The sequence below is a fragment of the Oncorhynchus masou genome, chromosome 9, assembly GCF_036934945.1.
Source record: "Oncorhynchus masou masou isolate Uvic2021 chromosome 9, UVic_Omas_1.1, whole genome shotgun sequence".
Classification (NCBI taxonomy): domain Eukaryota; kingdom Metazoa; phylum Chordata; class Actinopteri; order Salmoniformes; family Salmonidae; genus Oncorhynchus; species Oncorhynchus masou.
Window position 1 is genome coordinate 7,794,773 of NC_088220.1, and position 132,609 is coordinate 7,927,381.

The following is a 132,609-nucleotide window of genomic DNA, read 5'->3' on the forward strand; positions in this document are numbered from 1 at the left end:
AATGTTTTCAACCCTACCTGTGTGAGAGGAACAGGGCCGGTGTTGCTTTAGCTTTGGGTTGACCTGCTCCCCTCACCAGTTTACTGTTACTGGGTTTAGGCTTACGGCCTGGTGGGCTGGACCGTCCCTCCTGCTCCCCTCACCAGTTTACTGTTACTGGGTTTAGGCTTACGGCCTGGTGGGCTGGACCGTCCCTCCTGCTCCCCTCACCAGTTTACTGTTACTGGGTTTAGGCTTACGGCCTGGTGGGCTGGTCCGTCCCTCCTACTCCCTCCACTGGTTTACTGTTACTGGGTTTAGGCTTACGTCCTGGTGGGCTGGACCATCTCTCCTGCTCCCCTCACTGGTTTACTATTACTGGGTTTAGGCTTACGGCCTGGTGGGCTGGTCCGTCCCTCCTGCTCCCCTCACTGGTTTACTGTTACTGGGTTTAGGCTTACGGCCTGGTGGGCTGGACCGTCCCTCCTGCTCCCCTCACTGGTTTACTGTTACTGGGTTTAGGCTTACGGCCTGGTGGGCTGGACCGTCCCTCCTGCTCCCCTCACTGGTTTACTGTTACTGTGTTTAGGCTTACGGCCTGGTGGGCTGGACCGTCCCTCCTGCTCCCCTCACTGGTTTACTGTTACTGGGTTTAGGCTTACGGCCTGGTGGGCTGGTCCGTCCCTCCTGCTCCCCTCACTGGTTTACTGTTACTGGGTTTAGGCTTACGGCCTGGTGGGGGTCCCTCCTCCTCTCACTGGTTTACCATCTCCCTCCTGCTCCCCTCACTGGTTTACTGTTACTGGGTTTAGGCTTACAGCCTGGTGGGCTGGTCCGTCCCTCCTGCTCATCCTGCTGACACTGTCTTGCAGAGCAAGTATCAAATAGTGAATTTGTATTCTTTGAAATACACATAACCATAGTCACAAGCACAGTATGCTTCCGGTTAATGCAACATGAAGAGTCTAATGTTGATTTGCTATTGGTAAACATTCTTTGGCAATAACAGGATTGTCCTGCATGGAATTTACTATACAGACAGACAGCATGAGGTGAAATGTAATGTAACTAACACAAGAAATGCCATCAAAGTTCACAGTAAGTCATCTACTAATCTCCTCCTGCACCTCACTAGCCTAGTGTACGTTCAGGAATGCACATTATCCACAGCCACACAGAGAGGAAATAAAGTCACTTACCAAACTCCAGGTTTAACCCACAGATGAGGAGAGCACCCAGTAACACCAGCCGCCACTTCTCCCCTGAGCCGTTCACAGCCACCATGGATCCTGTGATGTACAGACCAATGAACCCACACCAGCCGCCACTTCTCCCCTGAGACGTTCACTGCCACCATGGATCCTGTGATGTACAGACCAATGAACCCACACCAGACTCCACTTCTCCCCTGAGACGTTCACTGCCACCATGGATCCTGTGATGTACAGACCAATGAACCCACTGTGATGTACAGACCAATGAACCCACACCAGCCGCCACTTCTCCCCTGAGACGTTCACTGCCACCATGGATCCTGTGATGTACAGACCAATGAACCCACACCAGCCGCCACTTCTCCCCTGAGACGTTCACTGCCACCATGGATCCTGTGATGTACAGACCAATGAACCCACACCAGCCGCCACTTCTCCCCTGAGACGTTCACAGCCACCATGGATCCTGTGATGTACAGACCGATGAACCCACACCAGCCGCCACTTCTCCCCTGAGACGTTCACAGCCACCATGGATCCTGTGATGTACAGACCAATGAACCCACACCAGCCGCCACTTCTCCACCGACTGGCTGACCGCAGGATTAACAGTTCACAAGGTTCACAACCGCAGAACCACAGGGAACGCAACAAGGAGAGAAAGAAGGGGGTAGAGAGAGAAGGAGAGGTTGGGAGAGGGAGAAAGAGGGAGAGAGAGAGGTTGGGAGAGGGAGGGAGACAGAAGGAGAGAGGGAGTGGGAGGGAGAGAGAGAGGGAGAGGTTGGGAGAGGGAGGGAGAGAGAAGGAGAGAGGGAGAGGGAGAGGTTGGGAGAGGGAGGGAGAGAGAAGGAGAGAGGGAGAGAGAGGGAGAGGTTGGGAGAGAGAAGGAGAGAGGGAGAGAGAGGGAGAGGTTGGGAGAGAGAGGGAGAGAGAGGGAGAGGTTGGGAGAGAGGAGGGAGAGAGAGGGAGAGGGAGGGAGAGAGAAGGAGAGAGGGAGAGAGAGAGGGAGAGGTTGGGAGAGGGAGGGAGAGAGAAGGAGAGAGGGGAGAGAGAGAGAGAGAGTGGGAGAGGTTGGGAGAGGGAGGGGGAGAGAGGGAGAGAGAGGGAGAGGATGGGAGAGGGAGAAGTAGAGGGAGAGGTTGGGAGAGGGGGGGGAGAGGGAGTGGGAGGGAGAGAGAAGGAGAGAGGGAGAGAGAGGGAGAAGTAGAGGGAGAGGTTGGGAGAGGGAGAGGGAGGGAGAGAGAGGGAGAGGTTGGGAGAGAGGGGAGAGAGAAGGAGAGAGGGAGTGGGAGGGAGAGAGGGAGAGAGAGAGAGGGAGGGAGAGGTTGAGAGAGGGAGGGAGAGACAAGGAGAGAGGGAGTGGGAGGGAGAGAGAGGGAGAGGTTGAGAGAGGGAGGGAGAGAGAAGGAGAGAGGGAGAGAGGGAGAGGTTGAGAGGGAGGGAGAGAGAAGGAGAGATTGAGAGGGAGGGAGAGAGAAGGGGAGAGAGGGGCAGAGAGAGAGGCAGAGAGAGAGGGAGAGAGAGAGGCAGAGAGAGGGGGGGTAGAGAGAGAGGGGTAGAGAGAGAAAGGCAGAGAGAGAGGGGGTAGAGAGAGAGGCAGAGAGAGAGGTGGTAGAGAGAGAGGCAAAGAGAAATATATATAGGGAGAGAGACACACAAACCTACAAAGAATTAGAAAACAATTGGGTGAAATGCCACCGTGTGACCTGTTGCCACAAGAAAAGGTCAACCAGTGAAGAACAAACACCATTGTAATTACAACCCATATTTATGTGGATTTATTTTTCCTATTGTACTTTAACTGTTTGCACATAATATGACATGATTAAAATGTCTTTATTCTTTTGAAACTTTTGTGAGTGTAATGTTTCTGTTATTTTTTTAATTGTTTATTTCACTTTTGTTTATTACCTAGATCAGTGGTTCCCAAACGTTTTATAGTCCCGTACCCCTTCAAACATTCAACCTCCAGCTGAGTACTCCCTCTAGTAGCAGGGTCAGCTGTACCCCCTCTAGCACCAGGGTCATTAGCACCAGGGTCAGCTGTACCCCCTCTAGCACCAGGGTCAGCTGTACCCCCTCTAGCACCATGGTCAGCTGTACCCCTCTAGCACCAGGGTCAGCTGTACCCCCTCTAGCACCATGGTCAGCTGTACCCCCTCTAGCACCAGGGTCAGCTGTACCCCCTCTAGCACCAGGGTCAGCTGTACCCCCTCTAGCACCATGGTCAGCTGTACCCCCTCTAGCACCAGGGTCAGCTGTACCCCCTCTAGCACCATGGTCAGCTGTACCCCTCTAGCACCATGGTCAGCTGTACCCCCTCTAGCACCAGGGTCAGCTGACCCCCTCTAGCACCATGGTCAGCTGTACCCCCTCTAGCACCAGGGTCATCTGTACCCCCTCTAGCACCAGGGTCATCTGTACCCCCTCTAGCACCATGGTCAGCTGTACCCCCTCTAGCACCATGGTCAGCTGTACCCCCTCTAGCACCATGGTCAGCTGTACCCCCTCTAGCAGCAGGGTCAGCTGTACCCCCTCTAGCACCAGGGTCAGCTGTACCCCCTCTAGCACCAGGGTCAGCGCACTCTCAAATGTTGTTTTTGGCCATCATTGTAAGCCTGCCACACACACACACTATACGATACATTTATTAAACATGAAGAAGGAGAGTGAGTTTTTGTCACAACCCGGCTCGTGGGAAGTGAAAGAGCTCTTATAGGACCAGGGCACAAATAATAATATAATAATAATCAATAATTCTGCTCTTTATTTAACCATCTTACATACAAAACTTTATTTGTTCATCTATAATGATGAATATCTCACCACAGGTTAATGAGAAGGCTTGAACGGATGAACATACTGTACCTCTGCAATGTTGGGTTGTATTGGAGAGAGTCCCAGTCTGACATCATTTTCCACACACAGTCTGTGTCAGGAATCAAGGTAAGACCCAGATGCAGACCGTGTCGAAGTAACACTGTCTATTACAGCAACAGGGGCAAAGGTACAGGACGGCAGAAAGGCTCAGGGTCAGGCAGAGTGGTCAGGTGGGTGGATACAGGGTCAGGCAGAGTGGTCAGGCGGGTGGATACAGGGTCAGGCAGAGTGGTCAGGCGGGTGGATACAGGGTCAGGCAGAGTGGTCAGGCGGGTGGATACAGGGTCAGGCAGAGTGGTCAGGCGGGTGGATACAGGGTCAGGCAGAGTGGGCAGGCGGGTGGATACAGGGTCAGGCAGAGTGGTAAGGCGGGTAGATACAGGGTCAGGAAGAGTGGTCAGGCGGGTGGATACAGGGTCAGGCAGAGTGGTCAGGCGGGTGGATACAGGGTCAGGCAGAGTGGGCAGGCGGGTAGATACAGGGTCAGGCAGAGTGGGCAGGCGGGTAGATACAGGGTCAGGCAGAGTGGTCAGGCGGGTGGATACAGGGTCAGGCAGAGTGGTCAGGCGGGTGGATACAGGGTCAGGCAGAGTGGTCAGGCGGGTGGATACAGGGTCAGGCAGAGTGGTCAGGCGGGTAGATACAGGGTCAGGCAGAGTGGTCAGGCGGGTGGATACAGGGTCAGGCAGAGTGGTCAGGCGGGTGGATACAGGGTCAGGCAGAGTGGGCAGGCGGGTGGATACAGGGTCAGGCAGAGTGGGCAGGCGGGTGGATACAGGGTCAGGCAGAGTGGTAAGGCGGGTGGATACAGGGTCAGGCAGAGTGGTCAGGCGGGTGGATACAGGGTCAGGCAGAGTGGTCAGGCGGGTGGATACAGGGTCAGGCAGAGTGGTCAGGCGGGTGGATACAGGGTCAGGCAGAGTGGTCAGGCGGGTGGATACAGGGTCAGGCAGAGTGGTCAGGTGGGTAGATACAGGGTCAGGCAGAGTGGTCAGGCGGGTGGATACAGGGTCAGGCAGAGTGGTCAGGCGGGTAGATACAGGGTCAGGCAGAGTGGTCAGGCGGGTGGATACAGGATCAGGCAGAGTGGGCAGGCGGGTGGATACAGGGTCAGGCAGAGTGGTAAGGCGGGTGGATACAGGGTCAGGCAGAGTGGTCAGGCGGGTGGATACAGGGTCAGGCAGAGTGGTAAGGCGGGTGGATACAGGGTCAGGCAGAGTGGTCAGGCGGGTGGATACAGGGTCAGGCAGAGTGGTCAGGCGGGTGGATACAGGGTCAGGCAGAGTGGTAAGGCGGGTAGATACAGGGTCAGGCAGAGTGGTCAGGCGGGTGGATACAGGGTCAGGTAGAGTGGTAAGGCGGGTAGATACAGGGTCAGGCAGAGTGGTCAGGCGGGTGGATACAGGGTCAGGCAGAGTGGTCAGGCGGGTGGATACAGGGTCAGGCAGAGTGGTAAGGTGGGTAGATACAAGGTCAGGCAGAGTGGTCACCGCTACAGGTAAAACAGTAGTGTTTAGTTCCAGTAGTTAGCTATACCGCTACATGGTAAAACAGTAGTGAGTAGTTCCAGTAGTTACCTAAACCGCAACAGGTAAAACAGTAGTGTTTAGTTCCAGTAGTTAGCTACATGGTAAAACAGTAGTGTTTAGTTCCAGTAGTTAGCTACACCACTACATGGTAAAACAGTAGTGAGTAGTTCCAGTAGTTACCTACACCGCAACAGGTACAACAGTAGTGTTTAGTTCCAGTAGTTAGCAACACCGCTACAGGTAAAACAGTAGTGTTTAGTTCCAGTAGTTAGCTACACCGCTACATGGTAAAACAGTAGTGTTTACTTCCAGTAGTTAGCTACATGGTAAAACAGTAGTGTGTAGTTCCAGTAGTTAGCTGCATGGTAAAACAGTAGTGTTTAGTTCCAGTAGTTAGCTACACCGCTACATGGTAAAACAGTAGTGTGTAGTTCCAGTAGTTAGCTACACCACAACATGGTAAAACAGTAGTGTGTAGTTCCAGTAGTTAGCTACACCGCTACATGGTAAAACAGTAGTGTGTAGTTCCAGTAGTTAGCTTAACCGCTACAGGTAAAACAGTAGTGTGTAGTTCCAGTAGTTAGCTACATGCTAAAACAGTAGTGGGTAGTTCCAATAATTAGCTACATCATAAAACAGTATTGTGTAGTTCCAGTAGTTAGCTACACCGCTACATGGTAAAACAGTAGTGTTTAGTTCCAGTAGTTAGCTACACCGCTACATGGTAAAACAGTAGTGTGTAGTTCCAGTAGTTAGCTACACCGCTACATGGTAAAACAGTAGTGTTTAGTTCCAGTAGTTAGCTACACCGCTACAGGTAAAACAGTAGTGTTTAGTTCCAGTAGCTAGCTACACCGCTACATGGTAAAACAGTAGTGTTTAGTTCCAGTAGTTAGCTACACCGCTACATGGTAAAACAGTAGTGTGTAGTTCCAGTAGTTAGCTACATGGTAAAACAGTAGTGTGTAGTTCCAGTAGTTAGCTGCATGGTAAAACAGTAGTGTTTAGTTCCAGTAGTTAGCTACACCGCTACATGGTAAAACAGTAGTGTGTAGTTCCAGTAGTTAGCTACACCACTACATGGTAAAACAGTAGTGTGTAGTTCCAGTAGTTAGCAACACCGCTACATGGTTAAACAGTAGTGTGTAGTTCCAGTAGTTAGCTACATGGTAAAACAGTAGTGTGTAGTTCCAGTAGTTAGCTACACCGCTACATGGTAAAACAGTAGTGTTTAGTTCCAGTAGTTAGCTACATGGTAAAACAGTAGTGTGTAGTTCCAGTAGTTAGCTGCACTGCTACATGGTAAAACAGTAGTGTTTAGTTCCAGTAGTTAGCTACACCGCTACATGGTAAAACAGTAGTGTTTAGTTCCAGTAGTTAGCTACATGGTAAAACAGTAGTGTGTAGTTCCAGTAGTTAGCTACACCGCTACATGGTAAAACAGTAGTGTGTAGTTCCAGTGGTTAGCTACATGGTAAAACAGTAGTGTGTAGTTCCAGTAGTTAGCTGCACTGCTACATGGTAAAACAGTAGTGTTTAGTTCCAGTAGTTAGCTACACCGCTACATGGTAAAACAGTAGTGTGTAGTTCCAGTAGTTAGCTACACCGCTACATGGTAAAACAGTAGTGTTTAGTTCCAGTAGTTAGCTACATGGTAAAACAGTAGTGTTTAGTTCCAGTAGTTAGCTACATGGTAAAACAGTAGTGTGTAGTTCCTGTAGTTAGCTACACTGCTACATGGTAAAACAGTAGTGTTTAGTTCCAGTAGTTAGCTACACCGCTACATGGTAAAACAGTAGTGTTTAGTTCCAGTAGTTATCTTAACCGCTACATGGTTAAACAGTAGTGTGTAGTTCCAGTAGTTAGCTACACCACTACAGGTAAAACAGTAGTGTGTATTTCCAGTAGTTAGCTACATGGTAAAACAGTAGTGTGTAGTTCCAGTAGTTAGCTTAACCGCTACAGGTAAAACAGTAGTGTGTAGTTCCAGTAGTTAGCTACACCGCTACAGGTAAAACAGTCGTGTGTAGTTACAGTAGCTAGCTACACCGCTACATGGTAAAACAGTAGTGTGTAGTTCCAGTAGTTAGCTACACCGCTACATGGTAAAACAGTAGTGTGTAGTTCCAGTAGTTAGCTTAACCGCTACAGGTAAAACAGTAGTGTGTAGTTCCAGTAGTTAGCTACATGCTAAAACAGTAGTGGGTAGTTCCAATAATTAGCTACATCGTAAAACAGTATTGTGTAGTTCCAGTAGTTAGCTACACCGCTACACGGCAACACTACACTACCAAGATCTGAATGTAGTTCAACTACCACCAAGCTACTGCAAAATGTAGTTAAATTACTAGATTAACTACATGTATATAACTACTCCCCAACACGTTTAACATGTGTTTTTATGAATGGTACTGTATGGAAGGCCTAATGAAACGTCTGACCCCCCATGTTAATGTCTGTTTATGGAAGCACATACAGTTGATGTCGGGAAGTTTACATACACCTTAGTCAAATACATTTAACCTCAGTTTCTCACAACTGCTGACATTTAATCAAATATGTAAATGAAAGAGTAGATATATTTGAATGTATTCTGTATGGTGTAATTAAACAGTAGAGCATTGGGACGTTGTTACGTCTCTCGTCGGAAGGCATGGACCAAAACGCAGCGTGGAAAGTGTTCATGATTCTTTATGACTCGAACAAATTAACAAAGTGAAGAAGAAAAAAAACTGTTTTGTAACGCAAACAAACTATACAGAAAACAACTAGCCACCAAACACAGGTGGGGAAAAGGCTGCCTAAGTATGATTCACCATCAGACACAACGATAGACAGCTGCCTCTGATTGGGAACCACACTCAGCCAAAAACAAAGAAATAGAAAATATAGAAATAAAGAAACTAGAATGCCCACCCTAGTCACACCCTGGCCTAACCAAAATAGAGAATAAAAGCCTCTCTATGGCCAGGTAACAAACGTATCCTGTATGGTGTAGGTAAATAGTAGAGTATTGGAATGTACTGTATCTAATATGGTGCTTAATTAACTCTACTGTACCTCTGGTCTAGAGGTCTGTGTGCTGTGTGAGTGCGCTAAACCTTGCTTAAGGGAATGACTTGCTCAGCCATGATTATGGCATGGCCTAGGTAACAACATGTCAATGATTCTATTGTTCTCCATGAACACAGAGTGGTAAGTGGCCCGCTATGACCATGTCCCAAATTGCACCCTATTCCCTATATAGTGCACTACTTTTGACCAGAGCCCTATAGGCCCCAGTCAAAAGTAATGCACTATATAGGGAATAGGGTACAATTTGGGATGCAAGTATACAAGCTCTTTATCCCAGCTTAGCACTGCCTTCATCACCGGCTTGGTCAAGGGAAAAAATGTGTGTTACAGTTTATTAATGACCCTTGTGAGAAGGCTCTGACCAGTGAGAAGGCTCTGACCAGTGAAAAGGCTTTGACCAATGAGAAGGCTCTGACCAGTGAAAAGACTTTGACCAATGAGAAGGCTCTGACCAGTGAGAAGGCTTTGACCAATAAGAAGGCTCTGACCAGTGAAAAGGCTTTGACCAATGAGAAGGCTCTGACCAGTGAAAAGGCTTTGACCAATGAGAAGCCTCTGACCAGTGAGAAGGGTTTGACCAATGAGAAGGCTCTGACCAGTGAGAAATGTTTGACCAATGAGAAGGCTCTGACCAGTGAGAAGGGTTTGACCAATGAGAAGGCTCTGACCAGTGAGAAGGGTTTGACCAATGAGAAGGCTCTGATCAATAAGAAGGCTCTGACAAGTGAGAAGGCTCTGATCAATAAGAAGGCTCTGACAAGTGAGAAGGCTCTGACCAATAAGAAGGCTCTGACAAGTGAGAAGGCTGTGACCAGTGAGAAGAAGTTGACCAGTGAGAAGAAGTTGACCATTGAGAAGACTTTGACGAGTGAGAAATCTATGACCAATGAGAAGAAGTTGACCATTGAGAAGACTTTGACCAATGAGAAGACTTTGACGAGTGAGAAGACTATGACCAATGAGAAGAAATTGACCAATGAGAAGACTTTGACCAAAATGGAACATGATCAAGTTTATTTGGGAGACATTTGCATTATGTCACTGTATACATTCTTCTATTTACATTATGAAACAATAGAATATCTTGTTACAATCTTAAAATAAGCTATGTACTAGACATTTATTTTAATTCAAAATACGATTTTTCATCATTTGGACATTCTATATGTACACCTGTTAACATTATAATACATGTATAAAAACTGAATCCTAAGAAATGGAGAAAGAAATCTTTCTCTGATTTAAAACTCACTTGCTTCATCTATTATTGCCAGGACAATGACAAGTAGGGTAAAGCAGTGAGTATGTGAACTTTAACACACCGTCAGTCACACCGTCAGTCACAATCACAGTCACACCGTCAGTCACACCGTCAATCACACACCATCAGTCACAGTCACACCGTCAGTCACACCGTCAATCACACACCGTCAGTCACAGTCACACAGTCAGTCACACCGTCAGTCACAGTCACACCGTCAGTCACAGTCACACCGTCAGTCACACTCCGTCAGTCACACACCGTCAGTCACAGTCACACCATCAGTCTCAGTCACACCGTCAGTCACAGTCACACCGTCAGTCACAGTCACACCATCAGTCACACACCGTCAGTCACAGTCACACCGTCAGTCACACCGTCAATCACACACCGTCAGTCACAGTCACACCGTCAGTCACACACCGTCAGTCACACACCGTCAATCACAGTCACACCGTCAGTCACAGTCACACCGTCAGCCACAGTCACACCGTCAGTCACACACCGTCAGTCACACACCGTCAGTCACAGTCACACCTTCAGTCACAGTCACACCGTCAGTCACAGTCACACCATCAGTCACAGTCACACCATCAGTCACACACCGTCAGTCACAGTCACACCGTCAGTCACACACCGTCAGTCACAGTCACACCGTCAGTCACACCGTCAATCACACACCGTCAGTCACAGTCACACCGTCAGTCACACACCGTCAGTCACACACCGTCAGTCACACCGTCAGTCACAGTCCCACCGTCAGTCACACCGTCAGTCACAGTCACACCGTCAGTCACAGTCACACCGTCAGTCACAGTCACACTGTCAGTCACAGTCACACTGTCAGTCACAGTCACACCGTCAGTCACAGTCACACCATCAGTCACAGTCACACCATCAGTCACAGTCACACCGTCAGTCACAGTCACACCGTCAGTCACATGTTAGTTCACAGGTGAGAAGAAGAAACAGAAAGCTCAACTCCAAGTGGTTGAATGGACTCCAACTCCAACTGATTGAATGGACTCCAACTCCAACTGATTGAATGGACTCCAACTGGTTGAATGGACTCCAACTCCAACTGGTTGAATGGACTCCAACTCCAACTGATTGAATGGACTCCAACTCCAACTGGTTGAATGGACTCCAACTCCAACTGGTTGAATGGACTCCAACTCCAACTGGTTGAATGGACTCCAACTCCAACTGGTTTAATGGACTCCAACTCCAACTGGTTGAATGGACTCCAACTCCAACTGGTTGAATGGACTCCAACTCCAACTGGTTGAATGGACTCCAACTCCAACTGGTTGAATGGACTCCAACATACTCTATATAAATAGGGCAATTTTCCTGAAGAAAACATTGTTGTGTGTGCTTCAACTGACCACTATTAATTTTTATGGTAGTAGAATAAGTTAAAAACAGAGGGGTGGCAGGGTAGCCTAGTGGTTATAGCATTGGAGCAGCAACCTGGAAGGTTGTAAGTTCAAACCCCTGAGCTGACAAGGTACAAATATGTTGTTCTACTCCTGAACAGGCAGTTAACCCACTGTTCCTAGGCCATCATTGAAAGTAAGAAGTTGTTCTTAACTGACTTTCCTAGTTAAAAAAAGTTGAATAACTTTTTTTGATGAAGGTCCCTTGCTGTTTTTGATGACAAGCATAAACAGTTGAAGAGCAGGACTATTCTGAAAAATCTCACATTGTAAATCTCTATAAATGCGTTGTGTTTTATGTGGTCATAGCTCAAAATGTATAAATAGTTATCAAGGTGACTTTTTTTCTCAAACAACTCGGTCAGCAAGCACACGAATACGCCTGGAGTGTGGAGGAAGTCGTTCTTGCTTTCGGCAAACTGCTTTTCCTGCTCAGCAAAACACTCTTTTCCCTCATCCTGTTGTCATGGGAATGTGTTACATCTGATGCGTTTGTTAGAGCTTGTTACAATAGTTGACATTGTTGTTCAGACGATGTTTCCTATTGGCCTCGGACTAAATGCACAGAGAGATAGTGAGGTCATCGCCACGTTTTCAACTCTTACAACAGCAACAGATGCAGAGGTAGATGACCTCGCGACCTCTAAACCACCATAACCAAATCTTGTCTATATGAATACTGTATGACAAAAACAATGAGAAACCACCACGATGTCTCCTTATAAAATACATTATTTGGATGTTTGTAAATGATGGAAATTATGTACAGACATAATGGTTATAAATGAAATGTTGTTTGGACCAACTACACTTGTTGAATTCTAGTGTACAGACAGTATAAACCAGCCTTTAGTTTTACTGTAGACAGGAATTCTCTTAAATACACAATGTAGCATCAGAACATCTCTCTCTCTCTCTCTCTCTCTAACTCTCTCTATTCAATTCAAGGGGCTTTATTGGCATGGGGAAACATACAGTATGTTTACATTGCCAAAGCAAGTGAAATGGATAAACAAAAGTGAAATAAACAATAAAAAGTGACAGTAAATATCTCTCTCTCCAGACCTTCTCTGTCCTGCCAGCTCCTGTCCTGTCCTGTCAGCTCCAGTCCTGTCCTGTCCTGTCAGCTGCAGTCCTGTCCTGTCCTGTCAGCTCCAGTCCTGTCCTGTCCTGTCAGCTGCAGTCCTGTCCTGTCAGCTCCAGTCCTGTCCTGTCAGCTCCCGTCCTATCCTGTCGTGTCAGCTCCCGTCCTGTCAGCTCCCGTCCTGTCCTGTCCTGTCAGCTCCAGTCCTGTCCTGTCCTGTCAGCTGCAGTCCTGTCCTGTCAGCTCCAGTCCTGTCCTGTCAGCTCCCGTCCTATCCTGTCGTGTCAGCTCCCGTCCTGTCAGCTCCCGTCCTGTCCTGTCCTGTCCTGTCAGCTCCTGTCCTGTCCTGTCAGCTCCCGTCCTGTCCTGTCCTGTCAGCTCCCGTCCTGTCCTGTCAGCTCCTGTCCTGTCCTTTCAGCTCCTGTCCTGTCCTGTCAGCTCCTGTCCTGTCCTGTCTCTCGCTCCTATGTCCTCTCTTCTCCTCTCCTATTCTCTCCACTCCTGTGTTGTCCTTCCCATTCAGCCTCAGAATCTGTCTTCTTTGTAGGCCTCCTTCTTTGTCACACCGCTGATGGTCTCAATCTCCACCTGGCGGGTTTGGTTCCTCTGCTTCTGAACGCTGTTACGGATCCCATAACCAAAGTAGATGAGGAACCCTACAGACAGACATACACAGAGAGCGAGAGAGAGAGATCAGAGAGAGAGAGAGAGAGGGGGTAGAAAGAGAGAGAGAGAGATCAGAGAGAACCCCCCCCCTCAACCCTCTGACATCCTGTATAGCCTCCAACCAACTTTAATAAACAACCCACACTCCTATTGATATCAGGTCAGATAGATAGAAAAAGACCCATCCATCCCCACCAGCCTCCCAGTTTAGTGCTTGTGACATGTATAATTGGGTAGAATACTTACCTACGGCCATCCAGATGGCGTATCTCATCCAGGTGTCTCCTCCTAACTGCACCATCAGGTAGACGTTGACGAACACACTGACTACCGGCAGCACGGGCAGGAAGGGCACCTGGGGGCAGACGGCAGGGGGTAAGAGAACTCTACTGAAATGTCAACATAAAGACACAAACAATGTACCACACAGGGTCCCGGGCCCAAAGGTAAACATTCTGGAGTTCAAACACATTTGGGGTTGATTTGATATTACGATCGGTTAGGCTGCATCTGATAATGGTTGATAATATTTGTGAATCAGCGATGTTTGTATAGCCTGTGATAATGTCCTCTAATCAGCGATGTTTCAATAGCCTGTGATAATGTCCTCTAATCAGCGATGTTTCAATAGCCTGTGATAATGTCCTCTAATCAGCGATGTTTCAATAGCCTGTGATAATGTCCTCTAATCAGCGATGTTTCAATAGCCTGTGATTAACGTTCTTTATATGCAGGTGTCCATCTTCCGACAGTGCTTCTCACCATGAAAGCAGCCTTGGCTTGGTTCTGTGGATGCCTCCAGATGACGATGACGAGGACCAGGAGGATGAAGGCTACTATGGACACACACACCATGCTCCAGATCTCCTGCCGCTGTATAGCATCTATCGCCTGGGTCAGCAGGACGCACAGACCGCATACACACACCACTGGAGAGAGAGAGAGAGAGAGAGAGAGAGAGAGAGAGAGAGAGAGAGAGAGAGAGAGAGAGAGAGAGAGAGGAAGAGGAAGGGGTGAGAGAAGAATAACTGATCAGGGAGGAAGGGAGTGAGAGAAGAACAACTGAACAGAGAGAGGAAGGGAGTGAGAGAAGAACAACTGAACAGAGAGAGGAAGGGGGTGAGAGAAGAACAACTAAACAGAGAGAGAGAGGAAGGGAGTGAGAGAAGAACAACTGAACAGAGAGGAATGGAGTGAGAGAAGAACAACTGAACAGAGAGAGAGAGGAAGGGGGTGAGAGAAGAACAACTGAACAGAGAGAGAGAGGAAAGGTGTGAGAGAAGAACAACTGAACAGAGAGAGGAAGGGGGTGAGAGAAGAACAACTGAACAGAGAGAGAGAAGAACAACTGAACAGAGAGAGGAAGGGGGTGAGAGAAGAACAACTGAACAGAGAGAGAGGAAAGGGGGTGAGAGAAGAACAACTGAACAGAGAGAGGAAGGGAGTGAGAGAAGAACAACTGAACAGAGAGGAAGGGAGTGAGAGAAGAACAACTGAACAGAGAGAGAAGAAAGGGGGTGAGAGAAGAACAACTGAACAGAGAGAGAGAAGAACAACTGAACAGAGAGAGAAAGGGGGTGAGAGAAGAACAACTGAACAGAGAGAGAGAGGAAGGGGGTGAGAGAAAAACAACTGAACAGAGAGAGAGAGGAAGGGGTGAGAGAAGAACAACTGAACAGAGAGAGAGAAGAACAACTGAACAGAGAGAGGAAGGGGGTGAGAGAAGAACAACTGAACAGAGAAGGCTACATAATGTCCCATTGCAGATACTACAGCACCTTTAAAATGTAGACAATCTTTGAATAATATTACTTGTCAACTTTAAAGACAGATTGATTGGAGATTTCTTGTCAAAGCGTTATGCCTACCAGAAAAGACAGTCAAACTTGTGACTGTTTTCGAGGTGCCCGATGTTGGAAATGATGGTGGTTTGAGACAACCAAACCTGGTGCTTGATTCAATGATCTGGAGATCTGAGTTTTCTGATTGGGTCTCTTGGTACCTAGATGTTACAAAGTCAACTTAGTACCTTTTATTTAGCTAAATAGACGATGGCTGTTTATCTAAGTTTGGATATTTGGGAAATACTCACCTAAGTATAAGAATGCATATGGCCACAAGTGTATAGGCAAAGAGTGTCCCAATTGACATCATATCAACCAAAGCTTTCAGGTCAAACACCAGGGCCATTATCGCTGGAAAAGAAAACAAACACGCATTCAAGTATTTACCGTAGATAAATCATCACACAAAACATATCATAAGCAAAAACACAACAAACTCTTCATATCTCTACGAGAGAAAGAGAACCAGAGAGAGAGATAGAGAGGGTTGGGGTGTTACCTGCTACGACCCTGGAGGAGAGGGTAGAGAGAGAGAGAGAGGGGATGGGGTGTTACCTGCTATGACCCTGGAGGAGAGGGTAGAGAGAGAGATAGAGAGGGTTGGGGTGTTACCTGCTACGACCCTGGAGGAGAGGGTAGAGAGAGAGATAGAGAGGGATGGGGTGTTACCTGCTACGACCCCGGAGGAGAGGGTAGAGAGAGAGATAGAGAGGGATGGGGTGTTACCTGCTACGACCCTGGAGGGAGGGGAGAGGAGATAGACCCTGAGGAGAGGGATAGAGGGATGGGGTGTTACCTGCTACGACCCTGGAGGAGAGGGTAGAGAGAGAGATAGAGAGGGATGGGGTGTTACCTGCTACGACCCTGGAGGAGGAGGGATGGGGTGGTACGACCCTGGAGGAGAGTAGAGAGAGAGAGTGTTAGAGAGGGATGGGGTGTTACCTGCTACGACCCCGGAGGAGAGGGTAGAGAGAGAGATAGAGAGGGATGGGGTGTTACCTGCTACGACCCCGGAGGAGAGGGTAGAGAGAGAGATAGAGAGGGATGGGGTGTTACCTGCTACGACCCTGGAGGAGAGGGTAGAGAGAGAGATAGAGAGGGTTGGGGTGTTACCTGCTACGACCCTGGAGGAGAGGGTAGAGAGAGAGAGAGGGTTGGGGTGTTACCTGCTACGACCCTGGAGGAGAGGGTAGAGAGAGAGATAGAGAGGGATGGGGTGTTACCTGCTACAACCCTGGAGGAGAGGGTAGAGAGAGAGATAGAGAGGGATGGGGTGTTACCTGCTACGACCCCGGAGGAGAGGGTAGAGAGAGAGATAGAGAGGGATGGGGTGTTACCTGCTACGACCCCGGAGGAGAGGGTAGAGAGAGAGATAGAGAGGGATGGGGTGTTACCTGCTACGACCCGGAGGAGAGGGATGGGGTAGAGAGAGAGATAGAGAGGGATGGGGTGTTACCTGCTACGACCCCGGAGGAGAGGGTAGAGAGAGGGATAGAGAGGGATGGGGTGTTACCTGCTACGACCCTGGAGGAGAGGGTAGAGAGAGATAGAGAGGGATGGGGATGGGGTGTTACCTGCTACGACCCTGGAGGAGAGGGTAGAGAGAGAGATAGAGAGGGTTGGGGTGTTACCTGCTACGACCCCGTAGGAGAGGGTAGAGAGAGAGATAGAGAGGGTTGGGGTGTTACCTGCTACGACCCTGGAGGAGAGGGTAGAGAGAGAGATAGAGAGGGATGGGGTGTTACCTGCTACGACCCTGGAGGAGAGGGTAGAGAGAGAGATAGAGAGGGATGGGGTGTTACCTGCTACGACCCCGGAGGAGAGGGTAGAGAGAGAGATAGAGAGGGATGGGGTGTTACCTGCTACGACCCTGGAGGAGAGGGTAGAGAGAGAGAGATAGAGAGGGATGGGGTGTTACCTGCTACGACCCCGGAGGAGAGGGTAGAGAGAGAGATAGAGAGGGATGGGGTGTTACCTGCTACGACCCTGGAGGAGAGGGTAGAGAGAGAGAGATAGAGAGGGATGGGATGTTACCTGCTACGACCCCAGAGGAGAGGGTAGAGAGAGCGATAGAGAGGGATGGGGTGTTACCTGCTACGACCCCGGAGGAGAGGGTAGAGAGAGAGATAGAGAGGGATGGGGTGTTACCTGCTACGACCCCGGAGGAGAGGGTAGCGATGACAGGACTTTGTCTGGCGCTGACCTTGCTGAGGGGCTTGAAGAGGAGGCCGTCTCTGGCCATAGCAAACAGCACGCGGGGCATAGGGAACATGGAACCCAACAGACTGTACAGGAGACAGACACAGAGAGCCATCAGACATGTTACAGTCTCAGGTTTATGCCCCAAATGGCACCCTATTCCCTATATAGTGCACTACGTTTGACCAGGGCCAATAGGGTAGTGCACTATAAAGAGATAAGGGTGCCATTTGGCATGCAGACTCAGCACAGGACCACGTTACAATCTCAGCAGAACAGCTTTAACAACAGAACACGAGGCCAGATTTACAAATCATTTGAATCCTGGTAACTATGGTTTATCTCCTTTTAGATTGGAGACAGACAGACAGACAGACAGACAGACAGACAGACAGACAGACAGACAGACAGACAGACAGACAGACAGACAGACAGACAGACAGAGACCGGCTGAGAGACAGACAGACAGACAGACAGACAGACAGACAGACAGACAGACAGACAGACAGAGACCGGCTGAGAGAGAAAAAGACAGACAGACAGACAGACAGACAGACAGACAGGCAGGCAGGCAGGCAGGCAGGCAGGCAGACAGACAGACAGACAGACAGACAGACAGACAGACAGACAGACAGGCAGACAGACAGACAGACAGACAGACAGACAGACAGACAGACAGACAGACAGACAGACAGAGACAAACCGGCCAACTGACTAACCGTAATGACGCCTGGTGACATCATCGACCAGGGACTTCACATGTTCTCCTACCTACCTGGTGGAGAGGGCGCAGAGCGAGCCGACAGCCACCACATACTTGGCGGGCCCCCAGCCGATGTGCATGAAGGCCACGGGCAGCGGGCTGTTAACATTCAGCATGTAGTAGGGCATCATCAGAGTGAGGGCTGCCGACACGGCGAAGTAGGCCAGGAAACAAATGAGGAGAGACGCCACGATGCCCAGCGGGATGGACTTCTGAGGGTTCTTCACCTCCTCACCTGGAGAGAGACAATGAATGAATGAATGAATGAATGAATGAATGAAGCGCTGTCAATCAATCAGTCCATAAGTCGATTGGGGTTGATTGATATTACGATCTGTTAGGCTGTATCTGATAATGGTTGAGAATATTTGTGAATCAGCGATGTTTGTATAGCCTGTGACAATCTCCTCTAATCAGCGACGTCAGTAGAATGGTCAATCAGTCGATCAATCAGCCAATATCGATCAATTAAGCAAGCAGGCAAAGTTTAATCATGAAGAATATCGACTGTTACAATATGCCTAAACATTCACCCCAAAAAGTATTCTGAGTAGAGTAGACATTACCAAAGATACTGTATGGACAAAGCTTGGCTTTATTAATGTTTCTGGTGTATATAGGTTAGTGTCTCTGTGCATGTTCAAAGATCAAAGCAGGTTGGCCTACTTGTTGTGGCGATGCAGTCGAAGCCTACGGCTCCAGAGATTGTCCCGTCAAAACCGCGTAGATACTGGTCACGTTGACAGGTAGCGGCTCCAGAGATTGTCGTTGACTGTAGAGGTCACGTTGACTGTAGAGGTTAGGTTCCTGTAGAGGTCACAATACAGGACATATATACTGGTCACGTTGACTGGAGAGGTCACAATACAGGACATATATACTAGTCCGTACAGGACATAGATACTGGTCACGTTGACTGTAGAGGTCACAATACAGGACATATATACTGGTCACGTTGAGAAGGTTCCAATACAGGACATATATACTGGTCACATCCTGGAGAGGTCACAATACAGGACATAGATACTGGTCACGTTGACTGACATATAGAGGTTAGGTTCCTGGACTGGAGGTCACAATACAGGACATAGATACTGGTCACGTTGACTGGAGAGGTTAGGACTGTCACAATACAGGACTGGTCACTTTGACTGTAGAGGTCACAATACAGGACATAGATACTGGTCACGTTGACTGTAGAGGTCACAATACAGGACATATATACTGGTCACGTTGACTGTGGAGGTCACAATACAGGACATAGATACTGGTCACGTTGACTGGAGAGGTTAGGTTTCTGAAGAGGTCACAATACAGGAAATGTTTGCAAAACGATGAGAGATAAAACAGAAATACCTTATTTACATAAGTATTCAGACCATTTTGCAATGAGACTCAAAATTGAGCTCAGGTGCATCCTGTTTCCATTGATCATCCTTGACATGTTTCTACAACTTGATTGGAGTCCACCTGTGGTAAATGATATTGACTGGACATGATTTGGAAAGGCACATGTCTATATAAGGTGCCACAGGTGACAGTGTATGTCAGAGACAAAACCAAACCGTGAGGTGGAAATAATTGTCCGTAGAGCTCAGATACAGGATTGTGTCGAGGCACAGATCTGGGGAAGGGTACCAAAACAAGCCATTCCTCAGTAAAAGGCACATGGTAGCCTGCTGGTGTTTGCCAAAAGGCACCTAAAGGACCCTCAGACCCTGAGAAACAAGATTCACTGGTCTGATGAAAACAAGATTGAACTCTTTGGCCTGAATGCCAAGCCTCATGTCTAGGGGAAACCTAGCACTATCCCTACGGTGAAGCATGGTGGTGGCAGCATCATGCTGTGGGGATGTTTTTCAGTGGCAGGGACTGGGAGACTAGTCAGGATCGATGCAAAGATGAACAGAGAAAAGTACAGAGCGATCCTTGATGAAAACCTGCTCCAGAGCACTCAGGACCTCAGACTGGGACGAAGGTTCGCCTTCCAACAGGACAACGATCCTAAACACACAGCCAAGACAACGCAGGTGTGGCTTCGGATCAAGTCTCTGAATGTCCTTGAGTGACCCAGCCAGAGGCCGGACTTTATCCCGATCTAACATTTCTGGAGAGACCTGGAAATAGCTGTGCAGCAACGCTCCACATCCAACCTGACAGAGCTTGAGAGGATCTGCAGAGAAGAATGAGAGAAACTCTCCAAACACAGGTGTACCAAGCGTGTAGCGTCAAGAAGACTCAAGTAAAATATCAAAATACTTATGTAAATGTTGATATTTAGGTTGTTTGTTTTTTTTTAACTTAGCAAGCATTTCTAAAAACTTGTTTTTGCTTTGTCATTATGGGAGGTTGTGTGTAGATTGATGAGGGAAATAAACATTATTTAATCCATTGTAGAATAAGACTGTAACGTAACAAAATGTGGAAAAAGTCAAGGGTCTGAATACTTTCCCAATGCACTGACTGTAGAAGTTAGGTTCCTAGAGAGGTCACAATAGGTCACAGTCACTTAGTGTATGTAAACTTGTGGCCCACTGGAATTGTGATACAGAGAATTATAAGTGAAATAATCTGTCTGTAAACAATTGTTGGAATATGACTTGTCATGCACAAAGTGACGTGTCATGCACAAAGTAGATGTCCTAACCGACTTGCCAAAACTATAGTTTGTTAACAAGAAATGTGTGGAGTGGTTGAAAAACGAGTTTTAATGACTCCAACCTAAGTGTATGTAAACTTCCGACTTCAACTGTATATATATATATATATATATATATATATATAGGGTTGCAAAATTCTAGTAACTTTCCCAATCTTCCCTGGTTTTCCAGAAATCTCGGTTGAAAGATTCACGCTAATATTTCCTGCTAATACAACGGCTATAACACGCTCACACACATTTGCCAGTAGAAATGTGTTCAACAACCACTGAAGTTTCTAGCAAGTTTGGTATGATGAAGGCTATCTCATGTATTGTAATGAAACATGGTTGCGTACTGTAATTCCGCTGTCGCGTTGATGAGCTCCTCCTGACTGATCTGCCAGTTACCGACGTCTCCCTTGACAACGCCCGCTACAATGACAAACAGAAGCACCAGGATGTTGACGGCCGTGAAGATCTTGTTGACTATTGCCGATTCCTGGACACCAAAGGCCAGCAGACCTTCACAGGACAGAAACACGTGAAACGTGTTCATCATCATCATCATCAGTACCAGACAGTTTTAATGTCGCTATGCTGTTAAACCAACCAGTGATCAATCGGTCAATCAATCTGATTTAGTTTACCTGCCAGGAGCATAATGAGCCCAGCAGCAAAGAAGTCTGGGTATTCTGCGAGGCCCGGGAAGCCCATGTAAAGGTTTTCTTTGAAGAAATTCCCCATGACGTTGCCGATGAGGTCATCAAAGGTTCCGCTCCAAGCCCTCGCCACACTAGACGTCCCTGACAGGATGATGATGACAGGAGATTAGCCAATATGACAATAGCTGGATCAATCAATCAACCCTTTACACTGGTGGGAATCGGCTTTTATGGATAGGGCGAAATTCAAACGTCTCTTACAGAAGACACATGAAAAGCATAGGCATAACCATGGTAACAATTGAAAGGGAACAGTTTAGAGATACTGTGAAAGTGATTAAAACCAAAGGTGAGAGGACACAACAGTTCACCTGACAGACCGTATCCAAACATTAAACTGTTGATTTTATGCGCGTTTTACGTTTACTGTACTTTTCGCCACATTTGTTGACAACGAAATCAGAAAATACTCTGGATACATTCAGTAACATGTTGAGAATATTCCTGAAAAATGTGGGACAAAGAAAAATTACAAACGTTTGAGTGAGAGGAGTCTCCAAGTGGACAGACGTGTCCACAGTTTCTCAGTAATTATAGTCTTCAACTATAAGGTACTTTTAGAGCTCTCCTACTGTCGCTTTGCCAGTTGGGTAACTAGAGCAGGCAGACGTGTAGTTGTTTTGATTGGAACCCAACCCTGCATCCTCGCCATCACACAATTACTGTTGTTGTTTATGAAATCCCAAAACTGCCCATTATACATCGCAATCAGGTGGGCATGATTTGAAAGCTTGTTCTTTTGCCAACATGACTAGCTAAGTTATAAAATACGATCTTAGATTGCTTTCACGGGGCAATTCAGAGAAACAGATCTTCACTTTGGTGCGGTTCAGAACAACCCAGGGTATGACGCCATGTCATCTTGTAACATTAAACATAGTGATCATAAATGTTGACGCTGTGTGCGACATGAGGTTTTTATGATATGTGAAGTGCCCATTTGGACTCAGGGGTGTAATGACGTCAAAGTGGTATTTATTATAATCCTCAACGTCTCATCTGTCAAAATAAACAGAGTCCTTTTAATTTACAGAATTTCCCTCAACTCAGACAGATTTTCTTTTTGCAAAAGTTACCCAATTAGCAGAAGGAAATGTGGGAAAAAACTTATTTTTGTAAGCGGTGCTATCAGTCAAGCAGTGCTATCAGTCAAGAGGTGCTATCAGTCAAGCAGTGCTATCAGTCAAGAGGTGCTATCAGTCAAGCAGTGCTATCAGTCAAGAGGTGCGATCAGTGAAGAGGTGCTATCAGTCAAGAGGTGCTATCAGTCAAGCAGTGCTATCAGTCAAGAGGTGCTATCAGTCAAGCGGTGCTATCAGTCAAACGGTGCTATCAGCCAAGCGGTGCTATCAGTCAAGCAGTGCTATCAGTCAAGCAGTGCTATCAGTCAAGAGGTGCTATCAGTCAAGCAGTGCTATCAGCCAAGAGGTGCTATCAGTCAAGCGGTGCTATCAGCCAAGCGGTGCTATCAGTCAAGAGGTGCTATCAGTCAAGAGGTGCTATCAGTCAAGCGGTGCTATCAGCCAAGAGGTGCTATCAGTCATGAGGTGCTATCAGTCAAGAGGTGCTATCAGTCATGAGGTGCTATCAGTCAAGAGGTGCTATCAGTCATGAGGTGCTATCAGCCAAGAGGTGCTATCAGCCAAGAGGTGCTATCAGTCAAGAGGTGCTATCAGTGAAACGGTGCTATCAGTGAAACGGTGCTATCAGTCAAGAGGTGCTATCAGTCAAGAGGTGCTATCAGTCAAGAGGTGCTATCAGTCAAGCGGTGCTATCAGTCAAGCGGTGCTATCAGTCAAGAGGTGCTATCAGTCAAGCAGTGCTATCAGCCAAGAGGTGCTATCAGTCAAGCAGTGCTATCAGTCAAGAGGTGCTATCAGTCAAGAGGTGCTATCAGTCAAGTGGTGCTATCAGTCATGAGGTGCTATCAGCCAAGAGGTGCTATCAGTCATGAGGTGCTATCAGTCAAGAGGTGCTATCAGTCATGAGGTGCTATCAGTCAAGAGGTGCTATCAGTCATGAGGTGCTATCAGCCAAGAGGTGCTATCAGCCAAGAGGTGCTATCAGTCAAGAGGTGCTATCAGTGAAACGGTGCTATCAGTGAAACGGTGCTATCAGCCAAGAGGTGCTATCAGTCAAGAGGTGCTATCAGTGAAACGGTGCTATCAGCCAAGAGGTGCTATCAGCCAAGAGGTGCTATCAGTCAAGAGGTGCTATCAGTGAAGCGGTGCTATCAGTGAAGCGGTGCTATCAGTCAAAATGCCATTTTTCATCTTCAAACCATATATGGAGAAGTGTGTAAAGTGCGACACAGTCAATCCATCAATCAGTACTCATCGTTTTATCACGTAGTGTCATTCAGATGGGGCGGCAGGTAGCCTAGTGGTTAGAGCATTGGATCCCCGAGCTGACAAGGTACAAACCTGTCGTTCTGCCCCTGAACAGGCAGTTAACCCACTGTTCCTAGGCCGTCATTGAAAATAAGTTGTTCTTAACTGACTTGGCTAGTTAAATAAAGGTAAATAATAATAATAATAAAAAAACATCCATGAGAAGATAACGGTAAGAGAATTTTGAATTTTGAATCATCATTTTATTGTGTTGTGTCATATCGTACATACCCAGAGCGCGGAGAGCGACCTAGAGGGTAGATATGAATGTGATTGGTTACGTTTAGGCAAAAATGTGATTGGTTAACCTTAGGTAGATGACTCCAACTATCTAGACTCTTAATTATCAGCTAACTTAACTGCCATGAGAAGAAGTTACAGGTCTGTGAGAGCCAGAAATCTGGCTTGTTTGTAGTTGACCAAATACTTATTTTCCACCATAATTTGCAAATAAATTCATAAAAAATCCTACAATGTGATTTTCTGGATGATTTTTTTCCCATTTTGTCTGTCATAGTTGAAGTGTACCTGTGATGAAAATTACAGGCCTCTCTCATCTTTTTAAGTGGGAGAACTTGCACAATTGGTGGCTGACTAAATAATTTTTTGCCCCACTGTATATAATTTTTACGAACACAGTGTGTTTTACATTAGGTATCTAGTTTTATTAGTTGTTATTAGTCCCAACCTTCAGCTCCATTCAACCCCTTACATCTCTTAACATCCATACTGGATTTATTTTGCCACATATTTTTTAACTAATGTTTCACAAAAGTTCTCATTTTTGTACAGATCGTTAATTTTGGTTAAAAGTATGATTATATTATTGATCGATTGACTATGACTTTTCAGATCACCCAGTAGTGCTATCTGTAGAGTTAGTTCCAGTTAAATATTGCAATTCTTCAACCATTTCTGAATCTGCGACCAAAAACAAGCTACATATGGATATTACCAAAACGAATGATATAATTATTTTGCATCTTCGCAGCAAAATATGCAGAGCGGGGAAGGTTGTATCCCCCATATAAGTAACATTCTGTTGGCTGAAAGAATTCTGAATAATTATTTAAATTGGAAAATTTGAAGTTTGCGTATCAGTTCATAAAACCATGTGCCATGGAATCGGCACATCAAAAAATCTCTTCCCTACTATTTTACCATCTATATGGCACTGCTATCATTTTTTTGGTCCTTAAATGAACCTGGTATATATTTTAATTTATCACAATTCTCTTAAACCAATGATGGTCTTTAATGCCGACAGACCAGTGTCTTACCTTATCCCCCTTCCACTTTCCTCATCCATTTTTTGAGGTAATGCTGCAAATAGTTGGTTGTAATTCTGGGTAGAGCAGACATTTACACATCTTTTAGTTAGCTGCATGTGTGACATAACGGCACCAGTGGTCTTTATGATATCATTAACAAAGACTATACCTTTTCTTTTATTGTTTTTTAATTTAATTTAACCATTATTTAACTAGGCAAGTCAGTTCAGAACAAATTCTTATTTACAATGACGGCCTTTTTTTGGTGGATTAAATTGAAATTGCAACCAACTTTCTATGGCTTATATTTATAGTGATATTTGGGAGATGATTTCCTTTTTAAATAACTGAAAGTGAGAGGTTGTAATCTGAATAAAGGGGAAAAAGGCTTTTCTTGAACATGGAGTGAGAAATTCTTACTAATTTGCTAGAGAACCAGTTTAAGAATAGCTTTTGTATGACTGAAGCCTTCAGTGAGGTCTAATGCTTTAGTATTTAATCATTTCTGCCCTCCGAATTCATATTCTTTATATAAATTTAAGTTTAATTTTGTCTGGCAGTTCCAAATAAAGTGGAATATTTTTTTCTCATATAATTTAAAAAGCAGGTTGCTAGGTGTAAGACCATAAGACAGTAGGTAAACTGGGATATGTGTCACGACTTCCATCGAAGTTGTTCCCTCTCCTTGTTTGGGTGTCATTCGGCGGTCGACGTCACTGGCTTTCTAGCCGCCACCGATCCATGTTTCATTTTTCCTTTTGTTTTGTCTGTTTTACACAGCTGGTTCCCCATCTCATAATTATGTTCCTTATTTAACCCTCTGGTTTCCCTTCCTGTTTTGTGCGTGATTGTCTTTTGTGTATTCCGGTGTGTTGTATTTTGAGTCTGTTTTGTCCTTGTTTGGAACGGGATTTTGTTATGTTTTGCATTGAGTAAATCAGTGATTGTTACTCTTATCTGTGTCCTGCGCCTGACTCCTTCGCTATCTTTAGATAGACTCTGGCAATATGACGAAATAGTTAATCAGGGTAAACTGGGATATGACTAGAGAGTTAATCAGGGTAAACTGGGATATGACTAAAGAGTTAATCAGGGTAAAATGGGATATGACTAAAGAGTTAATCAGGGTAACATGGGATATGACTAAAGGGTTAATCAGGGTAAACTGGGATATGACTAAAGAGTTAATCAGGGTAAACTGGGATATGACTAAAGAGTTAATCAGGGTAAACTGGGATATGACTAGAGAGTTAATCAGGGTAAACTGGGATATGACTAGATTTAATCAGGGTGATTTTTCCACAAATGGACAGGTGTTTTCCTTTCCATGGTAGCAAGATCTTAAAAGTAGTATTGTTGTGAGATCCAATACATAATAAACTGATCATAATCTGGTTGTAATCCAGAGAGGTTAGAAGAAGTATCAAGATCCTATATGAGGCTGTGGAGGGATTCTAGTTGTGGATTTAAAAGAAAACATGAATCATCAGTGTACAATGACACCTCTGTTTTTAAGCCATGGATTTCTATTCTCTTGATATTATTGTTGGATCTGATTTTAACAGCTAACATTTCGATGGCCACAATAAATAGATATAGCGATAGTGGACAACCTTGTTTTACTCCTCTTGACAGTTTAAAACTTTCTGAGAAGTAGCCATTCTTTACTATTTTACACCTAGGGTTACTATACATTATTTTAACCCATTTTATAAGAGATTCTCCAAAATGTAAATGTTCCAGGCATTTATATATAAACTCCAGTCGTACTTGATCGAAAGCCCTTTCAAAGTCTGCTATGAAGAGCAGGCCTGGATTCCCAGATTTTTTTTTGGTACTTGCCTTATATTATCTCCAATGTATCGTCCATGTAAAAACCCTGTCTGATTAGAATGAATAATGTCTGACAATACCTTTTAAATTCTATACATTTTGCTAGAATTTTTGCATTACAACACTGAAGTGTAATGGGCCTACAATTCTTTAAATGGACTGGATCTTTATATTTGGATCTTTATTTTTCTCACTTTGTATCCTTGCATGATTCTTGCCATTCTCCTTTGACCTCTCTCATCAACAGCAATTTTCACCCACACGACTGCCTCTGACGGGATGTTTTGTGTTTGTTGCATCCTTCTTGGTAAACCCTAGACACTGTCGTGCTCAGGAGCTCAGGAGGGTGGCTGTTTCTGAGATACTGAGTCCGGCACGCCTTACACCTGATGATCATACCATTATCAAAGTCGCCTACGTCACACGTTTTGCCCATTCTAACCTTCAAACAATCAGTAACTGAATGCCTCGATGCCCGTCTGCCTGCTTTATATAGCAAGCCACAGCCACGTGACTATCTATAGGAGAAATCAGTTTTCGTGAATGGGGTGGCGTGCCTAATAAACTGGCCCGTGAGTGTAGATCACATAGGAATAGTTCACTCCCAAAATCATAGTTAGGAAAACTCCTGAAGTAGAACGAAGTGCAGTTGTATCTTACCTATGACGTAGGACAGCAACAGATTCCATCCGGTAATAAACGCCAGTAGCTCTCCCACCGTCACATAGCTGTACAGATACGCAGACCCCGTTTTGGGGACGCGGGCCCCGAACTCAGCATAGCACAAGCCGGCAAAGATTGAGGCCACGGCAGCGATGAAGAAGGATATGATGATGCTGGGACCTGACGACGTCCTAGCAACCTAATAGATATCATTATCAATTAAATAGAATTTATAAATCCCTTTTTATATCAGCAGTTTCCAGATACAAGGCCAAAACCCTAAAGAGCAAGCAATGCAGATGCAGATGCCCAGTGGCTCGGGAAACTCCCTAAAATATTATAGAAAGGTCCAGACACTGTTTTTGCAATTTCACTTTGTATTTTTACTTACCAACAATTCACTTCCCCATCCTCATTGTGCGTTATTTACAATTTCATGTGTACACCTTCTGGAGACCTGCATCACTATACTGAAAGCGTTTGACATATTTGGTTATTTCTGGAGCACTTGTTCATGTTTATTCAGAGCACCGCGTACTGCACAGCGAGAATGAGGAAGTGTATCACTGGTTGGGGTAAGTTTTTCAAAAAAACTGATGAATTCACACCCTTTTACGCTGCTATTCTCTGTTTATCATCTATGCATAGTCACGTTAACTCTACCTACATGTACTGTACCTATTACCTCGATTACCTCGACTAACCCGTGCCCCCGCACATTGACTCTGTACTGGTACCCACTGTATATATCCTCCACATTGACTCTGTACCGGTACCCCCTATATATAGCCTCCACATTGACTCTGTACCGGTACCCACTGTATATATCCTCCACATTGACTCTGTATCGGTACCTCCTGTATATAGCCTCCACATTGACTCTGTACCAGTACCCCCTGTATATAGTCTTCACATTGACTCTGTACCGGTACCCCCTGTATATAGCCTTCACATTGACTCTGTACCGGTACCCCCTGTATATAGCCTCCACATTGACTCTGTACCAGTACACCCTGTATATAGTCTTCACATTGACTCTGTACCGGTACCCCCTGTATATAGTCTCCACATTGACTCTGTACCAGTACACCCTGTATATAGTCTTCACATTGACTCTGTATCGGTACCTCCTGTATATAGCCTCCACATTGACTCTGTACCGGTACCCCCTGTATATAGCCTTCACATTGACACTGTACCGGTACCCACTGTATATAGTCTTCACATTGACTCTGTACTGGTACCCCCTGTATATAGTCTCCACATTGACTCTGTACCGGTACCCCCTGTATATAGCCTCCACATTGATAGTACCCCTATATATAGTCTCCACATTGACTCTGACTCTGTATATAGCCTCCACATTGACTCTGTACCGGTACCCCCTATATATAGTCTCCACATTGACTCTGTACTGGTACCCACTGTATATAGCCTCCACATTGACTCTGTACCGGTACCCCCTATATATAGTCTCCACATTGACTCTGTACTGGTACCCACTGTATATAGTCTCCACATTGACTCTGTACTGGTACCCCCTGTATATAGCCTCCACACTGACTCTGTACTGGTACCCACTGTATATAGCCTTCACATTGACACTGTACCGGTACCCACTGTATATATCCTCGCTATTGTTATTTTACTGCTGCTCTTATTTCTTATTTTTTACTTAACACTTATTTGTCTTAAAACTGCATTGTTGGTTACTGGATTGTCAGTAAGTATTTCCCTGTAAGGTCTACACCTGTTGTATTCAGCATTTCACTGTAAGGTCTACTACACCTGTTGTATTCAGCATTTCCCTGTAAGGTCTACACCTGTTGTATTCAGCATTACCCTGTAAGGTCTACACCTGTTGTATTCAGCATTTCACTGTAAGGTCTACACCTGTTGTATTCAGCATTTCCCTGTAAGGTCTACACCTGTTGTATTCAGCATTTCACTGTAAGGTCTACACCTGTTGTATTCAGCATTTCCCTGTAAGGTCTACACCTGTTGTATTCAGCATTTCACTGTAAGGTCTACTACATCTGTTGTATTCAGCATTACACTGTAAGGTCTACTACACCTGTTGTATTCAGCATTTCACTGTGAGGTCTACTACACCTGTTGTATTCAGCATTACACTGTGAGGTCTACTACACCTGTTGTATTCAGCATTTCACTGTGAGGTCTACTACACCTGTTGTATTCAGCATTTCACTGTAAGGTCTACTACACCTGTTGTATTCAGCATTACCCTGTAAGGTCTACTACACCTGTTGTATTCAGCATTTCACTGTGAGGTCTACTACACCTGTTGTATTCAGCATTACCCTGTAAGGTCTACTACACCTGTTGTATTCAGCATTTCACTGTGAGGTCTACTACACCTGTTGTATTCAGCATTTACACCTGTTGTATTGTAAGGTCTACACCTGTTGTATTCAGCATTTCCTGTAAGGTCTACACCTGTTGTATTCAGCATTTCATAAGGTTACACCTGTATTCAGCATTTCCCTGTAAGGTCTACACCTGTTGTATTCAGCATTTCACTGTAAGGTCTACACCTGTTGTATTCAGCATTTCACTGTAAGGTCTACACCTGTTGTATTCAGCATTTCACTGTAAGGTCTACACCTGTTGTATTCAGCATTACCCTGTAAGGTCTACACCTGTTGTATTCAGCATTTCACTGTAAGGCCTACTACACCTGTTGTATTCAGCATTTCACTGTAAGGTCTACTACACCTGTTGTATTCAGCATTTCACTGTAAGCATATTCAGCATTTCACTGTAAGGTCTACACCTGTTGTATTCAGCATTTCACTGTAAGGTCTACACCTGTTGTATTCAGCATTTCCCTGTAAGGTCTACACCTGTTGTATTCAGCATTTCACTGTAAGGTCTACACCTGTTGTATTCAGCATTTCCCTGTAAGGTCTACACCTGTTTGTCAGCATTTCAGCACCTGTTGTAGTCAGCATTTCACTGTAAGGTCTACACCTGTTGTATTCAGCATTTCCCTGTAAGGTCTACACCTGTTGTATTCAGCATTTCACTGTAAGGTCTACACCTGTTGTATTCAGCATTTCACTGTAAGGTCTACACCTGTTGTATTCAGCATTTCCCTGTAAGGTCTACACCTGTTGTATTCAGCATTTCCCTGTAAGGTCTACTACACCTGTTGTATTCAGCATTTCAGCATTTCAGCATTTCCCTGTAAGGTCTACACCTGTTGTATTCAGCATTTCACTGTAAGGTCTACACCTGTTGTATTCAGCATTTCACCTGTTGTATTCAGCATTTCAAGGTCTACACCTGTTGTATTCAGCATTTCACTGTAAGGTCTACACCTGTTGTATTCAGCATTTCACTGTAAGGTCTACACCTGTTGTATTCAGCATTCAGCATTTCACTGTAAGGTCTACACCTGTTGTATTCAGCATTTCACTGTAAGGTCTACACCTGTTGTATTCAGCATTTCACCTGTAAGGTCTACACCTGTTGTATTCAGCATTTCACTGTAAGGTCTACACCTAAGGTCTACACCTGTTGTACACCTGTTGTATTCAGCATTTCACTGTAAGGTCTACACCTGTTGTATTCAGCATTTCATTTCCCTGTAAGGTAAGGTCTACACCTGTTGTATTCAGCATTTCCCTGTTCTACACCTGTTGTATTCAGCATTTCCCTGTAAGGTCTACTACACCTGTTGTATTCAGCATTTCACTGTAAGGTCTACACCTGTTGTATTCAGCATTTCACTGTAAGGTCTACACCTGTTGTATTCAGCATTTCCCTGTAAGGTCTACACCTGTTGTATTCAGCATTTCCCTGTAAGGTCTACACCTGTTGTATTCAGCATTTCACTGTAAGGTCTACACCTGTTGTATTCAGCATTTCCCTGTAAGGTCTACACCTGTTGTATTCAGCATTTCACTGTAAGGTCTACACCTGTTGTATTCAGCATTTCCCTGTAAGGTCTACACCTGTTGTATTCAGCATTTTGTAAGGTCTACACCTGTTGTATTCAGCATTTCCTGTAAGGTCTACACCTGTTGTATTCAGCATTTCACTGTAAGGTCTACAATCAGCATTTCCCTGTTACCTGTTGTATTTATAAGGTCTACTGTTGTATTCAGCATAAGGTCTACACCTGTTGTATTCAGCATAAGGTCTACACCTGTTTACACTAAACCTGTTGTATTCAGCATTTTACTGTAAGGTCTACACCTGTTGTATTCAGCATTTCCCTGTAAGGTCTACACCTGTTGTATTCAGCATTTCCCTGTAAGGTCTACACCTGTTGTATTCAGCATTTCCCTTAAGGTCTACACCTGTTGTATTAGGTTAACCTGTTGTATTCAGCATTTCACTGTAAAACCTGTTGTATTCAGCATTTCACTGTAAGGTTACACCTGTTGTAATTTCACTGTAAGGTCTACACCTGTTGTATTCAGCATTTCCCTGTAAGGTCTAACCTGTTGTATTCACATTAAGGTCTACACCTGTTGTTACATTAAAACACCTGTTGTTCACATTAAAGTGTTTATTCAGCATTTCACTGTAAGGTCTACACCTGTTGTATTGTTACATTAAACCTGTTGTATTACATTAAACACCTGTTGTTAGCATTTCACTGTAAGGTCTAACCTGTTGTATTACATTAAAAGTTGTTACATTAAAGTTGTTACATTAAAGTGTTACATTAAACCTGTTGTATGTTACATTAAATTGTTACATTAAACTGTGTTACATTAAAACCTGTTGTTATTTCATTAAGGTCTACACCTGTTGTATTACATTAAAACCTGTTGTTACATTAAACCTGTTGTTATTCGCACATGTTAAATTTGTTTTGTTACAAAATTAAAGTTGGCCCTGATATACTCATGACATGGTTAGGTTAAAGTTGTCTGTTAAAGTTTTACGTTAAAGTGTTACGATAAAGTGTTACGATAAAGTGTTACAATAAAGTGTTACGTAGAATTCTTACATTAAAGTGATACATTTAATTGTTACGTTGAAACGTTACATTAAAGTGATACATTCAATTGTTACGTTAAAATGTTACATTAAAGTGTTGCATTAAATTGTTACATTAAAGTGTTACATTAAAATGTTGCATTAAATTGTTACATTAAATTGTTACGTTAAAATGTTAGATTAAATTGTTACATTAAAATGTTACATTAAAGTGTTACGTTAAAATGTTACATTAAAGTGTTACACGTTAAAGTGTTACATATGGCTAAGTGTTACAGTATTAAAAGTGTTGACAGGTAAGTGTTCAAAAAGAGTATAAAATGATAAGCGCAACGATCAGAGATGTATCCATATATCGGCCCCTAGGTACTCCCCACCCCTAGGGCCACCAAGTCAAGTTAAAATAAATGAGTTTACTAAGAACAAGTTGTATCCATACCTCTCCAGAGAGAACGTAGACCCCTGCCCCCAGGGTACTCCCCACCCCCAGGGCCACCAGGTCCAGAGTGGTGAGACAGCGGTTGAAAGTGGACTCCTCTCCCTCAGGCTCCAGAGGTTTTCTCCTGGACAGGCTCCGCACAAAGGAGCTCAATGAGTGGCAGGTCATCCTTCTACTGGGGTCAGGGGTCAGGGGTCAGGGGTTGTGGGAGGAAGAAAGGGGGGGGTGTAATGAGAGAGAAACGGGTATCAGCGGGGGGGGGGTCACCCTAACACTGACTCATTCCTGACGACATGATGTCTAAGAACATTACTTTCTAATAAAATCAAAAGTTACATTGAAGAAAATGCATTTAAAGCTGTCTGTCTTTACCACAGTTTGAAAGATCAGCGGTATAATATCAGAAACATTATCAATAAACCTTGATCAGTTTCCATGTATTTCATGAAGTCTTCTATATGCAAACCGTGCTCTTTGTAAGTCCATGGTAAAATCCATGGACTGTCCCTATCATGGACTGTCCCTATCATGGACTGTCCCTATCATGGACTGTCCCTATCATGGACTGTCCCTATCAGTAACATTCTTACACAAGGCATGCTAACTCCAAGAGTTCAGCACCACTGAGTGACAAGTTTGCAGTCTTCTTTTAAAACGGCCCAAAATCACTATCATTAATCTACCAAATAATAAATACATCAATATTTGTTTGTCTGCTTACCTGTTAGTGAGTGATTCCCTGTTACAGAGCTGTGCTGTGTTTAGGAGAGACAATTGATAGTGTTGATTATTCCTTCCTTCAATCACTTAATTATGTTATGCCTCCTCCTTAATCACCTGCCTGACAGAAGAGTACTGTTGCTTGTTGTTTTTCTCCTGATGCCCACTGGCTCTATAACTACGTCCTAACCTGCCACATGACTCACGACTCTAGCCAAAACTTAACTTGACAACTTTTATCCATGGGATAAACCTAAATGAGTCAAGTATGTAAGGAAATACTTACAGTATGTCATGTAAATACATGTTAATTAAACAGATATGTCATATAAAAACATGTATGAGGAATGTAATATCTAATAGCAGGTATGTGAATCAATAGAATGTGTACTCACCTTACGATAGAAGTTCCATGTGTTCTGAGACGGAACATTGAGAATCAGAGACATTCCATTCAGCTCTCTCTCTCTCTCTCTCTCTCTCTCTCTCTCTCTCTCTCTCTCTCTCTCTCTCTCTCTCTCTCTCTCCGCTGGGTGTTCTGTAGGGCCACTGCTCCCTCCTTCCTTACATTGGAGAGGACAAAAACTGAGGGGGAAGAATGAACCAGAGAATGATCCGCTAGCTAAATGCCACTATCTCGAAGGAGAATATATACAGTGGGGTATGAAATGATTGACACCCTGTTTTAAAGGTGAGCAAAAATCAATGTCATAAATCAATATACTGAGCTATATTGTGTGCTCCAAACATTTTGGAAATTATTTTATTTTATACTAATACAGTTGCTCAGAGAAAGAGATTTTGTTTAACACTAAATATTTGTTTTTCTCAAAAAACGTAGGGGTCAAAAAAAAAATCAATATCTCACTTTGCGAGAAAAACGGCATCCATTTTTAACCCTATCTTTTTGAGAAACAAAATTATTACTTGTTAAACAAAATCTATTTCTCTGAGCAATTGCCAGAACAGCTTCCAAGCACCTTGGCATGGATTCTACATGTGTCTGGAACTCTATTGGAGGGATGTGACACCATACTTCCACGAGAAATTCCATCATTTGGTGTTTTGTTGATGGTGGATAACTGTCTCAGAAACCACACCAGAATCTCCCATAAGGGTTCAATTGGGTTGAGACCAGAATCTCCCATAAGGGTTCAATTGGGTTGAGACCAGAATCTCCCATAAGGGTTCAATTGGGTTGAGATCAGAATCTCCCATAAGGGTTCAATTGGGTTGAGACCAGAATCTCCCATAAGGGTTCAATTGGGTTGAGACCAGAATCTCCCATAAGGGTTCAATTGGGTTGAGATCCGGTGACTGAGACGGCCGTGGCCTATGGTTTACGTTGTTTTTCATGCTCATCAAACCATTCAGGGACCACTTGTGCTCTGTGGATGGGGGCATTGTCATCCTATGGGGGCACAGCCAGGGTAGCCAAAATAATGGCCTGCCCAGTATTTTTATACATGACCCTAAGCATTATGGGATGTTAACTGCTTTATTACAGTTTTTCTCAGTTGCTAAAACACTAAAACCCATTGGCTGAACAAAGTTCTCAGTTGCTAAAACACTAAAACCCATTGGCTGAACAGGTCCTCAGTTGCTAAAACATTAAAACCCATTGGCTGAACAAAGTCCTCAGTTGCTAAAACACTAAAACCCATTGGCTGAACAAAGTCTTCAGTTGCCTGGACTCATTTAGCTAATGATGCAGTCTGTTGTCAATACCTTAAACCATTTCACATGGTAGAACACCATTTGCAGATCTCACTTAGACTTTTCAGCAAAACTCTAAACACATTCTCATTCTCAAAACATTCTGCACTCTAATGCACATGTCATCCATACAGGTAAACACAAGTGGCAACAATCAAATACAAATAGAGAACACATGTCATTGATTGAACACAACCACTCAAAATTGATTTAACCTGTTTCAAATGATGCGACACAACCAATATAATTTGGTTCAGAGAGCAAACAGGTTGTTGAAGGTGGGAAGGAGAAGGTCTGAGAATGGATACTGTAGTACAGCGCATTGTAGGCTGTATACTGTAGTACAGTGCATTGTAGGCTGTATACTGTAGTACAGTGCATTGTAGGCTGTATATTGTAGTACAGTGCATTGTGGGCTGTATACTGTAGTACAGCGCATTGTAGGCTGTATACTGTAGTACAGTGCATTGTAGGCTGTATACTGTAGTACAGTGCATTGTAGGCTGTATACTGTAGTACAGTGCATTGTAGGTTGTATACTGTAGTACAGTGCATTGTAGGTTGTATACTGTAGTACAGTGCATTGTAGGTTGTATACTGTAGTACAGTGCATTGTAGGCTGTATACTGTAGTACAGTGCATTGTAGGTTGTATACTGTAGTACAGTGCATTGTAGGTTGTATACTGTAGTACAGTGCATTGTAGGCATTGTACAGTGCATTGTAGGCTGTATACTGTACGATGGATGAATTGTATGGCCCTGAACATTGTGCTTTCCATTGATTAACAGTACTGACTGCTCAATAGATTTTGACTGGTTGCAGGTTCATATCAACAAAGAACAAGAATTACAGTATCCCAGAGACAAAGGAAAAGTTTATGAGATGCAGGGTACAGTACTGTAAAAATAGGGGTACAAGGAGGAGGAAGAACAAAAAACAAAATTGCAAAGAGCAAAGCAGAGTAGTAATTTCTGATCAATTTTGAGCTACTATGATAGAACATGTTTTTGTCCATCAAAAGACAATGACGGTGGGAAAAAAATAGATGAAAAATGTACTTCTCCCTGAGAATTGTATGTTTTGAACAATGTGTTCTCTATTTTATGGGGTATTGTTCACTTACTGCTTGAGAGTGTATATCATTTTGATCACTTTGTTTATGATTTGAGAGCAGTGTTTGATTTTGAACACAGGTAAAACTGTTTTGAGGCGAATGTTTCATTTTGCGAGAGGAGTCAAAGGTTATGTAAATAGTGCTTGAAGATGAGGTTTTGTGTTTAATGTTTTCAGGAAATGGAGCAAGGTTTCAGAAATTGTGTTTTAGCAACTGAGAAAAACTGTAAATCAGGAAGGGTGTCAATAATTTCGAACCCCACTGTGACTCTCTGTCCACACAGTTTCTTTCTCAGGGCACACCACAACACACTCTGTATTGTTGCCCTGTCCCTATATTTTTCTCTGCAATGTAGTTCCCAGCCAGCTCTCTGTCAACAGCTGAGAGGCAGCCCTAACTATCAACCCTGACAGATAATGTCAAAAGAATCACTATTAACTAATAGGTAATGTCATAATTAGTAAAGGGGGGAGGGGTCGAGATAGAGGTTAGGGAATGAAAGAAAGAGACGGACAGAGAGAAAGAGAGAGAGAAGAGAGAGAGAGAGAGAGAGAGAGAGAGAAAGAAAGAAAGAAAGAAAGAAAGAAAGAAAGAAAGAAAGAAAGAAAGAAAGAAAGAAAGAGCGCGAGAGAGATTGAGAAAGAGAGAGAGTGTGAGCGAGCGAGCGAGCAAGAGAAAAAGAGAGAAGGGACAAAGCTGCTTTCATGGCTTATAACGGGCTGTACACTCTTTGTGACTGTGGGGTTGTTTCGTTTTCTTTCCCCCTGAGCCTCCTCTCGTCTCCCATAAAGGGACTTCAGCCAACCCTAATCCCTCCTGACGTCCACCTCCCTACCCAGGGACGGACTGAGACCAGAAATCAACCCGGTTATTTCTAGCACACCAGACAATTTTGTTTTCTTTATTGAGGCCTCCATTATTATCTAAATAATGAGAATTCAGCCCATTTGGCATTTCCCAACTGCCCTACGGCCAGTCAGTTTCTGTCACTACCCCGGCCCTGCCTCTCCACCCCCTGGCCCCACCCCTGCCCTGCCTCTCCACCCCCTGGCCCACCCCTGCCCTGCCTCTCCACCCCCTGGCCCACCCCTGCCCTGCCTCTCCACCCCCTGGCCCCACCCCTGCCCTGCCTCTCCACCCCCTGGCCCCACCCCTGCCCTGCCTCTCCACCCCAGCCCTGCCTCTCCACCCCCTGGCCCACCCCGGCCCTGCCTCTCCACCCCGCCCTGCCTCTCCACCCCCCCTGGCCCACCCCGGCCCTGCCTCTCCACCCCCTGGCCCACCCCGGCCCTGCCTCTCCCCCCCCTGGCCCACCCCGGCCCTGCCTCTCCACCCCTGGCCCACCCCGGCCCTGCCTCTCCACCCCTGGCCCACCCCGGCCCTGCCTCTCCACCCCGGCTCTGCCTCTCCACCCCGGCCCTGCCTCTCCACCCCTGGCCCACCCCAGGCCTGCATCTCCACCCCCTGGCCCCACCCCGGCCCTGCCTCTCCAAACGCACACACACACACGCACACGCACGCACACGCACCACACGCACCCGGCCACCCACCCACACACCCACACACACACACACACACACCCACACTCCACACACACACACACCCACACACACACGGCCCACACACACACCCCCTGCCTCTCCACACCACACCCTGCCTCTCCACACTGCTGCTGTGGAAGAGAACAGTCATGGCCCACCCCTGCTCTCTCTCTCACACACACACATATATACACCAATATACACACACATATATACACCAATATACACACACAAATATACACCAATATACACACACAAACATACAAATACACAAACACACAAGTACACACACATTGCTGCTGCTGTGGAAGAGAGCAGTCATGGCTCTCACACACACACACATATACACACATATACACACACACACGCGCACACACACACGCACACACACGCACACACACACACGCACACACACACACACACACATGCACACACACACACCCACACGCACACACACACACACACACACACACACACACACACACACACACACACACACACACACACACACACACACACACACACACACACACACACACACACACTGCTGTGGAACAGAACTGTCATAGTTCATGAGGAAGGTTTATAAGCAGAGAGAGATAGACAGAATCAAACTGAACCTCAGTAAAGTTCACATGCATACGGGGGGAAGTGTCTCAAATGGCACCCTATTCCCTTTATAGTGCACTACGTTTGACCAGCGTCTTATGGGCCCTTGTCAAAAGTAGTGCACTATCAAGAGGATAGGGTGCCATTTGAGACCAGGGACCAGTCACTTCCCTGTGTGCTCAGACAGTGGGTTTTTAACACGGAGTGACAAGTAACAAGTCAACCTGACAGATTGTACATACAACAATTCATTCAGGCAGGAAAATTGCATATATATTTAGAAATATCCCAAATTGAAAAGCTACTAAGTTCTCTCTCTCTCTCTCTCTCTCTCTCTCTTTAATCTTACTAGTTTACTGTCTCTCTCTTTTCCTCCTCAACAAACACCACTCTATAAATACATACTTTGAATTAGAGTCTTTACCTTGTCTCAAATTCGCCCAGACCAAGACTGCTATTTAATTCTTGTTGTTGTGTATCTCGAGTGGACGGACAAATATAACCACTGTCTGTGTTTACTCTTATGAGGGGCAAAGTGATTTTTTACGGCCATATATACAAGGCCTGTTGTGTGACCCTCCTACTCACTAGATTTAGCGACAAAGTAGCCTTTCTGACTGGCTGCTGAGTCTGGCCCCCTTTGGCCCATAATGTCCTCATTATTACACACGGCCTGAGTCCCAAATGGCACCATATTCCCTATGTAGTGCACTACTTTTGACCAGAGCCCTATTGTCAAATCACATAGGGAATAGGGTGCTATTTGGGACACTTCCACAGTCAGGACTGAGAACTGTGAACAAATCCCGTGCTGAATGTCAGAAATTCTTTTCTGCTGTAAACTCTACTCATTAGTTGTTTCTTGGTTGAACCCACATACTGTGGTCACACGGGGATTTTTTTTATTGATAAAAAAGTGGGGCTTTTGTTTTTTTGTTTTTTTGGGGGGGGGGGTGTCTTGTGACTTTGAGATGAAGTTGAACACGTTGAGATGCAGAGATGTGAGGGTGGGAACTCGTATCTGTCAAGGAATCTGATGACGTAGTCTATGTAATGCAGTTCTGAAGCAACAGAGAGCAGTATTTCAAATCAAAGTTCATTGGTCACATACACAGATTTGCAGATGTTATTGCAGGTGCAGCGAAATGCTTATGTTTTTTTTTTTTGCTCCAACAGTGCAGTAATATCTAGCTATATACTAACCAAAAAAAAACATTTTTTTAAAAGCAAGAAATTAGTAAATATCAGAACAAGCAATGTCAGCTAGTGGTGACTGTTTAACAGTCTGATGATTTGGAGATAGAATCTATTTTTCAGTCTCTCGGTCCCAGCTTTGATGTACCTGCACTGCCTCCGCCTTCTAGTTGATAGTGGGGTGAATAACACATGGCTCAGGTGGCTGAGGTCATTGGTGATCTTCTTGGCCTTCCTGTGACACCGGGTGCTTGTGGGCGGTGCAGTTGCCGGAACCAGGTGGTGATACAGCCCCACAGAATGCTCTCAATGGTGCATCTGTAGACGTTTGTGAGGGTCTTAGGTGCCAACCCGAATTTCCTCCACTGCGGCCCCCGTCGATGTGGATGGAGGCGTGCTCTCTCGGCAGTCTAATGTAGTACACTATCAGCGCATTGGTTTTGTTAACTTTGAGATAGAGGTTATTTTCCTGGCACTAAGACTCCACCAGGGATTTCACCTCCTCCCTGTAGGCTGTCTCGTCGTAGTTGTTAATCAGGACCATGGCTGTTGGGTTGTAAGCAAACTAATTTAATAGAGTTGGAGATGTGGGGTAGGCCACGCAGTCATGGATGTGCAGTGCAACGGGCGATTGCGTCGTCAGTGGATCTGTTGGCGCGGTATGCAAATTGCAGTGGGTCTTTGGTGTCGGGTAAGATGGAGGTGATATGATCCCTAACTAGCCTCTCAAAGCACTTCATGATGACAGAAGTGATTGCTACAAGGGATAGCCATCACAGAGTCAAATATTATCTCACAAGCTACAATACTGAACTAAATGGGATCACAAGCTACAGTACAGAACTAAATGGGTTCACAAGCTACAATACTGAACTAAATGGGTTCACAAGCTACAGTACTGAACTAAATGGATTCACAAGCTACAGTACTGATCTAAATGGGTTCACAAGCTACAGTACAGAACTAAATGGATTCACAAGCTACAGTACAGAACTAAATGGATTCACAAGCTACAATACTGAACTAAATGGATTCACAAGCTACAATACTGAACTAAATGGATTCACAAGCTACAATACTGAACTAAATGGGTTCACAAGCTACAGTACAGAACTAAATGGATTCACAAGCTACAATACTGAACTAAAGCTACAATACAGAACTAAATGAACTAAATGGTTCACAAGCTACAGTACAGAACTAAATGGATTCACAAGCTACATACTACAGAACTAAATGGGTTCACAAGAACTAAATGAATTCACAAGTACAGAACTAAATGGATTCACAAGCTACAGTACTGAACTAAATGGGTTCACAAGCTACAATACTGAACTAAATGGGTTCACAAGCTACAGTACAGAACTAAATGGATTCACAAGCTACAGTACTGAACTAAATGGATTCACAAGCTACAATACTGAACTAAATGGATTCACAAGCTACAATACTGAACTAAATGGGTTCACAAGCTATGGGAAGTATCAACTCCCATGTCTTAGAAACTAAATGACAAATACAGAACTAAATGGGAACTATGGAATTTACATTTCTACCAGTGATCCTAGCAAGCATTTGCTCACAAGATGCCACCGCCAAAATTGATTCTACACTGTTTCAGTGCAGGAGAGGCCCTTCCAGATTCTAAGGATTACTCTAGTTGCTGTAACCATACCAACAGTGATTCTTTCCACAGTTTCAGAGTAGGTGTGAACCTTCCAGATTCTAAGATTACAGTCTAGAAACATTGCTGTAACCATACCAACAGTGATTCTTTCCACAGTTTCAGAGTAGGAGAGAACCTTCCAGATTCTAAGGATTACTCTAGTTGCTGTAACCATACCAACAGTGATTCTTTCCACAGTTTCAGAGTAGGAGTGAACCTTCCAGATTCTTAGGATTACTAATCTTGTAAAAAGTCTCAAAATGCCATCATACTTTGGCGGGGGTTGGGAACATTTTAATCTCCAAATTCTGTCTACCCTGTTTGTGCTGTAAGGTGCATGACCAGAAAAGCCAGGTGTCTTCTGGGAAGCTAACTGGGGAGAAGTAGTGGCCAGTATTGCTGGCAGTGATGTAAATACAGTCATGATCCAGCTGGGTAGCCTAATAGTTAGAGCGTTGGACTAGTAACCGAAAATTTGCAAGTTCAAATACACGAGCTGACAAGGTACAAATCTGTTGTTCTGCCCCTGAACAGGCAGTTAACCCACTGTTCCTAGGCTGTCATTGAAAATAAGAATTTGTTCTTAACTGACTTGCCTATTAAAATAAAGGTTAAAAAAATGAGTGGTGTCAATATCTCTATTTCTCTCTCTTTCTGATTCCCACTGTCCCACACACTCTAATCTCCCGTGGGCAGATGATGCGTGTAGATGAAGAATCTGAATGGGATGCATGAGACAACTGCGATCGCAACATTTTTGGCAAAATCAACCATTCCTCGCATAATATTATGCGAGGGCTTGCAAATTTTGACCAATCTCCACACTATTTCCGCATAAAACAGTCAAATCATTGCAATATTATCACATAAAACTGACCCATCACCGCAGTAAAAAAAAGGAAAATAGAGGACTTGCAATTTCAACCAATCATCGTACATTTACTGCATAATATGCATAATATCGACCACCGTCAACAAACTTTTTCCCTCGTCAGCTCATTTTCTCAACAAAATTGGACAAAATTCATTGCAAATTGCCATGCGGCACAAAAATCTAGCATTTTTATCCCGCAAATATCACAAAACATGTCAGTGAAATGCCAGCGGGATGGGATAACAAGCAGCATTAGTTCCGTTTTGGGGTTTTCATCACTGGTTATTTGGATGTGTGAGGATTGGGCAAAGATTGTGTTTAGGGTGGCTTCATGTGGCTTCTCGTGGGAAATGGGAAACGGGGAAGTCTGACATGATTGTTTTCACGTGCCTTTGAAACACTTGTTCAACCACTAAGATTTTAGCTAGCTTGATAAACTAGCTAACATTGCTAATAATAAATGTAGCTAGCTCGCTTAACATTGGCATATGGTCAAACTGGCTACATTCTCCATATTGATAAGGTTGTACTTGTCAAAAATAGTTTTGTTGTCATCTTTTGGTTGAAAATGTAAAATGTGAGTGAAACGTCACAACTCTACAGCTCGGGTAACAAGTTTCCCACTTACTCTCTTCCTCTCTCTCTCACTCACTCTCTCTCTCCCCCTGTCTCTTTTCTTCCCCTCTATCTCTCTCTCTCTCTCTCTCTCTCCCTCTCTCCCCACACTCCCTTTCTCTCTGCCTCACTCTCGCTTTTCTCTCTCGCTTCCCCCTCTCCTCTCTCTCTCTCTCTCTCTCTCTCTCTCTCTCTCTCTCTCCCTCTCTCCCTCTCTCTCTCTCTCTCGCTACTCTCTCTCTCTCTCTCTCCCTCTCTCCTCTCTCTCTCTCTCTCTCTCTCTCTCTCTCTCTCTCTCTCTCTCTCTCTCTCTCTACCTCTCTCTCTCTCTCTCTCTCTCTCTCTCTCTCTCTCTCTCTCTCTCTCTCTCTCTCTCTCTCTCTCTCTCTCTCTCTCTCTCTCTCTCTCTCTCTCTCTCTCTCTCTCTCTCTCTCTTCTCTCTCTCTCTCTCTCTCTCTCTCTCTCTCTCTCTCTCTCTCTCTCTCTCTCTCTCTCTCTCTCTCTCTCTCTCTCTCTCTCTCTCTCTCTCTCTCTCTCTCTCTCTCTCTCTCTCTCTCTCTCTCTCTCTCTCTCTCTCCCTCTCTCGCTTTTCTCTCTTGCTCCCCCCTCTCCTATTCTCCCAAGTTCTGATCTCTCTGCCCCTCCCCCCTCTCTGCCAATCTCCCTCTCCTCCTCTCCCTCACCTCTCTTCCCTCCCCCTCTCTCCCTCTCTCTCTCCCCTCTCCCTCTCCCCCTCTCCCTCTCTCTCTCCCCCCTCTCCCTCTCTCCCTCTTTCTCTCTCCCACTCTCCCTCTCTCCGGTCTAGCTTTGGTCTAGCTTTACATTACCCTCTGACCGGAATGGCTCCCTCCACAGCCAGCAGAGACAGAAATAGCACAGTCACAATCTCTCACACAGAATGCTCAGCTCTGGCAAAGTCACAAACCGGTAGGCCTCACAGCTCACACACACCAGTCATACCTCTCTCTCTCACTAAGGTTCAAACTGTTATAACAGCAGAATAGTAGATCTGAATATGGTTGTACAGAAGGCCCTGCATGTTGTTTCAATGTTTCAATACTGGCTCCTCTCATAACCTAACATGATTGCAACATTCACTCTGGTGGAGGTGGCTCCTCTGCATGCAACCTGGACTCAGAGGTAGACGTAACATAATACACATCATTTAAATCAGGTTCATTTTAGTTTTGAATTAAAGTTGAAAATATGTATTTTCCGGACGTTGAAATCAGTTTCATTTTCGGGTTCTGAATGAAAGTTGAAAAAACATAATTCTTTATATTTACTATTTATTTTCTAAATTGTAGAATAATAGTGAAGTCTTTAAAAACTATAAAATAACACATATGGAATCATAAAGTAATCAAAAAAGTGTTAAACAAATCAAAATATATTTTATATTTGAGTTTCTTCAAATAGCCTCACCTTTGTCTTGACAGCTTTTGCACAGTCTTGGCATTCTCTCAACCAGAGATTGTCCCTTAGTTCCCTTTTATCAAGGTGGAGACGAAGAAACATCAAACGTCCTTCTAAGTTCTTAGTACTGAACAAAACAACAAGTTCTTTGTACTGGAGGCAAAGTGCTGACAAAGTATGTGTGGGGTTAGGGGCTCCCGAGTGGCGCACTTCATCTCAGTGCAAGAGGAGCCACTACAGTCCCTGGTTCAAATCCAGGCTGTATCACATTCAACCACAATTGGGAGATTCCCATAAGGCAGCGCAGCGTCATCTGGGTTTGGCTGGGTGAGGCCATCATTGTAAATAACTGACTTTCCTGGTTAAAGGTAAAGGATGTTGCACCTATCCTGAGATGGTATATTACCCAGAGGCCCACTCTACCCAGTGGGGTTCCACTCTATTCACTTTGTGAGTGGTGGGAGCCGCTCCCCTTATCAATACGTTTTTAATAAAGTAAATATCCTCATAGGTGATTGACATTGTCTCTCCTCATTATGGGCCATTTTAAATATCCACTACACCTGACCGGACAATAGTGTGCAACTGCAGCCCGCAATTCAGGGCGTTTCGAGCATCCCATCGGTCCCTGGATGGTCCCTGGATGGTCCCTGGATGGTCCCTGGATGGTCAATGGATGGTCAATGGATGGTCCCTGGATGGTCAATGGATGGTCCCTGGATGGTCAATGGATGGTCCCTGGATGGTCCCTGGATGGTCAATGGATGGTCAATGGATGGTCCCTGGATGGTCAATGGATGGTCCCTGGATGGTCAATGGAACCCTGGATGGTCCCTGGATGGTCCCTGGATGGTCAATGGATGGTCAATGGATGGTCCCTGGGTGGTCCCTGGGTGGTCCCTGGATGGTCAATGGATTGTCCCTGGATGGTCCCTGGATGGTCAATGGATGGTCCCTGGATGGTCCCTGGATGGTCCACGGATGGTCAATGGATGGTCCCTGGATGGTCAATGGATGGTCCCTGGATGGTCAATGGATGGTCCCTGGATGGTCAATGGATGGTCCCTGGATGGTCCCTGGATGGTCAATGGATGGTCCCTGGATGGTCAATGGATGGTCCCTGGATGGTCCCTGGATGGTCTCTGGATGGTCCCTGGATGGTCAATGGATGGTCCCTGGATGGTCAATGGATGGTCACTGGATGGTCAATGGATGGTCCCTGGATGGTCCCTGGATGGTCCCTGGATGGTCAATGGATGGTCACTGGATGGTCAATGGATGGTCTCTGGATGGTCCCTGGATGGTCCATGGATGGTCAATGGATGGTCCCTGGATGGTCCCTGGATGGTCAATGGATGGTCCCTGGATGGTCCCTGGATGGTCCACGGATGGTCAATGGATGGTTCCTGGATGGTCAATGGATGGTCCCTGGATGGTCAATGGATGGTCCCTGGATGGTCCCTGGATGGTCAATGGATGGTCCCTGGATGGTCCCTGGATGGTCAATGGATGGTCCCTGGATGGTCAATGGATGGTCCCTGGATGGTCCCTGGATGGTGTCTGGATGGTCCCTGGATGGTCAATGGATGGTCCATGGATGGTCCCTGGATGGTCCCTGGATGGTCCATGGATGGTCAATGGATGGTCCCTGGATGGTCAATGGATGGTCCCTGGATGGTCAATGGATGGTCCCTGGATGGTCAATGGATGGTCAATGGATGGTCCCTGGATGGTCCCTGGATGGTCAATGGATGGTCCCTGGATGGTCCCTGGATGGTCCCTGGATGGTCAATGGATGGTCTCTGGATGGTCCCTGGATGGTCCCTGGATGGTCAATGGATGGTCAATGGATGGTCAATGGATGGTCCCTGGATGAACATTACACATTTTAATGTGGGTCAAAAGGGAAATAAAAGTATTATCTGAGTTTTCTCGCGCCCCCGTCTCCCAGAGTCCTCCTTGCTAGCTCGCGGGAGTGACATCGGTAGACAGTGTCCTTCACTCCTACCTGCCGAACACCTGCATTAACAGAACTGCTGAAAAACAGTACCCGAAAGGCAGGGGGCGATGGACAATGTCTACCGGTCACCCCCACCTAACTACCGCTAGCACAGCAGGCACCGTGTGTTAGCTAACTAGATAGCTTGCTAGTTACGCCATGTGCTAGCTTGCTAGTTAGCTAGCACATAGTGTTGCCTCTGCCTCCCGCCTGCTGTGTTCCCGGAGAAAACCGTGCCCAACAGGCGGGGACGAAGGACACTGTCTACCAGTCGCCTGCTAGTTAGCTAGCTAGTACACAGTGTCGATTCCGCCTGCTGTGTACCGGACCAGCTGGCAGTGTCCGGTAGACAGTGACCTTCGCTCCTGCCTGCCGAACACCTGACCTCGTAGTCATTAACAGAACTGCAGGAAAACAGTGCCCAACAGGCTGGGAGGAAGGACACTGTCTACCGGTGAACGGCTCACTAGCTAGCATTGTCACCCCCGCCCCTTCTTCTGTGTTTTTTTTTTTGGTGGCTGGCATCCAACGTTATTGTGCATTAAAGCCACCTCCTGTAGTGGACCGGCCCCACCTCCCTCCTGTCCTAGCTTAGAAATTGACCAATAGAAGTAGCAAGATGGTTTCCAGCACGTGCCAGAATTCCCACATGCAGGAACACCCCGAATTGCTGGCTGCAATTGCATCCCTCTTTGACCTGACAGGACTAAAAACAAGTCCTAAAAAAGGTTCATGCGTAGTGGGTATATGGAGCGTCCAGAAAGACCAAACAGCACAAGTAAATTAGTTGTTCACATCTTTGTTAATTTACCGTAAACACCATTTTTATTCAGTGTGGAAGGGCTCGCTGTTTGAAAGGGAAACTCTTTTTGACGCACTGCCGGTGAGCGCCGCAGGTATTACGTCAGCTCGAGGACAGTGAATAAGACAGCTGGCTGTTTCAACACCGGGCAAAACGCAGGAGAGAGGAGGTCAGCACTGCGGCGTGGGTTGATTTGGATCAAATTAGTTCTGTAAAAGAGGTGAGTTTGCATTTTGCATTGTAACGAGTTTCCTATAGTGTCAAATGCTCAACAATATAGGCAAAGATAATGTTGTCGCAAGTCATTTAAAGACAATAACGGAGCTATAACGGTTTGTTTAGGCTATTATTAGCCTAGCCCAAGCCTATAATAGCAAGTTTGTGATATGAGAGTAATAAACAGACACACTTTCCCATTTTACAAACCAAGAAGTGTAAATAACAACATAGAAAACAGGATGTTGTAAATGTAAAGGTAATGGATTGAGCATAGACATGAGTCATGTCTATCATTGATGTCCATTGTGTAAATAGTCAAACTCTAAGTTATGTGTTTTTAGACAGAATAAAATAAATACATTTTTAAAAAAGTTTTAAGCTTTATGAATATGAAGTTGTATAATTTGTTCGGGGTGGGAGTCTGAGAGATGGGGTGTGGTCGTGGACATTCTATGGCTGTAGGGATTGTGGATCAAACTATTTTAGGAGACTGACCACTGCTGTGGGCTTATCTTAAACAAACTAAGATACCTTTCTTAGATTGTTTATCTCATAACCTCACTAATGGAGAAACTCTCAGAAATCCTACAGTTGACTGCAATACTGCATGCTAGCTTGTCCTCACTGAGTGCTTCTCCTGCGCTATATATTCTTGATGAGAATTTGAATGACTTTTCATCTCATTTGGAAAGTCCGACAGCATTCCCTTTACTGGTACACACATTTATAAGCCAAACTGTTTTTCCATCTACTGTAGAATCCATCATCATAGACCGTGTGTGCTTTGGTTCAAAGTGGAGATGCTTCAAAACTGTTCAACAAGAGTGTCAGAACAAGTTTAACCCAACCGTACCTTTGTAAATAGTAGATGTTTCATTATTAGATGTTCTACGTCTCTTTCTCCACCTCACCAGATGCTTAAAGCTTAACTACCACTCTGAAAGGGAACACTGTAGCCTTACTGAACTGCAGGAGAGAAGCAGCCAACATGTTTCCTGCAGAAAACGTGGCTATGCTCTATAACCACTAGGCCATAAGCCAACCACCCTACATTTACCCTGAACGCGTCAGCATGTGGGTGGGCCCCCGTTGTGTCTTCTCCCTGTATAATCCTATAGCAAGCCTACTAGTGACTTTTATTATGAAACAGTGTTTTGATCTTGCAATGCAGTCTTCTCTAGTGCAGGTTCTGTGGATGGTGTTGTGCTGAAAGAGCAGAAACATAACCACCACCATTCAATGACATATCAAGTAGATTTTCATTAGCCCATGGTCCAATAGCATCTCTTTGTTCATCCGGCCATACATGTGGATCACAATCATATCATGTAAACATTGACAGTTAGGATCGATAAGATGGAACAGCCAGAAGAGGACTGGCCACCCCTTGGTTTCTGTAAAAAGCTCTTTGTGACAACTGCGAGTTGTAAAAAGGGCTCAATAAATACATTTGATTGGTTGATATTGATACCATCTTAAACAGCATGTCAACACGTTTCTCTGTTCTCATTTCTGCTTCGTATATATATCTTGTCTTGCAGGTTGATTGTTTCCTGCATATCCTTAAAAGACCAAATATGGAAATGGTAAGTCAAAATCATCATCCCGTGTCTGCTATTCTCTCAGTGCTATGTGTAGCTACAGTACAGCTATCAGGATAAACGTATCCTATTCCATAATGACTATGATAATGAGGTAAGGACAGAGGAAGGGTCAGATGAGCAGTCATCAGCCTTGGGGTGTCTGTTTATTGTAATGGCAGCGGTATAAGGTGTCTCTTCCCTCTGGCAACCTGGACATGCTATTGACAGACACACAGAGAGAGAGAGCTCCGGAAGGCATACGGCAGGCCTGCTCCTCTATCTAAAGCCTCGGACACCCGGGTTCCGCTCACGTAAGCTCTGAAAGCCCAGTCAACAAGAGGAGATTTGCAAGGATGGCTCTGCTAGACTTTAATATCAAAACCATGTCCAAACATGGCCCCGCTAGACTATTTAATATCAAAACCATGTCCAAACATGGCCCTGCTAGACTATTTAATATCAAAACCATGTCCAAACATGGCCCTGCTAGACTATTTAATATCAAAACCATGTCCAAACATGGCCCTGCTAGACTATTTAATATCAAAACCATGTCCAAACATGGCCCTGCTAGACTATTTAATATCAAAACCATGTCCAAACATGGCCCTGCTAGACTATTTAATATCAAAACCATGTCCAAACAATGGCCCTGCTAGACTATTTAATATCAAAACCATGTCCAAACATGGCCCTGCTAGACTATTTAATATCAAAACCATGTCCAAACATGGCCCTGCTAGACTATTTAATATCAAAACCATGTCCAAACATGGCCCTGCTAGACTATTTAATATCAAAACCATGTCCAAACAATGGCCCTGCTAGTGTAACCGATGTGAAATGGCTAGCTAGTTAGCGGTGGTGCGCGCTAATAGCGTTTCAATCGGTGACGTCACTCGCCCTGAGACTTGAAGCCGCAGCTATTGTGGAGCGATGGGTAACGATGCTTTGTGGGTGTCAGTTGTTGATGTGTGCAGAGCGTCCCTGGTTCGAGCCCGGGTTAGGGCGAGGGGACAGACTAAAGCTATACTGTTACACTAGGTTATTTAATATCAAAACCATGTCCAAGGATGGCTACACCAGAGTAGCAAGACAAACAACAAGTTAGCCATAGCACAGACAGACTGGTGCCAAGGATAGTGCAGTGTCTGGATGGAAGTTACAAGCAGCCAATCACTGCTGTAGTTTAGTTTTATCATCAAAACAAATAGCTCTAGTATTTCACTGGTATCATCTGAACACACTGTGATTATTATCTATGTTCTACTATGCTTATTTGCTGCTTGAACAGTCTGTTTGCTGAAAGGACCGTTGCTATAGGCCCGTTGGTTTGGTCCTGTTGCTATGTGGGTGGGACCTCCCAGCTGTCCTGGGGAGTGATGGTCTCTATGGTAGAGCTGTAGTAGGGGCACATCTGAGCATGGGCAGTGGTCTCCTTGGCTGTCTGGCTGGCAGGAGACATTGGCTGTGTGCCTCAATGCAGCAGAAAGAATCTCCACAGAAACAGCAGCCGAATGGATATGTTTCTCACATACTGGATAAGAAATACATATTAGATATAGGCTGGGGATTCTTCAAGACAGATCTGTTGTCTCTGAGCTGTTTATTTGGTTCTTGTTTATCACGTGATCTTCAACGTGTATTTTCACGTCATATGAACACCGGTATTTTCCGCACTGAATATTTGATTGAATTGCGTCCCTGGTGACTATTGTGTTTTATTGTTACCGTGTTGATTTGAAGTCAGCTTCTCTGAAGCCGTGTCATACCCTTGCAGAGTGAGCAGGCCTCTGTGTGTGTAACCTGACTCCCCGTTCCTCCCTACACACACACACTGCTGTTCTGGAGGGGGCAGCTGTAGGCAGGGGGGCAGACTGGTTTCAGCTGTCTGTCTGCCTGTCAACCCTCTGCTCAGGGCAGGCTCGGCCACAGAGACTGCAGCCACAGCCCCTTCTTGCTCCCTGTTCACCCACACAGCCCCTTCCTGCCCCCTGTATACCCACACAGCCCCTCAAAGGCCATCATATACTCCAACACAGCCCACAAACACACCCATACCCCCTCACGTCCCTGTGACTTTAATTAAACCTGGGACAGGCCCAGAGCAATTCCTGGCCCCTCATTCATTCTTCTGTGCCGAACTATTCATACCAAGCTTCCAGTTGGCTCAATCAACCTTTTCCCCTGCTCTGAAACTCATTGTTATGAATGAAAATGTGTTCTTTAACAACTGACCTGATTAAGTGAATAAAATATCATTCATATTTGTCTAGGGGTTCCGAGGCACAATAACCGATGCTCCAGACTTTGATGCCAGCGCAGATGCTGAGACTCTCTACAATGCCATGAAAGGCATCGGTGAGTAACACCGTAGCAACACTCAGTATCCACTTTAGGGCTGGGGGACACTAGGCTGGTAAAACCAAACAGAACACTGCACTTTGTTTCAGTTTACAACTCCAACACCAGTATTCATGGCTGTTTAGAACAGGGCTGATTTAACCCTGTTCCTGGAGAGATACCATCCTATAGGTTTTAACTCCAACCCTGTTCCTGGAGAGATACCATCCTATAGGTTAACTCCAACCCTATTCCTGGAGAGATACCATCCTATAGGTTTTAACTCCAATTGTTCCTGAAGATACCATCCTATAGGTTTTAACTCCAACCCTGTTCCTGGAGAGATACCATCCTATAGGTTAACTCCAACCCTATTCCTGGAGAGATACCATCCTATAGGTTTTAACTCCAACCCTGTTCCTGGAGAGATACCATCCTATAGGTTTTAACTCCAACCCTGTTCCTGGAGAGATACCATCCTATAGGTCACATATGTCAGAGTCAAGGCCCGCGGGCCACATCCGGCCCGCGAGAAGGTTTTTTACGGCCCCTGGGATGATCTTGATTTATTATTAGAACCGGCCCGCAGACCGCAGCAAGCCGGCAGCCCGCAGATCTTTTACACGCACCAATACTACATTTCCCACAATGCAACGGTGGACAGCAGTAGGCTGCTTCATTTCAATATTTATTGGCACAGCAGTCTCAGCATCACAGTAAAATTAACTTTCAGATACCCATCAAAAATGGCAAAACGGAAGGTGGACACTGAGAACCGGGGTTTCAAACAAGGTGGGAGTCGGAGTATATGTTCACGGAGGTAGCTGGAAAACCTGTGTGTCTTCTGTGGAGAAAGTGTGGCGGTACTGAAAGAGTATAATCTGAGACGACATTATGAAACGAAACACGCGGACAAAAACAAGAATATGGACATGGAACAAAGGCTACAAAAGGCAGAGGAATTAAAACGAGGCCTCAAATCTCGACAGGCTCTGTTCAAAAAAGCCAAATCACAAGGCCAGGCTGCTGTCAAGGCCAGTTTTTTGCACTTTATTTTATTGTATTTCAATCCAATTATATTTTAAAAATATTTCAGTTGAGTGGATGATAGAAAATTGCTATTATTGTTTTTTTCTTTGAAGTAAATTTAGCCCACTTTTGCTAAAATAGAAAATATAGGCTACTGATGGTGCCTTGAATACCGGTTTCTTTCATTTAATGTTCATGTTATGGGGATTTTTATATAAAGGAAATTTGTCTTTTGTGTCTGTTGAAAATTAAAGATTACTGACAGAGCCATAAGAAAATATTGCTTTATTTATCTGATCATATTGGAATATATTTGTTAGGTTTTCAGTAGGTTCAATTAGGTTCACTAGACTATATGCGTCATTTAAAAATTTTTCAATGAACATTCGAACAGTCCGGCCCTCGGCTTGTAGCTAAATTTTTTATTTGGCCCTCCGTCCATTTGACTTTGACACCCCTGCTATAGGTTAACTCCAACCCTATTCCTGGAGAGATACCATCCTATAGGTTTTAACTCCAACCCTGTTCCTGGAGAGATACCATCCTATAGGTTTTAACTCCAACCCTGTTCCTGGAGAGATACCATCCTATAGGTTAACTCCAACAATGTTCCTGGAGAGATACCATCCTATAGGTTTTAACTCCAACCCTGTTCCTGGAGAGATACCATCCTATAGGTTAACTCCAACAATGTTCCTGGAGAGATACCATCCTATAGGTTAACTCCAACCCTGTTCCTGGAGAGATACCATCCTATAGGTTAACTCCAACCCTATTCCTGGAGAGATACCATCCTATAGGTTTTAACTCCAACAATGTTCCTGGAGAGATACCATCCTATAGGTTAACTCCAACCCTGTTCCTGGAGAGATACCATCCTATAGGTTAACTCCAACCCTGTTCCTGGAGAGATACCATCCTATAGGTTAACTCCAACCCTGTTCCTGGAGAGATACCATCCTATAGGTTAACTCCAACCCTGTTCCTGGAGAGAAACCCTCCTGTAGGTTTTAACTCCAATTCTGTTCCTGGAGAGAAACCCTCCTGTAGGTTTTAACTCCAATTCTGTTCCTGGAGAGAAAGCCTCCTGTAGGTTTTAACTCCAACACTGTTCCTGGAGAGAAACCCTCCTGTAGGTTTTCACTCCAACCCTGTTCCTGTAGAGATACCGTCCTGTAGGTTTTCACTCCAACCCTGTTCCTGGAGAGAAACCCTCCTGTAGGTTTTAACTCCAACCCTGTTCCTGGAGAGAAACCCTCCTGTAGGTTTTCACCGCAACCCTGTTCCTGTAGAGATACCGTCCTGTAGGTTTTCTCTCCAACCCTGTTCCTGGAGAGCTACCCTCATGTAGGTTTTCACTCTAACCCTAATCTAGCACACCTGATTCTGGTAATTAGCTGGTTGATAAGAATCAATTTAGTTACAACGGGCGTTGGAGCAAAAATCTAGAGGAGGGTAGCTCATAGGAATAGATTAGAATCAGCCTATTTCAGTGGTGTAGTCCTCCAGGAACAGGATTGGACAGCCCTGGCTGACAAGGTTCTAAAGTCAAATGTCACTAATGATGTTACTGATGATCTTCCTCTGTGCTCTGCAGGCAGCGACAAGGAGGCCATCTTGGATCTGGTCACTGGCAGAAGCAATGCTCAGAGACAGGAGATTGTACAGGCGTACAAGTCTAGCTATGGGAAGGTACAGGAACATCACATCATAACATCTATCATCACGTTTCTGTACCTTTCCAGAGCTGGACCTGGCTTGCATTGAAATCATTTTTTTTGTGGGGGGGGGATTCATGTACATAAACATCACTATATATCAGAAAGTACCCATTGTTACTTTGACCCACTCTATGATCTATAGTTAATACCAGATAAATACTGGATCAGTACCAGATAAAACCACAGTGTGTCATTTTGCTATACCACAAATTGCACAATTAAGGTACAATACATTCTTAGTTAAATTCCAGAGGTGCATGCATCAGTTTGTGAACATTAGCTAACGTTAGCTAACATTTTCCATTTGTGTTTTTTTTTGCTAATATTAGCTAACATTTCCCATTTGTGTTGTTCTATGCTAACATTAGCTAACATTTTCCATTTGTGTTGTTTTTTGCTAACATTAGCTAACATTTCCCATATTAGCTAACATTTTCCATTTGTGTTGTTTTTTGCTAATATTAGCTAACATTTCCCATTTGTGTTGTTCTATGCTAACATTAGCTAACATTTTCCATTTGTGTTGTTTTTTGCTAATATTAGCTAACATTTCCCATTTGTGTTGTTTTTTGCTAACATTAGCTAACATTTTCCATTTGTGTTGTTCTATGCTAACATTAGCTAACATTTCCCATTTGTGTTGTTTTGTGCTAACATTAGCTAACAGTCTGCAAAGGTAGTGTGCAGAGAACGTCAGTGTCTGTTTTGGGGTCTAAACTGCCACTACAAATAATAATGTAACCCTGTAGGCTTTCCCATTACATGTCGTAGGAATAACAACGTCATTTGCAGTTTGACTATTATCCCTAAACTGCCACAGTTATCCTTACAAAAAATGATCTGTTTTAATGTTTCACTGTAACATTTTGGAATATTCATTCAAATCGTTCAACTGAAATTGTTGCTAGGTAACATGTTTGCTAATTGCTAACAGAAGCGTTGTTGAACTCACTATACTCTACTGAGCACGTTGTGTCACAAATCATGACAGGATAACTTCAAAACAGACACGTGTCTTACTAATTGTGTTGAATTCTTTAAGGTAAGTTTGTCCAGTCAATTTGTAGTTCACAATTCAGTGTGCGCACACGGTGAGAGGGTAACTTCCTAACAGACATCTCTGTTCACCAGGACCTGATAGATGACCTGAAGTATGAGCTGACGGGGCATTTTGAACGCCTGATCGTCAGTCTGATGAGACCCCAGGCCTACCATGACGCCAAAGAGATCCACGATGCCCTCAAAGTAAGATAATGTCTTTGAGATTTTGGAAGTAAAAAGTTAGGCAACAGGAAAATGATCAGAATTGAGAATACCCACATCAGACACCAACTGTTACACAGTCCAGTTAGTAACTTGTGCCATTCTGTATTTAATGTAATGCTTTATTTATAAGGGGGCAGGAACAGATGAGAAGTGCCTGATTGAAGTCTTGGCCTCGAGGAACAACCAACAGATACATGACCTGGTGGAGGCATACAAGGATGGTAAGATATATTTCCTACCTCCCATTAGAATAGATAGTAAGATATATTTCCTATCTCCCATTAGAATAGATAGTAAGATATATTTCCTCCTCCCATTAGAATAGATAGTAAGATATATTTCCTCCTCCCATTAGAATAGATAGTAAGATATATTTCCTCCTCCCATTAGAATAGATAGTAAGATATATTTCCTATCTCCCATTAGAAGCATTAGAAGCTGAATGGTGGAGATGCCTGCAGATCTATGATCTATAGTTAAAGACAAATACATATGACATACACCATATGATAATAATAATAATAATAATATTAATAATAATAATAATAATAATAATATTAATAATAATAATAATAATAATAATATTAATAATAATAATATTAATAATAATAATATTAATAATAATAATATTAACAATAATAATAATAATATTAATAATAATAATAATAATAACGATAATAATAATAATAATAATAATAATAACGATAATAATAATAATAATAATAATAATAATATTAATAATAATAATAATAATAATAATAATAACGATAATAATAATAATAATAATAATAATAATTTATTATTATACCATGTTTTACTACAAACTCAAAGAGCAACCACAATTTTTTTTTTTAAAGATACAATTTATAAAAACCAAAACAAATAGTTCATGACCGATCATGTTAGGCAGGGTAGTTAATGGCTTGAGATAGTTGGCACCAGGAGGAAGGCTAGAGTAGAGGCAGTTCAGAGGGGAAGCTAGCTCACGAGTTTGATCACTCTTTTGTTGCTGAGAATTTTGCTGCACAGCAGGAAATGCAAACGTGTAGTGTATTCAAGGCTTCTGGAGTTTGTCATTTCCACTTGAATTCCCATTTCCTGTTGCCGCAGCTACAGTATGACATACTCTACAAAAGTATGTGGACACCCCTTCAAATTAGTGGATTCGGCTATTTCAGCCACACCCGTTGCTGACAGGTGGATTAAATTGAGCACACCGCCATGCAATCTCCATAGACAAACATTAGCAGTAAAATGGCCTTACTGACGAGCTCAGTGACACACCGTCACAGGATGCCACCTTTCTAACAAGACAGTTCATCAAATTTCTGCCCTTCCCGAGCTGCCCGGGTCAACTGTATGTGCTGTTATTGTGAAGTGGAAACGTCTAGGAGCAACAACGGCTCAGGCCACAGAAGCTCACAGAATGGGTGCTGAAGCGTGTAGCGCGTAAAAATCATCTGTCCTCGGTTGTAACACCCACTACCGAGTTACAAACTGCCTCTGGAAGCAACGTCAGCACAAGAACTGCTTCATCAGGAGCTTCATGAAATGGGTTTCCATGGCCCGAGCAGTCGCACACAAGCCTAAAATCACCATGCGCTATAACAAGCGTCGGCTGGAGAGGTGTAAAGCTCGCCACCATTGGACTCTGGAGCAGTGGAAACTTGTTCTCTGGAGTGATTAATTACACTTCACCATCTGGCAGTCCGACGGACTAATCTGGGTTTGGCAGATGCCAGGAGAATGCTACCTGCCCCAATACATAGTGCCAACTGTAAAGTTTGGCGGGGGAGGAATAATGGCCTGGGGTTGTTTTCATGTTTTGGGCTAGGCCCCTTAGTTCCAGTGAAGGGAAATCTTAATGCCACAGCATACAATGACCATTCTGTGCTTCCAACTTTGTGGCAACAGTTTGGGGAAGACCCTTTCCTGTTTCAGCATGACAATGCCCCCGTTCACAAAGCAAGGTCCATACAGAAATGGTTTGCCGAGATCAGTTTGGAAGAACTTGACTGGCCTGCACAGAGCCCTGACCTCAACCCCATCGAATACCTTTGGGATGAATTGGAACGCCGACTGCGAGCCAGGCCTAATCACCCAACATCAGTGCCCGACCTCACTAATGCTCTTCAATCAATCAAATGTATTTATAAAGCCCTTCTTCATCAGCTGATATCTCAAAGTGCTGTACAGAAACACAACCTAAAACCCCAAACAGCAAGCAATGCAGGTGTAGAAGCACGGTGACTAGGAAAAACTCCCTAGAAAGGCCAGAACCTAGGAAGAAACCTAGAGAGGAACCAGGCTATGAGGAGTGGCCAGTCCTCTTCTGGCTGTGACAGGTGGAGATTATAACAGAACATGGCCAAGATGTTCAAATGTTCATAGATGACCAGCAGGGTCAGATAATAATAATCACAGTGGTTGTAGAGGGTGCAACAGGTCAGCACCTCAGGAGTAAAGGTCAGTTGGCTTTTCATAGCCGATCATTCAGAGTATCTCTACCGCTCTTGCTGTCTCGAGAGAGTTGAAAACAGCAGGTCTGGGATGTCCGGTGAACAGGTCAGGGGTTCCATAGCCGCATGGCTGAATGGAAGCAAGTCCCTGCAGCAATGTTCCAACATCTAATGGAAAGCCTTCCCAGAAGAGTGGAGGTTGTTATAGCAACAAATGGGGGGGGGCAACTCCATATTAATGCCCATGATTTTGGAATGAGATGTTCGACGAGCAGGTTGTCAACATTACTTCTGGTCATGTGGTGTATGACAAACACAGCATGTTCCAGTGAAATCCTGGTTGCGTTATTAACTGTCTGTGTTGTTACTGTCTTCAGCTTACGGCTCAGACATCGAGGAGGACGTCACAGGAGAGACCTCCGGGCACTTTAAGAAGATGCTGGTTGTTTTACTCCAGGTAAGTTGTTTTATAAGGACACAGCCATGGAAACAGGAAATGTAAATCAATCTAAATGTGATTTGACTATTTGAAAGGCTGTCAATAGCTTGTTTTCTGGTTTTCGTTATTTTGTAAGTAAATCTAGTCTGGGTAACCAATCTGTTACGTAACTTGTTGTTGTCCTAACCAATGCATTTGTATAGCTGTTTAGTCAGATTTAGTGTGTGTGTGTGTGTGTGTGTGTGTGTGTGTGTGTGTGTGTGTGTGTGTGTGTGTGTGTGTGTGTGTGTGTGTGTGTGTGTGTGTGTGTGTGTTTTTCTCCAGGGAACCAGAGATGAACCAGGAGTAGTGCATGCTGATCTAATAGAGGAGGACGCTCAGGTGAGTGTTTAAAGCAGTAGAACACGTCCCCCATGATATAAACACCAAGCATTTGTTACCCTTCCTAACCCTATCAACCTCACCCCTATCTTCCTGTCTCTAACTATCACTTTTCAACACTTTTCAGGTGCTGTTTGCAGCCGGGGAGGAGCAGTGGGGCACAGAGGAGTCCATTTTCATTATGTTGCTGGGAAACCGCAGTTTCGACCACCTCCAGATGGGTGAGTATAACACCGGGGTACATAAACATGAGGCTGAGCGCGACAACAGTATCATGACCTCAGCCTGACCAGAACACTGGTTACATCCCAAATGGCACCCTACTCCCTACATAGTGCGCTGTCTATAACCCAGTAGTGCACTATGTAACGAAAAGGGTTCCATTTGGAACGCATCCATTATGACGTCAGTGTGACATTTACTAGTGTGAATGGGTCATTTCTTGTCACACCCACAACACACAGGGATCCTGGTTGTATCAGGCTGCTGAGTTATGTGCCTGTGGTCTGGTCTCAGTAGTTCACTGACTAGGATACCATGCCAGGGAATGACGCCGTTCTCTGTCTTCCTCCTGCAGTGTTTGATAAGTACCAGGAGATAGCAGAGACGTCCATAGAGGACAGCATCAAGAGTGAGCTGTCTGGGGACTTTGAGAACCTCATGTTGGCTGTCGGTACGCGTTGGACTCTTTCTCATAGCACTCGTGAAAATCCGTTGGGATTTGATATCAAATTGAACACCGTTGAGTACACTCACCGTCGTTCAGTCTGGTCTAATGATACCTAGTCAAGTCATCCACGAACTCTTTATCTCAACATGTCTGTCTTGTGCGTCTTGTCTCCTACAGTCCAGTGCATCAGAAGTGTGCCAATGTACTTCGCCAAGCGTCTCTACAAGTCTATGAAGGTAAAAAATCAACTACTTATTCGTATTGAAGTCCTTCAGTCTCAGCTACGCTCATATCAATCTCACTCTGAACAACAAGCTCTCAATTCAATTCAAGGGGCTTTATTGGCATGGGGAAACGCATGTTTACATTGCCAAAGCAAGTGAAATGGATAAACAAAAGTGAAATGGATAAACAAAAGTGAAATAAACAATAAAAAGTGAACAGTAAATCTCTCTCTCTCTCTCTCTCTCTCTCTCTCTCTCTCTCTCTCTCTCTCTCTCTCTCTCTCTCTCTCTCTCTCTCTCTCTCTCTCTCTCTCTCTCTCTCTCTCTCTCTCTCTCTCTCTCTCTCTCTCTCTCTCTCTCCAGGGTCTTGGTACGCAAGACAACACTCTGATCAGGATCATGATCTGTCGTTCTGAGATTGACATGCTGGATATTCGGGAGTGTTTCCGTATGAGCTATGAGAAGTCCCTGTACAACATGATCAAGGTGATACAACATAACTTATCTTAAACCCGTAGATGCTTTCATCCTATAGATTGTAACCGCCAGACGTTATAATGCATCTTGTTTGAAGTTCTGTCTTAGTTCTTAGTCACCTTGTCTAGTGACTGAGTTCTTAGTCACCTTGTCTAGTGACTGAGATAAGAGTAACATTATGACTCCATACTGTCTATCTTCCTGTCTGTCTGTCTAACTAGCTATCTGTCTGTCTAACTATCTATGTGTTTATCTAACTAGCTATCAGTCTATCTAACCAGCTATATGTCTATCTAACTAGCTCTATGTCTATCTAACTAACTATCTGTCTATCTTCCTGTCTGTCTGTCTATCTACCTATCTCTATGTCTATCTAACTAGCTATTTGTCGATCTGTCTATCAAATCAAATCAAATTTTATTTGTCACATACACATGGTTAGCAGATGTTAATGTGAGGGTGATCAGAGCCTGGAAATACTTGTGCTTCTAGTTCCGACAATGCAGTAATAACCAACAAGTAATCTAACTAACAATTCCAAAACTAATTTCTTATACACAGTGTAAGGGGATAAATAATATGTACATAAAGATGGATTGAATGAGTGATGGTACAGAGCAGCATAGAGCAGAATACAGTAGATGATGTTATTGAGAAAAGGGTGTTGTCCAGGATCACCCCTTGAACTTGGGAGGAGGACACAATCTTGCCACATTTCAGGCTTCAAACATCCCCGGGATATAAAACTGTATTTTTTTGTGAAGAATCAGACATACAAGTGGGACACAATCATGAAGTGGAAACGACATTTATTGGATATTTCAAACTTTTTTTAACAAATCAAAAACTGAAAACTATCTGTATATCTCCCTGTCTATCCAACTAGCTATCTGTCTATCTAACTATGTATATGTCTATCTAACTTACTATCTGTCTAACTAGCTAGCTAGCTCTCTGTCTAACTAGCTATGTGTCTGTCTAACAAGCTCTCTGTCTATCTAACTTGCTATGTGTCTGTCTAACAAGCTCTCTGTCTATCTAACTAGCTCCCTGTCTATCTAACTAGCTCCCTGTCTATCTAACTAGCTCCCTGTCTATCTAACTAGCTATCTGTCTGTCTAACTAGCTATGTGTCTGTCTAACAAGCTCCCTGTCTATCTAACTAGCTATCTGTCTAACTAGCTGTCTGTCTGTCTAACTAGCTATGTGTCTGTCTAACTAGCTATGTGTCTATCTAACTAGCTATGTGTCTATCTAACTAGCTTTCTGTCTGTATATGTCAATTTCTATCTAACTAGCTATGTGTCTATCTAACTAGCTTTCTGTCTGTATATGTCAATTTCTATCTAACTAGCTATCTAACTAGCTATGTGTCTGTCTAACTAGCTATGTGTCTATGTAACTAAATATCTGTATATTTCCCTGTCTGTCTAACTAGCTATATGTCTATCTAACTAGCTATCTGTCTATCTAACTAGCTATCTGTCTATCTAACTAGCTATCTGTCTATCTAACTAGCTATATGTCTATCTAACTAGCTATGTGTCTGTCTAACTAAATATTTGTATATTTCCCTGTCTGTCTAACTAGCTATATGTCTGTCTAACTAGCTATATGTCTGTCTAACTAGCTATATGTCTATCTAACTAGCTATATGTCTATCTAACTAGCTATGTGTCTATCTAACTAGCTATGTGTCTAACTAAATATCTGTAAATGTCCCTGTCTGTCAAACTATCTGTCTGTATATGTCAATTTCTATCTAACTAGCTGTCTATCTAGTTGTCTGTCTATCTAGATGTCTGTCTATCTAACTAACTATCTGTATATCTCCCTGTCTAACTAACTATCTGTATATCTCCCTGTCTAACTAACTATATGTATATGTCCCTGTCTAACGAACTATCTGTATATGTCCCTGTCTAACTAACTATCTGTATATCTCCCTGTCTAACTAACTATCTGTATATCTCCCTGTCTAACTAACTATCTGTATATCTCCCTGTCTAACTAACTATCTGTATATCTCCCTGTCTAACTAACTATCTGTATATCTCCCTGTCTAACTAACTATCTGTATATCTCCAGGTCTAACTAACTATCTGTATATGTCCCTGTCTAACTAACTATCTGTATATCTCCCTGTCTAACTAACTATCTGTATATCTCCCTGTCTAACTAACTATCTGTATATCTCCCTGTCTAACTAACTATCTGTATATCTCCCTGTCTAACTAACTATCTGTATATCTCCCTGTCTAACTATCTGTATATCTGATGGTGTATATTTTAACATGGTGTGTTAATGTTCCGTCTGGTCTTCTACCCGTCAGGAAGACACATCAGGAGATTACAAGAGGACTCTGCTCGCCCTGTGTGGAGGAGACGATGAGTAAGTCAGTTACTGCTGATTGATGGAGCTCATCATCACTGTATTTTTTTTAGTAGTTCATTTTCACCGCTTGGGGGTGACATTGCACCATCTCAGTTTATCCACAGTTGGCAGATTCGACAATGCCTTTTTCTGAGAAAACATTAAGCCAAGGAGCCGAAACCCAAAGCTTCCCTAAAAAGTGAGAGAATTTAGAATGACATGTGGTCATAGTTCAGGAATGAGTCAGAGGAGAAATACTGTTCATATATATATATATTCATATATCTCAACAGGCAAGCCTGAAGGGTAAGAACAGAGTCTGCTTATAGTGTAAAGGGCGGGGGAGTGCAAAGCTGACATAAGGAATTATGGTCATGATATCAATGTTGTGGTCATACTAAGATGGTCATACTGTGGATAATTTTGCTATTTGATTTTGAATTGTATGACCCCTTTAGGTATCAACATTTAAAAAAAAAAAGAGGTTATTTGATAAAATAACAATTTTGGCCTTAGAAACGCATTGAATAACACATTCAGAAATGTCAAAAAGGACAGTCAGAAAATAAATCATAAAAACAAGGTTCTGAAGTGTCTATGCTATATACAGTGCATTCGGAAAGTATTCAGACCCCTTCTCTTTTTCAAAATGTTGTTACGTTACAGCCTTATTCTAAAATTGATTAAATTATAATTTTTCCTCATCAATCTACACACAATACCCCATAATGACACCACAATACCCCATAATGACACCACAATACCCCATAATGACATCACAATACCCCATAATGACATCACAATACCCCATAATGACATCACAATACCCCATTATGACAAAGTGAAAACTGGTTTTTAGAAATACCTTATTTACATAAGTATTCAGGCTATGATACTCAAAATGGAGCTCAGGTGCATGCTGTTTCCATTGATGATCCTTGAGATGTTTCTACAACTTGATTGGAGTCCACATGTGGTAAATTCAATTGATTGGACATGATTTGGAAAGGCACACACCTGTCTATATAAGGTCCCACAGTTGGCAGTGCATGTCAGAGCAAAAAACAAACCATGAAGTTGAAGGAATTGTCCGTATATGATAGGATTGTGTCGCGGCACAGATCTGGGGAAGGGTACCGAAACATTTCTGCAGCGTTGAAGGTCCCCAAGAACACAGTGGCCTCCATCGTTCTTAAATAGAAGAAGTTTGGAACCACCAAGACTCTTCCGAGAGCAGGCTGCCCGGCCAAACTGAGCAGTCGGGGGAGAAGGGCGTTGGAGGTGACCAAGAACCTGATGGTTACTCTGACAGAGCTCCAGAGTTCCTCTGTGAAGATGGGAGAGCCTTCCAGAAGGACAATCGGGGGAGAAGGGCCTTGGTCAGGGAGGTCACCAAGAACCTGATGGTTACTCTGACAGAGCTCCAGAGTTCCTCTGTGAAGATGGGAGAGCCTTCCAGAAGGACAATCTGGGGGAGAAGGGCGTTGGAGGTGACCAAGAACCTGATGGTTACTCTGACAGAGCTCCAGAGTTCCTCTGTGAAGATGGGAGAGCCTTCCAGAAGGACAATCGGGGGAGAAGGGCCTTGGTCAGGGAGGTCACCAAGAACCTGATGGTTACTCTGACAGAGCTCCAGAGTTCCTCTGTGAAGATGGGAGAGCCTTCCAGAAGGACAATCTGGGGGAGAAGGGCATTGGAGGTGACCAAGAACCTGATGGTTACTCTGACAGAGCTCCAGAGTTCCTCTGTGAAGATGGGAGAGCCTTCCAGAAGGACAATCGGGGGAGAAGGGCCTTGGTCAGGGAGGTCACCAAGAACCTGATGGTTACTCTGACAGAGCTCCAGAGTTCCTCTGTGAAGATGGGAGAGCCTTCCAGAAGGACAATCGGGGGGCGAAGGGCGTTGGAGGTCACCAAGAACCTGATGTCTCCTGACACTTGTGGGGGTCGTAGAGCAAAACGGAAAACACCTTCGCGAGAGGCTCATCTTTCCATATAGTTGTCATAATAGTTTGTAGTTCACACCTTCTGGACGCTACGGACATTTACGCGACAAGACCAATTTTCGGGACGTCTCATGTTCTGACAAACACCACTCTAGCTCTGCCACCTTCCACCGCAGATGCAGAAGTGCAATATATGCAGATGAGGTTGCTTGAGACGAATCCAATAATATCTCTAGTTTAAACTGAAGGATTTTGATGGGGATTCTTTGGTTATTTAACTTAGATTGGCATACCCGTGCGATAATCAACTCTAAGGGGTTAAAACAGCCATAAACCCCATTGCGATAGGGGAAATGGAAGCTTGCTGTGTGCAACAGGGAGTGGCAATGCAAGCTTCACACGCATTTTTCTTCTTGCTAAAATAGTTGTAGTCGGGCAACGATGACGTGGACATGGATTTTAAGGCAGCCCCATGCACCTCTCTGAGTCAGAGGAAAATGAGGAAGACACATTTAGTTTGAATGCATTCACTTGTGCAACTGAATACGGTATTCCCCATTTCCTTCCTATTTATGGGTAACAGGGTTGACGTGTAATGCTTGACCCACTCAGTTTTTTGTCACCACAAAACACCAGGAAATGTCCAGAAAGAGTACAACCCAGCTCACATTCTTTTACACTATGAATTGATTATTCATAGTTATTATTGTTTTATTATTCTTTAGAAAATAAAATTATAAAGCAATAGTTAAACAAAACTAGAGTTCAGTTCACATGACAGGGTTGACCTTAAAATGAGGGACATATATATATACAGTGGGGAGAACAAGTATTTGATACACTGCTGATTTTGCAGGTTTTCCTACTTACAAAGCATGTAGAGGTCTGTAATGTTTTATCATAGGTACACTTCAACTGTGAGAGACGGAATCTAAAACAAAAATCCAGAAAATCACATTGTATGATTTTTAGGTAATTAATTAGCATATTATTGAATGATATTCGTATTTGATCCGTCAGAAAAGCAGAACGTAATATTTGGTACAGTAACCTTTGTTTGCAATTACAGAGATCATATGTTTCCTGTAGTTCTTGACCAGGTTTGCACACACTTATGTCATGCAATAAAATGCAAATTACATGCAAATTACAGACCTCTACATGCTTTGTAAGTAGGAAAACCTGCAAAATCGGCAGTGTATCAAATACTTGTTCTCCCCACTGTATATACAGTATATATATATATATATAAAAGTATTTATTTAAACTGATTTAATAAATAAATCATTATCTTAGGATTTGTAACTGTTGCAAGCCTTTTTTCATGTAAATAAATCAGATTTATTGAACTCTCAATGTGGTCTATATTAAAGAGCACCTCAATTAATATAACAGGCTTTTTTTTTTTAAATCAATATTGGTGCACAATTTCTACTTAAAATATCAAAGGCACGCAGAAGGTACTCTTTACGTAGAACGACACAGTTACTTTAAGGAAGTATTATTAGGAGAGAAAACAGAGTTGTCGAGAGAACATGATGTCGTGTGGAACATGTCAGATCTCAGAATAGCATATCTTATCTAGGAAATTAACCATATGTGTATTATTTTACCCTCTTCATGTGTGTGTGAGGGGGGGGGGGGTAGCTCTGTGGTTTTGTTGTGGGGGGGTCCGGGTTAGCTCTGTAGTGTTGTTGTGGGAGGGGTGTAGAGTTGACTCATGATTAGATTTGATTAGATACATTTTTATTATTAAAGGGTTTTGCATCAGCCCAGATTGGCTTAAAAACCACTGCCTGTTTTTCTGATTCAGTCTGTTCATTACTCCTTGACTCATTAGTCTATAATTGGTCCTTGCAGCCTTGCAGGAGAGTTCTTCCCAGAGGCTGCTCAGCTGGCCTACAAGATGTGGGAAACCAGCGCCATGACAAAAATCCAGGTTTGGCCCTATGCTCACACATCCCAAATGGCCCTATTTAGTGAACTAGTGGACTCTGGTCAAAAGTAGTGCACTGTATAGGGTCACATTTGGGACACAACCGTTGTGCCATTTTGGCCCTCAAAAATAGTACACTGTGTAGGGTGTCATTTCAGCGTTGCACATAGTATAGATTGCATGTTTTTTCTGGCTCTGCCATGCATCTCAATACCTTTACAAGGATCTCTTCCCTTGCTGTGGCCCCTCAATCCGTGTTGATAACTCTATCATCTCTTCCCTTGCTGTGGCCCCTCACCCCGTGGTGATAACTCAACCATCTCCTCCCTTGCTGTGGACCCTCACCCCGCGGTGATAACTCAACCATCTCCTCCCTTGCTGTGGCCCCTCACCCCGTGGTGATAACTCAACCATCTCCTCCCTTGCTGTGGCCCCTCACCCCGCGGTGATAACTCAACCATCTCCTCCCTTGCTGTGGCCCCTCACCCCGTGGTGATAACTCAACCATCTCCTCCCTTGCTGTGGCCCCTCACCCCGCGGTGATAACTCAACCATCTCCTCCCTTGCTGTGGCCCCTCACCCCGTGTTGACCTGTGCATGCTTGCTGCTCTGACCCTTTGAAGTGTTGACATTTCAGAAGGAGGATTATGCAATAATGGCTTTGCCTTTACTATACGTGTGTGTGTGTGTGTGTGTGTTTACTATATCTGATTTGTCCCCTGCCCCCTGTCTCATCATCCTCTCTTCTTCAGCTCAGACCAACCATCCGTCCTGCCAGTGATTTCGACCCGGCTGAAGATGCTCAGAACCTGAGGAAAGCCATGAAAGGCTTTGGTACATTGGCTGCCATGGAAAACACATCACCTTCACTCTAACCGTGTTCATGACGCTGTTGTTGTAACTGGTTCATACATCATGTGATATTGTATGAAACAGATATATGGAAGTGTTTGATAAAACAGGTATTTATAACCATAGTTTGTGCCATGTCTTCAGGCACAGATGAAGATGTCATCATTGACATTGTGGCTAACAGGAGCAACGAGCAGAGACAGGAGATCAGACAGGCCTTTAAGTCCATCCTCGGCAGGGTAAGACGGACATCCCCCAACACTCACATAGTAGCGCTTTACGTTGTACTGTGAAACCCACCGCTTCCAAAACTCTGTTTGCTGGAATGTGATGACATCATTCCAGTGAGTGGGTGATGCACAGCAGCCATTTTGTGCCAGTAGTTCCACACATGGGCTACAGATGTACACAGGATCAGATGATAATTTTTTATTTATATGACCTATAATTAACTAGGAAAGTAAGTTAAGAAAAAATCTTATTTTCAATGACAGCCTGGGAACAGTGGGTTAACTGCCTGTTCAGGGGCAGAACAACAGATGTTTACCTTGTCAGCTCGGGGATTTGAACTTGCAACACTTTCAGCTGCTAGTCCAACGCTCTAACCACTAGGCTACTCTGCCTCCCCTGTCATCTGTTCTGGGTGTTAACTATGACCTCTCCTATAGGACCTGATGAAGGATCTGAAGTCTGAGCTCTCTAAGAACCTGGAGAGGCTGATTATCGGCCTGATGCTGACGCCCGCTGAGTTTGACGCCAAGATGATGAGGAAAGCGATGGAGGTAGGAGGAGATGGTGGTCAGTGTATCTACAGCGCATTCGTAAAGGATTCAGACACAATTACTTTTTTCACATTTTCTTATGTTACAGCCTTATTCTAAAATGTATGAACTTACTTCAATATACACACAATACCCAATTATGAAAAAGGCAAAAACAGATTTTAAGAAACGTTTGCAAATGTATATTTTAAAAAACAACTGAAATATCACATTTACGTAAGTATTCAAACCCTTTACTCAGTACTTTGTTGAAGCACCTTTGGCAGTGATTACAGCCTCAAGTCTTCTTGGCACAAGCTTGGCACAAATGTATTTGGGGAGTTTCTCCCATTCTTCTCTGCAGATCCTCTCAAGCTCTGCCAGGTTCGATGGGGAGCGACACTGCAAAGCTATTTCCTGATCTCTCCAGAGATGTTCGATCGGGATGTAGTCTGAGCTCTGGTTGGCTACTCAAGGACATTCAGAGACCCAAAGCCACACCTGCGTTGTCTAGGGTCGTTGTCAGGTTGGAAGATGAACCATCTCCCCAGTCTGAGGCCCTGAGCGCTCTGGAGCAGGTTTTCATCAAGAATCTCTCTGTACTTTACGTCGTTCATCTTTCCCTCGGCCAGGACTCGTCTCTCAGTCCCCGCCGATGAAAAACATCCCCACAGCATAATGCTGCCACCACTATGCTTCACCGTATGGATGGTGCCAGGTTTACTCCAGACGTGACACTTGGAATTCAGGCCAAATAATTCAATCTTGGTTACATCAGACCAGAGAATCTTGTTTTTCATCGTCTGAGAGTCTTTAGGTGCCATTTGCAAACTCCAAGCGGGCTGTCATGAGCCTTTTACTGAGGAGTGGCTTCCATCTAACCACTCTACCATAAAGGCCTGATTGTTGGAATGCTGCAGAGATGAATGTCCTTCTTGATGGTTCTCCCATCTCCACAGAGGAACTCTGGAGCTCTGTCAGTGTGACCATCGGGTTCTTGGTCACCTCCCTGACCAAGGCCCTTCTACCCTGATTGCTCAGTTTGGCCGGGCGTCCAGCTCTAGGAAGAGTCTTGGTGGTTCCATGATGAAGGCCAATGTGTTCTTGGGCACCTTCAACGCTGCAGACATTTTTTGGTACCCTTCCCCAGATCTGTGCCTCGACACAATCCTATCTCGGAGCTCTACGGACAATTCCTTTGACCTTATGGCTTTGTTTTTGCTCTGACATGCACTGTCAACTATGGGACCTTATATAGACAGGTGTGTGCCTTTCCAAATCATGTCCAATCAATTGAATTTAGCACAGGTGGACTCCAATCAAGTTGTAGAAACATCTCAAGGATGATCAATGGATGCAGGATGCACCTGAGCTCAATTTCAAGTCTCATAGCAAAGGGTCTGAATACTTATGTAAATACGGTATTTCTCTTTTTGACAATCATTTCAAAGAATCAAATCAAGTTGTATTTGTCACATGCGCCGAATACAATAGGTTTAGACCTTACAGTGAAATTCTTGCTGAACCAACAATTTTAAGAAAATACCCCCCCCCCCCAAAAAAAAATGAGATAAGAATAACAAATAATTAAAATTAAAGAGCAAATAAATAAGTAAATAACAATAGCAGGTCTATATACAGGGGGTACCGGTACAGAGTCAATGTGTGGGGGCACCGTTTAGTTGAGGTAATTGAGGTAATATGTACATGTAGGTAGAGTTATTAAAGTGGCTATGCATAGATAATAACAGAGAGTAGCATCAGTGTTCCAGAGCAGGGGGGGGCAATGCAAATAGTGTGGGTAGCCATTTGACTTGATGTTCAGGAGTCTTATGGCTTTGGGGTAGAAGATATTTAGGAGCCTCTTGGACTTAGACTTGGTGCTCCGGTACCGCACGGTAGCAGAGAGAACAGTCTATGACTAGGGTGGCTGGAGTCTTTGACCATTTTTAGGGCCTTCCTCTGACACTGGCTGGTATAGAGGTCCTGGATGGCAGGAAACTTGGTCCCGGTGATGTACTGGGTCGAACGCACAACCCTCTGTAGTGCCTTGCTGTCGGAGGCCGAGCAATAGCCATACCAGGCAGGGATGCCACCCGTCAGGATGCTCTCAGGGGTGCAGCTGTAGAACCTTTTGAGGATCTCAGGACCCATGCCAAATCTTTTCATTCTCCTGAGGGGAAATAGGTTTTGTCATGCGCTCTTCACGGCTGTCTTGGTGTGCTTGGACCATGTTAGTTTGTTGGTGATGTGGACGCCAATGAACTTGAAGCTCTAAACCTGCTCCACTACAGCCCCATCGATGACAATGGGGGCGTGGCTCGGTCCTCCTTTTCCTGTAGTCAGGAAGTCCAGGATCCAGTTGTAGAGGGAGGTGTTTAGTCCCAGGGTCCTTAGCTTATTGATGAGCTTTGAGGGCACTATGGTGATGAACACTGAGCTGTAGTCAACAAATAGCATTCTCACATAGGTGATCCTTTTGTCCAGCTGGGAAAGGGCAGTGTGGAGTGCAATAGAGATTACATAATCTGTGGATCTATTGGTGCGGTTTGCAAATTGGAATGGGTCTAGGGTTTCTGGGACAATGGTGTTAATGTGAGCCATGACCAGCCTTTCAAAGCGCTTCATGGCTACAGACGTGTGCTACAGATTGCTAGTCATTTAGGCAGGTTACCTTAGTGTTCTTGGGCACAGAGACTATGATGGTCAGCTTGAAACATGTTGGTATTACAGACTCGGACAGGGAGAGGTTAAAAATGTCAGTGAAGACACTTGCCAGTTGGTCAGCGCATGCTCAGAGTACACGTCCTGGTAATCCGTCTGGCCCTGCGTTGACCTGTTTAAAGGTCTTACTCACATTGGTTGCGGAGAGAGTGATCACACAGTCATCCAGAACAGCTAATGCTGTCATGCATGTTTCAGTGTTACTGTGGCCCTGCCACATCCAACATGTGTCGGAGCCGTTGTAGCACGATTCCATCTTAGTCCTGTATTGACGCTTTACCTGTTTGATGGTTTGTTGGAAGGCATAGAGGGATTTCTTATAAGCTTCCGGGTTAGAGACCTGCTCCTTGTAAGCGGCAGCTATACCCTTTCGCTCAGTGCGAATGTTGCCTGTAATTCATGGCTTCTGGTTGGGGTATGTACGTACAGTCACTGTGGGGACGACGTCCTCAATGCACTTATTGATAAAGCCAGTGACTTATGTGGTGTACTCCTCAATGCCATCGGAAGAATCCCAGAACATATTCCAGTCTGTGACAGCAAAACACTCCTGTAGTTTAGCATCTGCTTCATCTGACCACTTTTTTATAGACCGAGTCACTGGTGCTTCCAGCTTTAATTTTAGCTTGGAATCGGGAGGATAGAATTATGTTCATTTTTCATGATTTGCCAAATGGAGGGCGAGGGAGAGCTCTGTGTGTGGAGGAAAGGTGGTCTAGAATGTTTTCCATATGGTTGCACTTTTAACATGCTGATAGAAATTAGGTAAAACTGATTTAAGTTTCCCTGCATTAAAGTCCCCGGACACTAGGAGCGCCGCCTCTGGATGAGCGTTTTCCTTTTTGCTTATGGCGGTATGCAGCTCATTGAGTGAGGTTTTAGTGCCAGCCTCGGTCTGAGGTGGTATGTAGACAGCTACGAAAAATACAGATGAAAACTCTCTAGTTAGATAGTGTGGTCTACAGCTTATCATGAGATACTCTACCTCAGGCGACGAAAACTTTGAGACTTCCTTAGATATCGTGCACCAGCTGCTGTTTACATAAATGCATAGGCCCCTGTGTCTTACCAGAGGCTGCTGTTCTATCCTGCCGATAGAGTGTATAACCGAGTGTATGCCGTCGTTCAGCCACGACTCTGTGAAACATAAGATATAGTTTTTAATGTCCCTTTGGTAGAATAAACGTGCTTTCAGTTCGTCCCATTTATTTTCCAGCGATTGAACGTGAGCTAGCAGGATGGAAGGCAAAGGCAGTTTGACACTCATCACCTGATGCTTACAAGGCACCCTGATCTCTTTCCACTAAGTCTCCGTTTCCTTCTCCAGCGAATAACGGGTATCTGGGCCTGGTCGGGGGTGTTATATCTCTACCGTCCGGCTCATTGGGTATCTGGGCCTGGTCGGGGGTGTTATACCTCTACCGTCCGGCTCATTGGGTATCTGGGCCTGGTCGGGGGTGTTATATCTCTACCGTCCGGCTCATTGGGTATCTGGGCCTGGTCGGGGGTGTTATATCTCTACCGTCCGGCTCATTGGGTATCTGGGCCTGGTCGGGGGTGTTATACCTCTACCGTCCGGCTCATTGGGTATCTGGGCCTGGTCGGGGGTGTTATATCTCTACCGTCCGGCTCATTGGGGATCTGGGCCTGGTCGGGGGTGTTATACCTCTACCGTCCGGCTCATTGGGTATCTGGGCCTGGTCGGGGTGTTATATCTCTACCGTCCGGCTCATTGGGTATCTGGGCCTGGTCGGGGGTGTTATATCTCTACCGTCCGGCTCATTGGGGATCTGGGCCTGGTCGGGGGTGTTATATCTCTACCGTCCGGCTCATTGGGTATCTGGGCCTGGTCGGGGGTGTTATATCTCTACCGTCCGGCTCATTGGGGATCTGGGCCTGGTCGGGGGTGTTATATCTCTACCGTCCGGCTCATTGGGTATCTGGGCCTGGTCGGAGGTGTTATATCTCTACCGTCCTGCTCATTGGGTATCTGGGCCTGGTCGGGGGTGTTATATCTCTACCGTCCGGCTCATTGAAGAAGAACTCTTTGTCCAGTTTGAGTTTAAGGAATCGCAGTTCCAATGTCCAGAGGCTCTTTTCGGTCATAAGACGCGTTAGCAGCAACATTATGTACAAAAAAAAGTTCAGAACAACGCAGAAAAATGTATGTCTTTATTTCGTCATTATTGGGTATTGTATGTCGATTGTTGAAGAAAAAAAACGGTAACATTTCTGAATGCACTGTAATATGTAGAAATGTATTTACACTCTGAATGTTTGTGAAGGATCTCTCTGTATGATACATATCTAGTAGACAGGTCTTAGTATGAGATAACATCTTCTGTTCTGTGTGATACAGATTTAGTATGTTCCACAGACAAAGGACAGCCTACGGGTTTTTTCTCCAGTGGGTGGATTGATGTGTGAGACAGATATGAAGAACTATAAAGCAAAAGCGTTTTGACAGCACAGTGAGAGAGAGAGAGAGAGAGAGAGAGAGAGAGAGAGAGAGAGAGAGAGAGAGAGAGAGAGAGAGAGAGAGAGAGAGAGAGAGAGAGAGAGAGAGAGAGAGAGAGAGAGAGAGAGAGAGAGAGAGAGAGAGAGAGAGAGAGAGAGAGAGAGAGAGAGAGAGAGAGAGAGAGAGAGAGAGAGAGAGAGAGAGAGAGAGAGAGAGAGAGAGAGAGAGAGAGAGAGAGAGAGAGAGAGAGAGAGAGAGAGAGAGAGAGAGAGAGAGAGAGAGAGAGAGAGAGAGAGAGAGAGAGAGAGAGAGAGAGAGAGAGAGAGAGAGAGAGAGAGAGAGAGAGAGAGAGAGAGAGAGACTAGGCGTTTCCATGTTGACTAAAGCCAAAGATTCTACAAGAGAAATCTCAGCATTTAGAAGACATGCAATGGATTTGATGTTGGCTGCTCAAACAAACCAGAATGACAACACCCGTTTCCTATTCTGGGAGTCACACAAACTGTTTCAATATTTTTCCAGGGGGCGGGGACAGATGAACATGCTCTGATTGAGATCCTGGTAACCAGGAGCAACGAGGAGATCCACGCCATGAACGCTGCCTACGAGGATGGTGAGGCTTATAGCGCCCTTTAAAAAAATATATAATCACTACTGACCACTATTATTCTACAATGTAGAAAATAGTAAAAATAAAGAAAAATCCTTGAATGAGTAGGTGTGTCCAAACTTTTAACTGGTACTATATATGCATATAGCAATTATTGGTACCATGATATTTGTATTGTGGACTCTGACATCGCTCGTTCTGAAATTTCTTTATTTTTTTTTTATTTTTTTTATATTGTTAAGTAATACTGCACTGTTGGAGCTAGAAACATCAGCATTTCTCTGCACCTGCGATAACATCTGCGTAATATGTGTACACAACTAATACAATTTGACTTGCTCTTTGACCTGTGGTACCTATTGTTGCCTTTAGGGGGAGCCAGTTGTTCTAGTAGCTGTTACTATTTTTTTTTTTACCTTTATTTAACTTGGCAAGTCAGTTAAGAACAAATTCTTATTTTCAAGGAACAGTGGGTTAACTGCCTGTTCAGGGGCAGATCGACAGATTTGTACCTTGTCAGTTCGGGGGTTTGAACTTGCAACCTTCCGGTTACTAGTCGAACGCTCTAACCACTAGGCTACCCTGCTGCTACCCGGCTACCCTATAAACCATAACACACTGAAGCATTAACAGTTATTGTAGCTATAAACACCTATGATGCATGAATGACAGCCTTGTATTAACCTCGGTCTGATGTCTTGCAGGCTATAAGAAGAGCATGGAGGAAGCTATCCAGTCAGACACCTCTGGGCGCTTCAGTCAGATCCTCACGTCGCTGGTGCAGGTAACGTTCATCCCCTCGTACTGTACATCTACAAAACAAAGGGACATAATACGGGCCGTCCGTATAATTCTATAGGAATGAGTGAAGTCTATTCTATATAACAATACCCGTCGTGCTCTCCCCCCCCAGGGGGCGAGAGAGCAGGGTCCAGCCGACTGGGACAGAGCATTGGTGGACGCCCAGGTGAGTACATCATGCAACATGACTCTCGCTTGTTCGATTTTTCAATGGGGTTTATTGTGGAATAGTGTTGATGCTCTTTTCAGGAACTGGCCGATGCCTGTAACGAAGACTCTGACGACATGGAGATTAAGTTCATGAGTATCCTCTGTACCAGGAGCTTCCCACATCTCAGGAGAGGTACCAGAGAAACACTGTGTTAGCACTACTGACCACATCTCAGAGAGGTACCAGATGAACACTGTGTTAGCACTACTGACCACATCTCAGAGAGGTACCAGAGAAACACTGTGTTAGCACTACTGACCACATCTCAGAGAGGTACCAGAGAAACACTGTGTTAGCACTACTGACCACATCTCAGAGAGGTACCAGAGAAACACTGTGTTAGCACTACTGACCACATCTCAGAGAGGTACCAGAGAAACACTGTTTAATCACTACTGACCACACTACTGACCACATCTCAGAGAGGTACCAGAGAAACACTGTTTAAGCACTACTGACCACATCTCAGAGAGGTACCAGAGAAACACTGTTTAATCACTACTGACCACATCTCAGAGAGGTACCAGAGAAACACTGTTTAATCACTACTGACCACATCTCAGAATACCAGAGAAACACTGTTTAGCACTACTGACCACATCTCAGAGAGGTACCAGAGAAACACTGTGTTAGCACTACTGACCACATCTCAGAGAGGTACCAGAGAAACACTGTTTAGCACTACTGACCACATCTCAGAGAGGTACCAGAGAAACACTGTTTAATCACTACTGACCACATCTCAGAGAGGTACCAGAGAAACACTGTGTTAGCACTACTGACCACATCTCAGAGAGGTACCAGAGAAACACTGTTTAATCACTACTGACCACATCTCAGAGAGGTACCAGAGAAACACTGTGTTAGCACTACTGACCACATCTCAGAGAGGTACCAGAGAAACACTGTGTTAGCACTACTGACCACATCTCAGAGAGGTACCAGAGAAACACTGTTTAATCACTACTGACCACATCTCAGAGAGTACCAGAGAAACACTGTATCCAGAGAAACACTGTTTAATCACTACTGACCACATCTCAGAGAGGTACCAGAGAAACACTGTGTTAGCACTACTGACCACATCTCAGAGAGGTACCAGAGAAACACTGTGTTAGCACTACTGACCACATCTCAGAGAGGTACCAGAGAAACACTGTTTAATCACTACTGACCACATCTCAGAGAGGTACCAGAGAAACACTGTTTAATCACTACTGACCACATCTCAGAGAGGTACCAGAGAAACACTGTGTTAGCACTACTGACCACATCTCTCAGAGAAACACTGTTCAATCACTACTGACCACATCTCAGAGAGGTACCAGAGAAACACTGTTTAATCACTACTGACCACATCTTACCAGAGAAACACTGTTTAATCACTACTGACCACATCTCAGAGAGGTACCAGAGAAACACTGTTTAATCACTACTGACCACATCTCAGAGAGGTACCAGAGAAACACTGTTTAATCACTACTGACCACATCTCAGAGAGGTTAGAAACACTGTTCAATCACTACTGACCACATCTCAGAGAGGTACCAGAGAAACACTGTTTAATCACTACTGACCACATCTCAGAGAGGTACCAGAGAAACACTGTGTTAGCACTACTGACCACATCTCAGAGAGGTACCAGAGAAACACTGTTTAATCACTACTGACCACATCTCAGAGAGGTACCAGAGAAACACTGTGTTAGCACTACTGACCACATCTCAGAGAGGTACCAGAGAAACACTGACCACATCTTACCAGAGAAACACTGTTTCACTACTGACCACATCTCAGAGAGGTACCAGAGAAACACTGTTTAATCACTACTGACCACATCTCAGAGAGGTACCAGAGAAACACTGTGTTAGCACTACTGACCACATCTCAGAGAGGTACCAGAGAAACACTGTTTAATCACTAACCACATCTCAGAGAGGTACCAGAGAAACACTGTGTTAGCACTACTGACCACATCTCAGAGAGGTACCAGAGAAACACTGTGTTAGCACTACTGACCACATCTCAGAGAGGTACCAGAGAAACACTGTTTAATCACTACTGACCACATCTCAGAGGAGAAACACTGTGACCACATCTCAGGTACCAGAGAAACACTGTTTAATCACTACTGACCACATCTCAGAGAGGTACCAGAGAAACACTGTGTTAGCACTACTGACCACATCTCAGAGAGGTACCAGAGAAACACTGTGTTAGCACTACTGACCACATCTCAGAGAGGTACCAGAGAAACACTGTGTTATCACTACTGACCACATCTCAGAGAGGTACCAGAGAAACACTGTTTAATCACTACTGACCACACTACTGACCACATCTCAGAGAGGTACCAGAGAAACACTGTTTAATCACTACTGACCACATCTCAGAGAGGTACCAGAGAAACACTGTTTAATCACTACTGACCACATCTCAGAGAGGTACCAGAGAAACACTGTGTTAGCACTACTGACCACATCTCAGAGAGGTACCAGAGAAACACTGTTTAGCACTACTGACCACATCTCAGAGAGGTACCAGAGAAACACTGTGTTAGCACTACTGACCACATCTCAGAGAGGTACCAGAGAAACACTGTGTTAGCACTACTGACCACATCTCAGAGAGGTACCAGAGAAACACTGTTTAATCACTACTGACCACATCTCAGAGAGGTACCAGAGAAACACTGTGTTAGCACTACTGACCACATCTCAGAGAGGTACCAGAGAAACACTGTGTTAGCACTACTGACCACATCTCAGAGAGGTACCAGAGAAACACTGTTTAATCACTACTGACCACATCTCAGAGAGGTACCAGAGAAACAGAAACACAGAGAGGTACCAGAGAAACACTGTTAGCACTACTGACCACATCTCAGAGAGGTACCAGAGAAACACTGTGTTAGCACTACTGACCACATCTCAGAGAGGTACCAGAGAAACACTGTTTAATCACTACTGACCATCTCATCTCAGAGAAACACTGTTTAATCACTACTGACCACATCTCAGAGAGGTACCAGAGAAACACTGTTTAGCACTACTGACCACATCTCAGAGAGGTACCAGAGAAACACTGTTTAGCACTACTGACCACATCTCAGAGAGGAGAGAAACACTGTTTATCACTACTGACCACATCTCAGAGAGGTACCAGAGAAACACTGTTGCACTACTGACCACATCTCAGAGAGGTACCAGAGAAACACTGTGTTAGCACTACTGACCACATCTCAGAGAGGTACCAGAGAAACACTGTTTAATCACTACTGACCACATCTCAGAGAGGTACCAGAGAAACACTGTTAGCACTACTGACCACATCTCAGAGAGGTACCAGAGAAACACTGTGTTAGCACTACTGACCACATCTCAGAGAGGTACCAGAGAAACACTGTGTTAGCACTACTGACCACATCTCAGAGAGGTACCAGAGAAACACTGTTTAATCACTACTGACCACATCTCTGTTTAATCACTACTGACCACATCTCAGAGAGGTACCAGAGAAACACTGTGTTAGCACTACTGACCACATCTCAGAGAGGTACCAGAGAAACACTGTGTTAGCACTACTGACCACATCTCAGAGAGGTACCAGAGAAACACTGTGTTAGCACTACTGACCACATCTCAGAGAGGTACCAGAGAAACACTGTGTTAGCACTACTGACCACATCTCAGAGAGGTACCAGAGAAACACTGTGTTAGCACTACTGACCACATCTCAGAGAGGTACCAGAGAAACACTGTTAGCACTACTGACCACATCTCAGAGAGGTACCAGAGAAACACTGTGTTAGCACTACTGACCACATCTCAGAGAGGTACCAGAGAAACACTGTGTTAGCACTACTGACCACATCTCAGAGAGGTACCAGAGAAACACTGTGTTAGCACTACTGACCACATCTCAGAGAGGTACCAGAGAAACACTGTGTTAGCACTACTGACCACATCTCAGAGAGGTACAGAGAAACAGAGAAACACTGTGTTAGCACTACTGACCACATCTCAGAGAGGTACCAGAGAAACACTGTGTTAGCACTACTGACCACATCTCAGAGAGGTACCAGAGAAACACTGTGTTAGCACTACTGACCACATCTCAGAGAGGTACCAGAGAAACACTGTGTTAGCACTACTGACCACATCTCAGAGAGGTACCAGAGAAACACTGTGTTAGCACTACTGACCACATCTCAGAGAGGTACCAGAGAAACACTGTGTTAGCACTACTGACCACATCTCAGAGAGGTACCAGAGAAACACTGTGTTAGCACTACAGACCACATCTCAGAGAGGTACCAGAGAAACACTGTGTTAGCACTACTGACCACATCTCAGAGAGGTACCAGAGAAACACTGTGTTAGCACTACTGACCACATCTCAGAGAGGTACCAGAGAAACACTGTTTAATCACTACTGACCACATCTCAGAGAGGTACCAGAGAAACACTGTTTAATCACTACTGACCACATCTCAGGAGAGATACCAGAGAAACACTGTGTTAGCACTACTGACCACATCTCAGAGAGGTACCAGAGAAACACTGTTTAATCACTCATGTAATATTCGATAGACACATTATTGGACATACAATCCTCGATGTCTGGCTTTTACAATCGATGATTGACATGTAATTTTGATTTTTTTTCTCTCTCAGTGTTCCAAGAGTTTGTTCGGTGCAGCAATAAGGACATTGAACAGATCATCAAGAATGAGATGTCTGGAGACGTGAAACAGGCCATGTATGGCATAGGTAATAAGGCATTTTAATTGGATGGCTTCTTTAGTTTGACCCTTGACTCCAGAGTGGAGTATAGGCCATTGAGGCTGTTGATTAAAATTACATTTTACACGTTTGGCTATTGTAATATTTATTTATTTTTTGTTGTTTTTGACCTATCATATCTCTCTTTCTCGTTGCAGTTCGCAGTGTGAAGAACCAGCCTCATTACATTGCAGAGCGCCTGTACAAAGCCATGAAGGTTGGTCTATTTCTGATGCTTTTACAAATGGGATTTTTTTTTGTGTGTGTGGGGGGGGGGATTTTATATATTTTTGATCAGTGTATATGTGTATAAACATCTCTGTTCTCTCTGCAGTGTATTGGCACAGACGACAGGGCTCTGATCCGCATCATGGTCTCACGCAGTGAAGTCGACCTTTTCAATATCCGCAAAGAGTTCAAGGAGACTCACGACTGTTCTCTCCATGAATTCATCCAGGTAGAAACCATGGTTGTAAGTTTTCATATTTTACATGTCGAGTGACACACTACTACTGTCTACTGCACTTTGCATGTCCCTTTACATGCCCCTGTACCCTCGGTGTGTGTGTGTGTGTGTGTTCTGTGTTCTGTTGCACTAACTGTGCCGCTACACATCCTATTTCCGTTCGAGACGGGTGGAACGGGGAACGGTGCTCTATAGCTTCCTGTGTCGGGCGGAGCTTGTGGGGCTGCGGCTGCCATACAGCTGTTTAGGAATTTCCCCTGACTTCCTCTCTGTAGGCCGACACCCGTGATTGGCTGGAAGATGTCGAGGCAGGAAGTGCCCAATAACAGGTCTATACTGACTCTCACATGTAAAAGACCAGGGTTGTGTACTGAATGGCACCCTGTTCCTCTACGGGCCCGGGTTGAAAGTAGTGCACTATATAGAACCTAGAGTAGGGTTCCATTTGGGACATATTCACCAGTACTAACTTCTGCAGGTGAGGGTGACCCTTAAATAATGTCAATGATATCATCAATGTACCAGAGGAGGATATAAGAGCTATAATGGAATGGTTGGGGATTGATATACTGATTGGTTGAAAGAGTCGTGAAGTCACGTGCTGTAAATACAGATTTTGAACTTAGATTCTGACATGTTATAACTTCTTTGATTTCTATAAATGTCTGTCCACTAACCCTGTGTGTCTGTCCACTAACCCTGTGTGTCTGTCCACTAACCCTGTGTGTCTGTCCACTAACCCTGTGTGTCTGTCCACTAACCCTGTGTGTCTGTCCACTAACCCTGTGTGTCTCTGTGATGTACTGTGTGTGTCTCTGTGATGTACTGTGTGTGTCTGTGTGATGTACTGTGTGTGTCTCTGTGATGTACTGCGTGTGTCTCTGTGATGTACTGTGTGTATCTCTGTGATGTACTGTGTGTATCTCTGTGATGTACTGTGTGTATCTCTGTGATGTACTGTGTGTATCTCTGTGATGTACTGCGTGTGTCTCTGTGATGTACTGTGTGTATCTCTGTGATGTACTGTGTGTATCTCTGTGATGTACTGTGTGTATCTCTGTGATGTACTGTGTGTATCTGTGATGTACTGTGTGTATCTCTGTGATGTACTGTGTGTCTGTGTGATGTGTACTGTGTGTCTGTGTGATGTACTGTGTGTCTGTGTGATGTACTGTGTGTTAATGTGTCTGTGTGACATTATTGAGTTGACGATGCTTTTACTGTGGGAGCTGTTCATATACCTAACTGATTACCCCGCTCTGAATAACTTAGAACATTTATATAGCTATATAATATATGATAGAATTAACCAATAAGGCCTGAGGGGGTGTGGTATATGGCTAATATACCACGGCTAAGGGCTGTTCTTAGAAACGACGCAACGCGGAGTACCTGCATACAGCCCTTAGCCGTGGTATATTGGCCAATATACCACACCCCCCAGAGGTGCCTTATTGCTGTTATAAACTGTTTACCAATGTAATTATAAGAGTAAAAACAAGCCAGTTTATATCACATATTATATAACTTAGATTATGACCTGGGTGGTTCGAGCCCTGAATGCTGATTGGCTGACAGCCGTGGTATATCAGACCGTATACCACGGTTCGTCGGGTCTAAGAACAGCCCTTAGCCGTGGTATATTGGCCATATACCACACCCCCTCAGACCTTATTGGTTAATTATATAATATAGTATATAATAACATATACTGTATAAACACTCAGTAAAAGAGACCCTAAATACTCCTTCCTCTCCTGTATGCAGCACCAGCTGTGCCACCAGAGACTCTGGGTTCGCGCCCAGGCTCTGTCGTAACCGGCTGCGACTGGGAGGTCCGTGGGGCGACGCACAATTGGCCTAGCGTCGTCCGGGTTAGGGAGGGCTTGGTCGGTAGGGATGTCCTTGTCTCATCGCGCACCAGCGACTCCTGTGGCGGGACGGGCGCAGTGCGCGCTAACCAAGGTAGCCAGGTGCACGGTGTTTCCTCTGACACATTGGTGCGGCTGGCTTCCGGGGTTGGATGAGCGCTGTGTTAAGAAGCAGTGCGGCTGGTTGGGTTGTGTATCGGAGGACGCATGACTTTCAACCTTCGTCTCTCCCGAGCCCGTACGGGAGTTGTAGTGATGAGAGAAGATAGTAGCTACTAAACAATTGGATACCACGAAATTGGGGAGAAAAAGGAGTCAAATTCAAACAAAAAACAACAAACAAAAAAACATTTGTATGCATCCCAAATGGTCCCCTATTATTATATATTGCCATTTGGGACGGTGTCTGTTTTAGTAAGTTCCTAAAAAGCTGCTGCTTCCTCTCTCAGGGTGATACCACAGGGGACTACCGTAAGACCCTGCTGATGCTGTGTGGAGGACAAGACTAGAACCAGAACCACCCAGCAGGCTTCCAGAAGGCTCTAGAACACTCTAGAACCAGAACCACCCAGCAGGCTTCCAGAAGGCTCCAGAACACCAGTGGAGCTTCTGGAAAACTCTAGAACACCAACTGAAGCTGTCAATCTACCGGTCAACTGTGCTGTGTATACATCCCATTGAACCCAGTGGGGATAGTCAGTCTGCTCTGTTTGTCCCTCACCGCTGCCACTCCTCTGCCAAAGTGACCTATGACCTCAACAGCCTCCCCACAGAGTCTCTGTTCCTTTCTTCTTTCCTAGCTTTCTTCAAGTAAACACAGATCTAAATTGGTTCAAGTGATGTTCATAACCTTGCTATGCTTACACCTATCCATAACTAATGATGCATTTTTAAAGTATTGGAACATTGGAGCTCTGTGCTGTCACCTCTGTGTCAGACAGCTGTCACTTCTGTGTCAGACAGCTGTCACCTCTGTGTCAGATAGCTGTCACCTCTGTGTCAGACAGCTGTCACCTCTGTGTCAGACAGCTGTCACCTCTGTGTCAGATAGCTGTCACTTCTGTGTCAGTCTTTTTAATGTCAATTTTTTTTTTCTTCTTTTTTTTTCAGAACCCCTGTAGTGTTAGTGGTATTTAACATTGAAAGTGAGAGATAGGAAACTGCTTGGCTATGTGTCTATCAACCTATTGAGGGCTTGAAGTGTTTTGTATGGCGCTTCTACAATGCAATAGGTCAATAGGTCATCCATCCAATGAATACTGTATGGCTTTAGGAACGTTACATTGTGTCCTGATAATAAAAGGAATGTGTCGTATTCTGTATTCTGTTGGCATTGCTTTTTTGAAGACAGATTTGAATGATAAGATATGACCTATATTGGTATAAATGCACACGATTTTGGAAACTGCATTGAATAAATTTTCAACGAAATTGCTCGTAGGTCCACATTTCTGTGTAATATGCACCAATGAACCGGGGTAATGACTCATTTGGACTGAGATCGTGTTACGGTAATGCCCTGTGTTGATTTCCTCTTGACAGTGCTGCAGATACTGCAGGATCAGGGTGAAGGCCGTGTCAACATCTCTACTTACCAGAATGGCACCGTAACCCTTATACAGTGCACTGCTTTTGACCACAAACCTATGGGCCCTGGTCAAAAGTAGTGCACTATATATAGGGAATAGGGTGCCATTGGGCCCTGGTCAAAAGTAGTGCAATATATATAGGGAATAGGGTGCCATTGGGCCCTGGTCAAAAGTAGTGCACTATATATAGGGAATAGGGTGCCATTGGGCCCTGGTTAAAAGCTGTGCAATATATAGGGAATAGGGTGCCATTGGGCCCTGGTCAAAAGCAGTGTACTATATAGGGAATAGGGTGCCATTGGGCCCTGGTCAAAAGCAGTGCACTATATAGGGAATAGAATGCTATTTGGACCTTGTCAGTGGTTCACTATGTTTAGCTACCTGGGTAGCTTCTGGGTACCGTTCAGTGATTAAATATTGATATTGGCAGAGTGACACTGGGCAGAGATATAGAATCAGGAAACTCCCTGGTTACATCCTGAATGGCTCCCTATTCTCTACACATAGTGCACTACTTTTAACCAGAGCCCTATGGCACCCTATTCCCTACATAGTGCATTACTTTTACCCAGAGCCCTATGGCACCCTATTCCCTACATAGTGCACTACTTTTAACAAGAGCCCTATGGCACCCTATTCCCTACACATAGTGCACTACTTTTAACCAGAGCCCTATGGCACCCTATTCCCTACACATAGTGCACTACTTTTAACCAGAGCCCTATGGGTCCAGGCCAAAAGTAGTACACTATTTAGGGAATAGCAAATGGTACTCTATTCGGAATAGGCTACTACTTTGGATACGGCACTTTGTATAATTCACTCGCTACCTCTCCCACTCTCTACCTCTCCCACTCTCTGCCTCTCCCACTCTCTCCCCTCTCCCTCTCCCTCTCTGCCTCTCCCACTCTCTGCCTCTCCCACTCTCTGCCTCTCCCACTCCTACCTCTCCCACTCTCTTCCTCTCCCACTCTCTGCCTCTCCCACTCTCTGCCTCTCCCACTCGCTGCCTCTCCCACTCTCTACCTCTCCCACTCTCTGCCTCTCCCACTCTCTGCCTCTCCCACTCCACCTCTCCCACTCTCTACCTCTCCCACTCTCTGCCTCTCCCACTCTCTGCCTCTCTGCCTCTCCCACTCTCTGCCCTCCCACTCTCTGCCTCTCCCACTCTCTGCCTCTCTCACTCTCTCTGCCTCTCCCACTCTCTTCCTCTCCCACTCTCTGCCTCTCCCACTCTCTACCTCTCCCACTCTCTGCCTCTCCCACTCTCTGCCTCTCCCACTCTCTGCCTCTCCCACTCGCTGCCTCTCCCACTCTCTACCTCTCCCACTCGCTGCCTCTCCCACTCTCTACCTCTCCCACGCTACCTCTCCCACTCTCTGCCTCTCCCACTCTCTGCCTCTCCCACTCGCTGCCCTCCCACTCCCACTCTCTGCACCTCTCCCACTCTCTGCCTCTCCCACTCTCCCACTCGCCTCTCCCACTCTCTGCCTCTCCCTCTCTCTCCCTCTCCCACTCGCTGCCTCCTCCCACTCTCTGCCTCCCACTCTCTGCCTCTCCCACTCTCACCTCTCCCACTCTCTGCCCTCCCACTCTCTGCCTCTCCCACTCTCTGCCTCTCCACTCTCTGCCTCTCCCACTCTCTACCCTCCCACTCTGCCTCACTCTGCCTCTCCCACTCTCTGCCCTCCCCCACTCTCTCTACCTCTCCCACTCTGCCTCTCCCACTCTCTGCCTCTCCCACTCTGCCTCTCCCACTCTGCCTCTCTGCCTCTCCCACTCTCTGCCTCTCCCACTCTCTGCCTCTCCCACTCTCTGCCTCTCCCACTCTCTGCCTCTCCCACTCTCTGCCTCTCCCACTCTCTGCCTCTCCCACTCTCTGCCTCTCCCACTCTGCCTCTCCCCTCACTCTCCCACTCTCTGCCTCTCCCACTCTCTGCCTCTCCCACTCTCTGCCTCTCCCACTCTCTACCTCTCCCACTCTCTGCCTCTCCCACTCTCTGCCCTCCCACTCCTCTCCCACTCTCTGCCTCTCCCACTCTCTACCTCCCACTCTCTGCCTCTCCCACTCTCTGCCTCTCCCACTCTTCCCTCCCCACTCCCACTCTCTCCCTCCCCCTCTGCCTCCCACTCTCTGCCTCTCCCACTCTCTGCCTCTCCTCTGCCTCTCTGCCTCCCACTCTCTGCCCTCCCACTCCTCTCCCACCCCACTCTCTGCCTCTCCCACTCTCTGCCTCTCTCCCACTCTCTACCTCCCACTCGCTGCCTCTCCCACTCTCTGCCTCCCACTCTCTGCCTCTCCCACCCTACCTCTCCCACTCTCTGCCTCTCCCACTCTCTACCTCTCCCACTCTCTGCCTCTCCCACTCTCGCTGCCTCTCCCACTCTCTGCCTCTCCCACTCTCTGCCTCTCTCTACCTCTCCCACTCTCTGCCTCTCCCACTCTCTGCCTCTCCCACTCTCTGCCTCTCCCACTCTCTACCTCTCCCACTCTCTGCCTCTCCCACTCTCTGCCTCTCCCACTCTCTGCCTCTCCCACTCTCTGCCTCTCCCACTCTCTGCCTCTCCCACTCGCTACCTCTCCCACTCTCTCCCACTCCCACCTCTCCCACTCTCTGCCTCTCCCACTACCTCTCCCACTCTCTGCCTCTCTCACTCTCTACCTCTCCCACTCGCTGCCTCTCCCCTCTCCCACTCTCTCCCACTCTCTGCCTCTCCCCTCTCCCACTCTCTGCCTCTCCCACTCTCTGCCTCTCCCACTCTCTGCCTCTCCCACTCTCTGCCTCTCCCACCCACTCTCCCACTCGCCTCTCCCACTCTCTGCCTCTCCCACTCTCTGCCTCTCCCACGCTGCCTCTCCCACTCTCTGCCTCTCCTCTCTGCCTCTCCCACTCTGCCTCTCCCACTCCCTCTGCCTCCCACTCTCTCTCCCACTCTGCCTCTCCCACTCTCTGCCTCCCACTCTCTGCCTCTCCCACTCTCTGCCTCTCTCACTCTCTACCTCTCCCACTTGCTGCCTCTCCCACTCTCTACCTCTCCCACTCTCTGCCTCTCCCACTCTCTGCCTCTCCCACTCTGCCTCTCCCACTCTCTGCCTCTCCCACTCTCTACCTCTCCCACTCTCTACCTCTCCCACTCCCACTCTCTACCTCTCCCACTCTCTGCCTCCCCACTCTCTACCTCTCCCACTCTCTGCCTCTCCCACTCTCTGCCTCCCCACTCTCTTCCTCTCCCACTCTCTGCCTCTCCCACTCTCTGCCTCTCCCACTCTCTGCCTCTCCCACTCGCTGCCTCTCCCACTCTCTGCCTCTCCCACTCTCTGCCTCTCCCACTCTCTGCCTCTCCCACTCTCTACCTCTCCCACTCGCTGCCTCTCCCACTCTCTGCCTCTCCCAGTCTCTGCCTCTCCCACTCGCTGCCTCTCCCACTCGCTGCCTCTCCCACTCTCTACCTCTCCCACTCGCTGCCTCTCCCACTCTCTGCCTCTCCCACTCTCTGCCTCTCCCACTCACTGAACCAAAAATACATAGAAGTCATCCAATCTTAAAAAACACAGTATGTTGTGGTCTTCATAATTAATATAATAGCTTATTTTAATCACATTCATTACATTCTACAAAACATTAAGAACATCTGCTCTTTCCATGACAGACTGACCAGGACTATGCATAGACACTGAGCGTACAAAACATTAAGAACACCTGCTCTTTCCATGACAGACTGACCAGGACTATGCATAGACACTGAGCGTACAAAACATTAAGAACATCTGCTCTTTCCATGACAGACTGACCAGGACTATGCATAGACACTGAGCGTACAAAACATTAAGAACATCTGCTCTTTCCATGACAGACTGACCAGGACTATGCATAGACACTGAGCGTACAAAACATTAAGAACACCTGCTCTTTCCATGACAGACTGACCAGGACTATGCATAGACACTGAGCGTACAAAACATTAAGAACATCTGCTCTTTCCATGACAGACTGACCAGGACTATGCATAGACACTGAGCGTACAAAACATTAAGAACACCTGCTCTTTCCTTGACAGACTGACCAGGTGAAAGCTATGATCTCTTATTAATGTCACTTTTCAAATCAGATGAAATGGAGGAGACAGGTTGACTTGGAAAGACAAAATATTGAAGTGCCTTTGAACTGGGTTTCAAAAGACAATATCTCCCATGCACTTAAGGAAATTACATATGTCATGGATATATTGAAACTAGCGGATATATGGAGGCTTAAATATCCTGCCCTAGTGAGATATACATGGCGGAGGCTCAATCAAGCTAGTCATCTTGACTACTTTCTTATGTCATTCTCTCTGGCATCAGAAGTTTTAAAACGTGTTGAAAGGGGACAGAATGCGGTCGAACCATCACATAACTGGTATACACATTACTCTTATAGAATTTCCGCAAGGGCAAGGACATTGGAAATGTATTCAAAGCCTACTGGATGACAAAATATTTTTTGAATCAATACCAAGAATAATTCATAACTTACTTTTTCCTACACAACATAGGTACAGCAGATCCCCTTATTGTACGGAACACTTTTAAATGTGCTTTTAAGAGGCCATGCAATTCAGTACTCATCTTTAAAACAAAACAATTGAGGTCTAAAGAACTCAGTCCAGATATATAGCAACAAAAACTGTAACATAGAGGATCATAATTAGTTTAGAGGAAAAACATTTACATTACATTACATTTAAGTCATTTGGCAGACGCTCTTATCCAGAGCGACTTACAAATTGGTGAATTCACCTTATGACATCCAGTGGAACAGCCACTTTACAATAGTGCATCTAAATCATTTAAGGGGGGGTGAGAAGGATTACTTTATCCTATCCTAGGTATTCCTTAAAGAAGTGGGGTTTCAGGTGTCTCCGGAAGGTGGTGATTGACTCCGCTGTCCTGGCGACGTGAGGGAGTTTGTTCCAACATTGGGGGGCCAGAGCAGCGAACAGTTTTGACTGGGCTGAGCGGGAACTGTACTTCCTCAGTGGTAGGGAGGCGAGCAGGCCAGAGGTGGATGAACGCAGTGCCCTTGTTTGGGTGTAGGGCCTGATCAGAGCCTGGAGGTACTGCGGTAACTCAAGAAAGATCAAGTGTAATATATTATAAAAATGAAGCGAACTGGATGGAAAATGGAAGAAAATGCACCAAATTACGTTTTGATCTTCCAACACAGAAATGCTAACAAAAATAATTCACCGAAACTCATCCATGATTTACCAAACAATATTTTGAAAGAGGAAGCAAAGTACTTTAAAAGCACATGTTTTAATTTCAGTCTCCTCCATTTCCACTAATAGAAAATAGTTACTAGTGTAACTAAATTTAGTGTCGACTTAACAGCTCTACAGAAAGACTCATGTGAAAGACTAATTACAGAGGAGGAACTTATAGATGCAATTAATGCGTTCAAGTCTGGGAAAACTCCAGGGCTGAATGGGAAGTATAGCAAATATTTTCCATTGTACTTAAAAGGTTTGCTTATTAGCATGTTTTAACCACTCCTATAAAAATGGTAGACTATCACAAACTCAGTAAGATGGTTAGATTTTACTATGACTGAAACAGGACCCTGGTGGTAAATATAAAGATCCAGTCCACCTAAAAAAAAACGGACCCCTTCCACTGCGGTGTTGTGATGCTAAAATCCAGGCAAAATGCATAGTGCATAGAATTAAAAAGGTATTGTCGGATATTATTACTCCTAACCAGACAGGTTTTTTTTTACATGGAGATGATATAAGACAAGTACTGGAAACAATAGAACACTATGAAAAATATGTGAAACCAGGCCTGGTATTCATAGCTGACTTTGATAAAACTTTGATAAAATACGACTGGAATTTATATATAAATGCCTGGACTTTTTATTTTTATTTTGGAGAATCTCTTATCCAATGAGTTAAAGTTATGTATAGTAACCCCAGGTGTAAAATAGTAAATAATGGCTACTTCTCAGAAATAATTAAACTGTCAAGAGGAGTAAAACAAGGTTGTCCACTATTGGCATATCTATTTCCTATAGCCATCGAAATGCTAGCTATTCAAATCAGACAGCACAATAATATCAAGAGGCTAGAAATCTAAGGCTTAACCTGTTCAACCTCTCTTTCGTATCATCTGAGATCCCCAAAGATTGGAAAGCTACCGCGGTCATCCCCCTCTTCAAAGGGGGAGACACTCTAGACCCAAACTGTTATAGAACTATATCCATCCTGCCCTACCTTTCTGAAATCTTCGAAAGCCAAGTTAACAGATCACAGAGCATTTCGAATCCCAATCTGGTTTCGTAGCTGGTCATGGGTGTCCACATCAGCCACGCTCAAGGTCCTAAACAATATCATAACCACCATCGATAAAAGACAGTACTGTGCAGCCGTCTTCATCAACCTGGCCAAGGCTTTCGTCTCTGTCAATCACCGCATTCTTATCAGCAGACTCAATAGCCTACTTCTCAGATTGAGTTCAATGTGTCAAATCGGAGGGCCTGCTGTCCGGACTTAACCTCTTGAAACTCCCCATCCCGGATCCGGGATTGTGACTAAGCCTCAGGCTCATTAGCATAACGCAAACGTTAACGATTTCTGAAAATCGCAAATAAAATTAAAATAATGCGTTTGCTCTCAAGCTTAGCCTTTTCTTAACAACACTGTCATCTCAGATTTTCAAAATATGCTTTTGAACCATAGAAATTGACTAATTTGTGTAAGAGTATGCAAAGCTAGCATAGCATTTTGTGTAGCATGTAGCACGCAACATTTTCACAAAAGCCAGATAACCAAATAAATAAAATCATTTACCTTTGAAGAGCTTCTGATGTTTTCAATGAGGAGACTCCCAGCCACATACCAAATGCGCAGTGTTTCCTGAAAGCGTCTGTGTGTAGGAGAAATCGTTCCGTTTTCTACATTGCGCCTGGCTACCGAAACGAACCGAAAATGCAGTCACCTACAACGTGAAACTTTTTCCGGATTAACTACATAATATCGACCGAAACATGGCAAACGTTGTTTGGAATCAATCCTCAAGGTGTTTGCAGTTCTTGGAAGCTTGCTTCTCTCTCTCTGCCCCATGGAAAAATACTGGCAGGTGACTTTTGCGCACCAATTTCGGCGCAGGACACCGGGCGGACACGTGGTAAATGTGGTCTCTTATGGTCAATCTTCCAACGATCTGCCTACAAATACGTCACAATGCTGCAGACACCTTGGGGAAACGACAGAAAGGGCAGACTCATTCCTCTTGCGTTCACAGCCATATAAGGAGATCATGAAAGACAGAGCCTCAAAAATCCTTGCCATTTCCTGGATGCCAAGTCATCTTGGTTTTGCCTGAAGCTCACGTTAAAGGGCACGCACAGAGAAGATATTTGTATTTCTGGACAGGTCAGAGTGTTTTCTTTCGAACAGTAGCAATTATATGCATAGTCGAGCATCTTTTTGTGACAAAATATCTTGTTTAAAATGGGAACGTTTTTCATTCAAAAATGAAATAGCGCCACCATAAGTGTAAGAGGTTAAGGCAGTCTCTATGGGGGTGCCACAGGGTTCATTTCTCAGGCCAACTCTTTTCTCTATATACATCAATGATGTCGCTCTTGCTGCAGGTGATTCTCTGATCCACCTCTACGCAGACGACACCGTTCTGTATACTTCTGGCCCTCTTTGGACACTGTGCTAGTAATAGGGGTTGCAACAATTTTGGCGAATAATTCTAGAAAGAGAGGGTCCAGATTGTCTAGCCCAGCTGATTTGTAGGGGTCCAGATTTTGTAGCTCTTTCAGAACATCAGCTGTCTGAATTTGGATGAAGGAGAAGCGGGGGGAGGGGTGGGGGGCTTGGGCAAGTTGCTGCAGGGGGATTTATCGGTGGTGACAGTATTTTCTAGCGTCAGTGCAGTGGGCAGCTGGGAGTGGGTGCTCTTATTCTCCATGGACTGACAGAATGAGGTCAATATCCTTCCAAGATACCCAGGCCAGGTCGATTAGAATGGCCTGCTTGCTGAAGTGTTTTAGCGAGCGTTTGACAGTGATGAGGGGTGGTCGTTTGACCGCGAACCCATTACGGACGCAGGCTATGAGGCAGTGATCAGCCTCCCGGGTGGCGCAGTGGTTAAGGGCGCTGTACTGCAGCACCAGCTGTGCCACCAGAGACTCTGGGTTTGCGCCAGGCTCTGTCGCAACCGGCTGCGACCGGGAGGTCCGTGGGGCGACACACAATTCGCCTAGCGTCGTCCGGGTTAGGGAGGGTTTGGCCCGTAAGGATATCCTTGTCTCATCGCGTACCAGCGACTCCACGCTAACCAAGGTTGCCAGGTGCAAGGTGTTTCCTCCGACACATTGGTGCGGCTGGCTTCCGGGTTGGATGAGCGCTGTGTTAAGAAGCAGTGCGGCTTGGTTGGGTTGTGTATCGGAGGACGCATGACTTTCAACCTTCGTCTCTCCCGAGCCCGTACAGGAGTTGTAGCGATGAGACAAGATAGTAGCTACTAAACAATTGGACACCACGAAATTGGGGAGAAAAAGAGGGTAAAAATTCACACAAAAAATAAAATAATAATTATAATAATAATGAGGCAGTGATTGCTGAGATCCTGGTTGAAGACAGCAGAGGTGTATTTAGATGGCATGTTGGTCAGGATGATATCTAAGAGTCTGCCCATGGTTACTGATTTAGGGTTGTACATGGTCGGATCCTTAATCATTTGTGTGAGATTGAGGGCATCTAGCTTAGATTGTAGGGCGGCTGGGGTGTTAATAAGCATATCCCAGTTTAGGGATATCAATTCACATATGGTGTCCAGGGCACAGCTGGGGACTGAGGGGGGTCTATAACAAGCGGAAACGGTGAGAGACTTGTTTCTGGAAAGGTGGATTTTTAAAAGTAGAAGCTTGAATTGTTTGGGCACAGACCTATCTCTGCAGTAGATTGCAACTCCGTCCCCTTTGGCAGTTCTATCTTGTCGAAAAATGTTGTAGTTGGGGATGGAAATTTGGGGATTTTTGGTGGCCTTCCTAAACCAGGATTCAGACACGGCTAGGACATCATGGTTGGCGGAGTGTGCTAAAGCAGTGAATAGAACAAACTTAGGGAGGAGGCTTCTGATGTTAACATGCATGAAACCAAGGCTTTTACAGTTACAGAAGTCAACAAATGAGAGCGCCTGGGGAATGGGAGTGGTGCTGGGGACTGCAGGGCCTGGGTTAACCTCTACATCACCAGAGGAACAGGCGAGGAGTCGGATAAGGGTACGGCAAAAGGCTATAAGAACTGGTTGTCTAGTGCATTTGGAAAAGGAGCAGATTCCTGGGCGTGGAAGAATAGATTCAAGGCATGATGTACAGACAAGGGTATGGTAGGATGTGAGTACAGTGAAGGTAAACCTAGGCATTGAGTGATGATGAGAGAGGTTTTGTCTCGAGAGGCACCAGTTAAGCCAGTTGAGGTCACCACATGTGTAGGGGGTGGGACAAAAGGGCTATCTAAGGCATATTAGGCAGCGCTGGGTGCTCTACAGTGAAATAAGACAATAATCACTAACCAAAACAGCAAGAGACAAGACATATTGACATTAGGGAGAGGCATGCGTAGCCGAGTGATCATAGGGTCCAATGAGTAGCAATAGGTGAGTCAGGGAGACGATTCAGTAGTCGCTACTATGCTAGGTGAGCTGGAGACACGGTGACTCAGACAGCTAGCGGGCCGGAGCTAGCAGATGGGCCTTCGGCAATGTCGCAACGGAAGTTCCTGTTGAAACCACCTCGGACGATTACATCAACAGACCAGTCGTGATGGATTGGCTGGGCTCCGTGTCGACAGTAAAGTGTCAAGGCCAATTGGCAAGAGAGGTATTGTAGCCCAATAACAGCTGGTGGACCTCTTCGGTAGCCGGGAGATGGGCCTAGCTCGAGGCTAGCTCAAGGCTAACTGATTCTTGCTTCGGGACAGAGACGTTAACCAGGAGTAGCCACTTGGATTGCAGCTAGCTAGCTGCGATGATCCGGTGTAAAGTTTCAGAGCTTGCAGTAGGAATCCGGAGATGTGGTAGAGAAAGCAGTCCAATATGCTCTGGGTTGATGTTGCGCTGTACAGACTGTCAGGTATTGACCGAGCTGAGGCTGGCTGGTGTCTGAGTTAACGGTGAATACCGCTAGCAGTGGCTAACTCACTACTAGCTAGTAGCTAGTTAGCTGTCTAGCTTCTGATGGGGGTTCTGGCTCTTAATTAAGTATAAAAAATAGCAGATCCGTACCACATTGGGTGAGGCGGGTTGCAGGAGAGTATATTCAGTCCATAGATGAAAAGCAAGATTAAAATATATATATACGAAATATATGCTGGAATAAAATGAAGAAAACAATATTTACACGGGACAGGACGGGACAAGACAAAACACACGTCCGACTGCTACGCCATCTTGGGTAGACTTTACTGTATGATGTACTGCATGTGATGAGCTTTATTTGTGAGTGCAGCTGTTGTCAAGCCTCTCAGAGTTAAAAGCGGAAAGAAGAAAATAGGGTTTTGAGAGAGGAGGAAATCCCCTACAACAGGCCAAGAGATCCATGGCAACGTGTAGACTGTAGACTACACCATGCAGCAGCACAACACTGATCATTTAAACAAAGACTACATAACGACACAACCTCAAAATGATCCCTATTTCATGTTCATTATTATACATTCATAGATCAGGGTAAATAGTAAGCTTTCTTTGCCACGCATTGTCAGATCATCACCCTGTGTTGCAAAATTGTCCTTTCTGACTGCTGTAAAAGTAAGGAAATTCTATTGGATTCTCTTCAAGTCAAATTATATAGTTTAATATAAATGAGATTAGACTTGGTTATTAGGCCTTAAACTGTATGGACATTAATGGCTGTGTTATGTAAACTAAATGTGCATAGATACACATGAGACCTCATGCCATTTAATTTCCATCACACTTTAGTTATGTTTCATAAAGGGTACGATGCAAAAAAACCTCTCAAACTGTACAGTTTTATCTCCATCTCTTCATTTAAGGACTCAATCATGGACACTCTTACTGACAGTTGAGGTTGCTTTGCATGATGTATTGTTGTCTCTATCGTCTTGCCCTTTGTGCTGTTGTCTGTGACCAATAATGTTTTTATACCATGTTTTGTGCTGCTACAATGTTGTGCTTCTGCTATGCTGTGTTGCTACCATGTTGTTGTCATGCTGTGTTGCTACCATGTTGTTGTTATGTGTTGCTACCATGTTGTTGTCATGCTGTGTTGCTACCATGTTGTTGTCATGCTGTGTTGCTACCATGTTGTTGTCATGTTGTGTTGCTGCCATGCTGTGTTGTTGTCTTAGGTCTCTCTTTATGTAGTGTTGTGGTGTCTCTCTTGTCGTCATGTGTGTTTTGTCCTATATACGTATATATATTTCTTTATCCCAGCCCCTGTCCCCACAGGAGGCCTTTTGGTAGGCCGGCATTGTAAATAAAAATTGGTTCTTAACTGACTTGCCAAGTTAAATAAAGGTTCAATAAAATGAAAATAACATAAAACTCTAGTACTTCTGTGTAGAGTAGAATTAACACATACCAGACTGATAGTGTTGATTGTGTCTGTTCTGCTGGTTGTCTTGTGTTGTTCACTTCAGGACAGATCAGTCTACGCTAGCGCTCAGTTGGACGGAGCCCAGGTCCCCCTGCTCTGCTCTGTTCTCTTCTGTTGAGGCTATGAACTGCATCAGAGTCTTTCTCTATGTGGGAATTCCCCATGTATCTCTGAAAACATTGAAATAGCTTCCCCCCTACTCACCAGTTTCCTTATTAAAAAGCGCCTCTCGGAAAGACGCTCAATGTGTCGGTGAGTTTCTTTGCTTTTTTTCTAAATTGTATATATTGATTTAATTTTGTTAAATGTTATAAGATAGTTTGTCTAGGTTATAAAGAGTCATGTGTTGAAGCCATCTGACTCTGACTTGGTCATGCTAAATGAATCAACTAATTTGCTTACAGGGGAAAATCAAGTTAGTGAACAAAATGCTATTGATTTGTGAATGATTGTTAACATTAAAAAGGTTAAATTTATCGAGAATATAATTCTTAATATCTCAGACAGATACATCATAAATATAAATATGATACTCTTTCTGTAATCTAAAAATCATGTTTTGATGTCATATAATATATATATTTTTAAACATTTAAATCCATTTATGTGATGTAATATAATCTCTTTAACTGATTTGGCAGAAGAAAAAAAATTGCAAAACTTTCCAGAGTCATTATAGGTCATATTTGTTCCAAAAACACATCAGAAATTATAACATGACATTTTTGTAATCACTCCAAATTAAAAATGATTTTACAATTGGTGTGTATTAACAGCATATTTGTATTATTTGTTTAACCTTTATTTAACTAGGCAAGACAGTTAAGAACAAATTCTTATTTTCAATGACAGCCTAGGAACAGTGGGTTAACTGCCTGAAGGACAGACAGACTTGTACCTTGTCAGCTCAGAGGATTTGAACTTGCAACCTTTCGGTTACTAGTCCAACGCTCTAACCACTAGACTACCCTGCCGCCCCATACATCTGTGTTATGAATAACACACCCTATACTGAACGGTGTACATACACCATGCAAATATCAGTCAGCTTTTCCAGACTTCCACTCAGCACATATCCAACCAAGTTACAGTCCAGATGTGGACTTTTCACAGTATTTTATGCTTGAGGAGAAGCCTAAAGTGAGCCATGTACTGTGGAAAATTAGTTGATGTTCATTCCTACAAAGAAGAAAATAACTTTGATATTAAAAGTATATTAGTTGAAATGTTTTTGTTAAAGTTGAATGACCAATGTGCTCGAGACCCAAATGAGAAATTGACAGTCTTCCCTTGACCCAAATCGTCCTCCAATAATTCAAATTAAGAATAAATAATACCCACCTCTCACATGCCAGGGCCCACTTTTGGTCCTGACCCATAGTTTAAGAAATCCTGGGCTAGATCAAGGGCCAGTATCCAGTATCCAAAATATTTCAATGGAGATTGGAGACTTGTGTTAGATCTGTTTCCATCTACTTTATTCTACTCTATTCTACTGTATTCTACTCTACTGTACTCCATTCTACTGTATTCTACTCTACTGTACTCTATTCTAATCCATTATATTGTATTCTACTCTACTGTACTCTATTCTACTGTATTCTACTCCACTGTGCTCTATTCTCCTCTACTATACTCTATTATACTCTATTATACTGTAGTCTAATCTATTGTACTCCATTCTACTTTATTATACTGTATTCTACTCCACTGTACTCTATTATACTGTATTCTACTCTACTGTACTCTATTATATTGTATTCTACTGAATTCAACTCTACTGTCCTCTATTGTACTCCATTCTAATGTATTCTACTCCACTGTACTCTATTATACTGTATTCTACTGAATTCAACTATACTGTACTCTATTCTACTCTATTCTACTGTATTCCAATCTACTGTACTCCATTCTACTCTATTATACTGTATTCTACTCTACTGTACTCTATTATACTGTATTCTACTCAACTGTACTCTATTCTACTGTATTCAACTCTACTGTACTCTATTATACTGAATTATACTCTACTGTCCTCTATTCGACTCTATTCTACTGTATTCTACTCTACTGTACTCTATTCTACTCTACAGTACTCTATTATACTCTACAGTACTCTATTCTACTATATTATACTGTATTCTACTCAACTGTACTCTATTCTACTGTATTCAACTCTACTGTACTCTATTATACTGTATTATACTCTACTGTCCTCTATTCTACTCTATTCTACTGTATTCTACTCTACTGTACTCCATTCTACTCTATTATACTGTATTTTACTCTACTGTACTCTATTCTACTCGATTATACTGTATTCTACTCTACAGTACTCTATTCTACTATATTATACTGTATTCTACTCTACTGTACTCTATTATACTGTATTCAATTCTACTGTACTCTATTCCACTGTATTCAACTCTACTGTACTATATTCTACTCTATTATACTGTATTCTACTCTACTGTACTCTATTCTACTCGATTATACTGTATTCTACTCTACAGTACTCTATTCTACTATATTATACTGTATTCTACTCTACTGTACTCTATTCTACTCTATTATACTGTACTCTATTCTACTCTATTATACTGTATTCTATTCTACAGTACTATATTCTACTCTATTATACTGTATTCTACTCTACTGCACTCTATTCTACTGTATTCTACTATATTCTACTCTACTGTACTCTATTCTACTCTATTATACTGTATTCTACTCTACAGTACTCTATTCTACTATTATACTGTATTCTACTCTACTGTACTCTATTCTACTCTATTATACTGTATTCTACTCTACTGTACTCAATTCTACTATATTATACTGTATTCTACTCTACTGTACTCTATTCTACTCTACAGTACTCTATTCTACTCTATTATACTGTATTCTACTCTACTGTACTCTATTCTACTCTACAGTACTCTATTCTACTCTATTATACTGTATTATACTCTACTGTACTCTATTCTACTCTATTATACTGTATTCTACTCTACTGTACTCTATTCTACTCTATTATACTGTATTCTACTCTACTGTACTCTATTCTACTCTATTATACTGTTTTCTACTCTACTGTACTATATTCTACTCTATTATACTGTATTATACTCTACTGCACTCTATTCTACTGTGTTCTACTCTATTCTACTCTATTATACTGTATTCTACTCTACAGTACTCTATTCTACTCTATTATACTGTATTCTACTCTACTGTACTATATTCTACTCTATAGTACTCTATTCTACTCTATTATACTGTATTCTACTCTACTGTACTCTATTATACTCTATTATACTGTATTCTACTCTACTGTACTCTATTCTACTCTACAGTACTCTATTATACTCTATTATACTGTATTCTACTCTACTGTACTCTATTCTACTCTATTATACTGTATTCTACTCTACTGTACTCTATTCTACTCTATTATACTGTATTCTACTCTACTGTACTCTATTCTACTCTATTATACTGTATTCTACTCTACTGTACTCTATTCTACTCTATTATACTGTATTCCACTCTACTGTACTCTATTCTACTCTACAGTAATCTATTCTACTCTATTATACTGTATTCTACTCTACTGTACTCTATTCTACTCTATTCAAAACCAGCGAGCCAATGTTCAAGATAAGCAATACAACTAAATTATTCCTGATTAAAAAGACAACATTTTGCAGGTTTTTTTTGTTTCACAATATAAACATGATTTGTTGGTTATGTAACGACAAATGTAAAAACTTTGCAGAGCTAGAATATGTATATTTCTGAAAAACAGATTTGATTAAGCTTTAGCTCAGCAGGCTAAAACTGTCTTTAGTTCCAGCTGGGTTTGAACTGGGTTTGTTCCAACTGGGTTTGTGCCGTCCGACTGGGTTTGATGGAAAGGGAAGAATAAAAAGATAGCAGAGTGCCAAGTTTTAACCATTGTGATGGTTACCTGGCCTGACATGAGTGAACTGTTGTGCCGCCCCCCCATACCGGTAACAAAGCTTTTCAGTCTTTGTAAGTCTAAGGTTGGCTCGGTCGGTTGGTTATGGCCAGGGTTGCCTAGGTTACTTTCTACCTGTAATCCGTTTCAGTTACTAGTTACCTGTCTGATTACTTTCAGATTACCTTTAAGAGGCATTAGAAGACAAAAATGATAGATCAAATGCCTTAGGTTTGTCATCATAGTGGTTTCTGTGGTCAGTCTCACTCAGGTGGAACAAACTGAAACGTGTGCTGTTTTTCAATGCTGAATTGAATGTCATTGGAAAAAAAATCATACTTTCGGGAATTTAAAAGTAATCCAAGAAGTAATCATCCATTTTTTCAAAAGTATCTGTAATCAGATTACAACATAATTGCTGGTAATGTAACTGATTACAGTTACTGTTTTTTGTAATCAGATTACATTACTCCCCAACCCTGAATATGGTGTCCAATGGGTCCTACAGACCATAGAGAATGAGAGAGGCCTCTAGTGGAAAAAAGACTGTATTAGCATGGGCATCGCCAATGAGGGCTTCCACCATTTTAATGTCATCAAACGGGTGGGACTACCTACTTCCTTGGCTGATCCCTCCTAGTGACACTGTTGGACTCATGTCCAACCCGAGTCATCAGGAGAGATCAGCCAATCGTGAAGAAGAAATTGACTACTTCAAAACCAGTGGAGGCTGGTGGGAGGAGCTATAGGAGGACAGACTCTGTGTAATGGTAGGAATGTAATTCATGGAATGGAGTCAAACACGTGGTTTCCATATGTTTGATACCGTTCCATTTAATTCCATTCCAGCCATTAAAACAAGAGCCCGCCCTCCTATAGCTCCTCCCACCAGCATCCACTGGTCAAAATGGAGCCCATGCTGTCACAGACGCTTTAATGACACATATGCAAAGGTGAGTCATCGATCTACCTGTATGGTAAAGACACAGGTCTGCACTGTGTCCCACTTATTTTAGTCAATAGCAGTTTGTGTTTAGGTATTATTATATTTCCCACAAGATGTCTCTATTGGTTTTGGTTGCATCTAGTGTATGGAGGTCACCCATCATGAGATTCCCCTCTTTGAAAATAACTGAGCAGAATGTTGTTGATGATAGGCCTATCTGCAGTAGGCCTATGAATGCTGGTGTTGGCACTTGTATCAAGGTTGTCCCAGAGTTCATATGTGCATACAGTGAGGGAAACGAGTATTTGATCCCCTTGCCCACTGACAAAGAAATGATCAGTCTATAATTTCAATGGTATTTTTTTTAACAGTGAGAGACAGAATATCAACAAAAGAATCCCGAAAGACGCATGTCAAAAATGTTATAAATTGATTTGCATTTTAATGAGGGAAATAAGTATTTTAACTCCTCTCAATCGGAGAGATTTCTGGCTCCCAGGTGTCTTTTATAAAGGTAACGAGCTGAGATTAGGAGCACACTGTCTTTTATACAGGTAACGAGCTGAGATTAGGAACACACTGTCTTTTATACAGGTAACGAGCTGAGATTAGGAACACACTGTCTTTTATACAGGTAACGAGCTGAGATTAGGAACACACTGTCTTTTATACAGGTAACGAGCTGAGATTAGGAACACACTGTCTTTTATAAAGGTAGCTGAGATTAGGAGCACACTGTCTTTTATAGGTACAGCTGAGATTAGGAGCACACTGTCTTTTATACAGGTAACGAGCTGAGATTAGGAACACACTGTCTTTTATACAGGTAACGAGCTGAGATTAGGAACACACTGTCTTTTATACAGGTAACGAGCTGAGATTAGGAGCACACTGTCTTTTATACAGGTAACGAGCTGAGATTAGGAGCACACTGTCTTTTATACAGGTAACGAGCTGAGATTAGGAACACACTGTCTTTTATACAGGTAACGAGATGAGATTAGGAACACACTGTCTTTTATTAGCTGAGATTAGGAACACACTGTCTTTTATACAGGTAACGAGCTGAGATTAGGAACACACTGTCTTTTATACAGGTAACGAGATGAGATTAGGAACACACTGTCTTTTATACAGGTAACGAGCTGAGATTAGGAACACACTGTCTTTTATACAGGTAACGAGCTGAGATTAGGAACACACTGTCTTTTATACAGGTAACGAGCTGAGATTAGGAACACACTGTCTTTTATATACAGATGAGATTAGGAGCACACTGTCTTTTATACAGGTAACGAGCTGAGATTAGGACTGTCTTTTATACACACTGAGATTCTTCTTTTATACAGGTAACGAGATGAGATTAGAACACACTGTCTTTTATAGGTAACACTGAGATTAGGAACACACTGTCTTTTATACAGGTAACGAGCTGAGATTAGGACACACTGTCTTTTATACAGGTAACGAGATGAGATTAGGAGCACACTGTCTTTTATACAGGTAACGAGCTGAGATTAGGAGCACACTGTCTTTTATACAGGTAACGAGCTGAGATTAGGGAGCACACTGTCTTTTATACAGGTAACGAGCTGAGATTAGGAGCACACTGTCTTTTATACAGGTAACGAGCTGAGATTAGGAACACACTGTCTTTTATACAGGTAACGAGCTGAGATTAGGAGCACACTGTCTTTTATACAGGTAACGAGATGAGATTAGGAACACACTGTCTTTTATACAGGTAACGAGCACACTGTCTTTTATACAGGTAACGAGCTGAGATTAGGAGCACACTGTCTTTTATACAGGTAACGAGCTGAGATTAGGAGCACACTGTCTTTTATTTGAGATTAGGAGCACACTGTCTTTTATACAGGTAACGAGCTGAGATTAGGAACACACTGTCTTTTATAAAGGTAACGAGCTGAGATTAGGAGCACACTGTCTTTTATACAGGTAACGAGCTGAGATTAGGAACACACTGTCTTTTATAAAGGTAACGAGCTGAGATTAGGAACACACTGTCTTTTATACAGGTAACGAGCTGAGATTAGGAACACACTGTCTTTTATACAGGTAACGAGCTGAGATTAGGAACACACTGTCTTTTATACAGGTAACGAGCTGAGATTAGGAGCACACTGTCTTTTATACAGGTAACAGCTGAGATTAGGAACACACTTTTATACAGGTAACGAGCTGAGATTAGGAACACACTGTCTTTTATACAGGTAACGAGCTGAGATTAGGAGCACACTGTCTTTTATACAGGTAACGAGCTGAGATTAGGAGCACACTGTCTTTTATACAGGTAACGAGCTGAGATTGCACACTGTCTTTTATACAGGTAACGAGCTGAGATTAGGAACACACTGTCTTTTATACAGGTAACGAGCTGAGATTAGGAGCACACTGTCTTTTATACAGGTAACGAGCTGAGATTAGGAGCACACTGTCTTTTATACAGGTAACGAGCTGAGATTAGGAGCACACTGTCTTTTATACAGGTAACGAGCTGAGATTAGGAGCACACTGTCTTTTATACAGGTAACGAGCTGAGATTAGGAGCACACTGTCTTTTATACAGGTAACGAGCTGAGATTAGGAGCCCACTGTCTTTTATACAGGTAACGAGCTGAGATTAGGAACACACTGTCTTTTATACAGGTCTGAGATTAGGAACACACTGTCTTTTATACAGGTAACGAGCTGAGATTAGGAACACACTGTCTTTTATACAGGTAACGAGCTGAGATTAGGAACACACTGTCTTTTATACAGGTAACGAGCTGAGATTAGGAACACACTGTCTTTTATACAGGTAACGAGCTGAGATTAGGAGCCCACTGTCTTTTATACAGGTAACGAGCTGAGATTAGGAACACACTGTCTTTTATACAGGTAACGAGCTGAGATTAGGAACACACTGTCTTTTATACAGGTAACGAGCTGAGATTAGGAGCTGACACACTGTCTTTTATACAGGTAGCTGAGATTAGGAACACACTGTCTTTTATACAGGTAACGAGATGAGATTAGGAACACACTGTCTTTTATACAGGTAACGAGCTGAGATTAGGAACACACTGTCTTTTATACAGGTAACGAACACACTGTCTTTTATACAGGTAACCAGCTGAGATTAGGAACACACTGTCTTTTATACAGGTAACGAGCTGAGATTAGGAACACACTGTCTTTTTAGGTAACAGCTGAGATTAGGAACACACTGTCTTTTATACAGGTAACGAGCTGAGATTAGGAGCACACTGTCTTTTATACACACTGAGATTAGGAACACACTGTCTTTTATACAGGTAACGAGCTGAGATTAGGAACACACTGTCTTTTATACAGGTAACGAGCTGAGATTAGGAACACACTGTCTTTTATACAGGTAACGAGATGAGATTAGGAGCACACTGTCTTTTATACAGGTAACGAGCTGAGATTAGGAACACACTGTCTTTTATACAGGTAACGAGCTGAGATTAGGAGCACACTGTCTTTTATACAGGTAACGAGCTGAGATTAGGAGCACACTGTCTTTTATACAGGTAACGAGCTGAGATTAGGAGCACACTGTCTTTTATACAGGTAACGAGCTGAGATTAGGAGCACACTGTCTTTTATACAGGTAACGAGCTGAGATTAGGAGCACACTGTCTTTTATACAGGTAACGAGCTGAGATTAGGAGCACACTGTCTTTTATACAGGTAACGAGCTGAGATTAGGAGCACACTGTCTTTTATACAGGTAACGAGCTGAGATTAGGAGCCCACTGTCTTTTATACAGCTGAGATTAGGAACACACTGTCTTTTATACAGGTAACGAGCTGAGATTAGGAACACACTGTCTTTTATACAGGTAACGAGCTGAGATTAGGAGCACACTGTCTTTTATACAGGTAACTTGAGATTAGGAACACACTGTCTTTTATACAGGTAACGAGCTGAGATTAGGAACACACTGTCTTTTATACAGGTAACGAGCTGAGATTAGGAACACACTGTCTTTTATACAGGTAACGAGCTGAGATTAGGAGCCCACTGTCTTTTATACAGGTAATGAGCTGAGATTAGGAACACACTGTCTTTTATAACGAGAGATTAGGAACACACTGTCTTTTATACAGGTAACGAGCTGAGATTGAGTCTTTTATTAGCTGAGAACACACTGTCTTTTATACAGGTAACGAGCTGAGATTAGGAACACACTGTCTTTTATACAGGTAACGAGCTGAGATTAGGAACACACTGTCTTTTATACAGGTAACGAGCTGAGATTAGGAGCACACTGTCTTTTATACAGGTAACGTGCTGAGATTAGGAGCACACTGTCTTTTATACAGGTAACGAGCTGAGATTAGGAGCACACTGTCTTTTATACAGGTAACGAGCTGAGATTAGGAACACACTGTCTTTTATACAGGTAACGAGCTGAGATTAGGAGCACACTGTCTTGTATACAGGTAACGAGCTGAGATTAGGAACACACTGTCTTTTATACAGGTAACGAGCTGAGATTAGGAACACACTGTCTTTTATACAGGTAACGAGCTGAGATTAGGAACACACTGTCTTTTATACAGGTAACGAGCTGAGATTAGGAGCACACTGTCTTTTATTAACGAGCTGAGATTAGGAACACACTGTCTTTTATACAGGTAACGAGATGAGATTAGGAGCACACTGTCTTTTATACAGGTAAAGCTGAGATTAGGAACACACTGTCTTTTATACAGGTAACGAGCTGAGATTAGGAGCACACTGTCTTTTATACAGGTAACGAGCTGAGATTAGGAACACACTGTCTTTTATACAGGTAACGAGCTGAGATTAGAACACACTGTCTTTTATACAGGTAACGAGATGAGATTAGGAACACACTGTCTTTTATACAGGTAACGAGCTGAGATTAGGAACACACTGATGAGATTAGTAGCACACTGTCTTTTATACAGGTAACGAGATGAGATTAGGAGCACACTGTCTTTTATACAGGTAACGAGCTGAGATTAGGAACACACTGTCTTTTATACAGGTAACGAGCTGAGATTAGGAGCACACTGTCTTTTATACAGGTAACGAGCTGAGATTAGGAACACACTCTTAAAGGAGTGCTCCTAATCTCAGTTTGTTACCTGTATAAAAGACACCTGTCCACAGAAGCAATCAATCAATCAGATTCCAAACTCTCCACCATGGCCAAGACCAAAGAGCTCTCCAAGGATGTCAGTCATGTCAGTACTAAGTCATGTTTTGCAGATGGGTCAAATACTTATTTCCCTCATTAAAATGCAAAACAATTCATAACATTTTTGACATGGATTTTGTTGTTGTTATTCTGTCTCTCACTGTTCAAATAAACCTACCATTAAAATTATGGACTGATCATTTCTTTGTCAGTGGGCAAACGTACAAAATCAGCAGGGGATCAAATACTTTTCCCCCCACACTGTAGATAGAACATCATGGAAATAGTAATTCGTCCTGTAGAACTTTTTAAAGGAGTAGTGAAGTATATGTGACTGTACTACAGTCTCTGCCTAGAGGTGCAGAGCTATAAAGGAGTAGTGAAGTATATGTGACTGTACTACAGCTTCTGCCTAGAGGTGCAGAGCTATAAAGGAGTAGTGAAGTATATGTGACTGTACTACAGTCTCTGCCTAGAGGTGCAGAGCTATAAAGGAGTAGTGAAGTATATGTGACTGTACTACAGCCTCTGCCTAGAGGTGCAGAGTAATAAAGGAGTAGTGAAGTCTGTGACTGTACTACAGTCTCTGCCTAGAGGTGCAGAGTAATAAAGGAGTAGTGACGTCTGTGACTGTACTACAGTCTCTGCCTAGAGGTGCAGAGCTATAAAGGAGTAGTGAAGTATATGTGACTGTACTACAGCCTCTGCCTAGAGGTGCAGAGCTATAAAGGAGTAGTGAAGTCTATGTGACTGTACTACAGCCTCTCCCTAGAGGTGCAGAGCTATAAAGGAGTAGTGAAGTATATGTGACTGTACTACAGCCTCTGCCTAGAGGTGCAGAGCTATAAAGGAGTAGTGAAGTATATGTGACTGTACTACAGCCTCTGCCTAGAGGTGCAGAGCTATAAAGGAGTAGTGAAGTATATGTGACTGTACTACAGCCTCTGCCTAGAGGTGCAGAGCTATAAAGGAGTAGTGAAGTATATGTGACTGTACTACAGCCTCTGCCTAGAGGTGCAGAGCTATAAAGGAGTAGTGAAGTATATGTGACTGTACTACAGCTTCTGCCTAGAGGTGCAGAGCTTATAGCTAAAATCCTTAGTTGCTACATATTTTGGGGGGACGTATAAATTAATTACATATACCCATTGATTCTTGAAGAATATCATTTATAAACACTTAATGAGATTAGTTCAACAGTCATACCCCATCTCAACCCGAAATATACATTTGTTTTACACCAATGTTTGTAAACAACATACATTTAAACACACACACTGTCATAACATGGTTCAAATCATAATTGTGGTATCATGGACAGTTAGTCCTTAGCATCTATAGCTCTGTCTATGAATTTGAGAGTGGTTACATATGTCCAGGTCCATCCCTCAGCTTTTTACCAAACCAGAGGCGGGTTGACGGCTTTGTTATTGTTTCAACTAAGGATTCGAGCTTTAAGGTCACGGGTTCAAGCCTTGCTCTGGCTGCAGTCATCCATGCCCCCCAATCAATCCCTGAGCTACCAAGGTTTGGAGCAACTATAAAAAACTGCAAGGTTTCTTTAAAGATTAACACAGCCTGTGTCAAGCTTCTGCATTGGTCGGTCCGCTTGTCAACCACAACTGTTTACAACATCAAACGACAGCGAGGTGGAATTTCCCAGGTTACAGCAGAGGCCACTTCCGCAATTGGTGTCTGGGTAAATGGATGGAGCCACTGAAGCAGAAAGGTAGCTAACATAAGCCGAAGATCTCTTTGTTTACCATGAACATTTATAGAAAGTTGGCTAGCTACGTTGTCTGGAATCAGACACTGGTTTTTGTTGCGTAACAAATGACTAGTTCGTTTGCTATCCATTATATATTGTGTCATGTTAGCTATAATTTGCATGACTTTGTTAGCCAGGACGTTATCTTGTAGAAATACTTTCACTTAGATATATAACGTTATCTAACGCGAAAAGGGTTATCGTTCAAATAAGCAAAATGTTCGCTTGCTATACAGTCCGATTTACTACTTTGTTAGCTAACATTAACTAACTAATGTTTTTTTTCGGCATCTTAGCAACTGAAATGACTAGTTAGCTAGCTAGCTCCATGGCTAGTCGTAACTGTATCGTTAACTAAAGCCAGCGGTGAAACTATCAAGGATGTCGCTCCTAACTACTGAACCGCGAGATATGTTGTTCTCGCTTGTCATCTAACCGGGGACTGTTTTCTGGACTGGATACTTTACTCGTCTCTTCTTCTAATCTGTAAATGAACGAAGAAGGAAAGAAAGGCCGAAAAGACAGAGTGAGTTGGGTCATGTTGTCTTGTCTCTCGGTGGACATCATCACATCTCATGACAACATCCAGTTTCAATTCAATTGGTTTTAATATATTGTCTTTCATTTCGTTATTCTATTTTGCCGAGATGAACTACTAATTGTCTGGTTACTACTGTACAATGTCTTTGTTTCTCATCTTTTCTGCCTGGAAGTTCCGTTTTATTATTGCATGGTCATTTTTCAGGCATTCTCCAGTGTGGCATTTTTTATAGCATTTTTACAACGTTATCACTCAATGACTTGACCACATCAGTCTTTGTAAGCTACGCATTTTAAATGATCGTGTCTTGAAATAGCTTTTACAGAAGTCCCCTGTGATGGTGACGTTCATATGTGACTCTTTGCATTGTAAATGATTTAGTGGGAAACCAAAACAATGGTTTTTATGTAACCAAAACTTCTCCTCCAACGCTTTCGCAAAGTATTCAGACCCATTGACTTTTTCCACATTTTAGTTTACGTTACGGACTTAGTCTAAAATAGCTTTTTTTTCCCTTTATCAATCTACACACAATACCCCATAATGTCAAAGCAAAAACAGGATTTTAGAAATCTTTGCAAATGTGTGTAAATTTTTTTTTTTTTAAAGGCTGACATACCACATTTACATAAGTATTCAGACCCTTTACTCAGTACTTTGTTGAAGCACCTTTGGCAGCGATTACAGCCTCAAGGCTTCTTGAGTGTGACGCTACAAGTTTGGTACACCTGTATTTGTGGAGTTTCTCCTATTCTTCTCTGTCAGGTTGGATGGGGAGTGTCGCTGCACAGCTATTTTCAGGTCTCTCCAGAGATGTTACATTGGGTTCAAGTCCAGGCTCTGGCTGGGCCACTCAAGGACATTCAGAGACTTGTCCCAAAGCCACTCTTGTGTTGTCTTGGCTGTGTGCTTAGGGTCGTTGTCCTGTTGGAAGGTGAACCTTCGCCCCAGTCTGAGGTCCTGAGCGCTCTTGAGCAGGTTTTCATCAGGGAGCACTCTGTACTTTGCTCCATTCATCTTTCCCTCGATCCTGACTAGTCTCCCAGTCCCTGCCGCTGAAAAACATCCCCACAGCATGATGCTGCCACCACCATGCTTCACCATAGGGATGGTGCCAGGTTTCCTAAAGACGTGACGCTTATACTCAAAGACTTCAATCTTGGTTTCATCAGACCAGAGAATCTTGTTTCTTATGGTCTGCGAGTCTTTAGGTGCCTTTTGGAAAACTCCAAGTGTGCTGTCGTGCCTTTTACTGAGGAGTGGATTCCATCTGAGGAGCTGGCCTGATTGGTGGAGTGCTGCAAAGATGGTTGTCCTTCTGGAAGGTTCTCCCATATCCACAGAGGAACTCTGGAGCTCTGTCAGTGACCATCAGGTTCTTGGTCACCTCCCTGACCAAGGCCCTTCTCCCCCTATTGCTCATTTTGGCCATGTGGCCAGCTCTAGGAAGAGTCTTGGTGGTTCCAAACTTCTTCCATTTTAAAAATGATGGAGGGCACTGTGTTCTTGGAGACCTTCAATGCTGCAGAAATTTTTGGTACCCATTCCCAGACCTGTGCTTCGATACTATCCTGTGTCTGAGCTCTACGGATAATTCCTTCAACCTCATGGCTTGGTTTTTGCTCTGACTGTGGGACATTATATAGACGTGCCTTTCCAAAGCATGTCCAATCAGTTGAATTTACCACAGGTGGACTCCAATCAAGTTGTAGAAACATTTCAAGGATGATCAATGAAAACAGGAAGCGCCTGAGCTCAATTTCGAGTCTCATGGCAAAGGGTCTGAATACTTATGTAAATAAGGTATTTCTGTTTTTTATTTTAAATTTGCAAACATTTCTAAAAAACCTGTTCAATTTGTCATTATGGGGAATTGTGTGTAGATTGATTTAGAAAAAAAGTTCTTAAATCCAAACCCATTAATAAGGCTGTGCTGTAACTAAATGTGGAGACAGTCAAGGGTCTGAATACTTTCAGAATGCACTGTATATGAGGGCGTAGGAGGGTGGCACTTCTCCTCCTGTAGGAGGGTGGCACTTCTCCTCCTGTAGGAGGGTGGCACTTCTCCTCCTGTAGGAGGGTGGCACTTCTCCTCCTGTAGGAGGGTGGCACTTCTCCTCCCGTAGGAGGGTGGCACTTCTCCTCCCGTAGGAGGGTGGCACTTCTCCTCCCGTAGGAGGGTGGCACTTCTCCTCCCGTAGGAGGGTGGCACTTCTCCTCCCGTAGGAGGGTGGCACTTCTCCTCCCGTAGGAGGGTGGCACTTCTCCTCCCGTAGGAGGGTGGCACTTCCCCTCCCCTCCCGTAGGAGGGTGGCACTTCCCCTCCCGTAGGAGGGTGGCACTTCTCCTCCCGTAGGAGGGTGGCACTTCTCCTCCCGTAGGAGGGTGGCACTTCTCCTCCCGTAGGAGGGTGGCACTTCTCCTCCCGTAGGAGGGTGGCACTCCTCCTCCCGTAGGAGGTAGTATGAGATTTGCATTTTGTAATGTCATGCTAAAGATCATCTCAATGTCTATTAGTTTCCCCCTTAGCCTTGTGTGCTAGAGCTATTGACTTAGCCTGGTCCCAGATCTGTTTGTCAACTGTCAACTCCTTGTCATTCATTGCCATGCCATGGAGTTGACATGATAGCACAAACAGATCTGGCACCAGGCTACTAAAGTCTAGGTTCTCCCATCACAAACGGTAAACATGACATGGGCCTATTTCCCCGTACTGTCGCAAAAGTTACTGAGCACAGTCAAAACACATCCCCTCACTGAAACCTCCCACACAGCTCTGCCTCTCTTTTTCTATTGGTTCTTTCCTATTGACTTTTCTGTTCTGTTGTTCCTCCAGTTCCCAGCACCATGCCTGGTAAGTGAATCCGTGGCAATGGAAGGAAAAGGGCCCTATCATATCTACGATCCAGGCGGGGGCGAGGCTAAGGCCAGAGAGGCCAGGGAGGAGGGCAGCAGCGTTGGAGGGAGCAGCTATAGACTACTACTGGAAGAGAACAGCGTGCTCCGAGAGAGGATGAAGGGACTCAAGAGCTTAGGTCCGTCCGTACCTTCTTTTGTGACACAGCCTACCGCTCTGGTCTAGCTCTTTATTATGGTCCTAATCTCTTGTGGACAGAAAACATAGACACATAAGTGGGCATCTTTATTTATTTATTTTACTAGGCACGTCAGTTAAGAACAAATTCTTATTTTCAATGACGGCCTAGGGACAGTGGGTTAACTGCCTGTTCAGGGGCAGAAGGACAGATTTGTACCTTGTCAGCTCGGGGGTTTGAACTTGCAACCTTCCGGTTGCTAGTCCAACGCTCTAACCACTAGGCTACCCTGCCGCCCCATCTGACCAAATTGCGGCAGATTTTAGTTCTGGGTTAATTTTAAATTATTATACGCCATGTAAAACATGTCTTTAAACAACATCCCCCTCATCTACCTGTATTATTGTAGGGACTTGTGGCATTGTACAAATGCCACTGTACAGCAGTAGACCTGGGTTATTGTAGGGACTTGTGGCATTGTACCAATGCCACTGTACAGCAGTAGACCTGGGTTATTGTAGGGACTTGTTGCATTGTACCAATGCCACTGTACAACAGTAGACCTGGGTTAACTACACCCCTGGTCAAAAGTTTTAGAACACCTACTCATTCAAGGGTGTTTCTTTTGTTTTTACTATTTTCTACATTGTACAATTAATAGTGAAGACATCAAAACTATGAAATAACACATGGAGTCATGTAGTAACCCAAAAAGTATTAAACAAATCAAAATATATTTGAGATTCTTCAAATAGCCACCCTTTGCCTTGATGACAGCTTTGCACACTCTTGACATTCTCTCAACCAGCTTCATGAGGTAGTCACCTGGAATGCATTTCAATTAACAGGTGTGTCTTCTTAAAAGTGCATTTGTGGAATTTATTTCCTTAATGTGTTTGAGCCAATCAGTTGTGTTGTGACAAGGTAGGGGTGGTATACAGAAGATAGCCCTATTTGGTAAAAGACCAAGGCCGTATTATGGCAAGGACACCTCAAATAAGCAAAGAGAAATGACATTCCGTCATTTAAAAATTTCAAGAACTTTGAAAGTTTCTTCAATTGCAGTTGCAAAAAAAACATCAAGCGTTATGATGAAATTGTCTCTCATGAGGACCACCACAGGAATGAAAGACCCAGAGTTACCTCTGCTGCAGAGGATAAGTTCATTAGAGTTACCAGCCTCTGAAATTGCAGCCCAAGTAAGTTCTTCACAGGGTTCAAGTAACAGACACATCTCAACATGTGCCTTCATGGTCAAATTTCTGAAGAAAAAAAACACTACTAAAGGACACAATAAGAAGACTTGCTTGGGCCGAGAAACGCGAGCAATTAGACCGGTGGAAATTTGTCCTTTGGTCTAGAGCAGGGGTGTCAAAGTCAAATGGACGGAGGGCCAAATAAAAAATTTAGCTACAAGCCGAGGGCCGGACTGTTCGAATGTTCATTGAAAATTTTTTAAATGACGCATATAGTCTAGTGAACCTAATTGAACCTACTGAAAACCTAACAAATATATTCCAATATGATAAATGGCCGGGCTGATTTAGCGATCTCTTCTGCCAAAATAAAACTGGCCTTGACAGCAGCCTGGCCTTGTGATTTGGCTTTTTTGAACAGAGCCTGTCGAGATTTGAGGCCTCGTTTTAATTCCTCTGCCTTTTGTAGCCTTTGTTCCATGTCCATATTCTTGTTTTTGTCCGCGTGTTTCGTTTCATAATGTCGTCTCAGATTATACTCTTTCAGTACCGCCACACTTTCTCCACACAGAAGACACACAGGTTTTCCAGCTACCTCCGTGAACATATACTCCGACTCCCACCTTGTTTGAAACCCCCGGTTCTCAGTGTCCACCTTCCGTTTTGCCATTTTTGATGGGTATCTGAAAGTTAATTTTACTGTGATGCTGACGACTGCTGTGCCAATAAATATTGAAATGAAGCAGCCTACTGCTCGGTGCGTCACCGTTGCATTGTGGGAAATGTAGTATTGGTGCGTGTAAAAGATCTGCGGGCTGCCGGCTTGCTGCGGTCTGCGGGCCGGTTCTAATAATAAATCAAGATCATCCCAGGGGCCGTAAAAAACCTTCTCGCGGGCCGGATGTGGCCCGCGGGCCTTGACTCTGACATATGTGGTCTAGAGTCCAAATCTGAGATTTTTGGTTCCAACCGCTGGGTCTTTGTGAAGCACGCTGTGGGTGAACGGATAATGTCTGCATGTGTATTTCCCACCATAAAGCATGGAGTAGGAGGTGTGGGGGTGCTTTGCTGGTGACACTGTCAGAGATTTATTTAGAAGTCAAGGCACACTTAACCAGTATGGCTACCACATCATTCATAGTTTTGTAAGATGGCGCCGGAGAAGGCAGACGTTTTACGTGCCCACAGACGATTTGTGTATTTGCAACTTTATTTTTGCAACTTATTTTATACATAATGTTGCCGCTACCGTCTCTTATGACAGAAAATAACTTCTAGACATCAGGACTGTGATTACTCACCACGGACTAGCAGAATCCCGACGTAAAGGATATATTGCTTCCTCGGGAACAGGCCCTGATCTGCGTGAAGAGGTGACAGAGAAAAAGGGGCCAAAGGGCGGGCTGCCTTCTGAGAATTAGTAGGCAATCGAATAAACCCCCACTTCAGGGGTGCGTGCTCAGTCTCCTGTAACATCATTACATGTATAGTCTCGCTATTGTTATTTTACTGCTGCTCTTTAATTATAATAACTTATTTTTTATCCTTTTTTTTGTTGTTGTTTTTTTTACTGCATTGTTGGTTAGGGGCTCGTGAGCATTTCACTGTAATGTCTACTATACCTGTCGTATTCGGTGCATGTGACTATGATTCACAATGTAGAAAATAGTAAATATAAAGATCAACCCTTGAATGAGTAGGTGTTCTAAAAACTTTTGACCGGTAGTATCCATGTGATCTGACAGATCTCAAGACCATACCCCCCCCCCCTCAACCCTCATCACACTCCTCTGTCGAGATTAGTGTTGTGACCTATACGTTATGGGTACATATTCTCATAGCCTTGTAGGAACAATGTGGTTAGACCTGATTTCATTCTTTGGCTATGTGCTGTAATGTTTGCAGTGAGTTTCTCTGGTGACTGTGTATGGTTTTTGTTGAGTTGGTGTCGTCCATTCTTTGGTTATGTGCTGTTTCTCTGTAATGAGTAATGTTCTCAGGGTCGGCATGATTTTAGTTGTTAGTCATCAGAAACACTAGCTACTGTCTATCCATCATGTATTATAGGTCATGTCGACTGTGAATAACATTCATCTATATGCCACAACCCAAAATGAACAAGTGACTACTTCAAATCAAGATGTTTCTAACTGTCTGTCTGTCTGGTGTGTAGGAGCAGTTTGGTTACTGCTGTGAATATGGTTGTTACTAATGGTTTGGTGTGTAGGAGACCTGTTGGAGGAGTCTCAGTGGGAGGCTTCTAAGTTGCGTCAGCGTGTAGAGGAGCTGGTCAGAGACAACGAGGCCCTGAAGTCTTCTACCTCCAGCTTCGCTACCAGTCTGTGTATGGGAGGACCTGTTCAGACCGAGACACAAGGTATCAGAGATGGGTTTCCTACCTGATTATTCATGATTTACAGGAATATGCTATATCACCAATGGCCCAGTGCAATCAAAAATGTGATTGTCCTGTTTTAAAAAAAAAAAAACATATATATATATATATATTTATTTTTTGAATATACATTTCCACACTGAGGTTGGTGTAATATTGTGAAAATGATAATGTCATTTCAGTGTAAGAGCTGATTTGAAAATACCACCTGAAATTTCAGCCTGTTTTGGTGGGATGGAGTTTTGGCCTTGGTGACATCACTAGTTAATTGACCAATCGGAGGTCCTAATCTCTCTGTCAATAACGGCTCATTTTCATACCCCTCCCTTCTTGCTTGAGAAATTGCCCTTTTGATAAGAAGCTATTTTGAATGTCTTTTTGACCCTATAACCGTGGTGTGACTCCTAACTGTTTCAGGTCAGGGGAAGCTTCACCGCCAACCCAGTAACGACCAGAGACCGAGTCAGTCGTGTGTCTCAACGGAGAAGGCCCTACATCATGATCAGCCCAGCGTAAGTAAACAGAGATGTTACTTTTATAGTTATATAGTACTTTATATGTTATAAATAATGTGCTGGGCTGCTCAGCTTGCTCAATAATATAATCACAGCCTCATTAGCCCTCATCTGAAACATAACATTCACATGTCCGGTGGTGGTGTGTTTTTTTATGTCTGTCCCAACTTGTTTCTGGCTTCCAGCAAAAACTAACTGAAAGTAGTTTTAATTTTTAACGGTTCACTTACGTTCAATACATTGTAGCTACAAGTGTCAAACCATATTGGTTAACTAAATAGTCGTATTGGTTTACTTAAAGGGATAGTTTGGGATTTTGTTCCTTTTTCTTCCCCAGAGGTGGGTGAATTTGTGGATATATTTTTTTTTTTGGGGGGGGGGGGTCGGCTCTGTGTGTAATTTTTAAGGAAGTTGCTAACTGGCATTAGTGCATCATGCTAGCTGTTCTCATAGAATTACAGTCATTGCGCTACTGCTAGTTAGCCTTGGTTCGGGAAACTACCTCTAACGTCCTCCTTACTGGTTACAGAGGCATACAAATAACTGGGGAGGTAGATAAAGGGCTTCATTGCCAAAATCCTGAAGTATCCCTTTAATACTGACCAGTCTGGATCATTGTCCTCCTTGGTGCTTGTAGGAAGGTCTGTCCGAGTTTGAAGTGGTGAATATGGAGCAGAAGAGCTCCGATACCCTGACGGTAAGTACTAGTTTTCATACGAGGCTAGCTAACAATAACAGGGGGCAAAAAATGGGAGGTTTGGAAACGATCCAGGTTCTTTATGTAATTGGTTCAGTTTAATCCATAAAGTTGTGTGTGTAGCCTACATTCAGGACCACTCAATCTGTTTGTGTCTAGAAGGCTCAAGTTCAGCAAGAATTGGACTCTGTGTGTGTGTGTGTGTGTGTGTAGTTATAACTTCCAGTCAGCACTGTTAAACTGAGCAGTTGTTTTGGGCCCTGTACAGGGCCAGACAAGAACAACAACATGATCAGAAAATAGAAAGTGATGTATCATTTAAAAGCTATACCTCTTCCCCCATAAATCATGCTCTATGTTCACAGAACATACAACATAGGTCAAGTCACCAAAGGTGCAATTGGTGTCCTATTTTATTTCAAATTTCTCATTCACCAACATGGGGACAATTGTCTGTTTTTATTTTCCTATCTCTGTAGTAGACGCGTTTTTTGTTTTTGGACAACTTCATCAGAATTCTTCTGTTACCTTTTCTAACAGTACTAAATTAGATCCTCCGTACCGCCATACTGACTGGACAGGACTGTGTTTGTAGGACTTAAGAGTTCTGAAACCCCAAAATGTATTTTATGAGGGTAGTAAATACAATATTCATATGTTGTTTTAGAAAATGCCACGAGAGTTAGGAGGTTTAAAAACCATTGAACATGGTCGTTATACCTGGTGAAGAATCTAAGAGCGGCTCCTCAAGTTTCATTTCCTTAGCTCTCGGTTGTCTTTGGTCATGTCTTCTATATCAGGAACTTCTCCTGTGTCTCTTTTCGAGTGAGTCAACTAACATCCAACTAACTCAATACTGGTAGCTCGACATGAGTCAGCACAGGGAATGTCCAGGATTTATTACTGACCACACACACACACACACACACACACACCTGCAGTTAGAGAATGCCTGACAGGGAAGAATGTCAGTCACAGAATATTCCGGACTGATATGGTATAGAATCAAATGACTATCGCTGATATAATGCATCATCACCCAACAGTATGTGAAAATGTGTCACAGTTCTCCTAAGTCTATAGACTGAGCTTCTTCTAAATGTTTCATCAGCTCGGAGTCAAATCTTAATGGGGTTTTTGCTTCATTGTACAGTATTGCACAACATGTATAGCACTGCATTGCATATAGGATATGGAGCGTTACTTACATGATTGATCAATCAATACAACTCGCAGGGATAGAGTCTATCTACAGGCTGTAAGATCCAGATGGGATTTGTCCTTATTTTTATACATCTCGTATCCATGAAACTGGAGAACTAGAAATATGTTGCTTTTGACATTTTTTGATTGGAGTCCTGTACAGTCAGTATGGCAGTACAGAGCTTCTGATTGGTGTTTCTCAGATCCTCTTTGTTTTGCTATCATATAACTCTCTCTTAAAATAACAAAGATTTTTTTTTTTTTTTTTTTTAAATCTGCGGCTGTGATATTTGTCTAGAAATGTATTGTTTTGGAGGTGCTATATAAATAAAGTTTGATTTGATCTCCAGGCTGGTGCAGGAACAGGACAGCTTCCTCGGGAGAACCAGGAGTTAACCAGTCAGCTACAGCGTCTAGAAAGTTCCTTCAGTATCTTTGCTGAGGCGTCGAACCCCAACCAGCTCCTAGCTCACCTGGGACGCATGGCCGTCGAGTTCCACCACCTCTCCTCCAAGGTCCAGAAGAACGAGCAGAGGACCTCCCTCCTACAGGTAACTGACAGGGGAGAGGGGCAGGTAGACAGCCAGGCTTAGTAGACAAATGTCCACACAGGTATTTCAAAGACTGGAAATTCAGCATGTGACCTGAATAGCGAATAACAGTTGTGTGTTTTGTCATTCCTGATGCGGAACCAAATGATGTTGCAAAACCAGGGCAGCGTCTATTCTTCCTGGGTCCAAATAGGAAACAAAATGCATAACACAATACATCATATAATTAAAAAAAAATACAATAAAAATTCATTTTAATAAATGCATAAATGCATGTTCTTTTATCAGGTTTTATTGGTAGCTTGAGTTTCCTGGGGTGGCAGAGTTCCATGCTACCGCACAGCAAGCGGGACTGGAGCGCCAAGTCTAGAACCAAAAGGTTCCTTACCAGCTTCTGCCCCCAAGCTAGAAGAACTGCTGTAAATAGTCCGGCCACCCAGACTATTGCTTATTACGACAGGGGGCGACTGGAGCACTAGCCTAGCGGTTCACTATGTTGGAGATCATCCACGAACCACTGTGGTTAGGGAGAATCCCCTCTCTTTTAAAGACTGTCGGTTGCTCCCACAGCAAGTCAAAATTGTCACAAACCGAGACGTTCCTGTCTGTGCAAAGTTTCTTCAGGGACTCCTTTAGGGCAGCGAGGCGACTGTGACTTTCCAAACCCTTTCTATAGTACGGCATCTTGCCAGATATGATTATTCTCTTCCCTGTGCCAACAAGGGTGTTCAAGACAATGCCCTTTTACGGTTCCTCAGATTGCCAAAGTGAGTGACGATGGTGCCAGTATTAGAGTAGTTGGCTAGAACAGTGGGCAGAAGGGAATTGACGTCTCGGACACGGGCTCCTGGGTGACACTGGACCTTGGTCAGCCCACTGGCAGGCCAAAGTCTCTCACCATCGAGCGTCCCATGATGACCGTGGTCGAGATGGAGTCCGATGGGGAAGGAAAAGGGGGAACAGAACGGGACTGCCTCGGTCAGGGGGGGGGGGTGTGTCTTGGTACAGGAGGACAGTGCTGTGTTACTAATGCGTGTCCCTCTGTTTGTCAAGACTCTTTGTGAGCAGCTCAGACACGAGAACTACGAGCTGAGAAAGAAGATGGAGGAAGACCTTCAGTACAGAAACGGAGACTTGGAACTGCTGAGGTGAGTTTTTGAAACTGAATCCTGAGAAAACACATCTCCCCAGGAGAGAGAAGGAGTTTACATTTACTGTTGTGAGTTGAAACCTTTTGGCTTCATCCTGTTTTCTGCTCCTAAGTCAAGGTTAGTACTTTGTTTGGAGTTTATTGAGCTTAAATAAAGGCAATTAACACTTTGGTTGTCAGTAAATTATAAGTGGACTTTCACTTTTCTTTTTCACAATGATTCTCTGTCCAGCCAACTACAAAGATCCAAGTGAAGTGACAGTTGGTCAAAGTTTTGTTTTTGCTGATTCCCGGAATTGCCCTAATATTCTCCCTACCTCAGTGGGGCTGTAGGGTCTTCCCAGAGAATATTCTAGGGCTCTGCCAAGCAGCACATTCCTCCTACTAAACACTGTGATACATAGTCTAGATATCTCTATAACTGCATAGTAACACTAACCCTGCTTTCACTCTCTGGTCACTGCAGACCAGAGAACATGAAGCTGAAAGATCAGGTAACGGGAGGAGGAGAGACCGCGGCAGAGAGCGAGGGGCAGCCAGAAGCCAAAGAAGACGTGGTGAAAGAGGAAACTGCCAGCGTTAGATCCAAGATGGAGGTCAGCACACCACAGAAGGTATGGAAATCCCTCCCCAGAATGGATGGAATGGCACCTGTTGGGGGGGGGGGATGATCAGCATAGATGTCTAGGAAGCCACAGCATCATTTCAGGACGTGCACTGTTACAGTAAACACTCCCGTTTTTAAATACTCTAGTTTCCGTATTGAGTATTGGCAGTATGAGTCAGGTCATTGCCAGGCATCGCGGTAGTGGAACAGTTACCATGACTGATGTCTCATCCTAACGTACTGTACAGTATGGGGATGTGATTGACTGTAGTACTACTGTAATGTTTTTTTTCACATTGTCCCATTTTGGTCACTGTAGAATGCCTGAGAGACTTCCCCCAAAAAAACACATGTTTATTTTTTGACACGACTTGTGTAAAATGGTGACCTGTACTGGTGCGGGGGAATTTTAAGAGCAATGTTTCATATCCTTGTCCTGTTGCAGAGTGGGCTCTGTGAACGAATTACGTTTCTAATCATTTATTGCGAAACGGATCATTGTGATGTTTTGACAGTTAGCTTTTTGAAAGTCCTAGGTCTTGAAAATGTGACATGGGGGGGGGGGGCATTTTTGTCTCTGTATTAACAGTAGGATCTAATGAAAACAAATACCAAAAAAAAAAAAACAGGTTTGGAATTGGATTATTCCTTCTTTTGTTTTTTAAAGAACCGTCATGTTTTATACATAGTAGTTATACATAGTCAATACATAGTAGTGCACTAGTTTTGACCTGGGTCAATACATAGTAGTGCACTTTTCATAGGGAGACATTTTGGGACACGCTCTTGATAATGTTTGTGTGTGTCAACCAAATGTTTTATATCCCTTTGTGCTACAGCGGAGGGGGAATGCCACAGAGATGGAGAAAGCCCTGGCCAAGCCCTGTGACCCAGAGGCCTACGAGAAGAAGATCAAGCTTCTAGAGAAGCAGAGGAAAGATGTGAGTCCCTCTCAACGTTACATCAGGTGTTCTCTTGCCACGTAAAAAAAGTTTTTGTTATAAAAGTGTATGTCCCAAATGACACCCTATTCCCTTCTTTTTTTTTTTAACATAGTAGTGCACTAGTTTTGACGGGTCAATACATAGTAGTGCACTAGTTTTGACCTGGGTCAATACATAGTATTGCACTAGTTTTGACCCGGGTTTGTAGTGCACTAGTTTTGACCCGGGTCAATACATAGTAGTGCACTAGTTTTGACCTGGGTCAATACATAGTATTGCACTAGTTTTGACACGGGTCAATACATAGTAGTGCACTTTTCATACATTTTGGGACACGTGATAAGGTCGTGTTCCCGCTTGAGAGAGTCTGTGAACAAAATGTGTACATGACGTATTGGTTTTAGTCATATTTCTGTTGTGATGATGATGATGATGATGATAACAGGTACTGGATGTTAACAAGCAATGGGATGCCCAGTGGAACTCGATGAAGTCACAGTTTGAACAGAAGGTATGTTCTAGCTCTCTCTCACACACACACACACACACACACACACTGTGTTCATATAGTAACCTGTGTGTGTTGATGGAGAAGATGTAGTGGTGTGTACTCAGATGACACCCAGGTGTGTGTGTGTGTGTGTGTCAACCACATATTCTTGTGACACATCAGAAATCCCCTCACCTCTCTGGTACTCACTGTTCCTGCTGTGGTCCACACACCCACACACTGAGACGCGCACACACCCACACACTGAGACGCGCTCACACACACTGAGACGCACACACCTACACGCCCACACACACTTCCACGGCTCTGAGCTTTGGAGCTAACCCTAAACTGCTCCACATCATTCTTCTGAGTCTGAAATTATGATTCTGATCATATGTCTCGTTGAAAAGACATACTCCCTGTATTTAAGAGTTTGAAACCCCCCCCCCCGATCAGATCACAGACCTGCGTCAGCGGCTAGCAGACTCCCAGAAGGCCGTGCAGGACTTAGAGGCGGAGCGAGAACAGAGGCAGCGGGACCACGATAAGAAGCTGCTGCTCGCCAAGTCCAAGATTGAGAACGTACAGGTGAGAACAGACAGAAACCTAGTACAGACCCAACCGTGTCCTCAAGACGTGTACAAACCCAACAACGTACACAACATTTTGTGTGTGTGTGTGTGTGTCCGGTCTTCACTGCTGGGAACACGTGCATGTCAGTGGGGAGGAGAACCACTTCAGCCACGGTCCAATGAGTATTTCTCACCAGTCTGTTGTGACACAATGGACTCAAAAATAGCTCATTTGAAGCCAAGGAAATCAAATATGTATGTAGACATAACATGCACAGATTAAGCTACTCCAGGAAGTGACGTTGCGGGCTAGCTCAGTGCTGCCCCCTCTCATTGAGTATCTCAAGTTGAAGGCCAACCGGGGTACTGCAGGCTGCCAGGAGCAACTGAATTATCCTAATAACTTCTTCTGTGTGCAAATTTTTCTGATGTAATGTTACATTTTGTCACATACCGCCGAATACAACAGGTGTAGACTGAACCGTGAAATGCTTAGTTATGAGTCTTTTCCCAACAATGCAGAGTACTAATATATATTTAATATACATTTAACACACACACACTTACATTCACTTATGACACCAGTACTGAGTCAATATGCAGGGATATGAGGAGGCTCTCAGTCACATTGCAGTGTTTCCTGAAAGCGTCTCCGTTTTCTACATTGCGCCTGGCTACTGAAACGAACCGAAAATGCAGTCACCTACAAGTAAAACTTTCCGGATTAACTACATAATATCGACCGAAAACATGGCAAACGTTGTTTGGAATCAGTCCTCAAGGTGTTTTTTCACATATCTCTTCATTTGAAGCTTGCTTTCCTCTGTTGAAAAATACTGGCAACAACGGCAGGTTAAGATAATTGATGTAATATTCGCATGTACAGAGCCTTTGGATGTAAAGTAGTAGCATAGCATTTTGTGTCTAGGGGCCTTCAGGGTAGTCTCCAGGGCCTTCGGGGGTAGTCTCCGGGGCCTTCAGGGTAGTCTCCGGGGCCTTCAGGGTAGTCTGCCCAGGGCCTTCATTCAGTTCACAGTAAGGAGTCTGACCGCCTCAAAAATCCTTGGGCCTTCAGGGTATCTTTGTCTCCGGGGCCTTCAGGGTAGTCTCTGGAGCCTTCAGGGTAGTATTCCGGAGCCTTCAGGGTAGTCTCCAGGGTCTTCAGGGTAGTCTCCGGGGCCTTCAGGGTAGTCTCCGGGGCCTTCAGGGTAGTCTCCGGGGCCTTCAGGGTAGTCTCCGGGGCCTTCAGGGTAGTCTCCGGGGCCTTCAGGGTAGTCATACCCCTTGACTTATTCCACATTTTGTTGGATTCAAAATTGATAAAATAATCTCACCCATCTATCAGTTAGGATCACCTCCTTTTTTATTTTAAGAATGTGAAATGTCAGAATAAAAGTATGATTTATTTAAGATTTTATTTCTTTCATCACATTCCCAGTGGGTCAGAGGTTTTACATACACTCAATTAGTATTTTGTAGCAGTGCCTTTAAATTGTTTAACTTGGTCAAATGTTTTGAGTAGCCTTCCACAAGCTTCCCACAGTAATTTGGGTGAATTTTGTCCCATTCCTCCTGACAGAGCTGGTGTAACAGAGTCAGGTTTGTAAGCCTCCTTGCTCACACACGCTTTTTCAGTTCTGCCCACAAATTATCTATAGGATTGAGGTCAGGGCTTTGTGATGGCCACTCCAATACCTTGACTTTGTTGTCCTTCAGCCATTTTGCCACAACTTTAGAAGTATGCTTGGGGTCATTGTCCATTCGGAAGATTCATTGCGACCAAGCTTTAACTTCCTGACTGATGTCTTGAAATGTTGCTTCAATATATCCACAATTTTTCTGCCTCATACTGCCATCTATTTTGTGAAGTGCACCAGTCCCTCCTGCAGCAAAGCACCCCCACAACATGATGCTGCCACCCCCGTGCTTCACGGTTGGGATTGTGTTTTTTGGCTTGTAAGCCTCCTCCTTTTTGCTCCAAACATAACAATGGTCATTATGGCCAAACAGTTCTATTTTTGTTTCATCAGACCAGAGGACATTTCTCCAAAAAGTGCAATCTTTGTCCCCATTTGCAGTTGCAAACCGTAGTCTGGCTTTTTTATGGTGGTTTGGAGCAGCGGCTTCTTCCTTGCTGAGTGGCCTTTCAGGTTATGTCGATATAGGACTCGTTTTACTGTGGATATATATACTTTGTACTTGTTTCCTCCAGAATCTTCACAAGGTCCTTTTGCTGTTGTTCTGGGATTGATTTGCACTTTTCGCACCAAAGTACTTTCATCTCTAGGAGACAGAAAGCGTCTCCTTCCTGAGAGGTATGACGGCTGCATGGTCCCATGGTGTTTATACTTGCGTACTATTGTTTGTACAGATGAACGTGGTACCTTCAGGTGTTTTGAAATTGCTCCCAAGGATGAACCAGACTTGTGGAGGTCTACAAAAAATTCAGAGGTCTTGGCTGATTTCTTTTGATTTTCCTATGACGTCAAGCAGAGTTTGAAGGTAGGCCTTGAAATACATCCACAGGTACATCTCCAATTGACTCAAATTAGCCAATCAGAAGAGCTTCTAAAGCCATGACATTATTTTCTGTAATTTTCCAAGCTGTTTAAAGGCACTGTCAACTTAGTGTATGTAAACTTCTGACTCACTGGAATTGTGATACAGTGAAATAATCTGTTTTGTAAACAATTGTTGGAAAAATTACTTGTCATGCACAAAGTAGATGTCCTAACAGACTTGCCTAAACTATAGTTTGTTAACAAGAAATGTGTGGAGTGGTTGAAAAACAAGTTTTAATGAATCCAACCTAAGTGGATGTAAACTTACGACTTCAACTGCATCTAATTTACACAAGTAGTCACACCCGAGTCAATACTTTGTAGAAGCATCTTTGATTACAGATTTTTGAGTCTTTCTGGGTAAGTCTCTAAGAGCTTTCCACACCTGGATTGTGCAACATTTGCCCATTTTTAAAAATGTATATTTTTTTTAATTATTTTATAAATTCATCAAGCTCGGTCAAATTGGTTGTTGATCATTGCTAGACAACCATTTTCAGGTCTTGCCATCGATTTAAGTCAAAGCTGTAACACAACCATTCAGGAACATTCACTGCCTTCTTGGTAAACAACTCCTATTTGACCTTCTTTATTTTACTAGGCAAGTCAGTTAAGAACAAATTCTTTTTTTCAATGACGGCCTGGGAACAGTGGGTTAACTGCCTGTTCAGGGGCAGAACGACAGATTTGTACCTTGTCAGCTCGGGGATTCGAACTTGCAACCTTTCGATTACTAGTCCAACGCTCTAACCACTAGGCTACCCTGTCGCCTTGTGTTTTACTTTATTGTCCTGCTGAAAGGTGACTTCATCTCCCAGTGTCTGGTGGAAAGCAGACTGAACCAGGTTTTCCTCTAGGATTTTGACTGTGCTTTGCTCCATTCCATTTCTTTTTTTTTTATCCTGGAAAAACTCCCCAGTCCTTTTTGATTACAAGCATACCCATAACATGATGCAGCCACCACTATGCTTATAAATACGGGGAGTGGTACTCAGTAATATGTTTGAGGCAAAGCAAATACAACACTTTGTATTCAGGACAAAAAGTTAATTTATTTTCCACATCTTTTGCAGTTTCACTTTAGTGCCTTGTTGCAAACAGGATGCGTGTTCTGGAATATGTTTATTCTGTTCAGGCTTCCTTCTTTTCACTCTGTCAATTAGGTTAGTATTGTAGAGTAACTAATAATGTTGTTGATCCATACTCAGGTTTCTGACCATTAAACTCTGTGACTGTTTTAAAGTCCCCATTGACCAGTGACAGAACATCTAAATGTAATCCATTTTCAATTTAGGCAGTAGAACTGTTCAGGCAGTAACACTGGGGCGGCAGCGTAGCCTAGTGGTTAGAGCGTTGGACTAGTATTTTTTTAAATAAATTTAAAAAAACACAACATGTAGAATAAGTCAATGGGTGTGAATACCTTCTGAAGGGAATGTAGGTAAGGGTAAAAGTGACGAGGTAATCAGGATAGATATTAAGTGTGTGTGTGTGTGTGTGTGTGTGTTGGAACTGTCAGTGTAGTATGTGTGAGTGGAGTCCAGTGCAAGGGTCAATGTAAATAATAAAGGGGCTCAATGCAAATAGTCTGGGTAGCCATTTTGATGAGCTGTTCAGCAGTCTGGCGGCTTGGGAGGTAGAAGCTGTTCAGCAGTCTGGTGGCTTGAGGGGTAGAATCTTTTTGCGAAAACAGCAGTCTGGTGTTGGTCATTGGGAGGTAGAAGCTGTTCAGCAGTCTGACATGCGGAACATTAGATTAGCATGTTCAGCAGTCTGGAATGAACTCTGACCGGTGGGTAGAAGGTTGTGGTCAGCAGTCTGTGTGAATGTTTTGGGGGAGAAGCTGTTCAGCAGTCTGAGCGGTTGAAGCAGGGGTAGAAGCTGTTCAGCAGTCTGGTGGCTTGGGGGTAGAACGTGTTTTGTGAAAACATGCCAGGTTGACTGATATAGTGTTGGTCATTGTTAGGTCACCATCAGATGAACTTTAACCTGACAGTCTCTGACATGTGGAACATTACTTATCAGAATGTCACATCCTTCAGTTTAAACTGTGAATGAACCTGAACAGGGGGAGTCTCAAGCAGGTTGTGGTAATGTTGTGTGAATGTTTTCAGGGGGAGAATCCTCCTCCCTGAACTCTGAGACCACAGAGTTGAAGCAGAAGGTAATCCTCCTCCCTCACCAACCTGCAGGATCAGCTGCTAGCACCCCCCTCAGTAAACAAGAGAGTACCAGGAGAAGGAGATACTCCTCCCTCAACAGGGTCTCTATACCCGTGTGTGTGTGTCCTGTGTACTGTGTGTGTCCTGTACTTGTGTGTGTGTGTAACTCCTGTGTAGTACCCGAGGTGGTGTCCTCCTGTCACCAACTTAGTACCCGTGTGTGTGTAATCCTCCTGTGTGTGTGTGTGTACTGTGTCACCAATTTACTGTCTCCCTCTCCCCACCCTTCAGGCTTTAGAAAAGGCCCTGAACCTGCATCCTCCCCCCGTCCTCCCAGCAGCCACCGGGCCAGGGCACCAGTGGTAACCATGACGACATGCCTAGTAACTTGTACCGGGGGAGCTTCTCCTCAGATAACGGTGTTAAAGGAACAGGTCAGTTGGACACACTTAGTACCCGAGGTAATCCTCCTCCCTCACCAACTTAGTACCCGTGGTAATCCTCCTCCCTCACCAACATAGTACCCGAGGTAATCCTCCTCCCTCACCTACATAGTACCCGAGGTAATCCTCCTCCCTCACCTACATAGTACCCGAGGTAATCCTCCTCCTCCTCACCTACATAGTACCCGAGGTAATCCTCCTCCCTCACCTCACACTTAGTACCCGAGGTAATCCTCCTCCCTCACCATTTAGTACCCGAGGTAATCCTCCTCCCTCACCAACTTAGTACCCGAGGTAATCCTCCTTCCTCCTCCCTCACCAATTTAGTACCCGAGGTAATCCTCCTTCCTCCTCCCTCACCAACTTAGTACCCGAGGTAATCCTCCTCCCTCACCAATTTAGTACCCGAGGTAATCCTCCTTCCTCCTCCCTCACCAACTTAGTACCCGAGGTAATCCTCCTCCCTCACCAATTTAGTACCCGAGGTAATCCTCCTCCCTCACCACTTAGTACCCGAGGTAATCCTCCTCCCTCACCAATTTAGTACCGAGGAGGTAATCCTCCTCCCATTGCTGTATCTACTCCCTCTCAGGTGAAGATCTTTGAGGAGGACTTTAGGAAAGAGAGGTAATCCTCCTCCCTCACCAACTTAGTACAGGGTAAACCAATGAACGAGGTAAAAAGGAGGACTTGAGGAGACAGGTGGAGAGGCTGCAGGGTCAGGTGACCAACCTCACCAATCAGGTTAGGAGCTGCTTTCATCTACTTCCTAAATGGCACCCCATTTTCACCAATGTAGTGCACATACCTGTGGGCCCTGGTCAATAGTGCACTGTAATAGGGAATAGGGAGCCTCTTCACCAACTTAGACGAGGTAATCCTGTTTCCTCCTCCCTCACAGCACTTTGCATTGACTAGGGAGGTTCTCATCTCCCCACCTCCCGTGTGTGGGTTTTCCTGATGTGTGTTCATCCATTTCTGTTGGTTTGTTCCTCTGACATCTTGTCCAGGCCCAGAGGAGAGATGCAAGCTGGAGAGACTACAGATGCAGCATCATAAACAGGTACTCACCAATTTAGTCACCGGGCCTCTTCTGTACTGTAGTCACCGGGCCTCTTCTCATCCCTCCCAACTTAGACGGGTACTCCTCCTCACTGGGCCTCAGTCCCTTCCTCATCTCCCGCAATTTAGTACCCGGGTAACTGTAGTCACCGGGCCGAGGTAATCTTCTCATCTCCCCTCACCAACTTAGACGGGTACTGTAGTCACCGGGCCTTTCTCATCTCCCGCCAATTTAGACGGGTACTCACCAACTTAGTCACCGGGTAATCCTCTTCTCATCTCCCGCTATAGACGGGTACAACTTAGTCACCGGGCCTCTTCTCATCTCCCGCTCATAGACGGGTACTGTAGTCACCGGGCCTCCTTCTCATCTCCCGCTACCAACTTAGACCCGGGTACTCCTAGTCACCGGCCTCTTCTCATCTCCCGCTATAGACGGGTAACTGTCACCAATTTAGTCACCGGGCCTCTTCTCATCTCCCGCAACTTAGACGGGTACTGTAGTCACCGTACCTCTTCTCATCTCCCCGCAACTTAGACGGGTAACTGTAGTCACCGGGCCCTTCTCATCTCCCAACTATAGACGGGTATCCTCCTCCCTCACCACTTAGTCACCGGGTAATCCTCTTCTCATCTCCCGCTATAGACGGGTAACTCCTAGTCACAACTTAGGGCCTCCTTCTCATCTCCCGCTCACCAACTTAGACGGGTACTCCCAACTTAGTCACCGAGGCCTCTTCTCATCTCCCGCTATAGACGGGTACTCCTCCCTCACCAAGTCACCGGGCCTCTTCTCATCTCCCGCTATAGACGGGTACTCCTAGTCACAACGGCCTCTTCTCATCTCCCAACTATAGACGGGTACTCCTAGTCACCACTTAGGGTAATCCTCTTCTCATCTCCCGCTATAGACGGGTACTGTAGTCACCGGGCCTCTTCTCATCTCCCAACTTAGTACGGGTAATCTCCTAGTCACAACGGGCCTCTTCCTCATCTCCCGCTTTAGACGGGTAACTGTCCTCCTCACCCTTAGGGCCTCTTCTCATCTCCCGCTTATAGACGGGTACTCCTAGTCACCGGGCCTAATTTTCATCTCACCCGCTATAGACGGGTACTCCCTAGTCACCGGGCCTCCTTCTCATCTCCCCGCTATAGACGGGTAACTCACCAACTTAGTCACCGGGCCTCTTCTCATCTCCCGCTATAGACGGGTACCAACTTAGTCCCGGGTAATCCTCTTCTCATCTCCCGCTTAGTACGGGTAATCCTCCTTCCTCCTCCCTGTAGTCACCGGCCTCCTTCTCATCTCCCGCTATAGACGGGTACTGTAGTCACCGGTAATCCTCCTTCTCATCTCCCGCTATAGACCGGGTACTGTAGTCACCGGGCCTCTTCTCATCTCCCGCTATAGACGGGTACTGTAGTCACCGGGCCTCTTCTCATCTCCCGCTATAGACGGGTAACTGTAGTCACCGGGCCTCTTCTCATCTCCCGCTATAGACGGGTACTGTAGTCACCGAGGTAATCCTCCTCTCATCTCCCGCTATAGACGGGTACTGTAGTCACCGGGCCTCTTCTCATCTCCCGCTATAGACGGGTACTGTAGTCACCGGGCCTCTTCTCATCTCCCGCTATAGACGGGTACTCCTAGTCACCAACGGGCCTCAGTCCCTTCTCATCTCCCGCTATAGATGGGTACTTTAGTCACCGGGCCTCTTCTCATCTCCCAACTATAGACGGGTACTGTAGTCCCCGGGCCTCTTCTCATCTCCCGCTAGGTGAAGACGGGTACTGTAGTCACCGGGCCTCTTCTCATCTCCCGCTATAGACGGGTACTGTAGTCACCTAAATGGCACCCCATTCTTCTCATCTCCCGTCAATAGACGGGTACTGTAGTCACCGGGCACTTTCTTCTAGGAAGGTTCATCTCCCGCTATAGACGGGTACTGTAGTCACATTTCTGGGTTTGTTCTTCTCATCTCCCGCTATAGAGGGGGTACTGTAGTCACCGGGCCTCTTCTCATCTCCCGCTATAGACGGGTACTGTAGTCACCGGGCCTCTTCTCATCTCCCGCTATAGACGGGTACTGTAGTCACCGGGCCTCTTCTCATCTCCCGCTATAGACGGGTACTGTAGTCACCGGGCCTCTTCTCATCTCCCGCTATAGACGGGTACTGTAGTCACCGGGCCTCTTCTCATCTCCCGCTATAGACGGGTACTGTAGTCACCGGGCCTCTTCTCATCTCCCGCTATAGACGGGTACTGTAGTCACCGGGCCTCTTCTCATCTCCCGCTATAGACGGGTACTGTAGTCACCGGGCCTCTTCTCATCTCCCGCTATAGACGGGTACTGTAGTCACCGGGCCTCTTCTCATCTCCCGCTATAGACGGGTACTGTAGTCACCGGGCCTCTTCTCATCTCCCGCTATAGACGGGTACTGTAGTCACCGGGCCTCTTCTCATCTCCCGCTATAGACGGGTACTGTAGTCACCGGGCCTCTTCTCATCTCCCGCTATAGACGGGTACTGTAGTCACCGGGCCTCTTCTCATCTCCCGCTATAGACGGGTACTGTAGTCACGGGCCTCTTCTCATCTCCCGCTATAGACGGGTACTGTAGTCACCGGGCCTCTTCTCATCTCCCGCTATAGACGGGTTTAGCTTGTCTTCACATGGCTGTGGTGATCCTAGTCCATTAGTACAGGTATTATAGGCTAACCCTTCAGTCAGACACAGGTTTACCACCACAGTCATGTGAAGACGAGCCCTATCAGTCTAGTTTCACATGGCACTTAAAGACATCCCTGAAGTAATGACAGCAATAGGATGGATTTTCTCCTGATTAGATGAGTACAAATGGCTGTGTGCTGTGCTTCACTTCCTGTCTGTTTGAGGAGCACCAACGAGGGCTGTGCTTTACTCCAGTTATATCTCAAACTACTGGAACATTCCTCTGCCTGTCTAAAAAAACCCCTCTGTATTTCCAGACGTAGATCAACTAGATCTGTTGTATAAATCCAAGTGACTTGGGTGCTGTGCTTCCTCTACCTGCCTGCTTGCCCTGCCTTACTCTGCTCTGACCGGGGTCACCGAGGTGTGTGTCCCCGTGTTCCCTGGTAGGGCCCAGCAGCAGAGAGGCGCACCTCAGACCCCTCCTCAGGCACCACGAACGGCCCTCTGAGCCCTCCCTACTGTGGTCCCTTTATGCAGGTGGCTACAGGAGGAGGCCCGGGACAGGACGTCTGGACAATACCCCACCAACCCAGGATACTCAACATCGCCGCGGCCGCCGACAGTGTAGCGCAAACGGAACGTAGCGACTTCACACCGGTAAGGGTCCGTATCACAATAGATTTATTAGTGGAAACTGTTTTGCAAATAAGCGTTTTCTTATTGGACTTTTTCCAGGTTGTCGTTCCCTATTTTGGTTTGTTTTCTTCCGTTTCGGTTCCTAGTGAATATGACCCAATCCCAAATGGACCGCTAGCCACTACCCTTAGATTATAGCTACTGACAGAGAAGCGTTTCCCCCTTGCCACTAAGCAGCTACTAGCTGTTTTGGAGGCTTAGGCTGGGTTACCGTAAAGCACTTTGTGACAATTTATGTAAAAAAGGACTATATGAATAAAAATGTGATTCCCGGTGCTGTCATCGTTCCCCCAGCCCAGAGGCCCCAGGTGGACCGGCGCCGGGGATGGTTCCAGACCACCACCAGAGAACATGGGTACGCTGACACAACAGATGGCTGTGAAAAAAGGGTTGGTTGAAAACCTGGTTGGAAGATCACCCGGAAGCAGGAAATTCTGGATTCTCCAACCAGGATATCTGGTTGGGAAAAGTTACCTGAATATTTGTTTTGTTTGTTGCAAAACTCTCTCTTGTTCTCTTGAGTGGCTGATTGCTTAAGAGCTAAACCTTTTCCTCTACTCTTGTCTATAGATCAGTCCACCGCAACTGGGTTTGGAAGAAGAGAGCGATTAGAATATTGACCCTGGAAAGCACTAATGTCCTCTCTACCATTTGTTCTCTCACCGTGGAGCCAGCTGGGTGGTAGCAGCATGAATCAGTTAGTTTTCTGTGGACCAGGTGTGATTTGAACTATAATTTTCCTACTGAACTGTAGATAACCTGTTGTAATGTTGTTTATACTTGCCTTTTTATAAGCCTACTTGTGAAACACTGTTTTCGCTATTCAGAAATATATTATAATTTAGATGCGTTTCTTTTTTAACCTCTTAATTTTTGGGGGAGATTCAACATATGATTCTATGCAGGAACTGAAGTCATTTGTGTGTAATAGGTTGAAATGATCCAAATGTAATATTTAAGACAATATACCCATGAGATTATCGGCTATTGACGATCGTCCCACTTGCAAAATATGTACATTTTTTTTTTTACAAAGCTGTTTTGTTTCTCGTAGGGTCAAAGGGGTCTATTATCCCATGTCAATAACAACAAGTACTACTTCCAATGATTTTATATTATGAAAAAGGGTAAATTGCCTTGGAATTGGAATCTATAGAAATTGTAACCGTGGGATATTCTCATTTCTGAGAATTTGTTCAGTACTGTTGGTGTTCTAGAACTCTACCACAAGTATAACAGTTCATACAGTGATTTGTTATAACACATTAAACTTGGAAAGTGAATTTAGCTGGTATAATCATGCCACAAAAAAAAAAAAATCACGATTGTTGTCGTCATTTATTTATAATCTACTGTTTTTGATGGTTGCATTGACTAAATGTAAATCACTTGTCTTTTAGTAATGCTGATCTTTCTGTTAGTGTACTCCCAATATATTGTAGCTATTGACATCGTATGTTGGTTACACATACATGCGCACGTACCCGATTGGCCAAAAATGATCAATGCAACACCTTTTTAGATTTAATTGGTTTAAATATTTTATAATCGATTTCAATATGTATTGCTATCCTATCCTAAGGTAGATAAGTCCTCAACATATTTACCCCCAAAGCTGTCCAGTCATATGTCTAGAGGATTGGGTCATAGGTCGTAGTGTATCCAGGCTTTGTCCCAATAGTCTTGAATGGCTTCCTTTCCTGACTTCCTTTCCTTCCCTAATGCTGACAGTTGATAGCACTACAGGAGGCCCGTTCTGGTTGCTGTAAACGTTAGCCGACCTGAGCACTCTGCTAGCAGAGTATGGTCAGTATACTGTAGGAGCTGTAATATGTGCATTTTTTTATATTGAGTTAACAGGGTACAATTTGGTCTCCATCATATTGCTTTTAACCTGTCAGTCATGTCTTTTTGTCTTTTGCATCAGAGGAAATTGAGCTTCTTTTTTTTTTTACGGAGAATCTGCTAACCCCCAAGTCAGTCAGCGATTACCTCAGTGATAAACCACCTCAGCCAGACTCCCAGCCCCGGTCAAAAGTCCCTTTTCTATATAGGGAATAGGGTGCTGTTTGGGACACATCCCTGACTCTGCTGGCTTCTGTCTCAATCCTGTAAGACCAGCAGCTCCATACTAATGTTCTGTCTATCCGGCAGTCCTGTGAGCCTCTGTGACACCGTCCAAGAGCCGCTTTGAATTCCAAACCCAGCCGTGTACCTTACCCCAGGTACTTCTGTTTGATCAGAGGATTGGATAGGTGTCGACAAAATGGCGGAGTTATTACTACGAGGTTT

The 132,609-nt window shown here is 44.2% G+C and overlaps 3 protein-coding genes across 4 annotated transcripts; 2 read left to right on the plus strand and 1 right to left on the minus strand.

The window, feature by feature from the left end:
• Positions 1-9,692: 9,692 nt before the first annotated feature.
• LOC135545465 (cationic amino acid transporter 2-like) lies at positions 9,693-39,218 on the minus strand. Its single transcript, XM_064973094.1, has 16 exons — positions 38,993-39,218; positions 33,982-34,171; positions 33,588-33,621; positions 32,867-33,038; positions 27,451-27,652; positions 21,222-21,377; positions 20,931-21,096; positions 19,194-19,230; positions 18,600-18,663; positions 17,946-18,168; positions 17,120-17,256; positions 15,220-15,322; positions 14,996-15,129; positions 13,890-14,056; positions 13,374-13,482; positions 9,693-13,117 (listed from the first exon to the last, which is right to left on the minus strand). The coding sequence occupies exons 4-16, from the start codon at positions 33,032-33,034 to the stop codon at positions 12,987-12,989; spliced, it is 1,797 nt and encodes a 598-aa protein (XP_064829166.1). The 5' UTR covers positions 33,035-33,038; positions 33,588-33,621; positions 33,982-34,171; positions 38,993-39,218; the 3' UTR covers positions 9,693-12,986.
• Positions 39,219-47,235: 8,017 nt separating this feature from the next.
• LOC135545462 (annexin A6-like) lies at positions 47,236-83,060 on the plus strand. 2 transcript variants are annotated; one of them, XM_064973091.1, is made up of 25 exons: positions 47,236-47,354; positions 48,895-48,939; positions 51,213-51,297; positions 53,906-54,000; positions 55,161-55,274; positions 55,426-55,516; positions 58,132-58,211; positions 58,518-58,574; positions 58,702-58,795; positions 59,152-59,247; positions 59,422-59,480; positions 59,832-59,954; positions 62,279-62,337; positions 66,125-66,203; positions 66,953-67,034; positions 67,197-67,291; positions 67,721-67,834; positions 73,518-73,608; positions 74,310-74,389; positions 74,519-74,572; positions 74,656-74,749; positions 79,294-79,389; positions 79,560-79,618; positions 79,736-79,873; positions 82,188-83,060. In XM_064973091.1, the coding sequence occupies exons 2-25, from the start codon at positions 48,931-48,933 to the stop codon at positions 82,245-82,247; spliced, it is 2,004 nt and encodes a 667-aa protein (XP_064829163.1). In that variant the 5' UTR covers positions 47,236-47,354; positions 48,895-48,930; the 3' UTR covers positions 82,248-83,060. The 2 variants fall into 2 exon arrangements, with proteins under 2 accessions (XP_064829163.1, XP_064829164.1); XM_064973092.1 differs by having other exon boundaries at positions 79,736-79,858.
• A 23,730-nt stretch (positions 83,061-106,790) lies between these two features.
• On the plus strand, positions 106,791-121,200 carry LOC135545397 (TNFAIP3-interacting protein 1-like). Its single transcript, XM_064973003.1, has 12 exons — positions 106,791-107,347; positions 110,199-110,397; positions 113,821-113,970; positions 114,406-114,500; positions 115,141-115,200; positions 116,754-116,954; positions 118,008-118,102; positions 118,571-118,718; positions 119,551-119,652; positions 120,101-120,166; positions 120,605-120,863; positions 121,190-121,200. The coding sequence occupies exons 1-12, from the start codon at positions 107,312-107,314 to the stop codon at positions 121,198-121,200; spliced, it is 1,422 nt and encodes a 473-aa protein (XP_064829075.1). The 5' UTR covers positions 106,791-107,311.
• The last annotated feature ends 11,409 nt before the right edge of the window (positions 121,201-132,609 follow it).

What these genes read in the sequence shown, in the direction of transcription:
- LOC135545465 (XM_064973094.1), bottom strand. Translation starts at nt 33,034, where the DNA reads ATGACCTGCCACTCATTGAGCTCCTTTGTGCGGAGCCTGTCCAGGAGA. An exon ending in AACGCGACAGCGGAATTACA is followed by an intron (nt 19,231 to 20,930) that starts GTACGCAACCAT and finishes TGACCTCTTCAG; the next exon opens with AAACCTAACCTCTCCAGTCA. An exon ending in CTCTGCGCCCTCTCCACCAG is followed by an intron (nt 17,257 to 17,945) that starts GTAGGTAGGAGA and finishes TCTCCTGTACAG; the next exon opens with TCTGTTGGGTTCCATGTTCC.
- LOC135545397 (XM_064973003.1), top strand. Translation starts at nt 107,312, where the DNA reads ATGAACGAAGAAGGAAAGAAAGGCCGAAAAGACAGA. An exon ending in GAAGGGACTCAAGAGCTTAG is followed by an intron (nt 110,398 to 113,820) that starts GTCCGTCCGTAC and finishes TTTGGTGTGTAG; the next exon opens with GAGACCTGTTGGAGGAGTCT. An exon ending in AGTCACAGTTTGAACAGAAG is followed by an intron (nt 120,167 to 120,604) that starts GTATGTTCTAGC and finishes CCCCCCGATCAG; the next exon opens with ATCACAGACCTGCGTCAGCG.
- LOC135545462 (XM_064973091.1), top strand. An exon ending in TCCTCACGTCGCTGGTGCAG is followed by an intron (nt 74,390 to 74,518) that starts GTAACGTTCATC and finishes CTCCCCCCCCAG; the next exon opens with GGGGCGAGAGAGCAGGGTCC. An exon ending in CTTCCCACATCTCAGGAGAG is followed by an intron (nt 74,750 to 79,293) that starts GTACCAGAGAAA and finishes TTTCTCTCTCAG; the next exon opens with TGTTCCAAGAGTTTGTTCGG.